Genomic DNA, 144179 nt, shown 5'->3' with positions numbered 1-144179 from the left:
TACCCATGATTGCGGTTTTGAGTAATGAACCAGGCTGGGAGTTTTTAAAAGCCTCAGGAATCTTTTGCAGGTGTTTAGAGTTAATTAGTTGATTCAGATGATTAGGTTAATAGCTCGTTTAGAGAACCTTTTCATGATATGCTAATTTTTTGAGAAGGACCTGTATATAAAAACACCAAATATTGGCCGGCGACAGCCTATGACGTCACTCCCGGTGCGACCACAGTATAAAAGAAAGTGTCATCCACTTCTTCGTCTGAAGATGCATCCGAAGCATGGCCTAAAGTCTAGAGGACGCAGTGTCTCGTTCCCTCTCAGGGAACCATGGTTACATGCGTAACCTGAGACGTTCCCTTTCAAGGGAACTTCGAACTGCGTCCTCTAGAGGTCGCTATGGGGAACGATATACCCATGCCGCCATGCTGAGGGGAGTGCATGCCATTCCACAAAGGCGAGCACTAAGCATCAACTCTACCAAAAGGATAAGGGAGTTGTCCCTGGGATGAATTGACGGCTGTCAGTGACATTATCCCCTTCGGCCAAAGGCCTGAGTTGCATACCCCGGAACTCACATGATAGAGGCCGGACCTCCTGGACCCAGGGTAGAGCTCAAGGCTTGGAATCAGAAAAGGGATTCTTTTAAGGGGATACGACCAAGCGCTTAGGATAGTAACTAAGCCTGGCCTGTCACCCAGGGGCTACTGCTTGCTCCTACAAGAGCTCGCTGAAGGAACTGTATCAACAGATCCTTGGTAGTAGCCCCTGTTCAAGTAGTATCACTGGGGATACATAGGTAGAGTGGGGCCCAAGGTGAAAATGGGCCTAACCGACTCAAAGAATGGGTACGAAGCCGCAGCGCGTAACCCATACCATACAGGATTTTAGAAAAGACCGCAAAACACTCGGTGTGCGATTTTACCACGTCGTGGCTTTCAGAAAGTGCACAAAGACTAGTGTGCGCACTTACCATAACATGGATTTGTAAACATCGTTCTTTTCAAATGCTCTGGAGAGAGCAGCATGCTCAAAAGGTGACCCTCTATAGTGAGGGGAGCAATGCTAGCTCTACCAAGGCAGAGCTCTGGAGAGCGGAGAACTCAACTCTCAGCATGAGAGGAAACTCAGACGCTCAAAAAAGGGAGCGGCATGCTCATAGGTGACCCTCTATAACGAGGGCAGCAATGCTAGCTCTGCCAAGACAGAGCTCTGGAGAGCAGAGAACTTAACTCTCAGCATGAGAGGAAACTCAGACGCTCAAAAGGGAGCGGCATGCTCATAGGTGACCTTCTATAACGAGGGGAGCAATGCCAGCTCTACCAAGGCAGAGCTCTGGAGAGCGGAGAACTCAACTCTCAGCATGAGAGGATACTCAGCACATACATAAGTAGAGTGGGGCCCAAGGTGAGAACCGGGGCCTGACCGACTCAAAGAATGGGTACGAAGCCTCAGCGCGTAACCCATACCATACAGGATTTTAGAAAAGACCGCAAAACACTTGGTGTGAGATTTTACCACAGCGTAGCTTTCAGAAGTGCACAGAGATTAGCGTGCGCACTTACCATAACATGGATTTGCAAACTCTGTTTCTCCAAATCCTCTGGAGGGAGCAGCATGCTCATACGTGACCCTCTATAGCGAGGGGAGCAATGCCAGCTCGAACAACCGGGAGAGCTCGTGAGGGAGCAGCATGCTCATAGGTGACCCTCTAAATGAGGGGAGCAATGCTAGTTCTACCAAGACAGAGCTCTGGAGAGCAGAGAATTTAACTCTCAGCATGAGAGGGAACTTAGACGCTCAGAAGGGAGCGGCATGCTCATAGGTGACCCTCTATAAAGAGGGGAGCAGTGCCAGCTCGACCAACAAGGAGAGCTTGTGAGGGAGCAGCATGCTCAAAGGTGACCCTCTATAGTGAGGGGAGCAATGCTAGCTCTACCAAGACAGAGCTCTGGAGAGCGGAGAACTCAACTCTCAGCATGAGAGGATACTCAGCACATACATAAGTAGAGTGGGGCCCAAGGTGAGAACCGGGGCCTGACCGACTCAAAGAATGGGTACGAAGCCTCAGCGCGTAACCCATACCATACAGGATTTTAGAAAAGACCGCAAAACACTTGGTGTGCGATCTTACCACAGCGTGGCTTTCAGAAAGTGCACAGAGACTAGCGTGCGCACTTACCATAACATGGATTTGCTAATTTTATTCTCCAAATGCTCTGGAGGGAGCAGCATGCTCATAGGTGACCCTCAATATTGAGGGGAGCGATGCTAGCTCTACCAAGGCAGGGCTCTGAAGAGCGGAGAACTCAACTCTCAACATGAGAGGGGACTCAGACGCTCATAAGGGAGCGGCATGCTCATATGTGACCCTCTACAGAGAGGAGAGAAATCCCAGCTCGACCCACAAGGAGAGCAGCATGTTCATAGGTGACCCTCTATAATGAGGGGGAGCAATGCTAGTTCCACCAAGGCAGAGCTCTGGAGAGCGGAGAACTCAACTCTCAGCATGAGAGGATACTCAGCACATACATAAGTAGAGTGGGGCCTAAGGTGAAAACCGAGGCCTGACCAACTCAAAGAATGGTACGAAGCCTCAGCGCGTAACCCATACCGTACAGGATTTTAGAAAAGACCGCAAAACACTTGGTGTGCGATCTTACCACAGCGTGGCTTTCAGAAAGTGCACAGAGACTAGCGTGTGCACTTACCATAACATGGATTTTAATAACGTTTCTCTCTATCAGATGCTCTCTGGGGGGAGCAGCATGCTCATAGGTGACCCTCTCTCGAGAGAGAAGCAATGCCAGCTCGACCAACAAGGAGAGCTCGTGAGGGAGCAGCATGTTCATAAGAGACCCTCCATAGTGAGGGGAGCAATGCTAGCTCTACCAAGAAAGAGCTCTGGAGAGCGGAGAACTTAACTCTCAGCATGAGAGGGAACTCAGACGCTCATAAGGGACCGGCATGCTCAAAAGTGACCCTCTAAAAGAGGGGAGCAATGCTATCTCGACCAGCAAAGAGAGCTCCTGAGGGAGCAGCATGCTCACAGGCGACCCTCTAAAATGAGGGGAGCAATGCTAGCTCTACCAAGACAGAGAGGATACTCAGCACATATATATAAGTAGAGTGGGGCCCAAGGTGAAAAACGGGCCTAACCGACTCAAAAAATGGGCACGAAGCCTCAGCGCGTAACCCATACCATACAGGATTTTAGAAAAGACCGCAAAACACTCGGTGTGCGCTCTTACCACAGCGTGGTTTTTAGAAAAGTGCACAGAGACTAGCGTGCGCACTTACCAAATATGGATTTTAGAAACCATATTGTCAGATGCTCTCTGAAGGGAGCAGCATGTTCATAGATGACCCTCTAAAATGAGGGGAGCAATGCTAACTCTACCAAGAAAAAGCTCTGGAGAGCGGAGAACTTAACTCTCAACATGAGAGGGAACTCAGACGCTCAGAAGGGAGCGACACGCTCATAAGTGACCCTCTAAATAAGGGCAGCGATGCCAGCTCAGCCAACAAAGAGAGCTCAAAAAAGCTCTCAACATGCTCATAAATAACCCTCTAAAGTGAGGAGAGCAATGCTAGCTCGACCAACTATGAGAGCAACCTGACAAGGAGGCCTAAAGAAAGGCCTGACGTGCTGAGGTTTCTGAATAACAGAGCTCTGGGAGCGGAGACTCGACTCTCATATGAGAGGAAACTCGGACGCTCAGCAGGGAGCGGCATGCTCATAGGCAACCCTCTATAGTGAGGGGAGCAATGCCAGCTCAACTAACAGGGTAGACCTCGGAGGGGTACAGCAGCAACGAGGAGCAGGTTGTTAAGTAACAAAGCTCTGGGAGCGGAACTCTACTTACAGCAAAAGAGGGAACTCACACACTCATACGAGAGCAGTATACTCAAGGTGACCCTAACAGTGAGGGGAGCAAAAACTAGCTCTACCATGATAAAGCTCTAGAGAGCGGAGAATCTACTCTCAGCATGAGAGCTCAGACACTCAGGAGGGAGCTGCATGCTCATAAATAACCCTCCACATTCTAGGCGAGGGGAGCAAAGCCAGCTCGACCTACAAACAGAGGGATACCTAACAACCCGAACAAGCTGCTGGAAATAGTATCAGGGTAATAGGTAGCTGAACAGAAGGCAACAAGGGCTCAGGGAAACTGCTACTTAAAACCCTAATAAGGGTGGGCAGTTCTAAGCTAAGCCTCTATGCACCTATTATGGCCTCGTTTGAAGAACAAAAGGGCCAGACTTAGAAAATGCTGCTCCTCAGAGACAAAGCATTGTAATAAAGTCGCTCAGCACCACACCTGATACCAGCCTGCTTTAGTATTGGAAGAAAGGTAGTTCGAATGGTATAAAACACACATACCAGCGAATCTGATAAAAATTGGATCGTACTCACCCATCCATGGATCCCGCGCAGAAGAACAGTCCAGTGTAGGGGCTGAAATAAGGGCGCAGGAGGTGCTCACCTAACCTCGGTCAGGTGGTAGAAAACTGAGGTTGAAGGGGAATTAGAGAGGGGAAAATGAGGGCTTTACATGTACAGGCCCCCTGAGGGAAGGAGAGATGTTCAACTCTTACCCTGGCCTGGGCGAGAGCGTTGTAACGTCCCGTCCGGACCACCTCCCTCAGGTCTTGCTACCTCTCTTTGACCCGCGCCACCCTTAAAGCCCTACCCGCAGGCGGGGAAGGGCGCGAGTCGCGACACTAGCCTTCTGTGCCCATCTCTGATCCTCAGATCGGGATGGGCCAGGACCCCTGCGCTGTTTGGGCTCAAACCTGGACCTTCTCGTTTAAATGAAGGTTTTAAAAGCCGCTGAACACGCCTTTGCCTCCCTAAACTTTTGAACCACCGACTCGACGGAGGTACCAAAAAAGTACAGAAGGCTAAACCGGAGCATTGAGAAGAAAGCCCTTCTCTCTCTTCCCAATATCTGCCAGGTTCACCCACAGATGTCTCTCCGTTACCACCCTGGCCGCCATAAAACTGCCCATAGCAGAGGCAGCCTGCTTAGTGGCTCAAAGAGCTAAATCGGCGGTGCGGCACGGCTCAGCAACCTCGACAGGTCCTTTTAAAAAAATTAGCATATTGTGATAAAGTTCATTATTTTCTGTAATGTACTGATAAACATTAGACTTTCATATATTTTAGATTCATTACAACACAACTGAAGTAGTTCAAGCCTTTTATTGTTTTAATATTGATGATTTTGGCATACAGCTCATGAAAACCCAAAATTCCTATCTCAAAAAATTAGCATATCATGAAAAGGTTCTCTAAACGAGCTATTAACCTAATCATCTGAATCAACTAATTAACTCTAAACACCTGCAAAAGATTCCTGAGGCTTTTAAAAACACCCAGCCTGGTTCATTACTCAAAACCGCAATCATGGGTAAGACTGCCGACCTGACTGCTGTCCAGAAGGCCATCATTGACACCCTCAAGCAAGAGGGTAAGACACAGAAAGAAATTTCTGAACGAATAGGCTGTTCCCAGAGTGCTGTATCAAGGCACCTCAGTGGGAAGTCTGTGGGAAGGAAAAAGTGTGGCAGAAAACGCAGCACAACGAGAAGAGGTGACCGGACCCTGAGGAAGATTGTGGAGAAGGACCGATTCCAGACCTTGGGGGACCTGCGGAAGCAGTGGACTGAGTCTGGAGTAGAAACATCCAGAGCCACCGTGTACAGGCATGTGCAGGAAATGGGCTACAGGTGCCGCATTCCCCAGGTCAAGCCACTTTTGAACAGAGAAGCAGCACTGGACTGTTGCTCAGTGGTCCAAAGTACTTTTTTCGGATGAAAGCAAATTTTGCATGTCATTCGGAAATCAAAGTGCCGGAGTCTGGAGGAAGACTGGGGAGAGGAAAATGCCAAAATGCCTGAAGTCCAGTGTCAAGTACCCACAGTCAGTGATGGTCTGGGGTGCCATGTCAGCTGCTGGTGTTGGTCCACTGTGTTTTATCAAGGGCAGGGTCAATGCAGCTAGCTATCAGGAGATTTTGGAGCACTTCATGCTTCCATCTGCTGAAAAGCTTTATGGAGATGATTTCATTTTTCAGCACGACCTGGCACCTGCTCACAGTGCCAAAACCACTGGTAAATGGTTTACTGACCATGGTATTACTGTGCTCAATTGGCCTGCCAACTCTCCTGACCTGAACCCCATAGAGAATCTGTGGGATATTGTGAAGAGAAAGTTGAGAGACGCAAGACCCAACACTCTGGATGAGCTTAAGGCCGCTATCGAAGCATCCTGGGCCTCCATAACACCTCAGCAGTGCCACAGGCTGATTGCCTCCATGCCACGCCGCATTGAAGCAGTCATTTCTGCAAAAGGATTCCCGACCAAGTATTGAGTGCATAACTGAACATAATTATTTGAAGGTTGACTTTTTTTGTATTAAAAACACTTTTCTTTTATTGGTCGGATGAAATATGCTAATTTTTTGAGATAGGAATTTTGGGTTTTCATGAGCTGTATGCCAAAATCATCAATATTAAAACAATAAAAGGCTTGAACTACTTCAGTTGTAATGAATCTAAAATATATGAAAGTCTAATGTTTATCAGTACATTACAGAAAATAATGAACTTTATCACAATATGCTAATTTTTTGAAAAGGACCTGTATTTCTTTTTTTTTTTACAAACCTTTTATACCTTTTTTACAAACCTTTTATCCAGGTCTTTCAACAGATCAGCCTGGTATGCCTGAAACACTGCCATAGTGTGTAATGAGGCGACAGCCTGACCTGCTGCTGCGTATGCATTGCCATTCCAGCGTTTTTTTTTTTTCCTCAGATGACGTCAGCGAAATCGCGTCATTGTCATCCAACAGCTCGCCCTCGCTCGCGACTGATGAGCGCGAGAAGGAAAACTCCTTCTATAACTCATTGGCGAGAACCACCTGCAAACCCCATGAGCACATTTTCCTCCGTGCTTCAGCAGCGGAGGGTCCTGAACCGCGGGAAGCAGACGGCTGCCCCTCTTTCCTCGAAAAGAGAGACAGACGAGAGCAGAGCTTTTAGAAAAACGCTCACAGTACGCGCAGCGCGCAAACAAAAGACGCAAAGATCATGTGAGTCATCAAGCATCAGATAACGTGGATACGGATGCACACATCTCTTAACGCCTTGCTAGTGCTCGCATTACAAAAGTAAACCATATTTATCTCGTAAGATGCACGCTTCAAACAAAACAGTCATTGAAGACGAAGAAGAGGATGACGCTTTCTCCCGGCGCCCTTTTATACAGTGGTCGCACCGGGAGTGATGTCATAGGCTGTCGCCGGCCAATATTTGGTGTTTTTATATATATGCTTCAGACACGGGTCACGTAGATGGAGTTCCCCATAGCGACCTCTAGAGGACGCAGTTCGAAGTTCCCTTGAAAGGGAACTAATTGTTATTGTTTAGCATTAACTATTAAATCTATTTGTGAACATTAAACATTCTTCTAAACATTCTTAGATGCCAACTACCCAACTAAACGCGTTCAAGTTTATGTCACAATAACACGTTAACTAATGCAAAAAAGAAGCATTGCTTACTCATCAGATCTTCTCTTCTGGATGAACTCTTGCTCTTATTTTGAGGGAAATCCAGCATGTCTTCTTCCAGAAACTAACAGTATTGCAGCGATGAACTCTTCACTCCTGACACTTTGTTTATGTTGGGCGTCTCCATGCGCATGTGGATCACGTGGTTATTTACATGTGAACACGAGGGGGTGGGATCGTATTAAAAATAATGAGTTAGACTGGACACACTGAACATCGTGTCGGTTTCATACGGATTACTTTCTCACAGAACGTTTGTTTTCGATATGACTTACTCCATTTGAAAGTAGACGCTTCAGGCTTTCTATAGAGATAACTCTCATGTTTCTGTGTTGAGTATTTGCTGAGTTACAATTCATTTTAGTGACAAGTTACTGAAAACAGATCGCGGAGATGGAGAAGACAGAGAGCGCACCCTGTTGGTTTTCTTTTTTTCCCCAAAACCACAAAGTTTTGTTGTAATCGTGAGTGTACACAAAAAAAAATAGACACTTAACAGTTTCGATTGATGTATAACACTTATTTGTGTATAACACATGAGTTACAATTCATTTTAGTGATGTATTCATTTAGTGATGTATAACACTTATTTGTGTATAACACATGAGTTACAATTCATTTTAGTGACAAGTTACTGAAAACAGATCGCGGAGATGGAGAAGACAGAGAGCGCACCCTGTTGGTTTTCTTTTTTTCCCCAAAACCACAAAGTTACTGAAAACAGATCGCGGAGATGGAGAAGACAGAGAAGACATTTGTGTGACCATAATCAACAGAATATTTTTAGTGTCTTTTGCACTGATCTTAAAAAAACCGAGCTGGTATCACCGGCGATACAGGCAGCCCCAGAGGGTTAAAGATGGAAGTAAACAAACCAGCGAGCTGATCAGCGCAGGACCTCAGAACACGGCCAGTTATCCTATCAGGTCCGGCTGCTTTCCTGACATTCACTTTCTTTAGCACCCTCCGAACCTCATCCTCCGACACGGTGATTACATGATTATCGCTGCTCTGCCTGCTGCTTCCTGACGCGCTGGTTGGCAGAGTCGCGCTGCTGCCATTGCAATCGAAGGGGCCTTAGAAGATGTTTAACTCGTCTGCCAGCAACGGATCTGCTCTCACCTCTGTGGAGGATTTGTTTCCAAAGACACAGATGGTCCTCAGTCCCTGCCACATGCGGCGAGAGCCCTTGAACTGGAAATGAGACTCAATTCTCTCCCTGTATCTGAGTTTTGCGGCTTTTACTGCGCGTCGGAGAGCATAGCATGATGCTTTGTACTCGCTCATATTCCCGGTCAAAAAAGCCTCATTGTAAGCGGCAGTGCGTTTGTTAACCACAGCACGGATTGTTCTGTCCACCCACGGTTTCTGATTAGAGAAGGTCCTTATAGTTATTGTATCTGTAGCTTGCTCAGTTAGCATGTTTACAAAGCTTAATGCTACATCTGTGAACTCCCTGACGTCAGATGAACTCGCCCAGAACATGTCTCAGTCGACGTCGTCAAGAGCCACCTGTAGCATATCTTCTGAGTGGGAGGACCAGCGCGTCACTACTCTCTGCACCGGGGGTTCCTGAACGAGCCTTTGTTTATATTCCGGTGTGAGGAAAATGGCGGCATGGTCCGATTTGCCAAAAGCCAGCAGTGAGCGGGCTTTGTAGGTATTCTTAAACTGAGAATAACAATGATCCAGTGTATTCGATCCTCTAGTTGGACAGGATATGTGTTGATAAAAGTTTGGCATGACCTGCCTGAGGCTGGCTTTGTTAAAGTCTCCCGCGATGATAAAGGCAGCGTCAGGATGTTTGTTAATGTAGCCGCTGATCACATCATGAAGCTTAGACAAAGCCAAGCCGGTGTCTGCCTGTGGTGGAATGTAAACAGCAGTAACAATGATTGATGAAAACTCCCGGGGCAGATAGAATCGGCAGCAAATAATGGAAAGATGTTCCAGATGAGGCAAGCAGGAACGCAACAGAATGGAGATATTCCTGGGATTACACCATTTCTTGTTAATCAAGAAACACACTCCCCCACCCCTGGATTTACCGGCCTCTGCTGTTCTGTCCATCCGTAAAACAGAAAAGTTATCACTCGACATTACAGCAGTGTCCGGGACCGAGGACGTAAGCCATGTTTCAGACAAACAAAAGATGTTACAGTCCCTTATGTCCCATTGGAAACTTATCCTGGCTCCAAGAGCGTTCATCTTATTCTCCAAGAATTGGACATTTGTGAGCAGAATGCTCGGAAGAGGAGGATTATGAGCCCTTTTCCTGAGTCTGTCTCAAATCCTAGCGCGTTTCCCGTTGTGTTTCTTGATCCGTCACCTTGGGGGTTATTCGAGTGGCCATTGTTCATCTCCGCGTTCCGAAGAATCTCCAGTGGCCACGATGGATTCGTGGATAAGGTGTCCTGGAACAGGTTAGTGTAGAAGTTTCCAATGTCCAAAAGTGTTTCTTTGTCATAAGTGATCAGTGCTGACGTTAAATGTGTAAAAAGAGAAAGCAAAAGTAAGTAAAAAAAGTAAATAAAAGCACAATCTAAGCAAAGCGACCTGAACGGCTTCTGAACACAGCGGCGCCATCTTTGTTTTCTAAATTCATGAATTCATGAATTCTTTGAGTCTTCTAAATTCATATGATGGCTTTGTGTGAGACATAGCCCAAACTGAAACCATAATTCAATGCAAATCTCTCATCACACTACATATTCAAACTTGGCCATTTGCTTTTGGACACGGGACAAGAAAGAACACTGACAACATCAAACGTGGCCAAAGGATATTGACTCTTAGCAATTTGAGCTTTACAGTTGGATCCATTAGGTATATTCAAGGCAATCGCATGAGTCTAGAAGACATGTTTTTTTATCAGAATATAGTGCATGGATTATATAAAAATTAAAGGTGAAGTATGCCGTTTCTGTGCTACTAGTGTTAGCAGAAATACAGAACAACTTCATTTTGAACAACTTTTGCTGCATGCAAAAGGATTTATGAAATGTATAATCATGATTTGTAAGGTATGTATTATTTACAATAGTAGTCAATGAACAATAATTTGCATAATGCTATCATGTTAGTGTGCAACCAGGGCTTTCTACTGTGTTTTTTACTGAACTTCGCTTTCAGTGATCACACTTATATAACTAATGTAATTCATACAGCACCACAATTAAAAATCTCTTCACTCTGATATCAGATCTGATCTGACACGTACAGCACTGGCCTATCTAAATGAAGGCAAAAACAGCACAAATATGAATATATATTTACATGTGCAGTTTGGTAAAAGGAGCCCTGATAAGTGTGTGAGAGGCTGGTAAAGGTGGGCTCAGAAGCTCTGCATATTGCTTCCGAATACTCTTACATATTTTGCATCATTCAAAGATGATAATATCCAAAAATAATCTCAGCTTGATGGAATCCTCCAAACTGAGGTCAAAGCAGAGTAATTGGTTGTGCAAGATAAAAGTCACTACATTGACGCATCCCTTATGAAATGGCCCTGTGCAAGAGCATCAAAGACTGTTGATTCAGAAACATGTCATACCTGTGTAAATCATGTATCAAAGGTGTGATTTAATGCACCTAGGGAGCATCCCGACACAAAAACTGCTCCAAAAGGGGATAACGATGCCTTAGGACAAACCTTTATTTGTTCAAAGCAGCATTGCGTGTATTCTTTGCAAAGAAGGCAAACCCAGAATGCATCATGACCAGAGGATGAACAGGTATTATTATTAATGTAATTAATTCAATACCACAAATCACTGGGAAAAAAAATTCAATCAAATGAAAATTTTGCACACATAACTACATACATTTTTTGTCTTATGTGGTGAGGGTCATTACAGATTTTAACACACAAGCCCAAGTTCATCTACTTGTAGAAAATTTGACTACGCCACCTGGGGGAGTTTCGCCCAGGAAATAGAAATAAACCCCAAAATTTGTTATTAGGTCACACAGGTTCGTTTCTCCTAAGCAGAGTAGGCAAGAGACGTAGGTACCATATAAAAATGAAATTTATTAACAGAATGAATTCACGAATATGAAAAGATCACTTAAAATAGCCTTAACGATATTATGCCACCCCTGGCAGCTCTTTCCAATGACACGTTTAAAGAGGCAGTGACTGGTAACTGATTAAAAGAATAAACGCACAAAAAGAAAAGCACTTTACAAAAAGTCTAAATTTACACAACTCAAAAATAAACAAAAAGAAATGTATTCAACCTACAGGGCTAAGATTACCCACAGGAGTGATCACCAGTGCTAGTTATCCAAAAGCACACTTCCACACACCACTGCACACTCAGATCACACACCCAAACACATCAAAAGTGTCCCAAGGCAAACGTTGGAGCAGCACCACCACCACCACCACAAAAGATCCTTCACCTGTGGGACACCAGCTCCTGAAAGAAAATCAAAAACAAATAAATAAATCTTAAACAAAAGTAAATAGATTCACAATCAAATGAAATCACAGTTCCATCATAAAAACAAACAATACTGGATAAAAATCACCAGCATACATCCCAAATCAACAATATAAAAATATTCAAATGAAAGGAGAAGACAAAAACAAACAAACAAACAAAAAGAACTCAATTCAAACAACGAGGAAGACAGAACTCGCACGCAGAAACCGCGTAGTCTGTACACCAGCTCCGATCATCAAGTAAACAGTCCTCCACCCCGAAGAAGATAAACTAGAAATCAGACAGCAGCAGCAATCCCCTTTATTAGTTGCAAGGTAATAGCATTCTTGCAAAAATGAGGGCGCTGCAACAATAATCGCCCAGAATGAAAGGGAGAATCCTGAGACAAATACGAACGATAAAACACAAAACAGTGTTACTACTAGTTACACATCACCCACTAAAATTTCCCACTCGTAACCACATACAAGACACTTACCAAACGAGAATAATGTACTCTATAATCCGTTCACAGGCCAGGATACACAGCCTTCATATAACCCACTGCTATACTGGAGTACATGGAACTGCACATTACTCAAACCACTCGCCAATTATCAAACCAAATGAAGTTAGACCATCTATTTGCTACGACACAGCTTTAACTCACATACCTGAAAGCAGGGCAGTCATCAAATCCACTACTGGAGCAACCGACGGAAACACACATAGATGAAAAGACAGGCTAGGCTGCAACAAAACGAATCGTTAGTGCCACACGAGCAATAATTAAAAGGTTAGCAAAACTGCTATGTGCTAACAGCACATACCTAAAGCCACCGTCGAAACGAACAGAAAGGAGATCACTATCACCAGCTGCAACTAACCAGCTCTAAAATAGGAAGCACTCGTTACTGATTGGTGATTACAAGTGTCAATGACCACCACTTACCTCATTCATACGGTCACACTTAGACTATCATGGCAATAACTTTATCAACATGCCAACATCAAACTCTAGATTGTTGAGTCGAGTATACAGTAATCTTTACACAAACACACGTCACACTGCCTTATGAGGCTCTGGAACAATATTATGGTCTTCATCCGATACAGAACGGAAGGAAACACGAGGCCCGACAGTGATCTGGATCCTGACGGCACACAGATCTGAATCCAAACCATGATAAAGCATCTGAGCTGCTTTGAGGGTGGAATGTCTTTCATCTGAAACTCCCACTAAACTATTAGCTTGTGAAAAATGTGTTGACTTGGGGGGCTCGTCTTTCCTCAGTCTCTTAGCGTGTGATTTATCGCTGTTTAATTATGACTGTGTCGGAGCTCCAGGCAGAGGCTAATGTTTTTCTGTGTAAATGGTGAAATCCTTCCTGGATTGTGCTCAATAAATCAAAACTCAGTGTGTTGCTTTGAAATAAAGGCAGAACACAGCAAGAACTGTGTGAATTAAAAATACATCAACAACTAACAAGCACCAATAAGGGTCCAGAAACACTTCAATACACGAATAATATCCACAGTGGGACTCTTTCTTTCATTCTTGTAGGAGTTGAGACAACTCTTCACCACTTCATTGGACATATTTAAGGAGTACCATCATTAAGGAGTCCCAGGTGAAAAAAAAGTGCACTTCCATAATGTAATTAAAGTGCTCTATTTTCGCTAATTTTGTACTTAATATACTAAAAATTATTATTTAGTACTTCTTAAGATCATGTAAGTGTACTCAACTGTGCTATTTTGGGACACCATGAATATGAACTAAAATGCAGAGGTGGAAAGAGTACGAAAATATTCTACTCAAGTAAAAGTACCATTACATTAATGAAATTTTACTTAAGTACAAGTAAAAGTACCAGTCTAAAAATCTACTCAAGTAAAAGTAAAACGTAGCTCATTTAAAATGTACGTAGTTACTTTTTAACAGTGGGAGGGAGGCAAAACTGGGATAGGCCATGGGTGTCAAACTCAGTTCCTGGAGGGCCACTGCCCCGCACAGTTTAGATATAACACTAATTAAACACAACTGATTCAGCTAATCTAATCATTTAGGCTTATTTGAAAACTACATGGTATGTGTGTTGGAGCAGGGTTGGACCTAAACTCGGCAGGGCTGCGGCCCTCCAGGAACTGAGTTTGACACCCATTGGATAGGCCTATAAATCTCACACTAGTTGTTTTTAATTAAAGGAATCCATTATTTAGAATAATAAGACATTTGGGCTGTTTCCAGGCAAATTAAATCAGTATCAACAAAATTCCTCTTTGTAATGCAAAAGAAACACAGAAGCTTCATCTGAAGTGGGATTTAGATGTATTTACACACTGTTTAATGCAGGACATGAATGCATTTAACCTGCAGTGACAAATAATGTTTTGATATATAAGACATAAAATGTTGAAATGAAATGTGAAATTAAAACCACCAGTAGGTGGCAGAAAGTCACTGTTAATAAGTGAGTCATTGCGATTGAACTGATTCATTTTAACAGTTGATTCATTCAGGAACGAATCACCATCAATGCTCAGAGACACTGTGGCTGTGTTTGGAATTATTTTTGTTGACGAAATAGAGCAAAAACCGGCATTATGGTGTCTAAAACGCAAGTCTCTTAATTAACTTATTGTTTTTTGAACTGTTGTAAAAAAATATATATATATGTAATCATGCTGATCTTTGGAGAAAAAACAGCACTCTTCGTGTGATATTGATTTACTATATAAAATTACATAAATATATACATTTTCTTTCCCTAAATCTTCAATTTTGTGATCATTCTAAATGCATTTTAACAGACTGAATCACACAGTGAAAGAACGCACTCAAGCACACGCACACTAGTCTAATCTAGACTTCACTGCAATCTGTAGGAGTGTTTTTGGCTAAACACTGTCCTGTCAAATCGCACATCGTTAAAACAACAATTACGATATTATCGCAGACTATATATATCACACACCCTGCACCACTGTCTTTTTGGCTAATTTGTGCAGAACCTCTCGCTAAACTGTGAAAGCTTCATTTTAATCACCAACGCAATGATGCAAGTATTTACCTCTACATGCTTGTGAAGGGGTGATGTCGAGATTTTATAAGCCGCTAGTTTGGTCTCCCTAGGACACTGCATAATAGAGCATAAATAGGGGTTCACTTCATTTCCTTCGAGTTCAACTTCAGCCGAATACGACGGGGTTTTGTTTTCAGCTGGGTCTGCACCATAACGCCTGTCTGTCTGTCTGCGTCTTTCTTGTGATTTTAGCACCAGTTTGTTCTCCTGCCCATTATTTACTGCAGTAGTTTCCAGGGAGCGATTTTTATTATTTTTTTTACTCAGTAATTAATGTGTTTTAAAATGTAGCGAAGTACAATACTTCAAACTAAATATACTTAAGTAAAGGTAAAATTACAGATTTTAAAAATGACTTTAAAAAGTAGAAGTATACAAAAAAGCTACTCAATTACAGTAATTCATTACTTTCCACCTCTGCTAAAATGCACTTTTAACATCCTATCTCTGTATTTTAAAAAAATGATTTAGTCACCACTTGTGGCACACTTGAGAGTACTAGTGTATGAGAGATGGTTCAAGTGTACTACAAGCATTAAATAAATGCTGTTTTTAAATACAGAGATAGTTCTTTAAAAGTGCATTTTAGTTCATATTCGTGGTGTCCCAAAATAGGACAGTTGAGTACATTTAGAAAAGTACTAAAGAATAATATTTAGTATGTTAAGTACAAAATTAGTGCATGGAAATACAGCACTTTAAGTACATTATGGAAGTGCACATTTTTACACCTGGGGTTACAAATCCATTGAGGGAACATTGTTCAGAAATGTCTCTAACACATTTAAATATCCAATTTTCTTGGCATGATTTTAACATTATTTAAAGGATACAAAATTGCTTCTTCCATTTCACCATTTTTACCCACAACATAACATTATTTATTATTTCACTTAATTTCTAGTGATTATTGTCAATTTGATTTCGCAGATACTATTTAAACTAAACTGAGCTAGACAATGACATCTCTGAATTCAATAATGAAATGCCTTTAACTGAAAATTGAGTGTTTAATCTTATTATTATACATTACTGACACTCTATCCTCCAATTTGATACTGTTAAGTGCTTTGACACAATCTGTATTGTTAAAAGTGCTATATAAATAAAGCTGACTTGACTTGACTTGACTATTTGAATGTTTATTTTTTTATATTTTAAGAATGTTAAAATGTGTAACTTTTCTGTCATGTTTAGAACTTTATTTTAAAGGTTACAAAAACATTTCTTACAGCCTTCCACTAATATTTTTTCACCCAAAATATGTTTTTGAATGTTTATTTTTGATATTCTAAGAACAGAAAAATGTCCAGTTTTGTTGTTGTGATTATTACATTATTTAAGGATTACAAAACACAATTTCTCAGAACGTTCATCGAGTACAAATAACATCCCAAGGACTGAGAATGTTGATCTCCAAACGTTTTCTCAACTTTATGAGAATGTATATCAAATATTACTAAGGTAATAAGAACATGACATAAACATTACTTTAAGAACGTTTTGTCCTAACATTCATAAACCGTACTGAAAGTTGTTTTAGCCTGCTACACTGTACATCACACAGACACGATTCAGACCCCTATTAAACAGAATGAAAGGGTTTTGACTGTCCTCACCTGATGACCCTTTCCTCGTTCTCGTCTCCAGGGTCCTGCCCTCATATATCCCATACCAGAGGCTTTAATGTGCCCATTCGTTTTGCCTTGAGGTAATCGATGGCGCTCAGGGCCGCAGCTACTGTGATTTATGAGCCTATTTTTGCTGTTATGCTCCATGTACAAATTGTCTTTGGTGATGTAAATTTGCCATCTTCCTGCGTTCTTGCTGACTCCAGGGCCAATTCACAAAACGGATGTCATTTATTTATGTTTTTTCTTTCCTCTGGGCTCCAGACACCTGCAAATCACATAATGCCAGAGACTAAAAGACAGTTCACTTTATCTTCATTGGTTTGTGTTTCCCTCATGCATGCTGTCATTAACAGCCACACATCACTCTTTTCACTGCCTGGGCTGAATGATACAGCTATTAGTCTTGACATAAATAAACATGCAACACAAAAGCTTTTCTTGTTAATCTACAGAAAATATGACAGCTGTAAACAATCTAATCTAGGTACAGAGAGAAACGTTTATCACAGTTAAAGCAACACTGAAAACAGCAGCTTCTCTGTGGGAGCTCATGCTGTTTTTAATAGTTTCACTTGTGCTTAATTAACTTGCATTATTCCATTAGATCAGAGTATACTGTACATCTTGAAGATCAAGTGAGCATGAACTAATAAATAAATTAAGCTTAACTAAAACACAAAGTAATCCAAAAGGTTTTTGTTATTGCTCTTGTGTACTCTACCAACAGTAGATGGTAATTAGCATTTGTGTCATTAGAGAAATGAAACTTACAAACAGAATAGAGCTTTAAACAGATGCCAGAAGCATCATGTTCACAGTGTTCTGCATGAGTCTGTCTGCCTCTCTTCACTAATTAACCTTTCAACCTTTATATTATCTTAAATATAGACTGAGAGAGTCACAAAACCGTAAAGCTAGCTAAACCAAACAGGATTTCTGCACAGGATGTCAACACACTTCACTCCTCCTGAACCCTCTACTTTTTCCACTCTAGATTCTTCTGTTTGCCATTACTGTGAGTATCAGCGCTCTTAAACGATAAACTGATGGTATTTTTCCTCATTTGTATGTGGTTTTGGATAATAATGTTGGCTAAATGTATAAATAGACATCGATGCAAGATCAAGAGTGTGAAAGAGAAAGCCTGTTTTGGGCATTTCCCACCTGAGTAAAGTCCAGTATGTCTTCCTCAGTCTGCAGCTTAGAAGTGTAAAGATCCAAGGTTTGCCCTGTTATATAAAAAAAGCCCTAGTGGAGCGGATGTCTTATCTACTTAGTGTGCACCAGTGGGACAAAGCAAGCGCTTGTCTAAAGCGTACTGAAACATAGGGAGTTCTGAAGACAGCGATCCTTAGCGCTCCTGGTTCTTCAGTGAACCTTTTATGACCTGCAATGAAACAGTGCCTGTCTGAAGCCGAAGGGAAGCTGCTGCTCTCTGAGCTAAACCTTTAACCTTCACTGCACACAGAAATAACTCTCTCTCTCTCAGCTCAAACAGACTGACATCAACCGAGGACAGACCTTAAACCCCTGAGTCCTGCAGTGCCAGGCTTCTGACTTAACGCTCTCGTCTGTATCGTTGCTTATTCTGATCAGGAAAACCTCGCTTAGACAGAAAGAGCCACTTAAAGTGTCCAATCACTTTTTTGTTTTTGTTGTTTTACATGCTTTACAATTCAATACTGACATAAAAATAGTATGGAAAAAACAAGAAATACTTAAAACAAGGAAAAAACAAGAAATACTTATTTCACAGGCATAAATCAGAAAACAACAAACAAACCAATTGCAACTCAAAACTAGCCCAATCGCATTTTGAGGGGGATCCCTGGTAAAAATTGCATTCCAGGGACTAAAATACATGTGTTTTGGTAGGGTTCCCCTGGTAAATATTTTATCTAAATATCACGTTATTGGGGTCGCTTTAACCAGCGGTTGTTAAAGTAGCCATGGACTTGGCAACACTGGACAGAGCGTAAATTTACTGTACTATGTACTGCATGCTTCAAAGCATTCAGCTGAAATTGGGCTGAAAATTTTGACCTGTTTTTAGATTCTAACAATAATATTTACAGCAAGAAACACGGTTATCTCAAGAGACAGACAGATGAAGTACGTCGACAGAGCAGCTGGAATGGAATAAACCTACATATGAAACACCCTATTCTCTCATCTTTCTTTATTTCAGGTGGAAGAGCAACTCTCCAGAGCAGTGAAAATGTAAAAGTAATGCTTCTCACAAACAAATGAATAATGAATAAAACGTGCTGATCTGTTTAAAAGAGAAGCCCGGGATTCGCTCCACAGCACATCATCTGAGAGTGAGCTGAATGAACGCTCAGGCTAGCTAGCCTTTTTTTAAAGCACATCTTGAAAATATATGAGTGCTATGAAAGACATGCAAATGAGCCGATGAATTATGAATACAGCAGCATTATGTGGGTGGAACGGGTGACTAGAGTAACTAAAACATCTCATTCTTTGACAGAATTACACCAGCAGCTTCTGTTACTATAAAAGCAAACATCACACCCGCCAGCATCTTCATTTCAGTTTGCGTAACTGATGACATACGATAAAAATATTACGATTCTGTAGAATGTAAAGATGAACATACAGTGTTGTACATCCTGTGAAGTATATATGGTTTTTGATCCACATATTCTGTTCATCCTATTCAATCATCTATAAGAGAAATAAAGAGATTTGAAACATTTTCTTTTTAGTCAAGATGACTGGATGCTTTGGTCTTCGAAATCTGTATGGTGCACAAATTCACAGAAAACACCTGACACTGGCATGAGTAAACACTTCTTCACACTCACTTAAATCATGCAGTCAACCATTATTGCAGAGCACGCTTCGATAAACAGAAAGTGTGATTATTGTATGGTGACTGAACTGGGTTTAATCCATCAGAACTGCTGAGGTTTTCAGTCTTGTAGACATGTGGATAACCAGACTGATTGCACTGATTTCACTAAATGCTGTACAATCTAATGCAATGAAACACACACAAAGTTCTGTGCTTGACAGTGAATAGATCATTCACTTTGCTTCAGAACTATAAAAGAACACACAGTATCACGACCCTTCCTCTCATACTCTCTGCCATCATTCCCTGACTCTTTATTCCTCTCAGCATCGGTTCCTTCATCGCCTGCTGTCCCTCTGGTCTGATTCAATGTCTTTCTCACAATCAACAGGGGAGATCATAAGCAGTATCTCTTCCTCTCTCTGTGAGACGTGATGTTGTCTACAGGGCAGGAACAGGTTCCTCTGACCCTAAAAATACAGAACGACATGACAGACCCTCGGTGCAGTAACAGATACAACACTGAGCAGGTGCAAACTCACTATAGAGACACAGCTAGACACATCATGACTATAGAAACAAGCAGACACAGAAAAACATGTCTGTCATTGGAAGAGAGATCAGAAAAAACTGAGAATGAGCTCCACTTTCTGAAAGAATGCAAAAAATATACAGATCATTGAGAAATGTTCTGGACTAAATATTAATCTTAAAAACTGGACTAAATCTTACATCCATCCAAGATTCGTGTCAAGACATTCATGAAAATCTCAGAATACTGTCTATTCAGAAACACAATTGCAAGATCAATTGCAGATTAATCTACTCTGCTGTGAAACACAGCATAGAACCCAAACAGAACCACAGAAGCACAATATAAATCAACTCACAGTAATTACAATAAAAGATAACTCAAATCCATTAGACTTAGCATCTGGATCTGATGGGAATGATAAAACAAAGCAGCACTAAATTCCAATCGACCGTAATTAAATGTGTGGATATCATGTCTCTGATTAATCAGGAATCAAGCACTGATAACAGCTATCTTCTTTAAAAACGGAGAGCCAGTAATTACAGAGAGATATTTCTGTGAAACTTATTCTGTAGTATAATAAACTCCCGGACTTCCTCACGACACACAGATTATTAGTCAGATTAGATTTTTACTGAATAACATGATGTTCAAATTACAAGCAAAATGTTTGCATGTTTTATGAACTTCATTGGATTCAATCTGTCACCAAGGATTATTTTACAAACATTTTGAAAGTAGATTAAGAAGTAAAACCTACAACCTCATTAAATCAATTTACACCGAAAGTAAATTTAAGCAACATCTTTCCCAAAAGCGTGAAGTGAGACAAACAGACGTTATTCAGCATCTACACCAATAAACCTGCATTCAGTCTGGAATGATCTGCAGCCATTGGCGTCACTTAAATCAAACGTCTGCTCCACAAATAATGCATGCAGGGGAGAGTCAGGCAAATATTCACAAATTATAAAAATACATAAATGAGCAGTCAAATTCTGGAAGCATTTAAAACTCAGTGACCCCCCCATAGCATTAAAGAACCAGCCCCCTCTCACATCATTCTCCTCCCGCTTACATTTTTATTAGTGCTTTGTTGTTATTTGTATGTATTTATATTTCATGTTTTTGAGAGAGGGAGCGAGAGAGAGAGAGAGAGAGAGAGAGCAAGATGGAAAGAGAGAAAGAGAGAGAGGGAGCAAGATGGAAAGAGAGAGAGAGAGAGAGCGAACCAGAGTTGAAGGAGCCACATTGTGTCAGTGTCTGAGGAGAGTAGGAGGGGGAGATGCAAGCACACACATCTCATTAACACACATATGGAAAGAGAGAGCGAGAGTGGATTCCAGCATATTTCCTGATATTCCTGATGCGGCGTGGCTCAGAGCTGAGCCCGGAGCAGTGATGCACAGCTGACAGCAGCTTCTCGCTCAGATCTGAGGTGGACACATCGAATCCGACTGCATCTGCATTCATAGGACAAAGCAACAAACGCACATGAACCACTGGAGCGATCACCAGCACCCCCGACGGGTAAGCCAACCTTGATCTAGAATAACATGCCTGCTCTTGCTGTGTTTAGTCTGAAGCACAAAAAAAGTGAGTTTAGCTTTAATATGATTTTTTTTTCTCCTTTGCTGAAATCAGCAGCCTTCTCTGCACATTCCAAACTTAAGTGGATTACATCCGAGGCATTAGGGATTTGGGGGTGTGATGTGAAGAGACATGCCTGACCGCAGGACACAGCACAACCAGGGGAGATCTGCATGTTTTTGCTGTCACTTTACACGTGGATTACTGTGCTAATTTGGTTTTACCAAGGACACACGTGAGGACGGACCACAGCTCGTCGTTACAATGAACTTCAGACAGAGAAGAAGGTAGGTGTCCAGTCAGTTTATAAAATTATATAGTGCATTCATCTGTAGATGTATAGTGGTGGTCAAAATTATTAGAACACTAGTATTTTCACCAGCTATAAATGGTTTTAAGATCTGATCATCATCCAGTCTGTCTGGAATGACATGAAGAAACAGAACAAACTGAGACCGACTAAATCCTCCAAGACATTTCAAGAAATCTACCTGCAAAGCTCCTGAGAAACGCTGCTCAAGTGCACCGAGGACAAAAGCTGCTTTAAACACAAAGGATGCTCACACCAATTGTTGATTTCATTTAGCTAATAGAAGTTAATTGATAAAGAAAATCTATTTATGACATTATTTTTGACAGCATTTTTACACAAGTGCCTAAAGCTTTTAACAGCACAGTAGCTTTGCAGGTAGCTTTCTTGAAGCGTCTTGGGGACACAGTCCTTAGTTTGTTCAGTCTCAGTTTGTTCTGTTTCTTCGTGTCATTCCAGACAGACTGGATGATGATCAGATCACATCTCTGTGTAGAGCACAAAAATCTCACTGGATTTTTACAATTAATGGCAAACACTGATATTTCCTACTGGCATACTACAGCAAAAGATAGAAATAACTGTCTTAAAACCTTTTTTTAGCTGCTGAAAATACTAGTTTTCTACATTCTAAAAAATGCTGTGTTAAATTAGTCCCAGTGCTGGGTTTGTCCATATTTTACCCAGCACTTGGTTGTATTAAACCCAGACTATTTTAGAGAGTAATAATTTTGGCCACCACTGTATGTGTCCGGCTGATGGCCACAAAACAAGACCTTTTTAATGCAGCTTTGAAGATCTGGAAACAGTGGCCAAAATACTGTCAGACTAGAAATTCTTGAAGATGGACCTTTTTCACATTTCCATGTTTCTCAGCAGCGGAAGTCATCATAGTTGGGATAACTTTGAGAACAGTGAATGGGAGAGTACCACAAAAATATTTTTTTGCATTCCCATTTGCTCAAATAGCAAAAGAAAAACTCCACGGTGCTGTTTTGACTTTCATAAAAGGAAAAAAATTGAGAGAAACTGATAATGGTAGTCAGAAGAAAGAACAAATTTGCCATCCCTCCCATAGATGCTGCATTAGAAACACCCTCGCATTAGCCTTAACTATTTTTTTTTTTTTTTTTTTGTAATTTGATGCAAAGGTAATATAATACAAAGTATAGTGTTATACTGTAAATGTACACACATTTTGGTGTCACTTTATTTTGATGGTTTCTTTAACACATTCAAATGACCATACGTATCATTGCACCTACATGTCTACAAACTCTCATTAGAGTGTTAGTAGAGTATTAGTAGACTGGTAGGGTTAGGGTTAGAATAAGTTGACATGTACTTGCAAAGTTACTTATATTCAGTACAATGTCTGTTGGGACAATATCAAAATAAAGAGTTAGCAGATATTAATCAGACAGTCTACTAATACTCTGATTAGAGTTAGAGAGACATGTAGGTGCAAAGTTACTTGTCAACAGAATGCTCAAAATGGACCATCAAAATAAAGTGCTACCCACATAAATAAAAATCTAAATATAAAAAACTTTCAAGGATTTATGATGCTGATGACTGTTAAATGCATCATCACAGTCTTGTCAAAAGGATCCATTGTATCTAAACATATTAGCTTCAATGGTTTACACATATTTGGACTTGCATCTTGGTGATCGACGTATTTTGTTTGTGTCCAGCTAGTGAATCCTGGAGCTCCATGGGAGCAGTGCTGAGGAGCAGAAGACTCTGAATCCTCTCGGTTCAGGGAAGAGGTCAGCAAGATGGTGCCACCACCTCCTACCAACAAGCCGCACGTTTGCTTGTCCACCATCGTGATCATGAGCAGCATGGTGCTGATGGACGCCTACCTGGTGGAGCAGAACCACGGCCCGCGGAAGATCGGCATCTGCATCATGGTGACAGTGGGAGACCTCTGCTTCCTCATCGTGCTGCGATACGTGGCGGTGTGGGTCGGGGCCGAAGTGAGGATGGCAAAACGAGGCTACGCCATGATACTTTGGTTCCTTTACATCTTCGTCTTGGAGATTAAGGTATATTTTGTTTACCAGAACTACAAGTCTGACCGTAAGAGCATGGACGTATTAGCTCGGAAAGCTCTGACGCTCCTGCTCTCCATCAGTATTCCTGTGCTGTTCGTGATCCTGGTCGCTATCGAGCACATGGAGTACGTGAAGGCTTTCAAGAAGAAGGAGGAGATCAGAAATCGTTTGTTCTGGGTGGTAGTGGATCTGCTGGACATTCTAGACATCCAGGCCAACCTGTGGGAGCCGCAGAAGAAAGGGCTTCCGCTCTGGGCCGAGGGACTGATGTTTTTCTACTGTTATATTCTTCTTTTAGTGCTGCCCTGCGTGTCTCTGAGTGAGATCAGCATGCAGGGCATCAACATCAGTCCTCACAAGATGATGCTCTACCCCATTCTGAGTTTGGTAACTATTAACATCGTCACTCTTTTCATCCGTGGAGGGAATATGCTCCTCTATAAGGACAACAGAGTGTCTGGGATACTCATGGCCAAGAACATCCTTGCCATCGTTCTGAAGACATGTAGCTTTGTGCAGTACAGGAGACAGTTGCAGAGCGCCCCGCCTGTGTTTGGAGTGGAATTACAGAAGAACTCTGTGGCGTCGGGTCGATCAGGTCAGACTCCTCCACAGGGGGTGCTGCAGGAGCAAACGCCGCTGCCCGAGGTCACCAGGTGTGAACGCACGTGACCCGGAATCTGAAGACTACCTGCACAAGGAAACACACATCTCTGATGAAACCATGTGGATGTAAGCTACATATTGCTAGCTTCATTATTTTCATCTGAGAGAAATACAAGTGGAGCGTAATGGAATGAAGGTAGTAGAGCCCGACCAATATGGGTTTTTAGGGGGCTGATACCTATACCAACGTTTATAATCTGCGTTATATGTTCTGTAAAAAACTTTTTATTTCGGCGCCATATTCACTGATACGATATATCTGCGACAGGCTCATATCTGCAAAACAATATATTGGTTGGGCTCATATACATTTACATTGCATACTATGCCAGCTTTCTAAGTATGTCACTGGACAAACTCCAAATTTTAAAATGGTCATGCTCATCTGGGGTTCAGGTTTGGCTGGTTACTTTGGTCCAGTTTGGTCCTGCTGGTAGATGTGGAATACACTATCTGATGGTATGCAGAGATTCTAAAACATTGCGTGCAGAAACTTAGTAGAACTTTCACTAGAGACTGATGATTTCTAGAGGCTCTTGACTTGGTATTTGTCTCATCTGCTGACGTCACAGCTCAGGATAGTGACTAGTGAAGAGTTGGGAATGCTTTGAGACACAGGCCTAGTGAAAATGATTCAGCAAACTACAGTTATTTTTAAAAAATGATCGTGTCAAACTGGTGCACTGCTTTAAAAACCAAACAGGACACAGTAAACTCGTAACTCATAAAATAGTTACGTTTTCTCAAGAGATCAGGGCTGCATTTTCCCAAAAGCATCGTAAGCTTAAGTTGATCGTAGCTCTGTTGGTTTCAATGGGTCTACAATGTATTTAAGCTTACGATGCTTTTGGGAAACACAGCCCAGGTTGGTCTTTCCAGCATGGAGTATGATAGTAAACCATTTCAACCACAGTTTGATCAGAAATGGTGTTGTAAAAGCGTAACAGACACTGTTATTTTGAGAAGATCAAAAAGCCTGCCTCATAAATGGAAAGTGTCATCATTACTCAAACACATTATGAGATTTACAGCAATCGTAACATTTGTATCAAAAGAAAAAAAAATATTGTGATTAATTTGTTTATTTATTTTCTAATCAAGCAATATGATAAAAGATAAATAAAATAAAATGAAAAAAGACAAAAAACCACTAAAGCAACAAACGTCCTTTTAGTTGAAAAAGGGGGAAAGATTTTTTTTTTAATGTGATGCTTTGATAGAGAGTTGTATACACCGTTATGTGTTTGTTACAGCACGTTTTACTCCGGTCAGACACACAAATGTACTGATTAGACTGAAGATAGAGTATGTTTCATGTCCTAATTACAATTCTGATGAGGGTTTTTAATTAAACAGCGTTACAAAGGGAAAATGACCAGTGATTCTCCTCTCTTCATTTTATTCTCCAATTAGCCGCTATCTAATTGCAAATGTAGTTCCTTTTTGCCAACACCATTTATCTGAAAATGCCCTTTTAACACCTTGCCCAATCTGCTTAGTTTTCAATGAATGAAGTGTTCAGTGAAAGAAGACAAAACTATTATAGTATGTTACTGTTGCAGATGATGTTTAATTTTATCATGTTTGATGTTAGTTATGAATTAACAGAATGAATGTACTGCTGTGTGAATAACTTCCAACAGATGAAGAAAACACACTGCCCTAACAAGCCTGTTACTGCTCACGCATTTGCGTACCAGACATGTAATGGAAGAAGCTGCCAGAGATTCACTTTAACAGAATCCTGGGAAACTGAAGCATCTCAGAACACTGTGTTAAAGATGCATAGTCCTGGAAGGGAGAAAAACGTTACTGCAGAGTCACTTTAAAGTCTACATGAAACAGCATTCATGCCTCTTTTACCTTTACCATCTGAGGTATTTAGTGATTTAATCCATGAGGAACTGAAATGAGGAATGTTTCACATCATTTAGTAAATGTATATTTCATGTTAACCTTAAGCATTTGATTGACAAAGGTTTGGTGTTGACTTGTTTTGTCTTAATCTAGTCTTCTAGTATTTCTCTAGTATTGGTGTATGTGCGTGTTTCTTCATCATTCCCACGAAAGCAGGATGTTCAATGGTCGTAATATTCTCAGGTTATATTTGTAACCACTAAAATAAATTATGACTGAGACTTCTTATTGATGTTCTATGAAAGCGCATGGATTGAACAAATAACAGGGCATGCAGCCCATCACCTTTCTATAGGAATATTTAATGCATCCATTTGTTGTGCTGTTTATACATCAATGTGTAATTTTGCATGCATTTTGTGTTTGAAATCTACCATTGACTTTCATTGGTAGATCATGTGTGTGCAGAGCATGCTGGGATATTTTTTATTCCCACTGAGACAAACCAACAGAGTTTTAAATGATCGCCTTCTTAAATTCTGCCTTGGAGGAGGCTGCCACATTTTCTGATTTAACAATGTGACTCTGCTTTGTTGCATTTTGTACAGTGAAATTATTTCAGTCCCAATTCACACGGTGCATGAGGTGAGATCAGATAAGAAGTTCCTCTGAAAGCTGTTCAGATTAAAATTCATTTGCAGTGAGATTGGTTTATTTAATCTATTTGTTCTTTTTAGAGCTTGACACCCGCAGTCCAGATTGGTTAGTGAATAAAGACACATTCTTTATCTTTAAGTAGGACTGCATAGGTAAAAATTTAAATTTCTCAAATCAAATCTTAGATGGCAAGTGCGAAAAATTTAAAGCTGACGAGTGGATTTTGCATATCAAATGCAAATAAAATATAACTAAATACGTGAAATATGCAAGACTGAATAAAAAAATTAATCTCTTAACTATTGTTGCACACATCTCTCCCCCTGCACAGTGTGGCTCTTCTCTACCTTTTTGTTTTTTGTTAACAGCATGCTCAAAAGATGCTTCATTAATGAAGTTAAATGAATTCAAAACAATCTATTTAAAATACACAGAGGAGGAATGTCAGCAGAATGTGCATTTCTAACTCTCTCCTGTCTGTCTGATCAAGCTCGACGATATTAAATCGATCTTTAACTCGATGATCTCCATCTGCCCTTCCATCCTCTCGTCCTCTGACCTTGAGTATATATATCTTGAGTTCAGCCGCTGGGGCATCTCTTCTCTGTTCTTCTGCTCTCTCCTGCATGTGTCTCTGTAATTAAAGAACGAGCTCCAGCTGTCACGTCTAACAAACCTCTCGCTCCATCGGATTCAGAGGAACGCTGCTAGTTTGGTGTGTTAGTGGTGCACTTAAAACTTAAATGAATTCTCTGAAATCTTTATGAAAACTTAAATGTGATACATAAAATAACATTTAGAGTCATTCAAATAAATAAACAGATAATATTATTCTCATAATTATTTTAACCCTTATGTATTTAAATAAAATTGCCTCTAAAATCGTTAAAATGTCTGTTAAAAAAAAACAAAACACAAAAATCTGAGATTACACCAAGGCCATACTATGAATTTGATTAGCAGTGAAACTTCATCAGGTGCATCATAGAAACAGGGTTGAGAAGCACTGCATTGGATGCTTACAGTTCCTCATCCACCAAAATACTTCAAGCAAAACATATTTGATTCCTGCATAACTGACCTGCAATTTCTGTTGGTAGATCTTGAATGGCATCACTCATCTATTATAATCTCTCTGCTAAAACCCTTCATGATTTCTCCTAAAGACCGTACAGCGAACATGACGTCTTGAGCTTCTGCAGCTGCCCAAACTAAAGTTGCTAACTGTCTATAAAAAACTTTATCACAACAGTAAACTCGAGCAGAGCTGCAGTCACTGTATTTACTGTACCGCTTTGATTAAAGTTACTCAGCTTTTGTTTGTTACGCCTCTGGGGAAGGAGGCGAAAAGCTCCTGAAAACTCAAAAGTCATTAAAGTTCATTGTGAACACTGCATGGATGAAGGCTTAGGGATGTTCCCTGAGGGAGGTATTCCAGTATCCGTATCACACTGGCTTAGTTTTATGCAAATAATTTGAGTCAAAAAATTGATAAAATCTGGAGGATTTCTCATAGATGTATGCTGAGTTCCATTGAGAGTTTACACATAAAAACTCCCCTCTCTTGACTTATCAGAAATCATTTTTTGGTCTGCATCTGTTAATTCAGCATTCATTTCTTCAGGTTATTCTTCAGTAGTAACTGTCTAGGCAGTTGAATACAGAAATAAACTAATGCTGATGAATGATAATGAATACATACAGTAGCCGCATTGGAAAAATGTGCTTCTACCCAACCTTTGCAAAACTCCAAAAAACTATACATATGTGGGCCTGGAGCACAAAAGCAGTCATAAGTAGCACAGGTATATTTGTAGCAATAGCCAACAATACATTGTATGGGTCAAAATTATCAATTTTTCTTTTATGCCAAAAATCATTAGGATATTAAGTAAAGATCATGTTCCATGAAGATATTTTGTAAATTTCCTACCGTTCATATATCAAAACTTCATTTTTGATTAGTAATATGCATTGCTAAGGACTTCATTTGGACAACTTTAAAGGAGATTTTCTCAATATTTAGATTTATTTGCACCCTCAGATTCCAGATTTACAAATAGTTGTATCTCAGCCAAATATTGTCCTGTCCTAACAAACCATACATCAATGGAAAGATATTTATTCAGAATAAATTGACCCTTATGACTGGTTTTGTGGTCCAGGGTCACATATAATCGAAACACCATATTAAACATTACATGCAGTAAAACACCAGCAACAATAATGGATTTTTTTTCAGTGAGTCTGTGTTACAGCTACATTTGTTTAAAGATCTAATTATCAGAAATTGGTTTGATAACTTGGCTTACTCTCACATCTAAACATTGCCTAAAAATCTAAAATTGGACTTTAAAAAGCACACAAAAAATATACTAGCGGTTAAAAAAAATCGACAGTATTTTATGGTGCATGGAGCGTGGCATAAAAATCTTCTTTGGGAAATTAATTGTTTGTTTAGCATGCCCAACTAATGCTGTTAATCTGAACTTCTCTTCAAAACTCTGCCTACAGCTGAGTGAAAGAGATGTGTTTTGGAGGGTCTGGCTGTGTTTCGGTGGCTCTCTCGTGTGATGAAAGATGATCACGAGGGCGAGACATGTTCGCTCGTCTCGGCCTGCTGTGGCTCCGTAATTGTTTAAAGCAATCGATTGCCTTCTGCTCAGTCAGTTTCTCTTATCTGCTTCTGGTCTCTAAAAGCCACATTATCACTGAAGGGCTTTTGTGTCATAAACTGTATGTGCCTTTGTTCCACTTTCTGCACAGGAATGGGTACTGATATCTGCACACACTTTAAGTTCTTCCATTTATTATGTATTGTGGTGTGAAGCTATCTTTCACAATCAAATAGAGACAAAACATCATTCCTATAAGACTTTATGGCCACATTTTAATAGTTAAGAGAAAGCCCTGAGTGGGCAGGAGTAAAATGGATTACTTCTTTATAAGAGAAGCATAGCAAATATCTTCTACCAGTGATTAAACTCTGATAGACATATCCCCAGGTGTCGGAAATAACAGCTAGTTAAAGTCACACACGTTAAGAGTCACACACTGCTAGTTCAACTGAGAAAAAAACATAAATACTAACAAATTAAACATTAAAGATTAATGTATTAGCATTTTGTTGCAGTAATATAACATATACAACTAAGATAAATAGGTCAAACTAAAGCAGTTATGTAGTCAGCTGGTCTGATCGCTTACGAAACCGCGTGAACTACTTTACCCGTCATTGTACAGATGTTCAGAACTCCGTTAACCATCAAATCTGTCTCAGATATTTCTCCTAAACACACACAAGAGAAAGAAAAAAAAAAAGACACAAATGAGATGTAAATAGCGTTGCATTTGTGACATGCAAGCACCTCAGATCCTTTTATCATAGATGAATTAAAAGAGAAATGTTTGAGTTCATATTGAGATCTCGGACTCTGAGATCTTCAACGCTAGAGGAGACAAAGCTGTGAAAGCTTTATTCTGAAGAGAACGTCTCAGGTTACATACAGGTCCTTCTCAAAAAATTAGCATATTGTGATAAAGTTCATTATTTTCTGTAATGTACTGATAAACATTAGACTTTCATATATTTTAGATTCATTACAACACAACTGAAGTAGTTCAAGCCTTTTATTGTTTTAATATTGATGATTTTGGCATACAGCTCATGAAAACCCAAAATTCCTATCTCAAAAAATTAGCATATCATGAAAAGGTTCTCTAAACGAGCTATTAACCTAATCATCTGAATCAACTAATTAACTCTAAACACCTGCAAAAGATTCCTGAGGCTTTTAAAAACTCCCAGCCTGGTTCATTACTCAAAACCGCAATCATGGGTAAGACTGCCGACCTGACTGCTGTCCAGAAGGCCATCATTGACACCCTCAAGCAAGAGGGTAAGACACAGAAAGACATTTCTGAACGAATAGGCTGTTCCCAGAGTGCTGTATCAAGGCACCTCAGTGGGAAGTCTGTGGGAAGGAAAAAGTGTGGCAGAAAACGCAGCACAACGAGAAGAGGTGACCGGACCCTGAGGAAGATTGTGGAGAAGGACCGATTCCAGACCTTGGGGGACCTGCGGAAGCAGTGGACTGAGTCTGGAGTAGAAACATCCAGAGCCACCGTGTACAGGCGTGTGCAGGAAATGGGCTACAGGTGCCGCATTCCCCAGGTCAAGCCACTTTTGAACCAGAAACAGCGGCAGAAGCGCCTGACCTGGGCTACAGAGAAGCAGCACTGGACTGTTGCTCAGTGGTCCAAAGTACTTTTTTCGGATGAAAGCAAATTTTGCATGTCATTCGGAAATCAAGGTGCCAGAGTCTGGAGGAAGACTGGGGAGAGGGAAATGCCAAAATGCCTGAAGTCCAGTGTCAAGTACCCACAGTCAGTGATGCTGGTGTTGGTCCACTGTGTTTTATCAAGGGCAGGGTCAATGCAGCTAGCTATCAGGAGATTTTGGAGCACTTCATGCTTCCATCTGCTGAAAAGCTTTATGGAGATGAAGATTTCATTTTTCAGCACGACCTGGCACCTGCTCACAGTGCCAAAACCACTGGTAAATGGTTTACTGACCATGGTATTACTGTGCTCAATTGGCCTGCCAACTCTCCTGACCTGAACCCCATAGAGAATCTGTGGGATATTGTGAAGAGAAAGTTGAGAGACGCAAGACCCAACACTCTGGATGAGCTTAAGGCCGCTATCGAAGCATCCTGGGCCTCCATAACACCTCAGCAGTGGCACAGGCTGATTGCCTCCATGCCACGCCGCATTGAAGCAGTCATTTCTGCAAAAGGATTCCCGACCAAGTATTGAGTGCATAACTGAACATAATTATTTGAAGGTTGACTTTTTTTTGTATTAAAAACACTTTTCTTTTATTGGTCGGATGAAATATGCTAATTTTTTGAGATAGGAATTTTGGGTTTTCATGAGCTGTATGCCAAAATCATCAATATTAAAACAATAAAAGGCTTGAACTACTTCAGTTGTGTTGTAATGAATCTAAAATATATGAAAGTCTAATGTTTATCAGTACATTACAGAAAATAATTAACTTTATCACAATATGCTAATTTTTTGAGAAGGACCTGTATGTAACCATGGTTCCCTGAGAATAGGGAACGAGACACTGCGTCCTCTAGAGGTCGCTATGGGTGAACTCTATGGGTACGCATACCTCCGCTATGGGTGACCCGTGTCTGAGGCATACATACAAAAACACCACATGTTGGCCGGCGACAGCCTATGATGTCACTACCGGCGTGACCGCAGTATAAAGTGGTGCTGGGAAAATACGTCATTCACTTCTTCATCTGAAGCTTGCATCTGAAACATGGCACCGAACCTAGAGGACGCAGGGAACTATTCTCAGGGAACCATGGTTACATATGTAACCTGAGACGTTCCCCTTCGAACTGCGTCCTCTTGGGGTCGCTATGGGGAACAGAATACCCACGCCACCATGCTGAGGGGAGTGCAAGCCAAGCACAAAAGGCGAGCACTAAGTACCAACTCTACCCGGCTAAGGGAGTTGCCCCTGGTACGGTACGACGGCTGTCAGTGACATTATCCCCTTCAGCCAAAGGCCTGAGCTGCATACCCCAGAACTTATCTGTTAGGGGCCGGGCCTCCTGGACCCAGGGTAGAGCTCAAAGGCTTGGAATCAGAAGAAGAGATTCCTTTAAGGGGATACGACCAAGCGCATCAAGAACTGATGTTAAAAGACCCGGAGGTCCTAGGCATTGTAGTGCTGGAGACCTGATGACCAAGGAGGCTCCCACAGAAACCTACGACTGGGCCACACGATCCAGGGGTATGAGGCCGGAAACAGGGCTCTCATCCTAGCCTGGATCTAGTATCGATGAGTGAAGTCATCACTGCACTGCGTCGAAGGAAAGAGGTGAAAACACACAAAACGACAGGTCCAGAAACTGCAAAGAATGGCTAACAATACCAGTGAACTGTAAAACTGGATCGTACTCACCCATCCATGGTTCCTGCACATGAGATCAGTCCCGGAGGCGAAGTCCAAAGAGTCGGGTACGGACCATCAGTAAGGTAGTTTCTATGAAACATAGAACTTAACCAAAACATCATAAGTCGAGCACAGAGACTGCAATATTTTTAAACGCAGGTTCCTAGGCTCCCACCTAACCTCGGTCAGGTGGAATTAACGGTGGTTGCAGGGGAATTAGAGCAGAGAAGATGAGGGCAGATGACAGGCCCCCTGAGGGAAGGGAGTAGATTTTCAAGTGTTACTCTGGTCCGGACGAGAGTATTGAGAATGCCTCGTCTGGATCACCTCCCTCAGGTCTTGCCTACCTCTCTTTGACCCGCGCCTCCCTCTAGCCCTACCCGCAAGCGGGGGAAGGGCACGAGTCGCGACACTAGCCTTCTGTGCCCATCTCTGATCCCCAGATGGAGATGGGCCAGGACCCCTGCATTGTCCGGACTGTAACGGACAGAGCGTTACTTGGTTTTATTTTATTTTTGTACTTTAGTACTTCTATTTTTGTTGCTTTCATAGTGTGATGTATTTGGGTCACATGTAGTACCACTAAGAGCAGCTGGAGGGCCTAGAGGTAAACGGGCATATAAGCTCGCTCGATCACCATAGAGTAAGTCAGTTCATTTGGTAGAGGGAAACCATTTGGTGGAACTCATGCTACCAGCTTGCTCTTTAAGTCCTTGGTTGAGAACTCTGAGTTTTTGCTCTTCTGTGAGTATTGTTTGATTTATTTACCTGACAACATGTCTGTATTATGAAGTTACTAATGTCAGCCTTTTGCTTTCTTTTTAGCAGGGACTTTGTTTTGCCTATGCCTACACCTGTTTTTTTCTTCAAATGATTCATATGCCATTGATCATATGCATCTTAAATCACCTCTGGATGGAGTACAACGTGTGTACAACGACGATCCAGGCTGGTAGTGAAACTACCGCGTGTGGGTTCTTCCAACGCAGCACACACTACAGCAACACGCCGAACACCAACGACGCTGGGGATTTAATAACCTTGCATCGCACTCAAATATCTTAAAACATTCTCATCTCTCTTCAATCCTCGTACTTTAGCTGATCATGGAATGATTAGTTTATCTCACCTCATTGACTCAGTTAAAGGACAAAGAACATTTAAATTGACGTATGCTTTATTCATTGGGTTTTTGCACCTGTGTGTGTATATACACTTGTGGGAAGAATAAAATAGACATCAAAGATCTTTTGTGTTGTGAAGAGTATTTTAATCAGTACATTTCAGAAATCTGTTGAACCCCTCAGAGTAACAGCTCTAAAGAGACGAGGTGTTACAGGGCTTAGACCTGGACCTTCTTGGAATAAAGGTTTTGAAGGCCACTGAGTGCGCCCTTGCCTCCCTAAATTCTCGACCACCATCTCGACGGAGGTAAGCTCTTCTTCTTCTTCTCAACATCTGCCAGATTCACCCACAGATGTATCTCCGTTACCACCATAGACCTGCAGTGAGGGCCTGCTTAGTGGCACGGAGAGCCAAATCCGTGGTGCTGCGCAGCTCAGCTACTTCGTCAGGCGACAAGCCCTGACCCTTATCCAGGTCTTTCAGCAGATCAGCCTGGTATGCCTGAAGCACCGCCATCGTGTGCAACGAAGCGACAGCCTGACCCGCTGCTGCGTATGCCCTGCCATTTAAGCGAGATGTTTCCTGAAGGGGCTTAGATGGCAAGGAGGGAGCCTTGTGGGAGGATGTCTCACCCTCAGAGAGATAGCTGGCTCTTCCACAGGGGGCATCCTCTCATAGCCGTTTTCACGCATCCCCTCAATGTTAGCATAACTGGTATGATAAAACCTATGAATGAAAACGGCTTCTTCCATTCCCTTTCAACCTCCGCATGAAGATCAGGAAGAAATGGGAGGCTCACTCGAGCTGGGGGGTTATGGCCAGAAAGATAACGTTCATCGAGATGACCCCGCGGCGCCACCATCTTGGCCCACTTCCATGGCAAGTCAAGCCTTGCCGTGGCGCAATCCATAACCTTCAACAATTCGCCATACGCAGGGCAGGAGGATTGAGAGGGCTCAGTCTCAACTTCTTCACCCTCAGACATCTCCTGCTCTTCCTGGGAATAATGCAGCAGAGCACTAGCCGATGGATCAGATGATGTCAGTGAGATCGCGTCATCATCATCCCGTGGATCGCAATCGCTCACGGCCGACGAGCGCGAGAAGGAAAGCCCCCTCTCTAACCATCAGCCAGATCCGCCTACGAACCTCAGGAGTTCATTCTCCTCCGTGCCTCGGCATCAAATAACGAGGACACGGATGCACACATTTCTTAAATGCCTTGCTAGTGCTCGCCATAGTAGTAGCAGAAAATCGTTCTTACCAGTGTAATGCACGCTTCAAACAAAACAGTCACTGAAGACGAAGAAGAGAATGACGTATTTTCCCGGCGCCCCTTTATACTGTGGTCGCACTGGTAGTGACGTCATAGGCTGTCGCCGGCCAACATGGTGTTTTTGTATGTATGCTTCAGACACAGGTCATGCTGACAGCGTTCCCTATAGCAACCCCTAGAGGACGCAGTTTGAACTTCCCTCGAAAGGGAAACATCTTAGAAGCTGCTCTTTAATGTAAACTCATTAAACTATTTTTCTTTTCTATAGGACTAACTTTGAATGTTTGTAATTGAATTTCATTGATTAATTGTATAACCAACCATTGGTGGCTGCTGTTTGACCATGTAGATATGAAGGCATTAAATCACACTGTCTGGTCATTTTTTATATGTTCCTCTAGACATGCTCACATTTACATTTACATTTAGTCATTTGGCAGACGCTTTTATCCAAAGCGACTTACAATTGGGGAATACAAAAAGCGATTAATCTTGAAGAGGCAATCAGACAGAGGAAGTGCTCGTAACACCAAGTCTCAGTCATTGTTCAAATAAGTACAAGCTAGTAAGGGAGGGAGAGAAAGATACAGGGAAAGAGTGATTTTTTTTTTTTTTTTTTTTTTTTTGAGTTTAGTCAAGTACTGCCGAAAGAGATGAGTTTTCAGTTGTTGCTTGAAGATTGACAGGGATCCAGCATTCCGGATAGGGGTGGGAAGATTATTCCACCAGCCAGGAATGGTGAACGAGAATTTTCTGGAGAGTGATTTTGAGCCTCTCTGTGATGGTACCACAAGGCGTCGCTCACTAGCAGATCTCAGACTTCTGGAGGGGATGTAGGTTCGTAATAGTGAGTGGAAGTAGGAGGGTGCTGAGCCTGTGGTACGTCTGTATGCAAGCATCAGTGTCTTGAACTTGATACGAGCTGCCACTGGTAGCTAGTGCAAGGAGATGAAGAGAGGTGTAACATGCACTCTTTTGGGCTCGTTGAAGATCGAGCCCAAAACCACATCTGACCGGTGCTTTTCATCCCCATCAGGTTTGAAGAGAGAATCAATTTGAGCCTTTCACAGGTCTGCCCTGTATCACAAGTGCTGTTGCCATAGAAACACATACATTATAATTCTCACCATCAGTTTACATGAAACTGATATTATGAGGCATGGCATGAATCCACTTTCCTAGTGCATCTGATGAAGTTGCGTCCAGACATTTACGTTTCTCTCACAAAGCGCTCTTCTTGTCATGGTCAGTTACAACAAAGCAGAAATGTAGCTGGTTCTAGTTGCAGCACTTTTATTAAAATAATCCAAAAATGACATGCACACTAAACAAAACAATGACAAAAATAGAAAACGAACAACAGAAACTGAGTGCTATATACAGTATACAGAGGAAGAATAATTAAGGTAACTGAGACCAGGTGTGTACTAAACCAAGGCAACTAACAAGTGGTCAGAAAATAAGGACAAAGGAAACTAGGCCTGTGTCTCAATGTGCATACCATCCTAAATTCTATGCGATATTAGTAATTTTCAATATGATTTAGGGCAGATAGGGTGGATAGTATGTACATTGGGATGCAGGGTAGGATGACCAATCACAGGAACTAGAACTAAAGCAAAACCTAACATAAATGTGACCCTTCATTTACACAGTTTTGCCCTCTCTATCTTTTTATTGGATTAGGCAGGGCTCCAGACAAAAAAAATCGAGTAAGGAGCCAATGGCTCCTATAAAAGAAAAACTTAGGCGCCAAATTATTTTTTTAGGTGCCACAGAATAAAAGTGGTTTATTTTATTATTATCATTTTATTTTTCCCCCCTATTTTAACACTTCAATCATTTTGTCATGTGTTTATGTCTTATCTTTTCTAGGCTTTATCAGCATTTTAATCCATCTTGTAGATGATCAGGTCAACCGGGGGACTAAGGTTCACTTAAAGTGTGAATTAAATGTCTTTTACAACTTGAAATATACAGTCACAAAGAATTGTTCGTTACACAGAATCTGTACCAATATCATGGACCATAAGCATCACTTGGCAACTGAGTGCAGTGCATCCTATAAATGTTGTCACGTCTTTCACACATTCAGTCTGTTTTTCTTCATTAGTAAAATGCAATTTTATAGGAGGAGTTGAATCATGTACAACAGAATAAGTAAAAATATTAATATGCAACAGCGCATAAATATAGCAAAACGCTCCTCTTTATAGTTATTTTTCTAGATGACTGATGAGTTTATGGACACTGAGTGGTTATTCTGAGGTAAATGTATTACAATGCAATGTTTACAAGCTTTATACATTTCCTCAGTTTGAAACACTGAATGAGCTTTTACATAAAACAGTTGTAGCCTACTATAGGCTTTCTTATTGCCTACCTTTTGATCATGTTCATTTCATCATTTCATACTATAGTAGTAAATCGAAATATATAATGGGTTCACTTGCTGTTTTAACTGAGGTGCTAAAGAGATCGCGCCTGAGCATTAAGTGCGATACTCTCCGCTCGCGCGATCCGGACGCATACACGGACCGTGTGGACGCGGGGTACTGGTGTTTATATTACCGAAAGTGTGCGCTTGTGGTCCGCATTAAAGAGCACCCAAACCGCATCATTTGAATTTCGTAGCATTTTAAAGCTGATACTTTGTTTATTAAAAAGTAAGACAGCACAAAGCTTTTTGCGGTTACTGGATGGCAAGTGCGCTTCAAATAACAGGAAGTCCATGCATTAACAGAACACAGCATATAGACTAAGATCTCGATAAGAAGATCGACCGGACAAGTGTAAATGCATCTGGTTGTTGAAACCACATATGGTAATTTTACTCCTCCCATAATATTAAAATAATAGACGTGTGAGAGCGTTTTATAGGCTATATGGCATGTTATAGTCAGATATGACAGCGCAATGCAACAAGCATCACCGCGGATGAGTAGCGGAGTATTTCTTCAGCAAGCGACGCGCAAACTGAATGAACCTGAAAGTAAGTCGCAGACGCTCAACACACAATCTTCTTCATTAAAAGTAGCGAGACTAGCCTATCTTTCCAGTGCTGATGCCGCGCGCTCTCTTGATATTGAAATTAGCTGATAATTAATAAAATTATCCATTGCTTTCATTGACGTGAACTCCGTTATATTTGCATATGAAGCGGGAATTGAAGAACGGATTTATATCCGTTTTGCGAAGACACATTGATGTGGCCAAGTGTAAATGGGGAAACGTTTTATCAAATCATATAGATATCCGATCAGAGAAAATGCATGAAGTGACCAGGTGTAGCCTAAACAGGCCCTTTCAGGTCTCTCTCACTGCGTTCAGCAGACTGTGTGCGGCAGAGACGAGGACTGTTTGAAACTCTTTTCAGTAAAACTTTGATGCGCATCGTCTTATGTAAGTTTAATACTTGAACATAACAAAAGATGTGAGCGCAAAACAATCGGGAAAAAAGTCCTTTCATGCAAATTATATATAGTCGCCAGTGGCGACCTCAGCAAAAACTTCACTCGCAAATTAATATTTTTGGTCGCAAATGCGACCATTTTAGTCGCAGTTTGGAGCCCTGTTAGGTCAAATGTACAATTATCAAGTCAAGTTTATTGTACAGCACTTTTCCCAATGCAGCTTCAAAGAAAACCGTTCTTAAACCCAGGAAAAAAATATAGGTCATAAAAACGTTGTGGGAATAATTTTTTATATGTTTCTAAAACAGTTTTCTTGTTAAAAATGTCCAGTTTTCTTGTCATGATGATAACATTATTAAAAAAAAAAAAAAAAAAACAGTTTCTTATTTCATTCTACTAACCTCATTTGCACCCAAAATATTATGTTATTTGAACATTTATTTTTAATATTCTAAGAATGTTAAAATTATCAGTGTTCCTGCTGTGATCATAACATTATGTTACAAAAATGTTTCTTACAATGTTCATCAATTACAAGTAACATCATAAGGATGCTCAGAGAATGTTGTTCTGAGAACATTTTTTCTCAACATTATATAAAATATGAATAAACTTATAAGAACATCCCATGAACACAACATTAAGGACATTTCGTCCTAACATTTATATAACTTTTTAAAAACATTAGTGAATGTTGTGAGAGCGTTCCTGGAAAAGCCTCCAGAGAGCCGGACAAAAGTGACTGTCAGAAGGGAAAAGTGAAAGAAAGAAAAAACTTAACAGAAGTGAAGCAACTCAAAAAAAGGCTTGATTCTGTTCTAAATTTGTCAAAGTAGAAGCATGCATCATGCATAATTATCATTCACATCAACACTGAGAAGACAGGCAAAGAGGAACTGAATTTTGTAAAGGAAGAAAAACAATCTTAGCAAAGGAGACACAACAGCAGCATTATGAGGATCAGAACTGATCCAGTGCTAGAGAGAAGACAAACTGAATCAGATCACATGGATCTCTCTGTAAACGGGTCACTAACAAGTGTGATGTGTCTCAGGATCAATATTCCTCACAATCCTTAACACATCAATGCAGCGACCCACTGAACTCCAAGCTCCCTGAAAGACTCAAACACTGCAGCTTTGACTGGATTGAGCCTGACCTTTTGAAGAGCAGATACAGATTACCAGAAAACTGACATGACCCACCATCGAGTAATCAAACATCAAAATGTTGTAAGATAAAAAACAAATAAAACTTAAGTCATGGGTATTCTCATTTTAGTTTCAATACTGTATTTGGACATTTTTTACTGAATACACCTCCCACTACCTAGCAATCTCGTGAAATCACCGTTCCATGATATAAGGATGTGTGTGTGTTACAGCATTCGTATGACAGGGCTTCAAATGAGATGGCAACGATTTTACAGAAATAACGAAGAATAGATGTGGACAATAAACACTGACTTAGTGAATAAAAGTCCATCCTGTGTATATCACAATAATTCAGGCTTTTGTTTTTGGATTTGAAAAAGACAAAAAACCCCAGCAGAAATCCTCATATAATATGTAATGATTTAAATAGTTAAACTGGAAATTGTATTGTTTTTAATGGAAACTGTGGGTCTCTACTGGTCATTTAATGACCAGTAGACAGTAACATATTGGATCACTGTTACACAACAATAAAGGACGCATATCACTTGGTTCCACGAGCAGCTTTAGGACTCTCTGATCACTGTTTGGTTCATCTTATTCCATCCTACAGGCAGAAACTTAAGTCTGCAAAACCTGTATTAAGATCTGTTAAAAGATGGACTAATGAAACAGAGCGGGATTTACAAGCCTGTTTCGACCTCACTGATTGGACTGTTTTTGAAGCTGCTGCCACCGATCTGGATGAGCTCACAGAGACTGTAACATCATATATCAGTTTCTGTGAGGATATGTGCATTCCTAACAGGACTCATCTAATCTACAACAATGACAAACCATGGTTCACTGCAAAACTCAGACAGCTCCATCAGGCCAAAGAAGATGCTTACAGAAAAGGGGATAAAGTCTTGTACAAACAGGCCAAATACACACTGGAAAAGGAGATCAGAGTGGCAAAGAGGAATTATTCTGACAAGCTCAGGAAAAAAATATCTTCCAGTGATCCTGCTTCAGTGTGGATAGGAATGAAGGATATCACCAGTTACAAGACACCATCCCCCAGTACTGTGGAGAATCAACACCTGGCAGACGACTTGAACAAGTTCTTTTGTCATTTTGAAAGATCACCCCACACCCGCCCTGAACACCTCTCCACACAACCATTCACACCTCCAGCAACCCCTCTCTCCCCCACACCTACGATTCAAATCAGCGAAGAAGATGTGTGCCAGGTCTTCAGGAAAAACAAAAGAAGGAAAGCACCAGGCCCAGACGGTGTGTCACCAGCCTGTCTAAAAACCTGTGCTGATCAGCTGGCCCCCATCTTCACACAGATCTTCAACAGATCACTGGAGCTGTGTGAAGTCCCCTCATGCTTCAAATGCTCCACCATCATCCCCGTCCCAAAGAAACCCAAAATTACTGGACTTAATGACTACAGACCTGTGGCCCTAACGTCTGTAGCCATGAAATCATTTGAAAGACTGGTTTTGGCTTATCTGAAGGACATCACTGGACCCTTACTGGACCCACTGCAGTTTGCCTACAGAGCAAACAGGTCTGTGGATGATGCAGTCAACATGGGACTGCACTTCACCCTGCAGCCTCTGGACAGACCAGGGACTTATGTGAGGATCTTGTTTGTGGACTTCAGCTCCGCTTTTAACACCATCACCACGGAAACCCTTCAGAATAAACTAACCCAGCTCTCCGTCCCCACCTCCGTCTGCCAGTGGATCACCGGCTTCCTGACAGACAGACAGCAGTTAGTAAAACTTGGTAAATTCACATCCAGCACTCAAACCATCAGCACTGGAGCTCCTCAGGGCTGCGTACTCTCCCCACTGCTCTTCTCCCTCTACACCAACGACTGCACATCTAAAGACCCCTCTGTCAAGCTCCTGAAGTTTGCAGATGACACCACACTGATCGGCCTCATCCAGGATGGTGACGTGTCTGCTTACAGACAGGAGGTTAAGGAGCTGGCTGTCTGGTGCAGTCTTAACAACCTGGAGCTTAACACGCTCAAAACTGTGGAGATGATAGTGGACTTCAGGAGAAACCCCCCTGCTCTCCCCCCACTCACCATCATGAACAGCACTGTGACTGCAGTGGAGTCATTCAGATTCCTGGGCATCACCATCTCCCAGGACCTGAAGTGGGAGATTCACATAGACTCCATTGTCAGGAAGGCCCAGCAGAGGTTGTACTTTCTTCGCCAGCTGAGGAAGTTCAACCTGCCACAGGAGCTGCTGAAACAGTTCTACTCTGCCATCATTGAATCCATCCTCTGCACTTCAATAACTGTCTGGTTCAGCTCAGCTACCAAGTCTGACCTCAGAAGACTACAGAGAGTAGTCCGGACTGCTGAGCGAATAATTGGTACAACCCTCCCCACTCTCCAAGAACTGTACTTACCCAGAGTGAGCAAAAGGGCTGGTAAAATCACTATGGACCCCTCACACCCAGCACACTCCCTCTTTGAAGTGTTACCGTCTGGTCGACGCTACAGAGCTCTGTGCACCAGAACGACCAGACACAGGAACAGTTTCTTCCCTTAGGCAATCCATCTCATGAACACTCAACAATAAATGTGGAACACACAATTATAATACACTATCCACTAATTTTATCTTTATTTTCTCATTTCTTATTTGCACATACTTGACCTGTACATACATAGTTGTTTATATTATATATTGTGTTTTTGCTGCTTTGTACATTGCCTTTTGGTTAATTGTTGTTATTCTTTTATTATCTGTGTACTGTCCTGTTGCTGTCTTTCTGTTGCACTGTGGAGCTTCTGTCACTACAACAAATTCCTTGTATGTGTAAACATACTTGGCCAATAAAGCTCATTCTGATTCTGATTCTGATTTGTTAGCATATTAAAACCACTAATTCCTAATGGAGTATGAGTGAAAACATATCACTAGTAGAGCGGAAAAATCACTAGTAGTAATCATAAACAGTCTGTTTTCATAAAGGAGCTCAAAGGAACCTCCCTCACTAAACTCATATTCTAGCAGAGTTTTATCATTGGTAGACACTGTGTATTGTGAGCACTTATTGTGTTTATTTGCTCTTCATGATGAATCGCTTGCTGTATTCCTCATTTGTAAGTCGCTATGGATATAAGCATCTGCTAAATGAGTAAATGTAGAATGCAAACTATTTCAATACACACGTTTTATTCAAATACAAATTTATGCAATATGGCAAAACGTTAAACTGCAAAGAAAAAAAAACCTGCAGAAACAATTTACAAGTAGCCCAATTCCTCGGGAAAACCGCCAACCTGGCAACACTGCTACTAGAAACAATTAGGTAATGGTTTTGCTCTCCCAAGATGGCGCCAGTGTACCCGGCTTGCCGTCTCTCTGTCTCTCGTCTGTCTCAGTTTGGTGTACCTGTGGTACCTGTTCGTCTGTCATCTGTGCTGTTCGTTTATTGCATTATTGTGCACTGGTTCTATGCAGTTTCAGTGCTCACCTACGATCGCCAAGCTTTACTGAATATCAAAAGTGGTATGGGACTTTATTGTGGATGGTGCCCGTTTCTGCACTCTCATTCTCAATCCTCGTTCAACCAACCCGCGCTGGAATGCGTTCGCAGGTTACCGTGCTGTGTTCCTAGGAAACGACGCAGGAAGAGAGGAAATCGTGGTGGTGTTCCTGTGAGAATCAGAAGGGCAATTGCTTCCTCTTCCATACAGCCTTCGATTGAATTTCCTCTGGATAGTAAGTGCTTGGAGGGTCTGCAATTATCGCGACGTTCATGGGATTACAGATATGTTTTTCATCTCCCGGTTTTTCCGGATTGTCACTCATCTATTTTTTCTGCTCCTCCGCGTTTACGGATTCGTCAAAGAGGAGTGAACTGTTCAAATCTTCACCAACTGGACTTTGATCAACATCTGGATTTGGACTTGTCATCACAGCCTCCTTTGAATATGGCCTTAGTGAACGCTAGGTCTGTATGCAACAAAACTTTCATTCTACATGACTTTTGCACCCGTTTGGATCTGGACATTTTGTTTTTGACTGAGACTTGGGCCGGTGCTGGTGAGTTGTCAGTTTTTGAAGAACTTTGTCCATCGAACTGTCGTTTTATAAGTACCCCAAGATCTGCTGGTAGGGGTGGTGGGGTTGCAATGGTTTTTAAGCAATCACTTAAAATTCAATCAGTTTCTGCTCGGACTTTTTCATCTTTTGAAGCACAGTGTGTGGCATTGCAGTCTACTTCATCCGCGCTGTTTTGTGCTCTCATCTATAGGCCTCCTAATTTTGATAGAAGTTTTATAAGTGAGTTTTCAGAATTTTTAACTTCTGTTGCTCCGTTGTATGATCGTATGTTGCTACTGGGTGATTTTAACATACATCTTTGCTGCCCGGGGCGTCCTTTGGTTGCTGAGTTTAGTAATATATTGGACTCGTTTGGTTTTTCTCAGCATATAAATCAAGCAACTCATATCCTTGGTCACACACTTGACCTTATTATGTCATATGGTTCCTCTGTAGTTGATGTTTTTATTGATGATGCTTCCTTCTCCGATCATAAACCCATTGTTTTTAAGGTTCCTGTTGTGAGCTCTGCTACTGTGAATAAGCCTGTTGGTTCTTATTCTCGTTTTATAAACTCACTGACTGTTTCTCAGTTCAGTGAACATTATCTAGCCAATGCTGTTGAAGAATCTATCTTGCATTCTGCAATGACATCCTATGGGCCTAACGATTTGATTTCTCTCTTTTACACAGATTGTACTAATATTTTAGATTCGATTGCTCCTTTTAAATTGAAACAACCTAAGATAAAATCGTATTACTGGTTGGATGACAACGCTCGCTCTCTTAGACAGGCGTGCCGTAAAGCAGAGAGGAGATGGAAGCATGATCGGCTGACTGTGTCTCTTGAGATTTTTAAAGAGTGTCTGGTTAAGTTTCAGAGCGCTGCTAAATCAGCCAGATCAAAATATTTTTCGGAGCTGATTTCGGCACACTGTCATAGACCTAAGATTTTATTCTCCACGATAAATTCAGTTATTAATCCAAATTCCCAGTATTCTAGGGAACTGTCAGCAGGGCTCTGTGAGAAATTTCTGACATTTTTTGTTGATAAAGTGAGTAACATTCGCTTATCTTTTATTTCACAGCTCTCAGACCTGTCTTTAAATTTGCCTGCTAGTCCATTTTTATTTTGTAATTTTCAACATGTCTCTTTAACTGAACTCTCTGATCTCGTTAACAAAATGAAGACTACTAACTCTTCACTAGATGTTGTTCCTCCTGAGATCATAAAAGCAGCCTTTCCAGTAATTGGACCCAGTATCCAAGCGTTGGTTAACTCATCTTTGGATACTGGTGTGGTTCCTAATTGTTTTAAGCATGCGGTTGTTCAGCCGTTGCTTAAGAGGCAAGGTTTGGATGAAGGTTGTTTTAATAATTTTCGGCCTGTTTCGAAATTATCCTTTTTGTCAAAACTTTTAGAAAAAGTTGTCCAATCACAGTTGATCACATTCTTAAATACTGCTAATTTATTTGAACCTTTTCAATCTGGTTTCACTGCTTATCACAGTACAGAGTCTGCTTTGCTTAAAGTGTTCAATGATATTTTGGTTGCAGTTGATGCTGGTAAAAATGCAGTACTGATTCTACTCGATCTTACAGCTGCCTTTGATACCGTGGATCATAATGTTCTTATTGGGCGGTTAGAACATCTGATCGGTATCAGGGGTACAGCTTTACAATGGTTCAACTCTTATCTTAAAGACAGGTCTTTTTCTGTAGAGCTAGGCAAATTCTCCTCATCATCTGCCCCAATTATTACTGGAGTACCCCAGGGCTCTATTTTGGGACCACTTCTTTTTAACCTATATATGCGCCCTCTGGGGGATATTATCAGAAAGCACAATGTTTCTTTTCATCTGTATGCTGATGATACACAGTTGTACCTCCCACTAAAAGTTGGTGAGTCCATTCAACCACTGCTGGAATGTATCTCAGATATTAAATTATGGTTGTCAAATAACTTTCTCCAACTAAATGAGAATAAAACAGAAATTATTGTTTTTGGTCCCCAAAAAACGAGAATGAGTATCATTGAGGAGCTGGGCAACCATTTCCCCTCCATTTCCTCACAAGTTAGAAACCTGGGTGTTATTATAGACTCAGAATTATGTTTATCCAAACAAATTAATTCGGTCGTTAGGAGCAGTTTTTATCAATTACGGGTCATTTCCAAACTTAAATCATTTTTGTCTTTTCAAGATTTGGAGAAGGTTATTCATGCTTTTATTACCTCACGTCTAGATTACTGTAATTCTCTGTACTCAGGTCTTCCTCAGTCATTGCTTTCATGCCTCCAGTTGGTACAAAATGCAGCTGCAAGGCTGCTGACTGGGGCAAAGAAATATGACCACATCACTCCAATTTTGGCTTCACTACACTGGCTTCCTGTCCATTTTAGAGTTCAGTTTAAGATTCTGCTGTTTGTTTTTAAAGCTCTTAACAATCAAGCTCCGTCTTATCTTAAAGTTCTTCTTATCCCTTTGTCAACTACCAGACGTTTAAGATCCACTGACAGGGCTCTTTTATCTGTCCCTCGCTCCCGTTTGAAAACCAAGGGTGACAGAGCCTTTTCAGTTAATGCCCCTCGTCTATGGAACCAGTTACCTCTAGAATGCCGCCTTGCACCTTCCATTACCAGTTTTAAATCAAGATTGAAAACATATCTTTTTTCCTTAGCATTTTAATTTCAATTTTATTGATGTTTTATTGGTTGTCTTGTTTGCTCCTTTTTTGTTTTCTTTTTTCATTTTAATTTCTGTTACATTGTTAAGCACTTTGGATAGCTTTGCTATGTTTAAATGTGCTATATAAATAAAATTTACTTACTTACTTACTTACTTACTTACTTAATGGTTAACAGTTGATAGTTTGTTTTTTGGTTGTTGTTTGATGGTTGTTTGTAGTTGAAAACGTCTCAGGTTACGTATGTAACCATGGTTCCCTGAGAGGGAACGAGACCATGCGTCCTCTAGAGGTCGCTATGGAGAACTCCATCTACGTGACCCGTGTCTGAAGCATATATACAAAAACACCAAATATTGGCCGGCGACAGCCTATGACGTCACTCCCGGTGCGACCACAGTATAAAAGGGCGCCGGGAGATTAGACAAACTTGGGGGGGCGCATGTCCTAAAAGGTTGAAAACCCCTGGTCTAGAGGACGCAGTGTCTCGTTCCATGGTTACATACGTAACCTGATACGTTCCCTATCAAGGGAACTTCGAACTGCGTCCTCTAGAGGTCGCTATGGGGAACGATATACCCACGCCGCCATGCTGAGGGAAGTGCATGCCATTCCAAAGGCGAGCACTAAGCATCAACTCTTATCAAAAGATAAAGGAGTTGTCCCTGGGATGAATTGACGGCTGTCAGTGACATTATCCCCTTCGGCCAAAGGCCTGAGTTTCATACCCCGGAACTTACCTGATAGAGGCCGGACCTCCTGGACCTAGGGTAAAACTCAAGGCTTGGAATCAGAAGAAGGATTCCTTTAAGGGGATACGACCAGGCGCTTAGGAGAGTAACTAAGCCTGGCCTGTCACCCAGGGGCTACTGCTTGCTCAAGAGCTCGCTGAAGGAACTGTATCAACAGATCCTTAATAGTAGCCCCCGTTCAAATAGTATCACCGGGGATACATAGGTAGAGTGGGGCCCAAGGAGACCGGGGCCTAACCGACTCAAAGAATGGGACGAAGCCTCAGCGCGTAACCCATACCATACAGGATTTTTAGAAAAAGACCGCAAAACACTTGGTGTGCGATCTTACCACAGCGTGGCTTTCAGAAAGTGCCCAGAGACTAGCGTGCGCACTTACCATAACATGGATTTATAAACATCGTTCTTTTCAAATGCTCTGGAGGGAGCAGCATGCTCATAGATAACCCTCTATAGCGAGGGGAGCAGTGCCGGCTCGACCAACAAAGAGAGCTCGTGAGGGAGCAGCATGCTCAAAAGTAACCCTCTATAGCGAGGGGAGCAATGCCAGCTCTACCAAGACAGAGCTCTGGAGAGCGGAGAACTTAACTCTCAACATGAGAGGGCACTCATACGCCCAGAAGGGAGTGGCATGCTCAAGGTGACCCTCTATAGCGAGGGGAGCAATACTAGCTCGACCAACCAGGAGAGCTCGTGAGGGAGCAGCATGCTCATAGGTGACCCTCTAAATGAGGGGAGCAATGCTAGCTCTACCAAGACAAAGCTCTTGAGAGCAGAGAGCTTAACCCTCAGCATGAGAAGGGCTCAGACGCTCAGAAGGGAGCGGCATCCTCATATGTAACCCTCTATAAAGAGGAGAGCAATGCTAGCTCTACCAAAAACAGAGCTCTAGAGAGCGGAGAACTTAACTCTCAGTTCATGAGAGGATACTAGCACATACGTGAGTAGAGTGGGGCCCAAAGTGAAAACCGGGGCCTAACCGACTCAAAGAATGGGACGAAGCCTCAGCGCGTAACCCATACCATACAAGATTTTTAGAAAAAGACCGCAAAACACTTGGTGTGCGATCTTACCACAGCGTGGCTTTCAGAAAGTGCCCAGAGACTAGCGTGCGCACTTACCATAATCATGGATTTGAAAATTCTATTCTCCAAATGCTCTAGCTTTAAATAACGTTACTCTCTATCAGATGCTCTCTGGAGGGAGCAGCATGCTCATAGTCAAAAGTGACCCTCTAAGAGAGGGAAGCAATGCTATCTCGACCAGCAAAGAGAGCTCCAGAGGGAGCAGCATGCTCATAGGCGACCCTCTAAAATGAGGGGAGCAATGCTAGCTCTACCAAGACAGAGAGGATACTCAGCACATATATAAGTAGAGTGGGGCCCAAGGAGAAAACGGGCCTAACCAACTCAAAGAATGGGCACGAAGCCGCAGCGCGTAACCCATACCATACAGGATTTTAGAAAAGACCGCAAAACACTTGGTGTGCGATCTTACCACAGCGTGGTTTTTAGAAAAGTGCACAGAGACTAGCGTGCACACTTACCAAATATGGATTTTAGAAACCGTATTGTCAGATGCTCTCTGGAGGGAGCAGCATGTTCATAGATGACCCTCTAAAATGAGGGGAACAATGCTAACTCTACCAAGAAAGAGCTCTGGAGAGCGGAGAACTCAACTCTCAACATGAGAGGGAACTCAAACACTCAGAAGGGAGAGACACGCTCATAAGTGACCCTCTAAATAAGGGGAGCGATGCCAGCTCCCCCAACAAAGAGAGCTCAGAAAGGGAGCAACATGCTCATAAATAACCCTCTAAAGTGAGGAGAGCAATGCTAGCTCGACCAACTATGAGAGCAACCTGACAAGGAGGCCTAGAGAAAGGCCTGACGTGCTGAGGATTCTGAATAATGGAGCTCTGAGAGCGGAGACTCGACTCTCATATGAGAGGAAACTCGGACGCTCAGCAGGGAGCGGCATGCTCATAGGCAACCCTCTAAGTGAGGGGAGCAGTGCCAGCTCGACCAACAGGGTAGAGCTCGCAGGGGTACAGCAGCAACGAGGATCAGGTTGTTAAGTAACAAAGCTCTGGGAGCGGAAACTCTACTTACAGAAAAAGAGTTTCAGACACTCAGGAGGGAGCGGCATGCTCATAAATAACCCTCCACAATCTAGGCGAGGGGAGCAAAGCTAGCTCGACCTATAAACAGAGGGATACCTAACAACTCGAACAAGCTGCTGGAAATAGTATCAGGGTAATAGGTAGCTGAACAGAAGGCAACAAGGGGTCAGGGAAACTGCTACTTAAAACCCTAATAAGGGTGAGCAGTTCTAACCTAAACCTCTATGCACCAATCATGGCCTCGTTTGAAGAACAAAAGGGCCAGATTAGAAAATGCTGCTCCTCAGAGCCATTATAAAAGCATTGTAATAAAGTTGCTCAGCACCACACCTGATACCAGCCTACAGTACTGGAAGAAAGGTAGTTCGAATGGTATAAAACACATATACCAGCGAATCAGATAAAATTGGATCGTACTCACCCATCCATGGATCCCGCGCAGAAGAACAGTCCAGTGTAGGGGCTGAATAAGAGCGCAGGAGGTGCTCACCTAACCTCGGTCAGGTGGTAGAAAAACTGAGGTTGCAGGGGAATTAGAGAGGGGAAGATGAGGGCTTTAGATGTACAGGCCCCCTGAGGGAAGGAGAGATATTCAACTCTACCGTGGCCTGGGCGAGAGCATCGCAACGCCTCGTCCGGACCACCTCCCTCAGGTCTTGCTACCTCTCTTTGACCCGCGCCACCCTGAAGCCCTACCCGCAGGCGGGGAAGGGCGCGAGTCGCGACACTAGCCTTCTGTGCCCATTTCTGATCCTCAGATAAGGATGGGCCAGGACCCCTGCGCTGTTTGAGCTCAGACCTGGACCTTCTCGTTTAAATGAAGGTTTAAAAAGCCGCTGAACACGCCTTCGCCTCCCTAAACCTTTCAACCACCGACTCGACGGAGGTACCAAAAAGTACGGAAGGCGAAACCGGAGCACTGAGAAGAAAAGCCCTCTCTCTCTTCTCAATATCTGCCAGGTTCACCCACAGATGTCTCTCCGTTACCACCATGGCCGCCATAGAACTGCCCATAGCAGAGGCGGCCTGCTTAGTGGCTCAAAGAGCTAAATCGGCGGTGCGGCACAGCTCAGCAACCTCGTCAAGTAAACATTTTTATCCAGGTCTTTCAACAGATCAGCCTGATATGCCTGAAACACTGCCATAGTGTGTAATGAGGCAACAGCCTGACCTGTTGCTGCATATGTATCACATTCCAGCGTTTTTCTTTTTCTCAGATGACGTCAGCGAAATCGCGTCATTGTCATCCAACAGCTCGCCCTCGCTCGCGGCAGACGAGCGCGAGAAGGAAAATCCCTTCTATAACTCGTTGGCGAGAACCACCTGCAAACCCCATGAGCTCATTTTCCTCCGTGCTTCAGCAGCGGAGGGTCCTGAACCGCGGGAAGCAGACGGCTGCCCCTCTTTCCTCGAAAAGAGAGACAGACGAGAGCGGAGCTTTTAGAAAAAAGCTCGCAGTACATGCAGCGCACAAACCAAAGACGCAAAGATCATGTGAGTCATCAAGCATCAGATAACGTGGACACATCTCTCAAACGCCTTGCTAGTGCTCGCCATTACAAAAGTAAAGCATACTTACCTCATAAGATGCACGCTTCAAACAAAACAGTCATTGAAGACGAAGAAGAGAATGACGCTTTCTCCCGGCGCCCTTTTATACTGTGGTCGCACCGGGAGTGACGTCATAGGCTGTCGCCGGCCAATATTTGGTGTTTTTGTATATATGCTTCAGACACGGTCACGTAGATGGAGTTCCCCATAGCGACCTCTAGAGGACGCAGTTCGAAGTTCCCTTGATAGGGAATATTAGAACGTTTGTGATGCTTTCTATTGTTTATTTCAGCAGGGTTGGATTGCAAAAGACTCTGAAAGCAGCCAAACTCTCATCAAATCAGACGCCTCCCTCATTACCTTTGCATTTTCTCCACAGAAACAAGAGTCTGTCAGCAGAGCCAAGCAATTGAATAATGCAGGTTTTCTTTACGCTATTGATTGAAGCTCCAGGTAAATTACCTTACCGCCCTTAATGTTTGGGAACAACTTGCATGCCTGTAAATTCTCCTGTACACTATAAATATAAAAGAGAGACACGTGTTTAACAGAGGACGAACAAAAGCCAGAGTGATTTGTTCTTGGGGGGAAAAAAGCAACATGTTTAAGAAATCATTCTTGGCGCATAAAGGCACTCTTTGAAGCTGCAAAAGTGCTTTAGACAGTAGAGTGAGGCCTGGAGGAAGACATGGATATTTTAGGAGAGACTAAGTCTTCTCTTTGTGCCTTATTATTACAGAGGATTTTGTGCAAATGGAATGAGATGCACTTCAAGAGCCACTAAAATCCATGACGCCTTCCAGAGAGGCTTGAGGAAGCAGCAAAGCACTTAAATATATTATATTAAACAGGAAATTAAAAGAAGAAACCACAGGGGGTTTGGGGGATACTGAGGCTCCTGTTCTCCTCTTCACACTTATTGAAGTAAATGAGGGCTGTTGGGAATAGTCTAAGTGAAAACGCAGAACTGCACACTGCAGTATCTTCTTTAAGGACAACGCAATGTCAGAGCATTTATACAGCAAACCAGAGCTTTCACAAGCTGTTCGAATCATCATATCTGCTCTTATGAACAAGGCTATGAGTGGGAGGTTACATACTAAATTATTGTTTATCAGATATTCATCTCAAGACAATGACATGATTCAGTTAATTCTAAAATGAAAGTCACGTGAGCTGAAGAGCTTAAAATGTTAAAATCGAATGTTAGAGAGCCTCAAAACAGCTAAACTAATACAGACGTTAAGGTTACAATGTGGATCAATTTGCTCTTGAAATGCAATGCTCTATGATAATACTAAAAAACTGAAAACTGTGAGAGCCAGAAAGACTCAGCTCTGCTATCACATTCCCTCTCTAGCTGATTCAATAAGCCTCATATAGTATGGTCACATTTTCACCCTCATATCGCATTTTGGCAGCTGTTTGGCACAGAATGCGGTCCGCAGCCCCGGTGCGCTGAGGTTACACTTCAACGGCCCATTACAAATGCTGTTTTTCTTGCTGCTAAACATCACTATGCCGCTGCTTTCCGTGAGTGAGCGGTTCATTACCTGAATCTCGGTCAGCTTCAACCACGAATACATGAGTCTCTATCTCTTCTGAAATCTTTTACCATGACATGTCTGCAGAAATAGAGCGTCATCCTCCTAAAAGGATTACTGAAAAAAAAAAGATAATTCTGTAATTTATTCTCCTCTTTATCTCATTCCAAACCTGTATGAGACTCTTTCTTATGTGGAAAACTAAGAATTTGATTTAAAGAAATCTCAGTGTTTTTGTCTCGTAAACAGAAGGAAATGGGCTCAGTGTTGTTTGGTTCCCAACAATCTTCTTGTGTGTTTCACATGTGGCAATGCGGAAAATCCGTGCCACAGGAATCATTTTACTTTCACTTTGTGTGACTGGGGTGGAGTGTTTCAATTAACAGCGGAAGGAAGTAGGATATAAGGAAGCGTGTCATACCTGAGGAAAAATTGCGTCATCAGTAAGGTTGCAGTAGTAAGAGCGAGTGGACGGCATACAAAGTGGAAAGACTGACGCTTGTCGAACTGTTGCTTCCTGTGAGCGATGTCTGGTGCGTCGTGAAGTTCACGTGACTTCTAGCGTTGCACAGCACGATCATCTGCTTTTAGTAAAACTGTTCGGAAGACAAGTGAGGGCTGTTTATCCACCTGTCCTGGTTTCTACAAAACCTGCAACACTCTCCAGTTGCCTTTATGACTGCAAACTTGGTCAGTACCTTCAAGCCACCCATCCACACACTCATTCATATTCATTCATTCACTACTACACACGCACACACTCGCACATTTACTTCCGCACATTTGATGTGCTTATTGTTTTTTACATAGTGTTTAATGGTTATTTTACTTTAAGATTATTGTTTGATGTTTTTTTTCAAAGCTATGGAATGAACAAATTGTTTTTCTTTCTCTCTCTTTTTATGATTGTGGACGCGAATCTGCCTATGTTGGGGAACTTGAATTAGCGTGACGCAATTTCTGCACGGATTTCAGAGTGAACCGAAGTGCTGAACTGTTTGTTTATTTGTTTGTTTTTTATTTTTTTTCTCTCATGGATGTCACAGAATAAATCTTCCCCTTGTGAACAGAGTTTTTTCTTGGACTTTGTTTTGTTGGTGTTGTAAATTAGTATTGTAACAGGTGGGCTGTGTTTTTTTGCTATCCTGAGTTAATTTAAATTTTGTCAGGGTTAATCCTGGCTGGCGCCCGAACATTTCTTTTTAGAGCTTATCTAAGCTAGGGCGGCCACCACCGTTACAGAGTGGCGCCCGAACAGGGACATGAAAATTGTGTGTGTGAAAAGGGACTTGAAAATTGTGTATGTGAAAAGGGACATGAAAATTGTGTATGTGAAAAGGGACTTGAACCTGAACACTTAAACCTCTATCACCTGAATATTTATCACTTGAACATTGTTTGTGTTGGGGAATTATTTAGACCTTATGGTTAATTGTTAATTGTTATTATTGGTGAACCTTGAAAGATAACTTGTTGTATTTTTTTTTCTTTGTGCTTTTGTTTGACTGATGTGTATCAGTTGGAAATCTAATTACTGAGAGCTTGATGTGCATCTGTGAGAAAACAAAAAATGTGAAAAAAAACTGAAAATTGAGACTGTGGAAATTGTACTCTGTGTTTATATCCCCGGGTGCCCCCCAAAAACAGACACAGTCATTCTAATTCACTCATCTCATTTACTGATTATTCACACAACATTGACAAGCAACACCATACAAACATGGCTACTATCCCTCTTTCCCCTTCAACATCTGTGGAAATTGAACCTCCCCCAGATATAGCAACTCCAGTCTGGCCACCTGTGCAACCAAGAACCATTCCTCCACCTCAGTTTTCCACTCTTCACTTCACACCAACTCAGTTCAGCAGTCCCCATCCCAGGTCTCAGGTGCACTTTGCCTCCCTGCCTCTAGGTGGCACTGCTTCATTTCAGCCAGAACCTATGCAACTTTGCACATCCCCTGAAACGACACCATCTCCCTCTGTGTCACCGCATCGCCTACCTGGTCACCTCCCAACTCCTGGAAGGGACATTCACCATTTGACTGCGCAAGTTCAAGGTAACTGGGACAACCTGTTTAACTTCATAAAACATCAGGAGAAAGCAGTGAATGAACTCACCCAGGAGCAAAAAACAGCCACTTCTCTTCATGAAAAACAACTTGGAGACCTGACTAAAAAAATGGAAGCTAACCAGCAACACATCCTCACCACGTTAACTGCAACAAAAGCAGATTCAGCCGATTCAGATCACCTAGTTAAAGCCATGACAGTGATGATATCACAAGAGCTGAAAAAAATGGAGTGTACCTGGATTTCTGAAGTCCGTTTCATGGTGGATCAACTTCAGGTCGAACTTCAGGGAGACCTCAGAGCTACACAAAAGAACCTTCAAAAGGAACATGAGCAGCTCTCCACTGAATGTAATCAGTGCATCATTCAAGTTGACAGGCTAACAACACAAGTAAATGAGCTTCAAACAAACATAGAGGAAGTCAAACGGCAAGGGAAAGAAATGGCTGATAACCAAAGTAAAAGGGTACAACCACAATCCAGTGCCATACTTACCGCACCCCCATCACCACTACAAAATGTCCCAGAGTGTCCTCCTATTCCTGCTGGAAAAAGTGACCATTTAAAATTGACCTTTCCCACCTTTGGAAGACCGTCAGATGACTCTGATCCTCTGCTGTACCTAACAAGGTGTCAGGACTTCTTGGCATTGCACCCACTTGCAGAGACCGACCTCCTGGCAACCTTCCGCAGCGTACTACACGGCACAGCACGCGACTGGTGGGAAGTCGCCCGATCTTCCGTAACGACATGGAACGAATTCGAGACTGTTTTCCTCTCCGCCTTCCTTTCCGAAGACTACGAAGATGAGCTAGCTGAAAGAGTCCGTACAAGGTATCAAGGAGAGAGAGAATCCATCAGAGATTTTGCCTTTACATATCGGGCTCTCTGCAAAAGATGGAGGCCTTCCCTTACTGAAAATGAAATAGTCAAAATGATTCTCAAAAATTTAAAACCTTACCTCGCCAGTCAGCTACGTAGTCGGGTGAGCACCGTTGAGGAACTAGTAAAGCTGGGACATCAACTAGAGAAGGATCATGAACAGCAACTGCAATATGAAAAATGTATAAGCAGAAAATCATCGCAGGAAGTAACTCAAAAAAACATCAAACCCACTGACCAATCCCAAGTGCAATGTTGGAGATGTAAGGGACATCACTCACCTGGATTTTGTCCACTATATGCCAACCCATCCACCAAACAACCTGAAAAACAGCAGTATCCTTTCACCAGTCGTCGATCATTTAATTCCCGCAAGTCTGGAGGTCAAGCAACTAATAATTCTGTGACAGCTACAACAAATAAAAGATTGTCCACTTCCAAAACATCACCCCCTACACCAACGCCTGTTTCTCCTGTTGTCATCCCACAACAGCTGATTGTTCCCGTCTGCATTGGTGGGTGGTCTGGGAAGGCCATCGTGGACACAGGGGCCAGCTACACCATGATCCATGAAAGTTTGTGGGAAAATCTCTTCCCACAAGAGAACCTCCAGCCTTGGTCTCTCGGTCAGCTGTTTTTGGCTAATGGAGAAGCAGAGGTGCCTGTAGGATGGTTGCAGTTACCAATCCACATTCACAACCAAACTTTCACTTTACCTGTTGCTGTCCTTTCCCCTAAAGCACTCGCCTATGCTGTAGTTCTGGGACTGGATTTCATCTTCTTCAGTGGCTTACAAATTAATGTAATCGACAGTAAATATTCATTTAAGTCCTCCCCACAAGAAGATCATCCATTTCAACCTGGAAATGCAAGTGTACCTGATATCAGCTCGCAACGTCAAAAGACGGGACCACATGCAAAGACGTTTAACCAAAGCCTTTCACTGTTAAGTTCAATCCCTCCACCACAACCTGTATGCCGATCATCACCACTTGTCAGTACAGATGCACAATGTTTAATTGACAGTGCTGTGAGTGAAGCACACTTACCTCCTGCTGAAAAACACAGACTGAGGAGAATCCTGGAGTCCAACACTCAGGTGTGTACCCTTCAACCAGGTCGTACTGATGTCCTACAACACATTATTTACACACAACATCAAGTGCCCATCAAGCAACGGCCATACCGTATGTCCCCGGCCAAACAAGCAGTGGTACAAGAACAACTTGTGGAGATGTTGAATGCAGGAATTGTCGAACCCTCACATTCTGGCTGGGCCTCCCCTGTCGTCCTTGTTCCCAAAAAAGATGGCAGCGTTAGATTTTGTGTAGATTATCGTAAACTTAATACCATCACAGAGAATGATGCTTACCCACTTCCTAACATCACTGAGATCCTTGAATCTCTGTCGGGAGCAGCCATTTTTTCAACCATCGACCTCAACAGTGGCTACTGGCAGGTGGCTATGGACCCCCAGAGTAAACCAAAGACTGCATTCATCACTCCATCAGGGCTCTTCCACTTTAATGTCATGCCCTTTGGATTAAAAAATGCACCTGCAACATTCCAGCGGTTGATGGAAACCGTATTGGGAGAATTACGGAGAAACATTTGCTTTGTCTACATTGATGATATTATCATATACTCACCATCTGTAGCTCAGCACTTCAAGGACCTCCAAACTGTTCTCTGTCGACTGCAGGAAGCTGGATTGACCATAAACCTTAAGAAGAGCAAGTTCTGTCTTAAAGAAATTACATTCCTGGGACATGTGGTTAGCATCAACGGCATCACAGCAGACTCATCCAAAGTTGAGGCCATCAGATCTTACCCTGTGCCACAGAATATCAGAGAGGTCCAGCGTTTTCTTGGACTAGCTGGATGGTATCACCGCTTTGTCCCAAATTTCTCTAAGATCGCTGAACCCATCAATGCACTGAAAAAGAAGGGACACATTTTTCACTGGACACCCCAATGCCAGGAAGCTTTTGAGCAATTGAAGGCACATCTCACATCACCTCCTATCCTTGGCCATCCAAATCTCCAACTTCCGTTCATTGTGTATACCGATGCCAGTGATATCGGACTCGGTGCTGTATTAACACAACGGAAAGCTCAGGGACTGGAGAAAGTCATTGCATACGCAAGCCGCACCCTTAACAAAGCAGAATCAAACTACTCTGCTACAGAGAAAGAGTGCCTAGCAGTTATATGGGCACTTGAGAAATGGCAACATTACCTGGAGCACAAGATGTTCACCGTAGTCACCGACCATTCTGCACTACAGTGGGTCTTAAGTTCCCCAAAAACCACTAGCCGTCTCATTAGATGGGCCCTACGACTGCAAAGGTTTGATTTCGTCATTGAATACCGAAAAGGAAAACTCAATGTAGCACCTGATGCTTTGTCTAGGATTTCCAGCGTACCCTGTTGCAGCTTGTACTCCAGCCAAAAGGAGGATGTTGAGCTTCCAGTCTCTGTTGTGTCAATTTGGGAGGAACAACATAAAGATCCTGAGATCATAAAAATCTTTAAAGCATTGGCAGAGAACAACAACAACAACAGTGATTTTAACGATAAATATGAAGTTGTGGAGGACAAACTGTACCATAAGACCCACCTGTCCAATGGCCAAGTTCACTACAGAGTGTCCCTGCCTGGCAGTCTCATCCCAGCTGTCCTTCATCACTACCATTCCCATCCTTTAAGTGGCCATGGAGGAATCTACAAAACCTACAAGAGACTACAAAATGTTGTTTTCTGGCCAGGAATGTGGACGGATGTCAAACATTATGTTAAGCACTGTGTAAAGTGTCAAACACTCAAAAGTGAAAACCAGAAACCGGCTGGTAAGCTACAACCCATTATTATCTCACAACCCAACAAAATGGTGGGTGTCGACATAATGGGCCCGTTGCCAAGCAGCACACAACGTCATGGGTACCTTCTTGTTTTTGTAGATTACTTCACTCGCTGGGTTGAGCTGTTCCCCATGCGCCATGCAAATGCACAAACCATAGCGAAGATTCTCAGAACTGAAATCCTTACCCGGTGGGGTGTTCCAGACTTCATCTTGTCTGACCGTGGAACCCAATTTGTATCCTCCATATTCAAAGAGCTGTGTGAAAAATGGAATCTCAATCAAAAATTAACAACAGCATATCACCCCCAAACGAATATGACCGAGAGAGTTAACCGGACCCTAAAATGCATGATTGCCTCGTACGTGGATGACAACCACAAGAAGTGGGATCAGCATTTACCTGAGCTTCGGTTTGCCATTAATTCCGCGGTGCAGGAAAGCATTGGGATGTCCCCCGCAGAACTCCAAATAGGGAGAAAGCTGAAAAGTCCAATGGATAAATTACTCCAAGTTAAGAGCCTTTCACCATCCACACCATCATATGATGTTGTCCACCATCTAAGGCAACTAAAATTGAAGGCAGAGGAGTGCTGTAAGAAAGCCCAAAAAAGACAGCTCAGAAGTTACAATAAAACCCGTCGTGAAGCCTCCTTTGAAGAAAAAAGCCGTGTGTGGTTAAGAAATTTCCCTCAGTCCAGTGCTCAACATAATTTCAGTGCAAAACTGGCCCCTAAATGGAAAGGTCCTTACCGGGTTTTAAAGCGGTTAGGCCCGTTGAATTATCAGATAGCGTTGGAAGACACGGGAGAGGATGTCCGCACTGCACACGTGTGCAACCTCAAACCATGCTATCCAACCGGGGAGGAATTGGAGACCCAGGAAAAACAAAAACTCCTTAACTTATTTCAAGAAACCTCTGATGATGATGATGAATTCCTAGGTTTCTAATTCATGTTCTCTTTCAACAACCATGGGTTGTTTTCTTCCAGGGGGGGAGAGTGTGGCAATGCGGAAAATCCGTGCCACAGGAATCATTTTACTTTCACTTTGTGTGACTGGGGTGGAGTGTTTCAATTAACAGCGGAAGGAAGTAGGATATAAGGAAGCGTGTCATACCTGAGGAAAAATTGCGTCATCAGTAAGGTTGCAGTAGTAAGAGCGAGTGGACGGCATACAAAGTGGAAAGACTGACGCTTGTCGAACTGTTGCTTCCTGTGAGCGATGTCTGGTGCGTCGTGAAGTTCACGTGACTTCTAGCGTTGCACAGCACGATCATCTGCTTTTAGTAAAACTGTTCGGAAGACAAGTGAGGGCTGTTTATCCACCTGTCCTGGTTTCTACAAAACCTGCAACACTCTCCAGTTGCCTTTATGACTGCAAACTTGGTCAGTACCTTCAAGCCACCCATCCACACACTCATTCATATTCATTCATTCACTACTACACACGCACACACTCGCACATTTACTTCCGCACATTTGATGTGCTTATTGTTTTTTACATAGTGTTTAATGGTTATTTTACTTTAAGATTATTGTTTGATGTTTTTTTTCAAAGCTATGGAATGAACAAATTGTTTTTCTTTCTCTCTCTTTTTATGATTGTGGACGCGAATCTGCCTATGTTGGGGAACTTGAATTAGCGTGACGCAATTTCTGCACGGATTTCAGAGTGAACCGAAGTGCTGAACTGTTTGTTTATTTGTTTGTTTTTTATTTTTTTTCTCTCATGGATGTCACAGAATAAATCTTCCCCTTGTGAACAGAGTTTTTTCTTGGACTTTGTTTTGTTGGTGTTGTAAATTAGTATTGTAACAGGTGGGCTGTGTTTTTTTGCTATCCTGAGTTCATTTAAATTTTGTCAGGGTTAATCCTGGCTGGCGCCCGAACATTTCTTTTTAGAGCTTATCTAAGCTAGGGCGGCCACCACCGTTACACACAGAAGGAAAAGTCACACAGGTTTGGAGCAATGAAAAGGGGGTAAGTGAGGATAAAAAGATTTTTTGGCTGAACTATCCCTTTAAAGAGAAACTGCTGATGTACACACAATTTCTCTGTTTCTTATCTTGCATCATTTGTATTATAATGTTTTAAAATTCTAAGATTTAAACCAGGAAACAAACAGATTTTCATTGAAGTCTTTGGGGCCACTTTATTTCTTAGAAATGCCAACAAACAGTTTGACTGTTTGGCTTTTATACCATCTTAACAGAAAAATGCTTACTGTACATGAGTACAGTGAAACTGTGACTGCTTACATCAAAAAGTGCACTGATGATGTGACAGTCACCAAGACCATTACCACACGTGCAAACCAGAAGCCATGGATGACAGCAGAGGTTCGTGGGCTGAGCATTCAGATCAGGAGATAAAGCAGCCCTCAAAACAGCAAGAGCAAGTCTGTCCTGTGGCATCAAAAATGCAAAACGGTCATATGCTCAAAAAATCAACAATCACTTCACAGACAGCAGAGACACACAGAGCCTGTGGCAAGCCATTCAGACCATCACTGACCACAAGCCCCCGCCACAGGCCTGTGATGAGGACACATCCCTCCCCGATGTTCTCAACCACTTTTATTCACGGTTTGAAATGCAGAATGACACACCTGCACAAAAACTGCCCACACCTTCCAACGACCGGGCACTCTGTTTGTCTCCAGCCGACGTAAGGAAGACCCTATCTAGGATTAACCCACGCAAGGCTGCGGGTCCTGACAACATACCTGGCCGTGTTCTGAGAGACTGTGCTGCACAGCTGACAGATGTCCTAACAGATATCTTCAACACCTCGCTGAGCCAGGCAGTCGTCCCCACGTGTTTCAAATCCACAACAATCATACCGGTACCAAAGAAATCACCTGTGTCCTGTCTAAATGACTACCGTCCCATAGCACTGACTCCAATCACGATGAAGTGCTTTGAGAGGTTAGTCATGCACAACATCAAAACACTCAACCCGCTCCAGTTTGCATAGCGTCCAAACCGCTCTACGGACGATTCAATTTCCTCCACAATCCACCTGGCTCTTACCCACCTAGAAAATAAAGACTCTTATGTTAGAATGCTGTTCATTGACTTCAGCTCGGCATTCAACACAATAATCCCACAACAGCTCATAAATAAACTAAATCTGCTGGGCCTTAACAATTCCCTTTGTAATTGGATCCTGGACTTTCTAACCGGAAGACCTCAGTCAGTCCGTATCGGCCACAACACCTCGAGCACTACCACACTGAGCACAGGTGCCCCACAAGGCTGTGTGCTCAGCCCGCTGCTCTTCACACAGCTGACCCACGACTACACTGCCAAGTTCAGCTCCAACCACATCATCAAGTTTGCTGATGACACAACAGTGGTAGGTCTCATCAGCAACAATGATGAAACGCACTACAGAGAGGAAGTGGCACAGCTGGCTGAATGGTGTGGCACAAACAATCTGTCCCTCAATGTGGAGAAGACAAAGGAGGTTGTGATGGACTTCAGAAGAAACTCTGTTGACCACCCCCCCCACTGACCATCGACAGCTCGACTGTAGAGAGAGTCAGCAGCACTAAATTCCTGGAGGTGCACATCACAGAGGATCTCACCTGGACCACCAACACCATGTCGCTCTCCAAAAAAGGCACAACAGCGCCTACACTTTCTCCGCCGGCTGAAAAGAGCAAGTCTCCCTCCACCCACCTGTAGTAACACTCTCCTCTATGTGCACTAGACACTTTACACACACTGTTGCATGTACACAATCCCACAAAAGACTCAGCAATATATGTATGTTTACATGCTCAGGCACTACAAATCATCCTGCTCTGTTCCCCAACCAGCTGCTTGACTCAAAATGTCTCTCTTTGCACATGTACAGTATTTGTGAAGCATTCGTATAGTTTGTATTTTTTGTCTTCTATTTTTTAGTTTGTATAGGGTAAATATTTATGTGAAGCATTCGTATAGTTTGTATTTTTTATCTTCTATTTTTTTGTTTGTATAGGGTAAATACTTATATATAGTATACTTATAGTTAAATCTGTCAGTAGGTTAGTTGTGTATATGTTTATAGTGTTTTTTTACTTCATTGTTGTATGTCTGTATTTACTGTATGTAGCACCGTGGTCCTGCGAGTGGCATTTCATTCCACTGTATGTCCCCACATGTAGCATAATGACAATAAAGCTCAACTTGACTTGACTTGATCTTTGTCCACCACAGACTGAACAAAATATTACTTGGTAATTGGTTGAGCTAAATTTTAGATTATTTTAATTTTAGCTAGATTTTATCTAATTGTGTTCTTAACAGCTGACAGCTATTCAACTCAATTCATTACATACCTTTCTATCAAACTTATCTGACATTATCAAGATCAGTTTGTTCTGACACAGTTTAACTCTGAGCTCTTCTCATATTTTATTAACATTTTCTCAACTATAGTGAATAAACTGTGATATAATGTGAGAAATGCTGAAGGTGTCTGAATAAATTACTCCATGACCAAGGTGCATAATAGTAAAATGCAGTTTCCCCAGATATGTTCAAATCCGGGTTACCGCTCGGAGGAACACATCTCCTAACTACCAGAGCAAAAACAGAAGAATATTAGAAGATTTAATGTGAGCTGACATTATTTATCAAATACAGCAAAATAAAAGAGATTAATTCATATCTCAAAACCAGGCTACAAAACTTTCAGCTTGATTATCAGTACATGGAATGGATGATAACTCAAGAACAGAGAGGTAAATCACACGTTCAATCAAACTACCTGATGTCAATAAAAGTATCTGGGCTCTCAAAATTAAATGTCACAAATCAATCTTCTCTGTACTCATGCTCCTCTTGTTCAATGTGTTTTAGCTGAAATCAGGATCGAAATCAATTAATTCTGAATCATGTTTCATTACGGCTGCACCGCAGCGCTGTCAGGATGCTCCGCGGCCCCAGACGTGTCGGGCCCCGGGGTGTTAAACGCTCCTGAGAGCCATCAGATTGTGTGGTGATGGACTGGTTCTGAAAGAGCTCTCCCCAGCGGACGATGAATCAGCCCAGTGGCTGATTTAGCCCTGTGTGTAAATCACAGAACAAAAGTGTGCCAGCGACCAGCATCATTCTGATCCAGCCACAAATCACAGCACTCGGCCGCAGGGAGACGTCAGTCATAAAGCGCTGTTCCTGCCCATGCGCTCCAGAATAATCAGGTCCGCTGGTTTATCTGGGAGGCCGTTTATCATCGCTGTTACCCAGCACACATCTGCCTTTGACAAAGGGGTGGATTCTGCTGCTTTATTCGACATTTGTCAGAGCGTTACCTGTTAAAGCTCAGTGTCGGTCAGGATCCTTAAACACAGCGATCCACCCACAAATTACATTTTAAATCCCATCTTAACTCTCCTCTGTTGTGTTTGGTTTTGAGTCTGCAAACCTGTCCGCTTGTGTGTTGGGTGAATGTTTGTTCTTGTGCTTTACCTGTCTATGTTGAACAGTTCGGTCAACATTTGTTTTATAACGGCCTTTGAATAAACTGGATTTGATATAAACCTTTTCCCCCGGTTTCACAGACCAGTCTTAAACCTAATCCTAGACTAAAATGTAAGTCCGAGCTGTTTCAACTGAAAGAAACGCACTGACTGATCTTAAAATATATCAAAGCCTTTTGTTTTGTCTCAAGATGCACACCAGTAATGTTTTTTTCTAAGTACGTTCATAAAAATGACTTAAATGTCCTAATTGAACTATGGCCTAATCCTAGTTTAGTCTAAGCCCTGTCTGTGAAACCGGGCCATAAAGTTATTTGAAAGCCATCCTTTAAAGCAGAGGGTTTCAATCTGGGGGAATTCTGAGAAAATAAAAAAGTTTTAACAATTTACTTTAGGACAATGACAATATAAAAGCCAGTTATTTAAGTTTGGGTACAATTATTATGTACAATTATTACTTTATTATTTCAAACAAATTATTAATAGTTTTCACATTTTAATACATGAAAATATACAGCTGTCTTTATATTTCAGGAAGGTGGTCCCTCGCAAGGGGATAGTGATATCTAGGGTCCTTAGCTACCTTACACGATGCTCCAGCAAAACCAACAGCATCGTGAAGGACTCCACCCATCCCTCCCACAGTCTCTTCCAGCTCCTACCATCAGGAAGACGGTACCGGAGCATCAGAGTCCACTCCGCCAGACTGCTCAACAGCTTTTTCCCCCAGGCTGTGAGAGCCCTGAACTCAAACCACCCTGCCCCCCTCTGAAACCCCATGCAAACCCCTACCTCCTGAAACATGGACCACCCCCCACCCCAAACCTTACCACACCAAAGAAAAACTGTATGGAACTTTAATTTTTTTGTGCAATTCGAAGTGTGCTACACACAGGTGAGTGGGTCTGTACAAACCACCTGTAGTAACACACTCTCCTCTATGTGCATTATGGACATTTTACACTATGGACACTTTACACTTTACACTATGTGCACTATGTGCACTATGGACACTTACACACACTGCTGCGTGTGCACAATCTCACAAAAGACTCAGCAATATATGTATGTTTACATGCTCATGCACTACAAATCATCCTGCACTGTTCCCCAACCAGCCACTGACCCAAATGTCTCTCTTTGCACATGTACAGTATTTATGAAGCATTCGTATAGTTTGTATTTTTTATCTTCTATTTTTTTAGTTTGTATAGGGTAATATTTATGTGGAGCATTCGTATAGTTTGTATTTTTTATCCTTTTTTCTTTTAGTTTGTATAGGGTAAATACTTATATATAGTATACTTATAGTTAAATCTGTCAGTAGGTTAGTAGTGTATAGGTTTATAATGTTTTTTTTTTTACTTCACTGTTGTATGTCTGTATTTATGTAGCACCGTGGTCCTGCGAGACACAACATTTCGTTCCACTGTATGTCCCCACATGTAGCGGAATGACAATAAAGCTCAACTTGAACTTGAACTTGAACTTGCAGACTCCTAACATTCATGCAGTCATCATAAGCTACTGTCAGGAACTCAAAAACCATCAAGAGAAGATTTTGTAAGAATACAGCTTCCCATGTCTCCCTTTTGACTGACACAGTGCCCACTAATGCTTACATAAGATAACATTTGATATATAATACATACATTTGCTCTCAGCTAAAAGACATTGCTGTATTCTGAGGGGAAATGGCAGCCTGTCTCATTCTCATCTGCATTCTTTTGAAAAGTTTAACATCCGCTGGCTTTAATGCATTCAGCAGCTCATTCACTGCTGTTCAGCAAAGACATGGATTGAACAGTTCTGCCTCTGAGATGCTGCAGAGATGTTCCGATTGACAGTGTCTGTGTCTCAGAGCGTTAATTCAGTCAGTGTCAGAGATCTCCACAGACCAGCCTGATGCGTGAGATGACTGAAATCAATAGTGCTGTTACTCCAGCACACCTGGACTCAGAGTCCTGCTTATGAGGCTTTTCAGACCAAGGTAAAAATAAAGTGTACTTGAATGCACTAAAAAATACTTAAATACAAGCAAGTATATTTGTAGTACATTCTTTTTTTGTGCTAAATAAAACTGTAAGTTATACATTATAAATACACTAATTAAGGTAACAGTTTATTTTAGGGTTTCTTTGTCATGAGTCCGGGCTCGGCAGTTCTTCCCGTTTCCACCAGAGGTCACATCTCCCTTCCTCCCGGACTCATCTCCCGTAATCAGATACACCTGCCACATCACATACAACTGCCACATCACACACAACTGCCACATCACACACACCTGTACACTTCACACTCCCAGCTGTTCTCCATTTGCCACAGACTATATAATCTCCCCTCTCCCACCACTCTGCCTAGGTTCGTTAATTGTTATTTCTGAATGTGCTGTATTTCTAGTGTTGGCTCTGGTCTGGGATACATGTACTTTGTTGCCGTTTGTATCCCAGTCTTTCCTGTTTTGCTTTTTTGTGCCGTGTTGGCCTTTTTGTTTATTATTAAAAGCAACTTACCTGCACCTGGACCCTGACTCCGTCTTTTCCACGGTGCTCCTCTTAGCGTTCCGTGACAGAACGAGCCCAGCAAACATGGGTCCAGCAGGGAGGTTGCTCAATATCCGCCAGGGAGACCGGAGCATGGAGGAGTATGCCAGGGATTTCATTGGAGTGGCTCGGCGGGTGGATATGGAGAAGACCTGCCTCATGGTCTTTTTTCACGGAAGCCTGGCCGAGCCCTTCGAGTCCCTGGTGCCATACTGGTACCCCGAGGAGTCGCTGGAGGACTACATCGACCTGGCTCTGCAGGTGAGCGGCTCAGCCCTCAGAATGGAGATAGCTGCGGAGCCAGTTCACAGTTCTCCCGAGGCAGCGATCCGGGGGGGCGGCGGAGGCATCGGCGGCCTCGCCCAGTGCCTCGCGCCCGCTTCCGGAGCATCCTGGGCCGATGCGCAGCGTGCGGGAACCCCCGCTGATGTCGGTGCGAGCGGCGGTGACCGCTCACATTCCTCCCGAGACAGCGGTGCCGGCTCACGAAGCTCCTGAGAGAGCAGTGTTCGCTCCCGAGAAAGCGGTACCCACTCACGAAGCTCCCGAGAGAGCGCTGTTCGCTCACGAAGCTCCCGAGGCGATGGTGCCCACCCACGTTCCTCCTCTCGAGAGCAGTGTTCGCTCACGAAGCCCCCGAGACAGCGGTGTTCGCTCACGAAGCTCCCGAGACAGCGGTGCCCGCTCACGAAGCTCCCGAGACAGCGGTGCCCGCTCACGTTCCCTCCGGGGCAGCGGAGCTCGCTTCAGGCTTTCCCGAAGCGGCGGTGCCCGCTCACGAGCCTCCCAAAGCGGCTCCGCTCACAGTTCCCTCGAGGCGGCGGTGTCCGCTGATGTGCCCCCCGAAGCGGTGGAGCCCACCATTGCCCGCTCCAGGGTGGCAGCTCCACACACACCGCTGTGGTGGCTGCTGGTTCTACCCTGGGTCTCCATCCCACCGGCGCTGCCTCAGGCCCCAGGTCCCCCTCCGCTACACAGGCCTGGCCCACCATCCCTCCCCCGGTTCCACCTCCCTCCGGACTTTTGGGGGATTTGGTGGAATGTCTGGAAGCCGTTCCACCATGAGGGGTCATGTCATGAGTCCGGGCTCGGCAGTTCTTCCCGTTTCCACCAGAGGTCACAATCTCCCTTCCTCCCGGACTCATCTCCCACAATCAGATAGACCTGCCACATCACATAAACCTGCCACATCACACACACCTGTACACTTCACACTCCCAGCTGTTCTCCATTTGCCACAGACTATATAGTGTTCCCTCTCCCACCACTCTGCCTGGGTTCGTTAATTGTTATTTCTGAATGTGCTGTATTTCTAGTGTTGGCTCTGGTCTGGGATATATGCACTTTGTTGCCGTTTATATCCCAGTCCTTTTCTGTTTTGCTTTTTTGTGCCGTGTTGGCCTTTTTGTTTATTATTAAAAGCACCTTACCTGCACCTGGACCCTGACTCCGTCTTTTCCACGGCGCTCCTCTTAGCGTTCCGTGACATTCTTAACTAGCTGCTTATTAGTGTAACGTATCTGTTTCTGTTTAGTTTCCTTTCTGCCCATATTTGGTTCTTCCTGTTTTAGTTCATGACTCAGTTCTGTTAATTAGTTATATGCATCACCTGTGTTTGATTAATTATCTAGTTTGCTCCTTTGTTTCCTGTTTCTTTATAAGTCCTCAGTTCTGCCTTTATGTTTGTCGGATATTAAGTTGTAAATGGTTTGATGTGTGTTGATGCTATTAAATATACCTTTTTGTTATCCTTTTGTGTGGGCGCCGATTACTACAACCACCGACCGTGACAGAATATCCGACCCCAAACGAAGACGAGATTAACGCTCGGAATGTTGGAGCTGGTTCCCGTAGTTTGCGGGGGTTCACGCCGCCGTTCGCGGCTCGCCCCTGCTCGTGCTGCGTGGGATGTCGGGCTGCCTATCGCGGCTTACCGAGGCCATCCGTTTTGGGGAGAACGGGTTGCCATTCGCCGCTCGCCCCTACCCACCGCCCGAGAGAAAGTCACTCCGCCTGAGACGGCGATGAATGTTCCGCCCGCGGCGAGGAGGATTCCGCCGCAAGGGGCGATGAACGTTGCGCCGTCCGCGGCGAAGAGGATCCCGCCGTACACGGCGATGAATGTTCCGCCCGCGGCGAGGAGGAAGCCGCCGAAAAGGGGGATGAACGTTGCGCCAGCTGCGGTGAAGAGGGTTCCGCCGCCTACGCCTCAGGTAAAGGACAGGGGGCTATTGGATGAGGCTCTTCCCCCGGAATTCTCGGCTCCCATGCTCACGCCAGAAACTACTCCTCACCAGTACCATCCAGTGCCTGCTCCTCGCCAGTGCCATCCTGTGCCTGCTCCTCGTTTGTGTCCGCCTATCCCCGCACCTCGCAAGAGGGTCCCGTCCAGCCCACCTGAGTTCCCGCTGGTCCCGTCCAGCCGTCATGAGTTCCCGCTGGTCCCGTCCAGCCGTCATGAGTTCCCGCTGGTCCCGTCCAGCCCACCTGAGTTCCCGCTGGTCCCGTCCAGCCCACCTGAGTTCCCGCTGGTCCCGTCCAGCCCACCTGAGTTCCCGCTGGTCCCGTCCAGCCCACCTGAGTTCCCGCTGGTCCCGTCCAGCCCACCTGAGTTCCCGCTGGTTCTATCCAGCTTCGCGCCTCCCGTGCGCCCTCAAGTGTCTGCGCTGCAAGAGCGCCCTCAAGTGTCTGCGCTGCAAGAGCGCCCTCAAGTGTCTGCGCTGCAAGAGCGCCCTCAAGAATCCGCGCTGCAAGAGCGCCCTCCTGCGTCTCCGCTGGTCCCATCCAGCTCTCCTTCGTCTCCGCTGGTTCTATCCAGCTTCGCGCCTCCCGTGCGCCCTCAAGTGTCCGCGCTGCAAGAGCGCCCTCAAGTGTCCGCGCTGCAAGAGCGCCCTCAAGTGTCCGCGCTGCAAGAGCGCCCTCAAGTGTCCGCGCTGCAAGAGCGCCCTCAAGTGTCCGCGCTGCAAGAGCGCCCTCAAGTGTCCGCGCTGCAAGAGCGCCCTCCTGCACCTACGCTGGCCCCGTCCAGCTCTCCTTCGTCTCCGCTGGTTCCTTCCAGCTCCGCTCCTCCAGAGCGCCCTCAAGTGCCCGCTCCTCCAGAGCGCCCTCAAGTGCCCGCTCCTCCAGAGCGCCCTCAAGTGCCCGCTCCTCCAGAGCGCCCTCAAGTGCCCGCTCCTCCAGAGCGCCCCCAGGAGTCCGCCCCTCCAGAGCGCCCCCAAGAGTCCGCTCCTCCAGAGCGCCCCCAAGAGTCCGTTCCTCCAGAGCGCCCTCAAGAACCCTCTCCTCCAATGTGGCCCCCAGAGGGGAGCTTTCCCAAAGAAATTTTGGGGGGGGGCCATATAGTCTCAGTCTGTGTGGCCAGGCCAAGGGCCAAGGCCACGGAGGACCCTGATCCGCCATGGCCGTCCGAGGATCCCGATCCACCGAGGCCTCCCGAGGATCCAGACCCGCCAGGGCCACCCGAGGATCCAGATCCACCATGGTCGCCCGAGGACCCCGACCCGCCAAGGCCGCCCGAGGATCCAGATCCGCCATGGCCGCCCGAGGATCCAGATCCACCATGGTCGCCCGAGGACCCCGATCCGCCAAGGCCGCCCGAGGATCCAGATCCGCCATGGCCGCCCGAGGATCCAGATCCACCATGGCCGCCCAAGGACCCCGATCCGCCAAGGCCGCCCAAGGACCCAGTCCCGCCATGGCCTCCCGAATCTCCAGTCCTGCCATGGCCCCCCAAGGCTCCAGATCCGCCATGGCCTCCCGAATCTCCAGTCCTGCCATGGCCTCCCAAGGCTCCAGATCCGCCATGGCCTCCCGAATCTCCAGTCCTGCCATGGTCTCCCAAGGCTCCTGATCCGTCCTGGAGGCTCCCCTGTCCTATCCGCCCGCCCCCCCTCCCCGATGTTACTGTTACGGTGCGGGACGCACCTTCCGGGAGGGGGAGATACTGTAACGTATCTGTTTCTGTTTAGTTTCCTTTCTGCCCATATTTGGTTCTTCCTGTTTTAGTTCATGACCCAGTTCTGTTAATTAGTTATATGCATCACCTGTGTTTGATTAATTATCTAGTTTGCTCCTTTGTTTCCTGTTTCTTTATAAGTCCTCAGTTCTGCCTTTATGTTTGTCGGATATTAAGTTGTAAATGGTTTGATGTGTGTTGATGCTATTAAATATACCTTTTTGTTATCCTTTTGTGTGGGCGCCGATTACTACAACCACCGACCGTGACAATTAGATGGATATTACTAGAATATTAGACATTTATTAGTAGTAATCAAGCACATATTAATGCCTTATTCTACATGACCTTATTCTATATCCCTAATCCTACCCAATACCTAATCTTAACAACTACCTTACTAACTATTAATAAGCAGCAAATTAGGAATTTATTGAGGGAAAAGTCGTAGTTAATAGTCAATAAGTGTTCCCTATTCTAAAGTGTTACCAAATGGATTTTTAGTGCATTGAAATAAAGTATACTACCGCAAAAAATATACAGAGAACTTTTATTAGTGTATTTCTTAAAAGTGTGCTTTGAATAATTAAAAAATTATTTTCTATTTATGATGAGTATATTTAAACGTGTTTTAAAGATGGTTTATAGTGTACTACAAGTGGTAACTAAATACAATTTTTCTTTTTACAGAGATAGTATGTTAAAAGTACATTTTAGTTCATATTCATGGTGTCCCAAAACAACAGTTGAGTACACTTAGATGATTTTAAGATTATTTTAAGAAGTATTAAAGAATCATTTTTAGTATATTATGTACAAAATTAGTGCATGTAAATAGAGCACTTTAAGTACATTATGGAAGTGCACTAAAATAAAGTGTATTTTACTGCATCTGGGGAGGTCAGAGTGTGTTTAATCTCAACAATCAAAGGTTTTTCTGCAAGTCAGCAGAACAGCTGAGTGTTTCTGTGTGAAGCAGAAGACCAGAGAGAAGCCTCGCGAGGGTCTAGAGCCGTCCTGAGAGCTCATGCCGTTTACCTCGATGCAGTTTATGACAGCAAAGGTAACTCAGAGCCCTGGACGAGAGCCAGCATCATTTATCAGGAGGTGACAGCGGTGACGGCCACAACAAGCCTATATGAGAGGCCTTGCCTGGTAATCAACTACAGGCTCGTTTCTCGCACAGTCACTTCACAAAAGAAGCTCTTGATGACAGAAACAGCAGAGCTCGAGCTGTGATGAGAGTAATTAAGCAGTGTAAAAACTCTGAAATATTCCCATTTCCCTTGATTAAGCAGCAAATGAGCACATATCCTTGGAGCTGTTGTGGCTTATTCAGGGACAATTGCTTTCATCATACGCTTATTTGCTCTTCATAAAAGAATAATGCCAATACTACCCACAGCTTGATAACTAGATCAATTAACCAGTGCTAGAGGAAAATTAGCTGTATGAGAGTGTTTGTGAAGTCATGTCAGGGGCTCCACACAACATGCAGCGCACTGCGTTTACTGGTGTCTGAATTAGCATAAATACATATTGAGCAGATGCTAAAGACTGGCAGGACTAGCCTTCTCGAGGGTCTCGTGGCTGATTAACTTCATTAAACAGAGATGCGTCCCTCAGGTCTCTCTCACAGAACGGACCCGTCGCTTCAGCCCACTCCATAATTCGTTTAGAGCTTCAATTCCCACACAAGCCCCTTCCTTTTCAAGTATATGAAAATAAATTAGGATGGATTTAGGTCTTTCATACTTTCCTGTGGAAATGAAGTTTGCGTTTTCATATTCAGCAACAAAAAAATAGCTGAAGGTCCTACATACAGATACATGCAGAATGAGTCTCAGTCACTGACCGTGTTTACAAACCTACATGCAAACAATATCATTCAGAAATCATGATTTATCATTAAGTGTGTGTGTGTGTGTGTGTGTGTGTGTGTTTACGTTGCTGTTGTTTATTACAACTTATTAGGAATAGGCTTATTAGGAAAATGTGTTTGTACATTATTTGAGTATGGCTTATGAGAACCCATGAACATGTGGTTGTGTGTAGTCTATATAAAAGGCATTTGTTTTACAGTTTTTTCAGCTGCTTACACACAATATCTTTACTTTTCACAGTTTCTGGAAGCTGTCACTCAAACAGCAGAAGCACACACCAAATCTGCAAAACCATACACTAATTCTCAGCCTTTAACTTTTTTTCAATTTCATAAAACAATTTTTGCAAAAAACAACACACAAATCTAACAGGAATGAATTCTATGGCAAAGGTGTTTGCAAATGTTTGCTTTTGAGATGTGTTTTGAATGCAGTGCTTCATTTTGCAAGAGATGTGAGGCGTTTTTTAATTTTTTGTGTGCGATTCTTGGATTTGTGTGTAAAGTTTTGAAAAAAAGAGGCAAAGTTTTGAAAATGTGTAAGCAGTTAAAAAAAAAAAAAAAAAAAAAACTGTAACCGGTTTTGAGAATGACATACTGTACAAGAGTGCATCTTTACGGAGCGCAAGGAAATGTTTGGAGAAACTGAGGAATGGAAAGCCTTCATATGAAGATGATCTGACTGTGTATTATGCCAAGTGCTTACTGCAGCCACAGTTCCTCATTTAGAGTAATCCAGATTTGCCAACAGCAGAACAAGTGTATGTGTGTGTGTGTGTGTGTGAAACAGGCAGAACCTTCTCTGTGCACATAAGATCACTGGCGTGTAATGACTGGTGTGTATTTTCATCTTGGGATCTGTGAGTGTAATCATCTGAAGTCTCTCCTATCACGAGCAACACTGCTGTGGTCCTCAGTGAGCGGCTCTGACGGGTTCATGTGCTGATAATAGCGGCTCTTCTCCAGATGGAGCATCCTAACCAAAGCTTCCCACAGGCCTGACAGAGACAAACACCTCAGGACGCTCAAGTACTATCTTCACAAGGACACAATTAAATTCTCTTTCTCCGGCTAAGACAGGAAGAGCAGTGTGTTCAGAAGAAGCTGCAGCTCTGTTAGACTTTAGCACACACACCTCGAGCTGCAGGGAGGGTCTGTGCTTTCTGATGCTATTATAGAATAAGCACAATCATTCTGCACTGTGGCTATTAAAGGGTTAAAATCTGATTAAACACCAGTGAAATATGATACTCATTTCCACTGAAACATGACACATAAATAAGCAAGAAATCAATTATACCACCAGCTAAATATAAATGATATGTGACACACAAAAGCAGTCATGAGTAACACAGGTATATCTGTAGCAATAGCCAACAATACATTGTATGGGTCAAAATTATACATTTCTCTTTTATGCCAAAAATCATTAGGATATTAAATAAAGATCATGTTCCATGAAGATATTTTGTACATTTCCTACCAGAAATAGATCAAAACTTCATTTTTGATGAATAATTATGCATTGCCAAGAACTTCATTTGGACAACTTTAAAGGAGATTTTCTCAATATTTAGATTTTTTTGCTCCCTCAGATTCCAGATTTTCAAATAGTTGTATCTCAGCCAAATATTGTCCTATCATAACAAACCATACATCAATGCAAAGCTTATTTATTCCAAAATATTTACCCTTATAATTGGTTTCGTGGTCCAGGGTCACATATATCATTGAATTAGAACTTATATCTATAAAATATGATACAAAATATCTATTAAAACTGATACAAAAACCTGAAAAAAATAAAATAAAATAATTTTGATATTGTTTGTGTTGAAACCCTGTCATGAACCGGAGATGCAGACAGGAAAGAGCATCGTTGTCATGAATCTGGTCTATGAACTTCCGTTAACTCACCACCAGAGGTCACTCGCTCACCACATGGACTCTTGCATCACACTAACTGTTGCACGCCACCTCAGACTACAATTCCCATCATCCATTGCACTGACGACACACACAGCTGATTGCACTGATCACACAGCTGATTGCACTGATCACACACCCTACATAAACCATGGACTTCCTCTCTGCCGAGTATTGTATAGCGTATATCACTCTCCTAGCGATAGCTACTCTACGGAGCTCACTTAGTTGTCATAGTCTTGCCTTGCCTTGCCTTGCGTGTTTTCTAGTGTTTTGATTCTTGCCCGTGTTTCCTGGATTAACCCTTTGCCTTGCCATTCGGACTCTGTTTGCACCTCTCTTGGACTACTATTGCTCGTGTACCTGGATTATCTCTCTGTCTTGCCCTGTTGGATATTGTTCGCCGATCATCGACCCACGCTCGCCCTAGGATTACCCTTTGTCTTGCCTGTGATGTTCCTGTTTGCCATTGCATGAGCCTTGCTTGTTTTGTGACCTTGCCTTTGAATAAAGCCTTGCAAATGGATCCGCATGTCTCACGTCTTGTTCAATTCAAGTTGAGCTTTATTGTCATTCTGCTACATGTGGGGACATGCAGTGGAACGAAATGTCGTATCTCGCAGGACCACGGTGCTACATAAATACAGACATACAACAATGAAGTAAAAAACACTATAAACCTATACACTACTAACCTACTGACAGATTTAACTAGAAGTATAATATATATATAGAAGTATTTACCCTATACAAACTAAAAGAATAAGGGTAAAAAATACAAACTATACGAATGCTGTATAGTTTGTTTGCTGTTGTTGGCCCCGTTACAATCGTTTTGTGCTTTGTCATTTGTTTCTATTATATTTCTCTCTTATAATGTAAGCTAGAGTAAATATCAACATCACTGTATTTAGTAGTAGTAGTAATGTAGCCTAGATATCACGAGCCCTGTAATTGAGCACTATAAACCATAACTTACGCACAGCTGCTGTGTTTGTTCTCTAGTGACTCATGAATCAAACCTGCGTGATTCACTCAAACTGAAGATCTGTTTCTCAGTCAGTCTACAATCGATGTGTGACTGATGAAAACCCGTCCAGCACCTGTCCTGCCGCTTTTACTACTTCATTAGTAATTATGACAAGAACCAGGTGGCCAAACTGGCTCAGAAACAGACACTACGAGAACTCCTGCCAAAAAATGTCTGTTTGGTTCAAACAAAAGCGCATCCGCTCCTGTGCCAGTCTCTGAAGGAAGCAATCTTTTCTCTCACTGAAACAGATGTGTAAAGTGTACCTGAAAACTATAAGTAAAAGCAGTGATGCCTTACAGTGAAAATGACTCCATTACAAGTTACACATCACCAAAAAAGGTTTTAACAGTACTTCAGTATTTTACTGATACTGAATGAGGCTCAAAGATGCACTGGTCCTAAAAACCCTAAATATATGGCGGTGAAAAATAAGAAACAGCTGAGGAGAGCAATCATGTTTGTTTTATGAAATAGAAATCAAGGTCGACACACTCTGTGTTGGGAGTAACACATTACAAGTAATGCAAGTTACGTAATCAGATTACTTTTTTAAGTAACTAGTAAAGTAACACATTTCTTTTTAATTTAGAAGGAAATGTCTGAGGTACTTTTTTCAAATCAGTAACTCCAGTTACTGTGTTTCTGATGTATTGACTGACAGTTCTGGTGTTGCCATGTCAAATCAGGAGTAAGTGCAAAGCGTTGTGGGGGATATCATGTATTTACTCATCTCACCTGCACTTAAACACATTCAGTGTTCCTCAAAATCAACAAAAACAGTCAAATGCAAACTCAGAATATTATACAAACCTGCAATAATTAAATACGTTAAATAAGACAAATATCATTTATTTATTTCCATTTTATTAACCAAAGTCTTTGTTACTGACCTTTGATGAGTCGATTCAACCATACTAAGCAAAAATGACACGTTTCATTTTGTTATTGCTGAATAGTGTTGAACTTTCTTCTCCTGCGTCATATTCTTCATGCAAAATAACTTTTTTCTCAAAAGTAATGTAATGCATTACTTTCCGTGAAAAAGTAACTAAGTAATGTACTTTTTTCAGGGAGTAACGCAATATTGTAATGAATTACTTTTAAAAGTAACTTTCCCCAACACTATTAACAACCTCTTAAACATCTACAAACTCTGTTAAACTCAAGTGCTCAAAAAGGCCATCATAGTATAAATATAAATGTTTATTATTATTATTATTATTATTATTAAAAATTGCTGTATATAATGCCACAGTTTTAAAACTAAAGCAAATTTAATAAAATGTTTACTTTGCATTAAACTACTTTTTTTCTATAAATTATAGCATAAAAATAAACTTTAAATTCAAATTCATCTGTAAAACACTTTTTCACAAAACAACGTTTAAATTGTAATAGGCAACACTTTAGTTTGGGGACCAATTCTCATTATTAACTAGCTGAATATTGTCATACATATTACTAGTATATTGGCCTGTTAATTAGTATACTTAATTAGTAAAAGTACATATTAATGCCTTATTCTGCAGGACCATATTTTAGATCCCTTAACACTATACCTAAACTTAACAACTACCTTACTATAAATAAGCAGTAAATTAGGAGTTTGTTGAGGCAAAAGTCATAGTTAATAGTTAGTTAACAGTGAGAATTGGTGCCCAAACTACAATGTGACCTTATAATCATATAGACACATTTCTAAAACAACCCACTGAATGCTGATAATGACTGGGACCACCAATATACAAATACACAAAAACTCTACATATCTGATCAAAAACAAACTTTTACATGTTTAGCATTTCTGGACAGAATATGAGTGGAAATTAAGTTAAATGATCCTCAAACATACAGGAGCTGCCAAAGGTTCAGACTCACTCTGTGTCTGCTTCGGGGAAACTGAGATAGTTTGCAGAGCAAGAATCTGTGAAAATGTGTGACTGATAAATTATGGCACTGTAATGCAGAAAAACTGGAGCATGCAAGCACTTTTCCAGCAGGAGGAGATGATGCTTGGTGAGAGCCCATGCAATTTTACACTCTCTGCGAAATTATTTGGCATGGCAGTTTAGTCCCATCAAAATGCTGCCAGCTCTACGAAAACTGAGGAGAAGTGACTTCCAAATGTGTCGGTGACATGTCAAATATAGTGAGTGATGCAGAGGGCCTGAACCTGAAATATTAACGTGTCCTCTAAGGAAAAGCGGTTTCTTGAATATTAAAGGCTTGCCGTGTTCCTCCAGCTGCCTTGAGAAAAACGTGAAATGTGCACTATTTATTAAGAGACTGACCCTTCTGTGTTATCTGCGAATGCATTTTATGTCACACAGAACATAAACAGATAGAAATATTCTTTTTTAAATGCACACTACTGCATGTGTTCTGCTCAAGCCAAATCTGCTGTTTGATACTGAAACGGAGCGATGATGTTCGGTTCGTTAATGGTTCTTGAATGCCAAAGTACCACTGTAAAGTACTAAATGAATACTAAAATACTCTAAAATATAACAAGTGTATCTCAACTTTGCTCTGTTTCTCCCATCATGCCACAGGTGTCACGAGCAGAAGGATTTTCTTCATTAATTGGATAGTGACAGAGTAGCAGATTCCTTATAATGAATCCAATAAGAGTCTTTTGCCAGGTCATTAGGATTAACCAGAGTCCACTTCATTAATTATTAAGAGGTCCGCTATGATGTGCCTTCTAATGAAAAGCAATTATTTATTAATGTACACATGGGAGAAGGGGTTATGAGAGTCCTGGATATGTATAAATTAGTTTTCATTACAAGGTCAGCTATTATTTTGTTCCTCATCACAGAAAACAGCAGAATATTTCCAGTTCCAGAAGAAAAATGGTTTGACATGTTCCTCATCATCTCATTACTGCAGTGAGATCTGTCTATTTACACGCAATCATGCATCTCTGCATCACAACGCTCCATTCAAACTCTTTCTGTGTAAACAAGGGGATATGAATCATGCGAGATTGATGGAAGTCGATTACTGTGGGTATTTCTGAATATCTCACACCAACACCCTTGAGACCGCTAACAAATTCAGCCTTCAGCTTTCTGGGATGGAATGTGCACGCTTGCATCCTAAGTAGGGTGAGCTTTAGCGTGCAGCCCATCTCGTCTTCTCCATTCACACCGAGGGTCATTCCTGCTGCGCACACGTTCATGCCACATTATATCTTAGATCACTTACAGAAACACACACACACACACACACCTACAGTACGTACAGTCTTAAAATGAAAATACAATCTGTTCATATTCATCTCCGGCTCATGGACAGTTTGTCATTTTTGTCATCAGCACAGTTTGTAATATTTAGAAAATGTTTTCTCCTGGCACACTAACAAATATATATCTAACTTTAAACTTTTTGCTGAAAAAGTGATGTTGAAAAATCACACTCCTTTTGCACAGAACTGTACATTTTTATTGGTGTGTCATTGGTGAATCTGTTGGACTTCAGAATGATCAGAATCTGAATCTCTTGCAGCTCAGAAACTAGTGTTTGCTGTAACAGATCTCACAAAACAGAAAAAAACATGCAAACATCCTCTACATCTAAATGAATATCCCACTGAGGACATGGATGGCAATTGAACCTTCACCAGGAGCTTGATTGACAGGCGATTGACTGCGATTGATTGACCAATCATAACGCTGAATCCACAAACAAAACCAGACCAAAGATTAGCGTCAGTAGACTTGAACTTGAAAAATGGTGTGCACTGATGTCTTTCCACAGTTGAAACAAGATATCTTCTGATGTTAATTTATGTTAATTTCATGTTATAGCTAGCAAAGAGATGATTGGTTCATGTGTGCCACTTAAACTGAGGCGCTACAGCCATCTGTCACCACACATTAAAGAGCCACAATACAGTGTGGCAAAAATGACAATATTTTAAAGCTAAGACCTTCTTTCATACCAGAAGTAACCAGCTCTGTCTTGTCTGTTGGCACGTTTTCAGTCTTCTCTTTGCTCCGTGACGAGAGCAGCATGGCTTGTTGGACATAGCAACAGTAACTACGGGGGGCGGGGCATTGCGAAAGGTCAATTTCTCTTCAGAACATAGCAGAATGTTGTGTGCTTTATTCCAAGCCCCCTGAGGTCACATGATGCTTTGTCATTAAGTAATTATTAACAGATAATCGTTCCCTCCTCTGGAGCTCTGAAATGTTATCCGCAATCGTGCTCAGAATCAAAAATGATGCTGAACTCCATTGGTTCTCACATGAGTCATAATCAAATGCGATGTGAATGTTCTAATATGCAGGATGGAGATGAGATTTGATGGCTGCAGTGGAAGGCCAGACAAATTTTAAAGGTAAACTATTCCTTTAAAATAAAAATGTAATAGGAGGCTCATGGTAGAAACATCAGACCCTCACTAATAAACTGATGTGTGTAATGGTTAAGTGCTCGGATACTAATGAGCTTTAACAGGGCAGTTTCTCTACGAGTGGCCATTTACAATCCTCCACTCGCTGCAACTCTTCAACACACGCATTCTTCTCAAACATTAATGCACAGGCTGTCATTACAATTTGGCAATATAATAAAGCTACTTAATGCACTTCCAGAGTGCTCAGACCTGGATAAGTAATGTCCTGTGATGCCCTGCGGTCTGGCAGGCCACACTACTCCTTCAGTTTCCCTCATTAAAGGCAGACGACTCGTCTTGAACCCCCACTTAACCATGCCAGAGATTAATTCCATCAGAAACCTCTCCTTAATGATTCATCTCTATGCCGGACAGTGAAGTCAGTGCCGCTCTCTGCAGTGCATAAGAGTCTTCATGTACATACAGTAAGTGACACATACGTGATGTTTAGTGACTGTTGTGATACTTTAAGATGAATGACTCATGCAAGTAATGGGATGCAAAAATAGCATAATGATTTGGGTCCTGTTGTGTTATACAGCTGCTGATGCAAATGAATACTAGCTAACAGATGCACTTGTTAGTCACTAGAACCCAGCATCAGTTTCAGGAACTACATTTAGTCGAATTCCAAGAGGGGCAATACAAACTACATATTCCTTACTATATGTATGCAGATACACATACACGCATGAAGAAGTTAACAAAAAGAGAGTGGGTCTCATTTATCAATCTAAAACTTACAACAGAGCTCACGTGTGATTTATCAAACATTCGTATGCCGCCAATCCCATCCTACGAAAGATCGTACGTTGATAAATGTGGCGGCAGAAAACAATTGTCATTTGAATATCAGGCCCGGTTTAGAAGCCTTGCCCCTAGAGTTTACGACACGGAGAAACGTAACCCGGCCAAAAAGAGGAAGTAATCTCATGAAAGAGAAATTTATCTTACTCCAAAAACACCCGTTAACCTTATAATTGCAAACAATGGCATTACTTTATGTATATTATGTATATTAAATACCAGTAAATATAATGAAAAATTTATAAACATTATAAACACTATATAGCTTATTTAGATCTCCTTAATCCTCAATAAACCCTTTAAATTGAACGGTATTACAAAACAAGTATGAAAATTAGTAGCTATAAGTTTTTTTTATTAAACTATGAAGTAAAACACAAATTAGGCTATAGTGGCTTTCATTATAAACATAATACAAAGTCAAGCTAAAATGAATTTATAGCGAAACTAAACGGCATTGGGCTCACAAGCCTCTCTCATTCGACAGCCAAATGTTTCGTTTTTTGCCATGTAACATTTGGTTGCTAAACTATTATCTATGATGTAAACAAGGCTTTGTACTTCACTTGTGTTCCAATATCCACGTAAAATATCACCCTTCACAGGCGCAATGAATGTTTGTTTCAGCACTGCACGCTGATTTTACAGTGGACCTTGTAAATTGTGCAATGTTACATTTATGTTTGGTTGACTGCATTTTAGTTTGATTAATGGCTGAAATGTAAAGTTAGTAACACTGAAATGGTGTGTGTGTGCGTGTGAGGCACCTGCGTCGTCATCAATCAGTTAAACAAATAAAAAATAATAATAAAGTTATAGAAAACAAATAAAATGCATTAAGAGTGTCAGAAAAACGAAAGTGGCCTATACTTGTCGCACTGTTTTTTTCTTTTGTTAATCTGTTAATTAAGAGAAATATATTTCGTGTAGCCATATTTATTTTATTCATTTTATAATTTATGTTTTTCTCCATTCACAGAAGCGCTGCAGGTGTGTGATACGACGATGTGTGATTCCTCACGGTCTGTTGTTTATGCTGCTATTTACACATAAAGCTGAAAGGAAAAAAATAAAAAAAGCTTAGTTTGTCGATTTGGGAAAATAATCTAAATGAACAAAATGCTGTCATTATACAATTCTCCGAAATTCTCTATGCTGCACGCAAGTTCAGGCTAACTCAAAAACTTACATACACGAGCTCAGACCTGACGTGTGATTTGATCGTAGCCACCACTCACGCCCATATTGATAAATTCCAAGTTTTGCGTAGAAACGACCGTACGCCCAATTTTTGGTCGTACGTTCATTTCGTAAATGAGGCCCAGTGACTCTACATGCTACTAACAAAAACCATCTAACTGTTCTGAATGGGCAAAATTATAGACATGAATAAATGCTACTTTTAATCAATAAAAACTAGAAATGTTTACCTATCCATTTTCTATACATTTGACTTCATTGTGAACATGATGACCATCAGTACAAAACAAATACTGTCAAAAACAATGTCAGATTATAAAATCAGCTGATGCCAGACTCAAATTGGATTACAAAGTTTGTGCATCTTCATTTCATCAGTCTTAAGCTAAAGTTAAAAAAAATGTCAATCATAAAAGGCACACTGTGATCATGATCACGTCAGACTGAACAACAGTGTTTGGGTTCCAGAGATCCACCGAACTCTTCTCACGCAGGCGTTCAGAGGCTGGGATTACTACAGCAGATCGTAAAGTCCAATGGTCACAGCGCTGGGAGTCCACTGAAAGGAAAAGAATCAACCTTCCGTTTCCAGGGAAAATGGACTCGACAAAATCCTATTACCAGGAAATTGGCTCGTGATTGAACCTTAAAATAGATTTTCGTATTTTATATTAGAGACAGATGAAAGAGAAATGGTGTGGTTGGTAAGAATTCCAGCGTACTTGAATGAGAAGTAGCTTTCTCATGCGGTTTGAGTGGATAAACGGTCAATAGCAGATCATTAGTGATGTATTCATTAAACTTTCATTACGCAATCATTCATTCAGTACATGGCTAGTTGGCCAGTGAAGTACGGGAAGCGTCTGAGCATAACTTAAACAGATGGCATTGAGAGTAAAATTCTGAATTGTCCTGAATGATAAACACACGGAAAACAGGATCTCATGTACAACAGCAGACCTGTAGAAACGCAAGCATTTGTGAGCATTAGTACGTCTCTGAAGATCAATATACTGTAGACTACTGTATCTATCATCTATTTCTCCAAATCACATCATCTATAGCAGATGCTACAGCTTCTTCATGCGCTAACTCTCCATATCTTACCTCGACTCAATCTGATTTAGAGGCCTGGAGAACAGTTTCAGTTAACAGTAGCCATGTTTATAATGGACAATGGAATCATTCCGATTCATGAAAGTGAATATAGTGTTTAAATGAACACTAAATAAAGTGATCGGCTTGATGTGTGTGTTTATGTGTCACAAGCTTTAATCAGATCTTTTGACAGGACCACACTGCATGAATACAGTTTCCCGCTGTTTTCACATACTAGCCATCCTCATTCTCTTTGTTTTAAAAAGCAGACTTAATATTTATATATTTCAAGTCATAATCAGGAGACGATGAACACACAAAGCTTTGTGCAATGATCCTTATATTATTCACACAGTAAAATCGCCCATTTCCATGACCAAAACAAGACGTCTGCAGATGAACGTCTGAAGCAAGGACTTGTGGGACGGCACTGACCTGCAGCACTTCACAGACGATGAGAGGAAGACTGGAAAGAATTTAGATTAACACGACAGTGATTTATTATATGCAATAACAACAACAGCTCTTTCTGTGCGTCACGTCATGTCATGTGCTAAACTTTCAGTCTCAGTTTTGTTTACAAAATATGTTTATCCAGGGGAGACGCTAGGGACATGTCCCTACCAAAATTCAGTGATGAACCAAATTGTCCCAAGCAATAATTTAGATTAAACAATTAAATATATGTATATGTTTTTGTCATTTTTGGATGCATCTCAAATATGTCATATGGGGCTGCACGATTAATCGAATGCAATCGTCATGCATATCTAGTGAAGCACGGTTCTGTGATTAGTAGTAAAGCTCCATCCAAAGACCAGTGAAACTCCAAAAACGCCCTGCAGAAGAAAGTTAATGCACATCATTCCAGGGTTGTGGCTAGAAGGGATACCGCTGCGGCCGGAAACTAACAATGAAGCTGTAATTCACAGACAAGCTACACAAAACCGCGTTCATAATTGCAGACCAATTTAATCGCGCGATTATGAAAGCAGTCGGTAACGATTTAGATTACAGCCCGCAATGTACCACGTAATTAAACAGAATTTACAGCGTACTTATTTGTAACTATAGAGTACCTCCACAGTACCTACTCATAGGTATAAGGAAACAATATGCAACGTTTGGGGAATAAAGGGGGTAATAACCTGCGGAATTATAAAGCATTTATACTGTAAGTATTTCATAACTAAAGGGTACCTATTCTGAAATTACTTGTATGTAGAATCCGTGATTTTCCACGTCAGCATAACTTAAAGCTGAACGTACATGTAGGTAAACGGAAACAATTGGGGAATAAGGGGGTAATGACTTGGAAAATTAAAAGTATTTATACTGTTAGTATTTCATAAGTAATGCGAAACTATTCTAAGATTATGTGGTATGCATGACGTACTGTGTTTGGCAACAATATTATGATTTAGAACAAGTGACCTTATTGTAATAACATAAAATATATGATGCAGTATATTTTACACTACATACTGGGTACTTGATTAACTGGTTGTATTATTACAACATATATCTTGCATGACATTGATACAAATAATAGGCCTATACTATAGTATAATTTAGTAATTATAGCAAAGTTAAAAACCACCATAGTCGAGATGACTAAAGTATGGGGAAATTATGTAATGTGTTATTTGGTTTAAACATTGATATGAAAATTTACCTGACAGAACAGCATTGCATATGGTCATCTCAGCAGCGAATCCTGTCCGTTGAGGTGCAGTAATGGAAAACTAGATTACCTGTTTCCAGCTGCCCCGAGGATATAGCATATAAATATACCATCATAATACACATTTACCGAATTGATGATTTTTGATAGCTGTAGTGCTGTTGGTGCACTTGAGCTTCCGCATGTGGTTTGAGGCAAATAGAATAAAATGTACTACAACATTTTTCTCAACTACTATGCAAACATACACCCTTGTTACGTGTAGTTACTGTGTAAGTGTAACATACGCGGGCTGTAATCTAAAGTGATGCCTTGTGCCTTGTGTTCACTCCCCCCACCTACAATCCCTGCCGGCCCGAGACTCGAACCCACAACCTTTGGATTACGAGTCCGGCTCTCTAACCATTAGGCCACGACTTGTTACCCTCTTGTTACGTGTAGTTACTGTGTAAGTGTAACATCCGCAGACTGTAATCTAAAGTGATGCCTTGTTACCCTCTTGTTACTGTGTAAGTGTAACATTAAACAATTTTAGTTATGCTACAATAGATGTGTTTCAAAGTTATTAACAATGAACTGTATTACATAGTTAAATGCAAGGTCCAAAGACCTTAAGGACCTTAAGTTAAATAAATTAACAGATCTTTTCCAAGAACGGAATGCAGAAAAAACAAACTTGCAACCACTTATACAAAATACGACAGACAGACACACACACACACACACACACACACACACACACACACTCACACACACACGCACACACACACACACACACACACACACACACACACACACACACACACACACCTGTTGGTTTTTGTGGTTTATGGGGACTCTCCATAGGCGTAATGTTTTTTATACTGAACAAACTGTGTGTGCTATTGCCCTACACCAACCCTACACCTAAACTTAGCCCTCACAGGAGACTTTGTGCATTTTTAGATTTTCAAAAAAACACCATTTAGTATGTTTTTTAAGCCTTTTGAATTACGGGGACATAGGCAGTGTCCTCATAAACCACCTTCATATTGTAATACCTCTGTCATACCCATGTCATTATACACATTTGTGTCCTCATAAACCACATAAACATGCACACACACACACACACGTTCTACATTTATTTTTAATAGGCATATTATCAATTTTTCCTTTCAGCTGTGGGCAGGAGTTGACAAATTTCTGGAGATCTTTTGCATATGCTTGTAAAGTTGTCCCTGCAGTATATGAGGGAGTAGAAAAGTCCTCCCCCTCTGATGCAGTTTTCACCTGCGATCACAATTAGAGAAAAATACATCGCAAAAAAAAATAAAAAATTGTTAATACATGTCAAGTTTGCATAACGTAAAGAAGTGTTGCACAAAGCTTATATTTAACCAAATATATAAAATAAGGACTTCTGTGAGGAATCTGTGTCACAGCAATGTTTCAAGGAAAATCTGTAAGAGTTGCCAACACTGTGATACGGTAAAATAATAAAATAAAAAGGACTACAAAAGTGCAAAAGAACTTAATAGTGTAACAAAATAGAGAATATGTGACAGTCAGTAGGTGACACTCTACTCTGATGGGCTACAACTCACCTTAACCCCTGGGTATACCCTGTACGTTACGAAATGTTTTTAAATATGTTTATACCGATTACGAGTCTGTCTATCCTTCTCCCTCTCCAATCACAGCGCACACCCTCACCTGGCTTCACCTAATCATTGATTGATCCTCATCACCATCCACTACAAAGGCACACACCTCACAGTCTGGACTTGTTTTGACGAAGAGGAATGCTTATGATATCGCAGCGAATTACCTGCTACTTACCTGCTTGTATACTCACCTCCAGTGTTCCCCAGTCTGTCTGCTCCAGTATTCTGCTCCAGAAGTCGGAGAATCTACCAGTGTGAGGTGTGTGTGTTCTACTACGAGTTCCTGTCAAGGCAAGGATTTATCATTACTCACTCATCGCACTCCAACAAGTGAAGCTCATACTCCCCGTATCCATTCAACTTTGCTCTGCTGAAAATAAACTTCTGTTGTTGATATAATCCTCTGTCTGAGTCCTGCTTCCCGTAACTATACAACTATATAACATAGTTGAAAAAAGAAACATGGTTACTATAGTTAAACCATGGGTACCACAAAACAGCCATGATTGTGCTACAAAACCTGTGGTTAAAACCTCTTCAGCCTTGTTGCATAATTTAGCATTTATGAATAAAAAAAAAAAGTGCCCTACCGACAAACATTAAAGAACATTTATAAAAAATAGTCTCTATGTACAGAAAACCTGATCCCACTTTATATTAACTGGCCTTAACTACTATGTACTTTTTTTGATGCAAGTACAATGTATTTATTGCGTTTATATTGTATTGCAAATCACTTTTTCTGGTATTGAGGTGGGATACGGGTAAGGTTAGGGACAGGTTTGGTGGTGTGGGTAGGTTTAAGGAGTAAGGGGTGGTTCAACAGTGTAATTATAAATGCAATTACATAAATTAATTACAGATGTAATTATATGCAGGTATTTTTAAAATATAAGTACAATGTAAAAAATATGTACACAATGTGCATAGTACTAAATTATTCATTTAAATGTTAAGGCCAGTCAATATAAAGAGGGACTGAAACCCCTTTAAATTTTAAACCATGGTGTTGTTTTAATGTATTTGTTCATAATTTTGACAAACACAAATAAAAAAATTCCTGACAAGTTACTCACCCGTATGTCATCCAAGATGTTGATGTCCGTCTTCAGTCGCAAAGTTTTTTTTTTTTTTTGAGGAAAACATTCCAGGATTTTTCTTCATACAGTGAACTTTTATGGAGGCCAGCCCAGTGGATTGAATATTAAAAACAGTTTCAATGAAGCTTCAAAGGGCTCTTCACGATCCCAGTCGAGGAAGAAGGGTCTTATCTAGCAAAACGATCGTTATTTTCTAAAAAAATTACAATATGCTTTTTAATCTCAAACGCTCCTCTTGTCTAGCTCTGAGTTTTTCCCCGGTTCATGACAGTTAGGGTATGTTGAGAAATTCCTATCTCATTTTCTCCAACTTCAAAATCGTCCTACATCGCACGGTTTTTATATAGGGCATTTGACCTTCTTTGTATTTCACTTTGTAAACACTGGGTCAGTACTTCTGCAGCGATGTAGGTTGATTTTAAATTTGGAGGAGAAAATGAGATGGGAGTTTTTAGACCTACCCTAACTGTCATAATTTGCTCACAGAAAACAATATATTGATTTAAATTTCCTAAGACACTTTTTGAGTAAAAAGGGTCTATGCGAGAAGGCGTCAACCTTTACATTCACACCTGAGAAGACAGGCCTGCATAATGAGCCATTAAGTCAAGTATGTGACTGAGAGGAAGAGTTACAAGAAAGAATATGACGACAAAATTATATATATATATATTTATTTATTTATTTTTTTGGTGTTTATTAAGTATATATTTAGCTATCACACAAAATAAGAGATTCACTTGTGAGTGCAGTTAAACATTTTATTAGGATCAAAGCTGTCTTTCAAAGCTGACTTTTTAGCATCATTACTCCAGTCACATGATCCTTCAGAAATCATTCTATTCTGATTTGCTGCTAAAATAAATATTATTCTTATTATTATTACGTTGTTGAAAAGAGCTAAGATTTATTTTATTTTTTTTGATGAATAGAAAGTTCAGAAGAACAGCATCGTTTGTAACATGATACATGTCTTTATCATCACTTGTGTGCTAAATAAAAGTTTTAATTTCTATATATGCTGTCTCCAAGCTTTTGCACCTGGCATTTTCATAGTTTATATTGTTTATGTGCTCTGAAGGGGAAAAAACAACAACACATTTAGAAATTCTGGGTTATTTCTCTCAGCAGATCTTCCAGAAACAGAAAGTATCCGGGATGAACTTGTTTGTTTCCGCTGAAAGCATTAGATATGAGTTGACATCGCATTGGTTTTTCATACGGATTACTTTAACATAGAATATTTGTTTTTGTATTCATGTTGTTTTATTCACGTGTCTGTGAAGAGGTGACAGAGACAGAGCACCCTGTTTATTTTCTCTATTTTTTTAAAAGCGAATTGTTTTGTTGTTATTATGACTATACACAACTAAAAGTAGACCCTTTGCCGTTTCAAATGATACCTTGCTCGTATCTATATGATTAAAACTCGTGGAGTAGTTTTATTTTGTTTCGCTTCATAAAGAAAAACGAGATAGCCCGCACCGGTGGGTTAAGGAACACCAAGTAATCACAGCTTGCTCCTGTTATGATGAAAACTGGCCAGCAATTTCGCCAAGCAAATACCAAGAAATAGGTTGCACCAGTTTGTCTTTCGACTACACTTGCAAAAATCTGCTATGGGACTGAGCTCGAATAGCGTCAATTACTTCTTATAGGACACAATCGCTGTCAATCAAAAGGAGATACAGTCTTTCGACAGACCCTCCAATCATCACGCAGAAGCCCGGAGTCCAGCCCCGCCCACTCCTCCATTCACCCCAGAGATGCTGAGCGGCGGGACATAATCGCAGCATTTATCCAATGAGCGTCTAGTTTCGAAGCACTGAAAAAAACTGTTCAAAGCAGCTCCATAGAAGTCAATGGATGCTAGGCTTCAACGGGGAAATACACTGATGCTACGGGAATATATGAGAAGGAAATAGAGTCAGCTGCTATATGTAGCTGATTCTGAACGAACTCGTCTTCGAGATGAACGTGTTCTAACGTATTTTTAATCAATGAAATGTTAACACGATAGTACATATTTGACCATTAATTGTTTGACATTATAGGGGAATCAGAGCTTCCCTTGCAGTCTTAAAGAAATCCCCACTGCTTGACATGTATTAACAGTTTTATTTTTTGCGAATTGTGATCGCAGGTGAAAACTGCATCAGAGGGGGAGGACTTTTCTGCTCCTTCATATATTGCAGGGACAACTTTGCAAGCATATGCAAAAGATCTCCAGACATTTTTTGTACTCCTGCCCACAGCTGAATGGCAAAATTGACAATATGCCTATTAAAAATAAATGTAGAACATGATTTTGTTTGTGTTTTACAGTTCTTTGTATTTTGTATAAGTGGTTGCAAATTAGTTGTTTTTTTCTGCATTCTGTTCTTGGAAAAGATCTGTTAAAATTGTTAAATAATAAAAAAAATTATTTATTACAGCCCGCAGATGTTACACTTACACAGTAACTACACGTAACAAGGGTGTATGTTTGCACAATAGTTAAGAAAAAGGTTGTAGTACATTTTATTCTACTTGCCTCAAACCACATACGGAAACCCAAAGTGCACCAACAGCACTAGAGCTATAAAAAAACATCACTTATACAGTAATTATACGTGTTGTGTATTATGCTGTTATTTATTCTGGGAGGAGCTGGAAACAGGTAATCTACTTTTCCACTGTATTGCACCTCGACAGTTCAATGCTGGTGACCTGACTTGCTGCTGAGATGAACATAAGCAATACTCTTTCATCACGTAAATTTTCATATGGGAATTTCTAAACCAAATCATATCAGAAGGTCATCACATAATTACCCCATACTTACAGCTGAGTTCAGTAATCTCCATGACCCCACATAAATAACACTAGTGAATAATAGAGCTTATATTCTTTAGTAAACTGGTAAAATTTCTAAAGACTATGGATGGTGTTTTTTTATTTTATTTCACTATATTTACTAAATTATACTAGGCTATAGTATACAGTTTACTATTTGTATCAATGTTATGTAAGATATGTATTTTGTAATAATACAATAAGTAGTGTAAAAATGTTCCATATATTTTGTATTATTACAATAAGGCCAATTGTTCTAAATCATGTTGCCTAACACAGTAGGATATAAATACCACGTAATCCTAGAATAGTTACACCTTGTTTATGAAATACTAGGTGTAAATACTTTAATTTTCCAAGTCATTACCCCCTTATTCCCCAAATGTACATTCAGCTTTAAGTTATGCTGACGCGGAAAATCGCGGACTCTACATACAAGTAATTTCAGAATAGGTACCCTTTAGTTATTAAATACAGTATAAATGATTTATAATTCCGCAGGTTATTACCCCCCTTATTCCCCAAACGTTGCATATTGTTCCCTTATACCTATGAGTAGGTACTGTGTAAGTACTCTATAGTTACAAATAGGTAAACTGTAAATTCTGTTTAATTATGCGGTACATTGCGGGCTGTAATCTAAAGCGTTACCAAGCAGTCTGCATAGCATATCAGTGAACTACAGCTCTGTGTAGTAAATACTGCTCCATCTGAAGCCGCTTCTATACACCATTGTAAAGCGCTTTGGGTGTACAGCAATACACAATAAAGCGCTATATAAATGCATCATTCATTCATTCATTCACCGTTGAGCCTTTACCCGGTGAGTTTAAGCCATTTATAACGTGCATTTGGAAAAGCAACATCCATCAAACATCTTGCCAAACATGAGAAGCATTTATGAACCTCTTGTTCCACAAAATACCACATTTAATAACGTTTTTATTCCAAACTCACTTAGCATTGTATTATAAATACTTCATTCTTCATTATAATGAAAATTATAATAATAAGAACTCCGATAAACCATATATTTTCACAGTCCTGTTTTTGTTAGTCACGTTAAATCAATGAAAGCAGTTCAATATTCTGTTTCCTGGAACGATGTGCATTAGCTTTCTTCGTATTTGGAGTTTCTCTGGCCTTCGGATGGAGATTTACTACTGATCACAGAACCGTGCTTCACTGACAAAATACGCATGATGATCACAGCTTCTGCCTAATCCAGACTGCAACTTGATTTCAATTAATCGTGCAGCCCTAATGTCACACCATTGATATTACCTAAGTTGTTAAAGTAAATACATTAGAAAACTGTGCGCTTTCAAGGAAGCACATTTAATACATGGGTGGAAGCAATGTCAAAAGCAAACCTTGGGTTTATTCCACCCCTGAATTTTTATTCCAACTGAGGTATTTACATTTACAGCATTTACATCTGGACTGGAGTTTTAAACGGACTGTAATCGGAATACAATGCTCCATGTAAACACATCTACTGAGATGAGCTGAAGAGATCAACATGAGCCGTTCTCTTTCTGCCTTTACAGTCAGCCTGGCTGAAGCCGCCTCATTACAGTGTGGAAATGAAGTGAAAGTAATGTTAATGAATGTTGCCATCAGTGCTGCACACCAGGCATTAGTATCACATACCGCACGGCTAGCTGATTGATTAATTATAGTAATAATAATAATAATTCATTACATTTATATAGCGCTTTTCTAAGCACTCAAAGCGCTCTGCATTGTGCGGGGTGGTGTCTGTTCTGTTTGCCGCACCTGTCAAACGCTGCTGTGCATGTGAATGGAGAAGGTGTTTTGTGCTTTAAGTTGTAATGAAAATGTGGTTCAGATTCTCTACCGATGATTTCAAACATTTATCATTCACAGAGGCCCACACACTGCTCATTCCTCATGTACTTGTTTATGCAATATTTTGGCTGTTTTGATTAAGCTGTCTGTAAACAAAAGCAGCGTTGCACTCTCGGCTCTGTTTAACATGTTTAAATCCAATTTGTCTGGATCTGCTCATTAGCCACATGCACACGACTGCCACAAGCTGAATCATTTTAGGGGTGAATTGGGTTGTAGAATGTGTTTGTCACTCCAGTAAATAACCAAACTCTGTGTACAGAACAAGATTAAATAGTCGATGACAAACGCATTCAGTATATGGTCATTAAAACATTCTGATTTTTTTTTTTTTTTTACATTTCTTTCTCATTTCAAATGGAGAATAACCTCATTTCTTTCCCCTTGTACGCTACTTCTGCATTCTCTTTACATTAAAGTTGTAAAAATTAATGTGGCAAAACCACTGCATGCAGAATCACTGCCATGAACACACACTAAAAAGAGCCACTTACATATAAAACTATGTAAAACAAAACAGAGAAGCGGAGGACTTCAGGTCGCTCGGCCGCTGTAATGGATTGCTTCATTCAGACAAACAGCAGAAGATCACCAAGAATCCAAAGCACAGGCTTCTGCTGCAGAAACACACTGAGAACACAGCGAGATTAAGAAGCATTCGTCTGCGTGAAGATCCGGCCAGCACTGGCTCTCAAGGGAGGTTATATGAGGTAGAAACAGCAGAGAATGAAAACAGCTGCTTTTATTCAGATGAGTTACTGCTCTGTTAAAATAATCATTAAAGAATCAGAATCAGAATGAGCTTTATTGGCCAAGTACGTTTACACATACAAGGAATTTGTTGTAGTGACAGAAGCTCCAGCGTTTGGAATGAAGCGAGAGGATGTGAGGACACACCAGAAAAGGAAAATCCTGGGAAAATAAATGTGCATTAAAATCAGTTTAAAGTCCTTGTTAAGGTCTCTTTCAAACCTGGCTATGAAGACCTGCTCCACCGCTAACACATTATAGACACACAAACGCTTCATTAACGCTGCCTTTACTTCCAGCATCGGAGGCAAACAGTTGACAGCAACAGTAAACAACTTAACTATGTTCTGAAGATCCCAAAAGATCCCTGAAGTTCCCAAAATTGAGTTTATTTTTAAAGCTCTTCTGCCAGTACACATGCTTTCTAAGCAGCTTTACAGTTAATGTGTGTATCAATGCTTAAGTATCTTTAGATGCAAAATTCTTAGTAGCAAATAAATTGAAACGTCATCATCTACACCTTTTATAATGACCCAGATTACAGACTTCTCATTAGCTAGCTGTACATTCACGTATATCTGCATTATTTTGAGAAACCTTACAGCTGAAGCTATAAAGCTTTTCTTACTCTTTCACTGTGTATGATGGGATGTATTTAAGTAGAAACTAAATTGTATTACTTAATTTTCTTATATAATTTATATATGAATTATATAATAGGCTACAATTAATGCAACAAACTTCGATATAATTATAGTTGTGTTAGGATGAAATGTAGCATAACTTCTTAATGCGATTATAAGGCCGTACAGAGTGCTTTTTGCATACATGTGGTTTTATCTGTTCCTATATATTTTTGTAAATTTAGAATAAATTGTATTACATAATTTTTGGTGCATCATTTGTTCTTAAAATTGTTTGCATGCACATTCCATGTACAAATCTGTGCATATGGTGAATGAGACCCATTGTTTTGAAATGTTTCTAAAATGCTTAAATGTCCAGTTTTTTGTCATGATTATAGTGTTATTTAAACATTTTGTGCAACATTCTACAAACTTTTTTTTTTTTTACCAAAAATGTACCTAACATTAGTTGAACATTTATTTTTTAATACTCTAAGAACAATAAAACGTCCAGGTTTCTTGTCATGATTATAATGTTATTTAAAGGTTACAAAAACAAAAGTTCATCAAGTACAAATAACATCATAAAAAAAAAAGTAAAGTCGTGACGTATTGTCAAGTATGGTGACCCATACTCGAAATTGGTGCTCTGCGTTTAACCCATCCAAGTGCACACACACAGCAGTGAGTAGTGAACAAATACTACACACACACACACACACACACACACACACAGCAGTGAACACACACACACACACACACACACAGTGAACACACACACACACCGTGAACACACACCCGGAGCAGTGGGCAGCATTTATGCTGCGGCGCCCGGGGAGCAGTTGGGGGTTCGGTGTCTTGCTCAAGGGCACCTCAGTCGTGGTATTGAGGGTGGAGAGAGCGCTGGACATTCACTCCCCCCACCTACAATCCCTGCCGGCCCGAGACTCAAACCCACAACCTTTGGATTACGAGTCCAACTCTAACCATTAGGCCACGACTTACCGGTCAAATCATTAGGACTTTCCGAGAATATTCATCTCAGAATGTTTTCTATCAACATTACGAGAACTTATATCAAACAATAATAAAGTTAAGAGCGTTCAATAAACATTACTCTAAGAACGTTTTGTCGTAACATTTATATAACTTTTAAAAAACATTAGTGAGAATGTTCTCTCTTAGAAGACTGTCTGCTTAATATCTGCTAACACTTCAATTTGATAGAATTTCTACTGACAAGAAGTACCTTTACAAGTACATGTTCAATTATTCTACTAACCTTATCCTAACAGTCTAGTAATACTCTAATGAGAGTTAGTTTATATGTAGTTGCAAAATTAATTACAGTTAGTGGGATGTCTAAAGTGGACTAACGATACAAAGTGCAACCAAAACATTAACTATAATTGAATATTCATGTCACAATTTGGCTGTACAATAAAAGTGCACGACGAAGAAGTAGTGTCCCAGCAGTCATTTTTAATAAATCCACAGGGGGAAATCACCAACAAAGATACAAACAATGAAAACAACAATACCAGACACTCAGAACTCAGGAAACTCAGGGCTTTAATGCATGGACTGAAAATGGTAACAGACGAGAACTAATCAATTAATTAGGTACGCAGGGAAACTAGGTCAAATGGTAGAAACACAGAATACACAATGGAACAGAACAGACACGTGATAGTAATTTATCTGTCAAATGTATTTAGTAAAAATAAACAGCAACTTTCACACAGCCGTCGATCTCTTTCTGTGCTCATGTGGTGTAGACAGCAGCAGGAGCTACGCTAACCACACAAACCGGGTTTGGAAAGATAGAAAAGATCTATCAGCAGAGAGAAAGGATCAGCAGTGATACGTCATGGGCTGAGAAGAATCGTTCATGATATTACTCATCCTCCAGCGAGTGTTGCACTGAACAGCTGCTCTCCTTCATCTGTTTTGAAGCACCTCTGGTCACAACATTCAGCTCATATAAAAAACGCTGTGTCACATCCAGGGTGCGAACTGCGGGGGAGCTAGGGGGAGCTCGGCTCCCTTTAATAAGACATGGGCTCCCCTGAAAACGTGATTTGTGAAATTTTGGGGGGTCTCAAAAAATATTGACTGTGTTATTTTGACGTGCAATTTCAGTTTTGTGTAATGTGATCATCTTGGATTATTATGTGTAAAATTGCAAAAATATTCATTCATGCATGACGGCTATTTAAACCTAATTCACTTCAATAAAGATAACTATACATGCTATTCTTGTCATGCGCATCAAGGTGTGGGGGCGCTGCGGTGCAAATGAATTCCACTCATGTTTAATACGTTAACTCAAAGATTCGTAGGAAAAATATAAACGTTGGATTCAACATTGGCCGTATATCTGTGCGCGCAGTCCTTGAAATCCATTCTGCAGTTAGCATCATATAGCATCATACAGCCACCATGGCAAAAACAACACAAGGCAGTTTAATGGCATGACCGAATCACCTGCTGCAAGCCCTGTTAGCACACCTCCCTCCGGAATGACAACGCAAGAAGTAAGTCATTGTAGAGCCCTGGATTTCTGCCCGGGCCCGACGGGCCCCGACTTTTTTACGCCTCTAGGGCCGGGCTTCGGGCTAATTTCCACGTCATAGTTCAGACGCGGGCCGGGCCTCGGGCCTGTTTTGGGTTTCTCATTATTTTTATATTGTAGACATCCATCGATTAGTGATGAAAAACCTTGGCAGGCTGGTGGAAACAACACGAGACCGCGCCGCGACTGAGAGCAGCTCGATGGTGTTTAGTGTCCCGCAGCAGCAGGTGCGCAAATGATTTCAGCGCAGCTGAATACTTGTGCGTTCAAATGCATGCAATAGGCTAAAGCTTGCTGCAAAACCCCAGCAAACATAACCATGAATGTGTCTGCGGGAAATAGTAAGAGGATATTTGAATTATTTACTAATAAATGAATGTTTTCTGAGTTTGTGTCGCAAGGATGAAGTTGCTGATCCTGACTCGCCGTCTCCTCATTAGATGCGCCTTTAGAGAGAAATGCATCTTTATTGATTATGATTAAGACTATAATAAAAGAGTTTTTGTTTTCAATTTTTTATTTCGTTAAGTAATAATTTAAAGCTTTCTATAGATATATTTATGTCTGTGAGGCATGTATTCTCTGCTGAAGCTCCTGTTCAAGACGAGACAGCAGAAAGCACATCATGTTTGTTTTCATTGTTTTATAAAAGAACTACCTTTTGTTGGTATTGTGAGAGCACACAAATACAAGTAGACCCTTTACAGGTCTGAATGATGTATTACTCTTACTTTTATCAAAAAATAAAAAATGAGGGCGTAGGCTATTTTAAGTTGTTTCCACTGAAAAAATGCAAGTGTTTGCTGGTGCCTCCATGTCCTGCAGAGCAGCTTTAGCTTCCACTCTCAGCACAAACTTAGATATAGGCTACACACATTATTATTATTATTATTATTATTATAGCGCAGGTTTAACGTTTAAACATTGTTATATGCTTGAACTGTTTTAGTATATCTATAGATTTTATTTTAGGCAAGTCGTGATGATATGAGAAGGCTAAATTGATCAAACATAGGCTATGATCAGCTCATGCAGCTGGCCGCTTGGTCGTTACTTTAAAAAAAAAAAAAAACGTATAGGCTATTTAACGAACAAAAATGCTCCAAACGTTTTTCTAAATTAACTTCATAAAAAACTAAACGAAACAACGCACAATCCCATAGACCCCCCCCCCCCCCCCCCCCCCCCCCAAAAAAAAGGTGAGCTCCCCCAAAGTCCACGGTATAGTTCGAACACTGGTCACATCAATCTCTCCCACAGCTTTTATTAATATCAGCCGTCTTTAATAAACTCCTATATCATGTAGAATCTCTCACTTTGGTTCTCTGATTTCCACAGTAATGTCCTCCTCCCTCAGCCACCAGAGCTTAGTGCATCCAGATATAAGAGAGTGATAAATCAGCCGGAGCCTCCATCAGTCCTGAGCGTGGCATGTGAATCTCTCCTGTGAAAGATGCTGGGAATTACCGTAGCGCTCACTGCTAGTTAACAACACTCACCACCTTCCTGTAGAGCAATCGGTTAAGCCTTGTCTGGAATGACACACTTGGAGCCATTGTGATGATCAGGTGGTTGTTGGTTTTTTTTCTCCCTTTTTTCTTGGCTCAAAAATCTGAAGTTTAGTTTCCCAGTTAACAGGGAACGTTCTCACCAACTTCACAAATGTTTTTAAGAGTTATATAAATGTTCGGACAACCTTCCAACCATGGAGCCTTCTTATAACTTTATTAATACTTGATATACATTCTCATAACGTTGAGAGATAATATTCTTAGAACAACATTCTCAAAACATGTTCATGATATTATTTGTAATATTCTAAGAAACATTTTAAAACCTTTAAAAAAAATGCTATAATCATGAAGACTTGACATTTTAACGCTCTTGGAATATTACAAATAAACGCTCACATAACATTACATTTTAGGTAAAAGTAAAGCTAGTAGAATGTTGTAAGAAATGTTTTTGTAACCTTTAAATAATGTTATAATCACAACAAGACAAATGGCCATGTTTTAGAAACAGTTCATAATAATGTTTTTAGTAGGGATGCACCGATACCACTTTTCCAGTACTCGCTCGATACCAATACTTTTATTTTTGGTACTTGCCGATACAGAGTACCGCTACTGATATTTTCATCGCATTTGTACATTTTTTAAATATTTGGTACAGAAACCAAAAGAGTATGTATAATGTTAATTGGTTAACTTAATTTATCAAATAAATACAGTCAAACCAAAATTTATTCAAACACCTTAAAAATGTCTCACATTATCACGGTTTATTCGCTATAGTTTAGAAAATGGTAATAAAATATGACAAGAACTCAGAGTAAAACTGTGTCTGAACAAATTCAGCTTGATAATGTCAAATAACTTTGATAGAAAGGTACATAATGGATTACAATCAACCAAAAATTATTCAGACAGCTGTTAGTATGACAATATTTACACAACTATCAATACTCTGTCGGGCCACCCTTAGCCTTAATGACAGCCTGTAGTCTCCTGGGCGTGCTGTAAACCAGCTTCATGCAAACCTGAACTTCAGTTTTTTTCCCAGACTCGGTCTGAATAATTTTTTCTCCCAAATTTGTATAAATTTTACAGGTTATAATATGTCACAGATTACTTTATTTTGATTTGACTGTATAATATCTTTAGTTATTTTCAGACTTAATTATGCCCATTAAAATGTATTTTACAAGTTTTTGTTACTTTCACATTTTTTTTGCTCTATGGTACATCATCTTTAATTTAATAGCATTAGAGCTGCTCAGTACTGTAATTACGCGTTTTGCTGTAATAATGCAGGGAACCACTGGTTATAAATCTCCTAACTGTGATATTTTCAGAAATAAAAGTTGCTTTTTTTCATCTGAAACATGCTGCAATTTATATTCCAAAGCCACTCATATAATACATAAATCAATCATGAAGCAAGCAAAACACGCGTAACACGCACACGCATTTGTACTGGTGCAGAATGAGAGGGACAAGTACAGAACATAGCGCATGGGCTGTTAGTTTCGCTTTCGCCAGAATGTCGTGTATGCTTAAGGTTGAAAATAAATGATGGTTTATAGTGAATACCCCTATAAATGGTCTTATATTTACGATTTAGTTTTAAGCCAAATGATGCGTGTGCCAAGTGAGCTAACATCAATAAAGATCACACAACAGAAGTGCGCGCACACTCTCTTTCTCTCTCCCTCCCTACCGCTAAGTAACTCGTGTATTGTTTTACTTACTTGTTTTTGACATATCCGACCGAACTACAAACTATCCAGTGATGTCTGTGAGAAAGGGATATTCACTAGACGAGCATCTGCGCCGCCGCGCTCAATCCACTCAGCGTGCTTTGCTTAGCCCATCAGCTCGCACACATCAGCTATACAGGCGTCAATACTGAATGTTTAACATTAAGTTCATTGCATGCATATACTTCGTAGACATCCTTATCTCTAATAACTTCATTCTGCTGTCTGTTGTTCTGTTGTCTGTATTTCTTTGTCTGAATATGGCACTTATCACATGCAGTGGTATCGCATTTGGTATCGGGTCATTTTAACGAGTATGAGTACAGAAGCTCAGTATCAGGCCCGATACCAGTACCGGTATCAGTGCATCCCTAGTTTTTAGGACCTAAATTTGTTCCCTGGGTTTGCATTCGACACATACACAAAGTAATCAAGGCCATTTTTCACAAGTTTACAGTGTAAACATCCACAGAACAAGAAGTGTGCTCATCAGTACATTTCCTTTATACTGATGCTTTTGTGTTGACCGTAAGCTCTCGGTCTTTGAGGGAGACAATCTTTAGTTAAAGCAGCCAAACACCAACATGTCCTGATGCTATAAAACGTTTGGGTGAAAGGACTTCTGGATAAAATCTCACGCTCCGGCACTCTAGGTCACACACCCGAGTTAAGGAGACTGTGAACACGATGACACGTTTACAGAGTAGTATTATTGCTTCAAGGTCTTTGTCAAGGCTTCAACTGGAAAAGCTTGTTCTGGATTATAAACCTGAAAGAAAAATAGCTAACAAAAGCCCCGCGTGAGCCAGGCGATTCTGAACACACACGGGTGTCTCTGAGCCAGATCTCGCTGGCGATTGGTCGCTGATCAGATCGTGTTTTGCTGCTCATCGAATTAGAGACAGCGGATGGATGAGAGCCAGACATGAGAGATGTTTTGGAGCTCACACTGAAAATCATTCACTCTCACAGTGTGGGCTGGGAATACTGCGCTACGCACTAAAACAGAGTAAAAAATCCTGCGTGTTCACAAATCAAGGTTCAATTACGAATCTTTTATTCCTGCTGTATGTTTAGACATGAAACGAGATGTGCTCAAATGACATTGTGAATCAATCTTGCATGCTCTTACCTAACAACATAACTATTGCTAACAGAGCAGAGGTCAAACTAGTAAATCCCTCAAATCTAGTTCACACAGAAACACACTGGTTTTTCTGGACGAACACTTCACAACTATACAAATGCTCTTCTAATCAGTTTCTGCCCTGAGCCGCAGCCGATGGATGCTCAAAGATGTGCTATAATGTTCTGAACCATCATTAATAGAGTTGGGTTTTGTTTGAATTTTATCAATTCCAAATCTGATTCCGATTCTTATCGAGTCCCAGTTTCGATTCCAGTGTGAGTCAAACATTTAGATATCAAACATATTTATTCTGTCTCTCTTTTTGCAAAACATTTAATTGCTGCTGAGCCAGCTGCATAAAAACTGCACTCGATTAAGAGCTGTTTGTGTGTAGAATAGAGCCGCACAATTCTGGATAAATTTAGATAAAATGTATTTATTTATTTATTTATTTATTTATTTATTTATTTATTTATTTAATGTAGTTTGTAGTTCTCTCACAATTCTGAAGAAAAATATTAGACCACTAAACAAAATCCCATGGAATTTATGAATGGAATGATTCAATGACGCACTCAAGATTTACTTGTTTCATTACTGGATGAATCCAGTGGAATTGAAATTTTAATTGTACAACAAGTATCTGATTCCTGACCTTAAGAATCCGATTCTGGAATTGGAATTGATTTTTGATTCCCAATTCGAATCATTAATCTCCCCAGAGACACAACCAAATAAAATATCTGCTTTACACACTGCAACCAAACAAGCTGTTGTCTGCCTGTCTGTGTGCTTTTATTCAGGTTCATGCAACTTTGTCAGATTTAAATGAAAAGCGATTCAGAGAATTCAGAGAACGATGCAGCTTTAAGCAGCAAGTCTGTGAAATGGAGTTCATTAGCCATGACTGAGATCTTCAGCACATCAACAAACGTACAGCACTGGAAGGAAAGACAAAGTTGCAGGACTCCTAATTTCCCTGATCACATTTAACAGAGTAATTTTTTTCAATCTTCTTATTCTCTTGAACAAATCACATTGAAAGTATCATCTAAAGTATAATTAATTCCTATAAAGTACATCTAAAAATTTTTTTTTAATTTTTTGCATCTCTGTTGATGTCCCTGAGACACACCAGCAACACTGAGACAATCAGTAAACAAGACAACTATGAGGACAATAAAGTGCATCGCCCGTCTTGATCTCAGTGTTCAGAGCTGAAAATACATTCAAAAACATCAAAAAATCAAAGCTAGAATTAGAACTAGCCTTCGCATTTAGAAAAATAGCGATATAAAACGTATGTCAGCACTAGTGGGAAAAGTGGGTTGGGGTGGAAAACGAAGATACTCAAGAGAAAGAAGAACGAGAAAAACTGAATTTTTAAATGTACTGGGAACTGTGGCTCTGTCGGTCTGCTCTCCATCACTGCAAATGAAACAATCACAATTTACTGCCACTGAGACACGTATCCAAATGACATTTCAACAGATTTTACTAATTTAACCAGAATACTGACATTTGCTAATACAACTCTCTGAAATTAAATATAAAACAAGCCTGCACAAGAATGAGCCTTTAAAAGAGTTTTGTGTATTTTAGCCCAGAAGCTGAGTGATGTTTTCATGCACGGCTTTCCTTCAGCATCATTTGCCCCATTTAGTCACCTTGATGGGAACTTTCCAACAAAGCAAAAAAAGATCACTCTTAATTCTGCGCCTGACTTTTAGAGAACAATCTGCAGACAATTAACACACCAGACATATCATTCAGGTCTTTCATGAAGAGAATCACTGATTTAACACCTTTACCCCATCAAACACCAAACAAATACATGAAAAGCATTTTGTAGTGCAGGTTTAGAAAACAGCCCCCAAATGTGATGCATTAAACAACTGTTGTCCAACATCACTTTCTGATCTAACGTAACATCTAAATTCAGTGTAACTGGACATGTAGCTTCATAACTGCTGATACCTTTCCAGCTATAAAACTCAAGGAATATATTGCTGGAAGAAACCAAGCCCCGTATCACGGAGTCATGCTGGGCTTTTCCCATGAGCCTAACTTTCATTTCCGTGCGGTGACAGGCATAATCATGGTAAATACAGTTAGTGTAAATATGATGGATATGCCTCCACTGCTCCTGTGCTCATTTCCCTGACCAATAAATAAAACTGTACTGTCTGACTGATGGTTTGATTGATTAAAGCTGCTGGTGAACGTGAACATCAACACTGCGGTAAAACGGTGCAAAAGCTCAGTCAAGTGTTTGGGAAACCTGTTTGCAAACAGTCATGTTTGCAATTCCATTAGGTGCAGAAATTATGCATTACAGCTGTAAGTCGATTGTACAAACATTTCATTGATTGCTTCTTTATTTTTTAAAAGTAAACCAACAGTTGGAAGAGCAACCAAAGCCGTATTGCACAGCGTGCACAGAAAAAGAAAGGTCTGGAGAATCGTCCATTAGTTTTGACCCATTCTCAGCCGTGTGTCCATTACACTACATGGATTCTGTCTAATGGAGAGGTTACTTTGAATTCCAGTGTAAAGACAAACAGAAATTTGAGTTATTTTCTGAAAGTTAGATGCTTACGTGTTAAAGCAGACAAGATTTAGACTATAGGATGATGCTCAAAATGAGATACAGATACACATCTACACACTGAAACAAACCTTCTAGCAGCTGCCATTAAACCCAGACAATGAGCACATAACAGGCACAAAGCTGAGGTTCCTGACATGTGCTCAAGATCTGTGTTTACTCTTCAGGAGCCCTGATTCACTTCATTAGCTGTAGGGCAAGTAAAGATGGTGTGTAATGCGAGTAAATGCGAGTCTGGCCTCCAGCTTCACAGTCAGGCAGGCGACTCAAAGATCTGCTGGCCGAGCTCCAGACTCTACAAGCTCAGAAGTGTTTGTGTGTGTTGTACAGCAGAGCGACACGACCTGTGGCGGAGCTCCATTAATGGCTGCTGTGTTATCAGAGACCTGCAGAGTATAAAATCTCACACGGTCACCAGAGTCACTGCTGTTAAAGAAACTCTTATTTAACACCGTCTTGATGCTTCACTATCTTTATGTTGCCAACAGATTTTATGCAAGTGTCCTTATTTACAGCGGGCTGACGGATGATTATAGAGCTTTTGCTCTGGACACTAAATCACAGTATGCAGGACGTGGCATGACTTCACGTAAATGTTGTGAACCTGTCAAACAGGTCAGCAAAGAGAACAAGGGTGAGGAGATAAGTGTAAACCAAGGAACATAGAGGAACACCAGAGGAACATTCTACAGCTGAGCTGTAGAGGGAAGGAAAAGACTCAATCTAGCTGTAAATGATTTTAATAATTGAAAAATTAAAACAAATGTGAATGTGAAGAAAAAACAATTTTTAATGCTTAGTCAAAAACAATTTTTAATGCTTATATATATATATATATATATATATATATATATATATATATACATATACATATACATATACACACACACACACACACACACACATACACATTTTTAGCTCCAGTTTTGGCTACATATGTGACAAAAAGTGTAAAAGTCCCATATCAAAATAATGACAATAACTATGAGGTCAGTCAAAACAAATCACAAAAAAATTAGCGTAAGTAAGCTTAAGTACATCATAGACCCTTTGAAACCAGTGGAGCTACAATCAACTTAAACTTACGATGGTTTTGGGAAACACATCCCTGGATATTAAAATGAACAATAATTGAAACTAATTTCCAAACACATTTGGCAATCACAGATAATCAAAACACATTAGACTTCCCTACATACTGAAAAGGAACTTAAAGACCCAATTAAACCAAATTAAGACCAAATTAAACAAAGACCAAATTAAAGCACCTGGGCCTAAAGGGATATTACATGAAATGATAAAACAAATTGGCACTAATCTCATTTCTGCAAAATTATATTCTGTTGTTTTTTCATGACACTTTCAAAGTGAAATGTCCTGTGGGTGACGCTAAAATATTGATGCTCTTTTGTGTTGAAAACCAACAAACCACCTCACACTAAACAACACACTGAACCTAATTATAGTGTTAACAAAGTCTAACGTGACATGAAAACACATTTGCCGAAGCACCCGTGCCATTGTATATTTTGCAAGTCTTTGAGTTATTTTATTGTGTTTCACAGGACTCGTACCTGCAATGCTGTACCATGGTGCGCTTCAGAACAAGTTTACTATGGTAGAAAAATCAAAGCTATGGAGCAGGTTATGTGATGCAAACCTCATACGACTGAGACCCAGCATGCAAAATTCAGTAAAAACATCAACATTAAATGATGCACTATTGGTCTTCAGTCCTGATGTTTCACTGACCACAATCACACTGATGCTCTGGACAAGAACACTACTGACAGACTAACTAATCAAAATTACAGCACAACTGAAACACTATCATCACTCACTGACACACAACAGCAAAGTAAATAAGTGCTATCTGACCCTGAAAAGACACAACACCTTGACAGACTATCAGTACAGTTAGAGATGAAACAATGAGAGAGCCCCGAGCAGCTGGAGACTCGCTTTAGAGACACAACATCACAAAACAGCTCGACACACACAAGAAAACATGACAGAGCTGAACGTTCTGACAGAACGCAGAAAACACAAATAATGACAAGGACAATTTATTTATATAGCACGTGTAATGTGGGGTTTTGAGATTCTTTTTCATGTTCTTGTTTTCATGCGTTTTATTTTGTAGTTTCATGCTGTTAGTGTCATGCTTCCCTTGCCCTCATGTTTTCATGCAATTGGTTCTCTTGTTCATTGTGTCATGTTCTCATTGGTTGTCTTAGTCATGTGTCCTGTTTCCCATTGGTTTGTTCACAGGGATGGGCAGTATTTCAAATACATGTATTTAAAATACGTATTTGAAATACAAAATACTATTTTGTATTTTAATACCTTTGGAAAAAAATCAAAAAAAAAATGTATTTAAATACTAATTAATTAATACTTTTAATCTTACTATTTTTGTATTTTCAAAATACATAAAATACTTTGTCAATCAACCTCTTTATTAGACTGCTGGTTTCCTGTATCAGCTAGCTCAAACATGCCACTTTCAAGCTTTTCCTGGGAAAATCTTATTAAAGTCAAAATCGTAGATATTTAAAATATTTAATTTTGAATAAAATGTAGCATCCCATTTGTTGACAGCTATATCATCATTCACAGTGCTATCTTTACAGTTGACGTGTTGATGATTCTGCATTTTCAGTTAAGTACATGTTGTTTTGCTGTGTATAGACCATACAAAATGCTTGAAATGGTTATTGCACTACTATGTGCATGACTTTAACATTAAAACAAAGTGATCTTGCTTTTGTTGGAAAAAAAGTATACCTGTCTCAGCAGGTAAAAAAAAAAAAAAAACCTAGCAAGGGGAGCATAGCATTAGAACAAGTCAGTCTTGTTAGGTTTTTTTGTCAGATTTTGCTTTTATCAACTAGCTAGTCAAATGTGTTCATTAAACTTTAATCATTACTGTTTGCTATGGCGATATGGCAATATAAATGTCGGTGATGATATAAATTCTAAAATCGATTTAACTTTTTCTATATCGTTTATATCGTTGTGGTGTGTAAATATATCTGTGGAGCTTTTAGTGGGCAGGAGCTATTGACACGTCAGAGCGATAAACAAACATGGATAAATGAGTAATAAGCAGCTTTCTCTCTGTGTGTGTATCCCAAGACAAAGATAACTATAATGCTAATAATAAAGAAAACATTTTTTTTTTATTGTTCTAAGGGCATACTTACACTCGGCACAGCTGCCTTGTACTAAAGCCCAAGCCTGATTGTTCTTTCGCTAACAGATATCACAGGATTATTACAGAGGCACGCAAACTACAATACCTGTTCATCAATAAGATGAGAACCAGACCCATTATAAATCTAAATGTACTCAAATTAAATTAATTGAAAAGTGTGATATTCAAGTAGTTATAAAGATTTTTGCTGTCATAATGATAACAATAGTGCATACAAAAATAGTACATTAAAGGTGGCTTCCAGCGATTTCTGGAAGCCAATGTTGATATTTGAAGTCATAAAAACAAACATGCCCCTACCCTGATTGTTAGAGAAGCAGACTCAGACAGATGGTTAGAATACAACAGGTGAGTTTTATTGCAATCGGTGGAGTCAGCGGGAAGCTGATGGAAGTGGGTAACAAGTTCAATGAACAGGGATAGTAATGCGATGAGGGTGATAATGAAATATCCTTTGCTTTCACAGGAACTCGTGGATAGGGGAGACGGAGCACACACCTCACAATCCCGGACAGGGGAGACACACTCATGGAGATCCTTGGAGACAGACGATGGAGTAGAGCTGGGAAGAACACGCTGGAGATGAGACAGGAGGTAAGTAGGAGATCAAGGTAAGTACACAGGTAAGTAGCTGTAGTAGCATCAGTCCACTTCAAAAGGAAACGAGATCGGACAATGAGCTGGTGTGAGGTGTGTGCTTTTATTTGCAGGCTGATGAGGGAGCTGATGAAGTGAAGGTGTGTGCAATTAATACTCAGGTGCGTTGTTATTCGGAAGGTGAATGAGCCTGGCTGATCTGTGACACTTATAGGGTCTCGCCCCTATTTTGATAACTCTGCCCACACACGCATAGCCTACGCAACCATGCAATGATTAGTTCTGTGAAACAAAGCAAAACCAGTGTTACACCGTGTCTACACTGGACACGAGCGGAATGACAAAATAATATATATAAGTCATTATAATCAGTGAAGCTGTCTACACTGGATGCTGTGCGGCGCGACAAATCCCCAACAGCTGCCGCTTTCTGTTTATGACGTGCTGACACAAATTTCAAATAATTTTCAACAGTCGCTTTATCGCGTCCAGTGTAGGCAGACTTCAGCTATTGCGGCATGGCGCGTCCGGTGTAGACACAGTGTTACTCACCCATCGAGAAGAAACAAAGCAACCTTGGCACCTGATCGCAGGCCTTCCGCTCCTTGAGTTCTCTCCAGCGCTGGAAAGCTGATCCGATATTTACACGGGTCCTACTTCTTGCCTTTTCATTCCGCAGACGGATGGGGAGCACTGGATCAGAGTTCTCGTTGCGCTCCCTGTCCCAGCAGACCGAATTCTAGCATTGAATCCCGGTCACGTGACAGCCATCAGCAGATCCCTTTCAAGCCATTGGACCGGCACTTAGAGTTCTAAAACTTAACGTTGAGGGTCTGTCTGCAGCCAAACGAACACTAATCAGCACCATAGCGCTGATGTCATCTGTTTGCAGGAGACACATGTAGCAGACCAGTCAGTGGGGTGCTACACCATTGGAAGATTTGACCTTATCTCGTCAACACCAGATGCCAGATTCGGCCGTGCAACATATGTCCGCTGTGATGTCGCTGATGCCTCCCCAGTCTCCTCATCACACTTCTGTGACATCGTTCAGGTTGGAGGATTCAGAGTTGCCAATGTTTATAAACCTCCCAGTCAGCACTGGGACCAGTGTGTGCTTCCAGCTCTTGTGCATCCCGCAGCACACGTGGGCGAATTCACTAGCCATCACCCTGTGTGGGGCTACTCATAACCTGACGAGGATGGAGAGGCTTTGGTGGAATGGGCATCCAACAGCGATCTCACTCTGACCCATGATGCTAAGCAACGTGGTACATTCTATTTGGCAAGATGGCAAAAGGACTACTCACCGGACTTGTGTTGGGTAACATCGATCGGTGACCACCCCCAGCCAGCTAGCCAGACATTGTTGGGAGACTTCCCTCGTAGTCAGCACAAACCATTGCTCATCCACATAGGACTCCAACTGCGATTATATAAGTGTTGTAACCATTCCTTCTCGCTGCATCCCAATCGAGGAGGCTTACCAACGCTTCCAAGGAGCAATTTTCAATGCTGCTACTACTGCCATTCCACGTGGCTGTAGGCCAGTCTACACACCATGCTTGGAAGTCGAATGCCAAGCTCTCCTTGAGGAGTACGAAAGGTCTGGAAAACTCGACCACCTAATGAGAATCCCTGGATGCTGCTAGACGAAGCCGATGGGAAGAATCAGTGGAAAAACTCAACTTCACCCACTCCAGTCGGAAGAGTTGGAGCCTAATTCGTCGATTGGGTGACCCCCAACGACCACCAGGACAGTCCAGACCAGTTGTCAATCCAAACTCTGTTGCCAGCCACCTTCTCCAGGTGGCAAAAGCTCCACTGTCGAAATCGCACCGACAAACAGTGCGCAACGAGTAGCGGCAGTATTGTCGCTTAAAGACAGTCAGACTGGATGGTGACTGGATGCGGTGATCCGTACAGTGAAGGATGGCTCTGCCGCAGGATATGATAACATCCTGCCAGAATTTCTTAAACATCTTGGACCCAAGGCTAAAGCATGGTTCGCTTTGTTCTACACTCGGATAATTCGAGAAAAAAAGATGCCACGAGCCTGGCGTCAGGCAAAAGTCATCGCCATCCCGAAACCTGGCAAGGACTTAAATCTTGCAGCCAGCTACCGCCCAATATCTTTGCTATCCGTGTGTTTCAAGCTACTCGAATGCTTGATCCTTTAACGAATCAGCCCAGTCTTGGAGAAAATCATCATAGTTGAGCAGGCAGGGTTCAGACAAGGACGTAGCACTGGTGACCAAGTTCTTGCCCTGACAACATACATTGAAAACGGATTCCAGCAAAATCAGAAAACTGGGACCATCTTCCTTGACCTAACCTCGGCTTATGACACGGTCTGGCATGCTGGTCTCCTGTTGAAACTATCTAAACTTTTACTGTGTTGGGGAGTAGAGGCCATACAACTCTTCCTCCATGACAGACGTTTTCGAGTACACATGGCAGACAAAAGTAGCTCTTGGAGAAAACAAGCAAACGGACTCCCGCAGGGGTCTCTCCTGTCTCCAAGTCTCTTCAACATCTATATTAATGATCTTCCAGCAACACAGTCCCGCAAATTCATCTACGCCGATGACATCTGCATTGGGACCCAACATCGGACATTTGACGAGGTCGAGAATGTACTGAACATGGACATGGATTTAATGGTGGACTTCCTCAGTAGGTGGCGACTCCAACAGTGCAACTAAGACTGTATCTAGTATTTTCCACCTCCACAATGCACAAGCTCAATATCTTCCTCAAGGGCCAGAGGATTGAACATGACCCAAATCCAACGTACCTCGGTGTTACCCTGGACCGATCATTAACATATCATGATCATCTGAAGAAGACAGCAGCCAAAGTCAGCTCTCAAAATAATCTACTCAGCAAACTGGCCGGCACAAGTTGGGGTGCAAGGGCCCAGACACTCAAGACCACTGCACTTGCTCTGTGTTACTCAGCAGCAGAGTACTGCACACCAGTCTGGTATAGATCGTCCCACACCAAGCTAGTAGATGTCCAGTTAAATACGTTTATGCTTATAATTACTGGAATCCTACGTTCTACTCCTCTACCATGGCTGCCAGTTCTCAGTAACATACCACCACCACATCTCCGATGACAGGAGGCCACTACCAAGCTGTTGACTAAAGTCTATGCGAATGACAAGTTGCCACTCAACTTGGACATCACACTACATCCAGCAGCCCACCTGTCATCGAGAAAACCTGTCTGGCTGGACTCGCTGCCAGAGGATATGACAGCCAATTCGGCATGGAGTGATGAGCGGGCAGCAACTGATGTTGTGAACCACTCCCTCGTAGCCGAGCCATCAGTCTATCCTCCTGGCTTCGACCTTCCTCGACGACACTGATCAATGCTGAACCGATTCCGGGCGGGACAAGGTCGATGTGCAGTCAATCTTGTCCGGTGGGGCCAAGCCACCAATCCGAACTGCAGCTGTGGGGAACCAGAAACCATGCAGCACATTGTCAACGAGTGTCCGCTGACTCATTTCAACGGCGGACTCAAGGCTCTCCACCTAGCTGAACAAGATGCTGTTCTGTGACTGGGCCATTCCAACAACTTTATTTTCTTCTTCTGGAACCAATTCCGAGTCTCCTTTGCAGTATGTTTTGGTTCATTGTCCTGCTGGAATGTCCATCCATGTCTCATCCTCATCATCCTGGCGGATGGTAACAGATTCACCTCAAGAATTTTCCGGTACATGGCTCCATTCATCTTCCCTTCAATAACATGGATTCTGCCAGCACCATGAGGAGAAAAACAGCCCCATACCATCATGCTTCCACCTCCAAACTTCACTGTTGGTATGGTATCTTTAGGGTCATAAGCAGAGCCATTTCTTCTCCAAACATGGCATGTGGTATTATTGCCAAAAAGTAAAATTTTTGTCTCATCTGACCAGACTACATTCTCCCAGTAATTTACATGGTTGCCCAAATGTTTTGTAGCAAACATCAAACGAGCTTCAACATGCCTTTTCTTCAAAACTGGAGCCTTCCGAGGTGAGTGTGCATGGATGCCGTGGCGGTGGAGTGCATTGCCTATAGTTTTCTCAGTGACAACTGTACCTGCTGCTTCCAAGTCTCTCTGTAGCTCTTTCCGAGTGGTCCTTGGCTCTTGGATTACTCTTCTGATTAACATTCTGACGTCCTGATCAGAAATCTTTCGAGGAGCTCCTTTGCATGGCAGGTTGATGGTGGAGTTTTTTTTCTTTCCACTTGGACCCAGTGGTGCTTACAGGAACATTTAGGAGTTGTGAAATCCGTCTGTAACCACTACCATTTTTATGCAGCACAACAATTTTGTTGCGAAGGTCTTGGGACAGCTCTTTGCCTCTACCCATCATGAGATATTTGTATACTTGCATTTAGAGGTGGGTAAGGCTTTTTCTAACTGATTAACCTGCAATAACCTGGCTGATTCTAATTTGCACAAATAGGAGGTTGAACTAATTAGTGAAATCAGCTGTTGTCTTGCCTTGGTGTACTGCTTTTTCTTTGTGTGTTCAATACTTTTTTCTTCTCCTATTTCACTTCATTAAATATAACTTTTGTATGGATTGCAATTTTATGATTTCTTTATCTGTGTAGATTTATTGAGTTAATACCAACATCTGGTCAAAATTTTATGTGAATTGCTGAGCTGGAAATGTGTTTAATAAAAAGTTTGTTCACTGTTGAATACTTATTTCCCCCACTGATCATTTCTATTTTACTCCCATTGAAATTCAGAAAGTTTAAAAGAAAGCCATGCCTTTTTTAATCAGTCAAACAGGCCAAGAGGTTATCCAAACCATCTGAATTTCGCTTGAGGAGCAGATAAATTTGTGTGTCATCAGCATAACAATGGAATGACAGCCCATGTTTTCTAATAATAGAACCAAGTGGCAGCACGTAGAGAGAAAACAGAATTGGGGCCAAAATGGAGCCCTGAGGAACCCCACACTATAATACAGTGTTACTAGAGGCATACTCTCCAATTTTAACTGAGAATCTTCTGTTTTTAAACCACTCCAGTGCACTCCCTGTAATGCCTACACAATGTTCCAAATGAGGGTTCCAAATAATGGAGACAAACACACACAGCACACATTTAACACTAAACAAACATGAAACTGCCATTCTCATGAGCTAAACATGAAGACTTTCTGTTATGATGGACCCTCACATTTAACATTGGAAAGAGCGAGCGAGAGAGACCTCTGTTTAACAGCTGATAGGGCTTAAATCACCTCAGGTCTCTTTGCTCATTTCCTCGACAGATAAAAAGCCCTGGAGATTTCCAGCGTATCTCACTTTCAAGGGCACTGTGGGACTGAAGGAACCTCAACAGATACAAGTGAACACAGGGCTCAGATCTGGCACGGACCAAACCAAAACCTCATAAAACATTTAACGGCATAGATTTGCCGCACAAACACTAAACATTAAAATGTTTAATGAACACTTAATATATAGATTTGGAATTTGCTCTTTTAATGGCCTTGTATATCAAATGCTTGCTTGTTGTGTGGCTGTTACTTTAATAACACTGGGATATTCTTATTAACCCTATTAGAAATGAAAACGCCACCATGGACAGACTGAACCAAATAGAGTTTGATCTGCTTTGATCTTCACAACAAAAAACCTGAAATGAAACATGATTTCTACTTATAAAAGAATAAATCAATAATATGTAGAAGTTCGTTAGATTCATTAAATCGCTTATTCTCTCAGAAGATAATTTTTTAAATGTTAAGGATTAAAGAAATAAACTGAATGTGCGCTAGAGGAAATTATCTTGCACTGACATTCACTCCTTAATACTGATAAACAGTGTTCGAACTATACCGTGGACTTTTGGGGAGCCCACCCTTCTTTTTTTTTTTACGGGGGGGGGGGGGGGGGGGCTATGGGATCGTGCGCTTGCGCGTGGACTCAGAATGACTTAGAGCCCTGCACGGGCCTCAAATTTAGGCCCTAGCCCGACCCACGTTCGACAGTTTATCAGAATTACCGAGCCTCCCACAGACTCAGAAAACATTCATTTATTAGTAAATAATTCAAATATCCTCTTACTATTTCCCGCAGACACATTCATGGTTATGTTTGCTGGGGTTTTGCAGCAAGCTTTAGCCTATTGCATGCATTTGAACGCACAAGTATTCAGCTGCGCTGAAATCATTTGCGCACCTGCTGCTGCGGGACACTAAACACCATCGAGCTGCTCTCAGTCGCGGCGCGGTCTCGTGTTGTTTCCACCAGCCTGCCAATTTTTTTTAATCACTAATCGATGGATGTCTACAATATAAAAATAATGAGAAACCCAAAACAGGCCCGAGGCCCGGCCCGCGTCTGAACTATGACGTGGAAATTAGCCCGAAGCCCGGCCCTAGAGGCGTAAAAAAGTCGGGGCCCGTCGGGCCCGGGCAGAAATCCAGGGCTCTACAATGACTTACTTCTTGCGTTGTCATTCCGGAGGGAGGTGTGCTAACAGGGCTTGCAGCAGGTGATTCGGTCATGCCATTAAACTGCCTTGTGTTGTTTTTGCCATGGTGGCTGTATGATGCTATATGATGCTAACTGCAGAATGGATTTCAAGGACTGCGCGCACAGATATACGGCCAATTTTGAATCCAACGTTTATATTTTTCCTACGAATCTTTGAGTTAACGTATTAAACATGAGTGGAATTCATTTGCACCGCAGCGCCCCCACACCTTGATGCTCATGACAAGAATAGCATGTATAGTTATCTTTATTGAACTGTATTAGGTTTAAATCGCCGTCATGCATGAATGAATATTTTTGCAATTTTACACATAATAATGCAAGATGATCACATTACACAAAACTGAAATTGCACGTCAAAATAACAGTCAATATTTTTTGAGACCCCCAAAATTTCACAAATCATGTTTCAGGGGAGCCCATGTCTTATTAAAGGGAGCCGAGCTCCCCCGTATTTCTCACCCTGCTGATAACTCATCTAATTACTGCAGAGATGCTGGAAAACAAATCATGACCAGGCTGAAGATGATATTCAGCATGTTCATGCGATTGATCACATGAGCAAATCCCAAAGGAAAAAAAAAAGTCAAATAATTATGAATTTGTCTTTCTGCCAAGGAGTTTCCTCTGAAGGTGGTCAGGAACTGATTATGCAGACTTTCCCGCAGGTAATTTTCCACATCAGTTGGTTTTGAGCTTTGCTGCTTTAGCGTTTAAAGACGTTCACCCTCACACACGATTTATGAGCATGGGGCGGCGTTTGTTTCCCTCGACAGTTTGACGAATGTAGACGGAGCATGAGGGTAGATAAGCTGAGAGCCCACACACTTACATACACACACACACAAACACACTCACACACTCAAACACACAACACATACACTCACTCACACACACACACACACACACACACACATTGGTTTCCATGTTTTATGGGTTAATTCCACAGGTGTAATGTTTTTTACCGTACAAACTGTATTTCTTACCCTAACCCTAATCTAACCCTACCCCTCACACAAAACTACAGGCATTTTTAGATAAATAAATCCATTTAGTATGTTTTTAAGCCATTTGGTTTACGGGGACACAGGAAGTATAAACTCCATAAACCATGTTTACATCGTAATACTCATTATACTGTCATTATACACCTTTGTGTCCTTATAAACCATATAAAGCTGTACACACACACACTCTCACATCTGTGCTTATAAGAAGGGTTGTTTTCAGTAAAGGTGAATATATTTAAAATTCACACAAGTCTTTCTATTCCAAGGAACAGATTAATAATATTGAGTACTTGTCTTGCCCTCAGGGGCGTTTATACATTATATACACTGAAGGATCAAAACACAAACATGGGTCTTGGGTCAGCTGTGACTATGCTGACAGTGCTAAATTATCACATGCACTAACCACAAAAGTGAGCATAGGATATAAAATAGGATATAAAAATGAAATAAATATTGTAAATATAATATGATATAAGTAATTTTCATTCTGTGTCGGCTCTCCTAAAGTCTGGATCCTGAATGGAAACGAGTTGAGAACTGATCTAGAAAGAGAACGTCTCTCTCTGCTCTAAATAACTCATGGTCTTGACTGTAATGTAAACTGAAGGCTATTGACGAGCTAGATTTCTGTCTCGATGTAAGAGACGTCAATGTGGATTACCAACCTGGGTAACACTTTAGAATACTGTTCCATCATTAATGAATAACTACACAAGAAACCATGAGTAACATAATATAAGTGAGTGAAGTGAAGTGACATACTGCCAAGTATGGTGACCCATACTCGGAATTCGTGCTCTGCATTTAACCCATCCATAGTGCACACACACAGCAGCGAACACACACACACACCGTGAACACACACACACACACACACACACACACAGCAGTGAACACACACCCGGAGCAGTGGGCAGCATTTATGCTGCAGCGCCCGGGGAGCAGTTGGGGGTTCGGTGTCTTGCTCAAGGGCACCTCAGTCGTGGTATTGAGGGTGGAGAGAGCGCTGGACATTCACTCCCCCCACCTACAATCCCTGCCGGCCCGAGACTCGAACCCACAACCTTTGGATTACGAGTCCGACTCTCTAACCATTAGGCCACGACTTCCCCTATTAGCACTCTCATAACTATAGTATCAAACAAAAAACTCTGATTAATGAATTAGTAAGTAATAGTGCTTAATCGAATGTGGTAGTTTACTATTAACTAATCAGTAACTATTATTTTTTCACACCTCCTCAAGAACTACTAAGAACTACTGTATACAGGTCCATAATTAATATGAATAATGCATAATGTATAATTAATTCTAAAGTGAAGGTCATGGTAACCCACTAGTAATTACCAAATCCTTCAGAAGGAATTGCTAATTATTTGGATCAGCATTATAAAGTGAACAACATGCTAATTCTCTAGTAATGACTGAAATCATTGTAAACATCAACAAAATATGACTGAAGCCGCAATGCTGTGAAAGCCATAAAATAATCTAATATCAGTTTTATCCAAGATGTACTTTTGGGATCAGAAATAAAACAGTAAATGCAGTCTATGTATCTGAGCCAAACGGTGCTCAGGTAATGTGGAGGAGAACAGAGAGCGTTCACACCAGACGATCATCTACAGCTTCTATTAATGATTAGGGAGCAGTATTACTGCTCACAAAACAAGTACATAAAACTAGACAATCATGCCAGTCACCAACATATTTACATAAAGGCATCTAAACATACAGTACAAAAACAAGCACTAAACTATTTTTCACTGCTTCTTTCCCTCGAGGTCTACTTGTACCAAATATGACAGATTTGCCTGAGGCAAGGAACAGCTTTCTGAAAGTCAGAGGATGTGTTTCCTCTCACAGATGGAGGAGTTTGGTTATTAGACAGAGGCTGCACGCTTAAAAACAGCTGATGATCAGCGCTGATTAAATTATAATGAGCTGTACTGAAAAGCATCAGGAAAGTTTTGAATGAAATGCCACTTATAGAGTCACAATAAAGAGTAAAGGAGCACTATGGCCTACTAATAAACTAAAGTGTGTATGTGTCCCATGTCCCCATCAAAACGCTTATAAAATCATGCAGAATGAGTTTTTTTGAGAAAGTAAAAATGCAGAAAGTTTCCTGTAAGGGTTAGGTGTAGGGTTGGTGTTGCCTATGGAATGGCCCCACAATTCACAAAAACAAACACGTGTGTGTGTGTGTGTGTGTGTGTGCGCGCGCGCTCTCACACTGCCATCAGCGATCTGTCGTCACACACTGATCTCCACTGTAGGTTTGTTTGTGCTTGTGGACATGTTTATCCTCGCCACATGTTTGTCTTCTTATATCATAACCACAAGACAATGAATTCTAAGCCGCCTCTGGTGGTGTTTTCCAGAACAATCAGAGAGTGAGAGTTGTGAAGCAGAGGTGGATCCCAACATGATTTGTGTTACCCCTCAGAGCTGGGACATTCACACACATATGATCACATTTAACAGCGCAGAGAAGCTACTAATTGTTTAAATGTCAAACGGCCAATAAAGCGGCTGACAGCCTGTCACTTCCTGTTTGTTTCATGATGTAGAGCGCAATTAAACAGCGGCGTTACCGCGCTGACATTTACCCATGCGCTACTGTTGTTCTTCACGTAATTTCCCATCTGACTGCCATAAAGAGAGTGACACTCTATAAATTCTGCTCTCTACAATTAAAACTGACATTAAAAAAATCCCTGAATGCTGACATTTAATCAGATCCATCATTCTTTACATACTAGAGAGGGGAGATGTTATTTTCTTTGTGGGCCCGTGATAAGGTTACTCAATCCAATTACAATGGATGAATTACTGGCCGCATGGACTCTCACTGCCAGATATACTCAAACACAAGACATTTCTAGTTTATCTCATCTCTTCTGAGACCACTGCTGTAAAGCATGAGTATTATTTTTATTTATTTATTTTTTAACACCATGTCAGCAGCAAGGCTGTCTTCATAGCAAAAACAGAATAATTAACGTCATATTTAACAAGAAGACATTTAAGATTAATGCTAGACAACAAATCTAAAATGCATAAAACATGCCTAAATACAAAGACATTTCATCTGTATATACTGAGGATGGAGTAAATATTGTAGCCTGTTATGAATTTGTTAGGAGTGATTTTAATCTTATGGAGCATCACAGACACCTCCGTTATTTCAGTATAAAATACTGAATCCTGCTGAAACAATACGTGACCAAAAAAAAGTGCAAAAGACAACTTTTGTATTTATTTATTCATATGGTTAATCTCATTTTCATCAACACTTATTATTTTAAACATTTTCTGCATTGTCTTTACACTTTACAACACTTTACGCTTTTCTCCTGCTATGTGTTTCTCTAGTTTTTAATGTTTAATAATGTCAGATGAGCCGTCGCTTTCCGCTGGAATAACAGCTCGAGTTGTTCTTGAACCACGGCGGGTGTAAAGTGTGATATTTCCACCCTTTATCACGCACAGTTTAATTACGCTGGGGGAAAATGCTTTTCACGTGACACACTGGAAAGGTTGTGTTGTCATATTTTAAACAACAATAAAGGCCTGTGTGAAATTTGACCTTTTATACATATGCTTGGGACACCAGAGGTCAAGTCATGCAATTTCTGCTTCACATACACCAAACTATATCTAGGACACACATTTGTCCTGAAAACAAATATAAATAAATGTGCAGCTTTTACTGCTTCTCTGTGTGGCACTGCTGACATTCTAGCATCAGATACACACTGAAGGTAATTTACAGCCATAAATACTCACTGCTCTAAATCTCTAAAACAGCTTCTTCATATAAGGAGACTGATATAAATAGACAGACGTTTCTCACATTTTATGAGAAGATGTCAAGAAGCCTCGAATCCACACTAGAATATCCTGTGACCTTCTCACCGTTACGGAAGCGTATTGCATTCACATGAGGAAAAAAAATCTACTCTGTTTTTCTGAATTAACGAGTTAATTATCTTAGAATTACGAGAAAATTTTTCATTAAAAAAAGTTTTTGCTCTGTTTTTCTGAATTAATGACTTAATCATCTCGTAATTCTGAGATAATTAACTCGTTAATTCAGAAAAACAGAGTAGATTTTGTTTCCTCAAGTGAATGCAATACGCTTCCGTACACCGTTACTCTCGGCTGAATCTAGAAAACAGATGAGTGGCATTTCAGCGTTTTTGTCAACATTAATGCCATTCAAGAAATCTGAGACAGCATGGCTGAGCAATATCCAGAAGAAAGATGAACTAAAAGCCCCATGCAGCCTGTTAAAGCTCATCGGCTGGTTGTTTACATGCGTTTGTGCGTTACCTTTTACAAACAAATAAATGCATTTTCAGCTGGGGTTTTAAGCTACTAGCCATTTTCCAGCCACTTTAATTTAGCTAGTGAAATGACTTGATTTTAGACTGGAATGCACTACACAACTTTGTAAGAAGTGACAGAGAAAACACTCAAACACTAAACGACTTAGGATCTCAACTAGCAGACTGAAGAAATTCATGCAGAAACATGCGTCTTGCTGCAGGAGACTCGTGACAAATCAATACAATATGTGTTCTTAAAATGTCTCAAAGCATGTTTAAAATCCTCTGACTGGATGAAATCAAAGTCTGAAGTTAAAAAAAGATTATATATAAATAAAGAGTCTGTGCCCATCATACACTATGCAATTTGTCAACTCAGATCTGCAGATTGGCTCTGACTTTTGGCAGTAAGCGTCAACTTCTCCAGACTGTAATTTGCAGCAAAAATCTGGGCAACAACAAACAAGAATGCAAAAAAGCAACACAGATTGCTAAAGTCAACAGATTTTCCTAACAGATCTTTCTTAAGTCATTTATATCTCCTGTAATTTGCCTCTAAATCTCAGGTGAAAATTGACCTTTCCATGAGCATGACTTTTAATATTTTGGCTTTCTTTGCCATTTATGTTTCTCTTTCTTCAGAAAAAAAAATATTACAAAATCAAAAGTTTGAGCCATGCAGGGAAGTTTCTGAAATTTGGTTGATTTGACACAGAACAACCCCATTGATAATTAGATGAGTAGTAAATAATAGATGATTCGATGATAACTGGAGACTATTTGATGATTTAAACGAGACAAAGTAGCATAGAACAGTTCAAAATGTTTGTTGCACGATGCATTCAGTTTCACAGACTTAAAAATAAACAGTAAACCAAGTATACAGTGTACAGTCAGTGCTCACTAAGTAGTGGGATGGAACTCTGAACACAACCTGAACACAGCTACAGCCTATAAATAGAGAAAAGGAAAGAGTTTTCTGGTCTGTTGCCATGCAGCCACCATGGCAAAAGACAAAACTGATTCCCTTCAGCGTTTATTTCATGGTTTGATCATTTATGCCTGCCATGCAAACGATAATGTAATAATCGTGGAAGATAATAAAAGCAAAAAGTTGATTAAATAGATTTTAACAGAAACCTAATATGCATGAGTGACAGAAGAAATCTTGCAGAAGTCGTGTCCACTGCCTAATATCATGCTGTGGTCAGAAACCACACGCCGCAAATCAACTGAAAACCGCTCAAGCTGTTCATATGCTCACTGCACAGTATGTAAAATACAGCTGATAATGGGTTCCAGTGGTGTGAAGTAACGAATTACAAATACTCACATTACAGTAATTAAGTAGTTTTCATCAGTAATTGTACTTTTTTGAGTAGTTTAAAAATTGTGGACTTTTACTTTTACTTGAGTACATTTTAAGTGATGTATCGGTACTTTTACTCCGCTATTTTCATCCGTTTGTGGTCGTTACATGCTTATTTTAATTTTATTTTTATCCATTAATATGATTGGATAGGGAGATAGTGTCTCGTGACTTTCGTCAAATCAAATTGTGCATAGAAAACTTTAACCGCCAGCTGCTGTCTATCATGGCTGCTGGAAGTGCATTCCTCAAGCATCAATGCAGTCACATCTTCCTCTAATATGTTAAGGTAAATTTGGGATTTCTGCTTACTAAATGATTTGTATATATGCTTGCCTATCTACACGACCTGAAATGTGGTGTGAGGTTGCGGGTATTGCGTACAGTGTTAACTCCCGCAAGTGCCACGTTCAGTAAATTCACTTAAGAGCCGCGCGATCTGCGCTGCTTCGTCTCTCTCACGCGCGTTCAGCTGCAGTCACTTGGATACGTTTTTGCTTGTTGAACTTGTTGACTTTTGATGAGTTTGAGCGTGTGATGCGCGCTTTGAAAAAGTGTGTTGGAAACACTGTAAAACAGTTTGCAATATTGTAGGCCTACTCAAATTGAGGACCAATATGCACCTTATTGATGACCCGTGGCGTTAATACTGCATCTGTGTCAGCGCGTGATGTAATAAAACTGCAGCTCATTAATAAACTTTTTTAATTTCTTTTTTTTTTTATCCATTTTATTCAATCCACCTTCATTTAGCATGTGCACTCGCGTATAAACAAATGTCAAGTTGAACACTTTTTGTTGCATTCAGTTGTGTATGCTGCTGATTCACCGAGACCGCTGCGGCTCAGCAAGAGACCTGCGTTTGTGTTCTCTTTTGAAAAAGTTTCCCCAGAAATACTTTATTGAATGCATTTTTCCTTACAAATTGTTTTATCGACATAATTCGAGTAATGTATATGTACATGTAATGTACATGACGCCAAGCTTCTAGAACAATGTGCATTTGTTAAAATTGCAACATAAATTATCAAGTTTAGTTTTTCTTGTTTCTTTATTGCAAAACGCTAAAACTGGCACCGTTTTGGAGAGAAATGGGCTCTCATTTTAACCCATATCATGCTGTGTGATGCTGAACTATGAGTTTCTAATGGTGTTTGTATTTGCACTGTTCTAAACATTAATATTTTATGTGCAACAACAGCATGCTCTCAGTGGCCTTACACATGATTTTAAATCTATTTTTCAAACTTTATGATTTAAATGGGGATGATTGTACTGAGAATAACTTCTATCTTTTCTTCAACTGAATACTGTTTCCGTGCTGTTTTGATGTGTTTTAAAGAGTTGGCAGTCAAAATCAATCAAAACTGCTGGATTATAGATATTCTTCATTCTTTATGACAAACAAGATAATGTGAATTCCAAAATGTACAACGTTTTTTAAAGGTGACCCTGGACCACAAAACCATAAGTGTCAATTTTTCAAAACTGAGATCTATACATCATCTAGACAAAGCTGAATAAATGATCTTTCCATTGATGTATGGTTTGTTATGATGGACAATATTTGTCTGAGATACAACTATTTGAAAATCTGGAATCTGAGGGAGCAAAAAAATCTAAATATTGAGAAAATCTCCTTTAAAGTTGTTCAAATGAAGTTCTTAGCAATGCATATTACTAATCAAAAATTAAGTTTTGATATATTTACGGTAGGAAATTTACTAAATATCTTCATGGAACATGATCTTTACTTAATGGCCTAATGATTTTTGGCATAAAAGAAGAATACATTTTTTTTACCCATACAATGTATTTTTGGCTATTGCTACAAATATACCTCAGCGACTTAAGACTGGTTTTGTGCTCCAGGGTCACACATGTATAAATTGCAGTGTACAGCGTTTATTATGACGGGGTAGAATCCACAGCTCAGTACTCACTACTCAATACTCATGAGTACTTTTAAATAGGCTACTCTTTTACTCTTACTCAAGTAGTTTTTTGCACAAGTACTTTTACTCTACTCAAAACTACATTTTTTGGAAGGTAATGGTACTTTTACTTGAGTATATATTTTCAGTACTCTTTCCACCACTGATGGGTTCATAATCAAGACTGATCACTGCTCCAGATCTCACGAAGCTCTGGAGACGCCCGTCATGACCTGGGCTCATGTGAATGAATACAGATGACTGTTCTAGCGCTTCCACAGATCTGCATAACTGTATTTCCTATCACTGGAATTATTGACCTTGTGTGGAATCAGTTCCCTGAAGGATTCTCTAATGACATTAAGGGTTCATTACTGATGCTAATCGTCACGCCACCAGAGGCTCAAACAGCACACGCGTTTTATGATGGTCCTCACAGTGAAATCAGTCTTTGTCTAGATGTGAGGAGACATATAGAGGAGCTCACACAGGTGACACCTGCAGAATACTGATCGGACCGCTTTTATAGTCTTGCAAATAAACAGAGGTTTACCACGCAACACTCTCTCTGTGCATCACACAGACGCATCTCCTCTCCGCTCCGCTGCTGCTGGATTCAACAGAATCACAACATCACACACGTGATTCAGGTTCGCTTTAGCCAAGGGATTTTAATGATTTTTTGCAACTCAGGTTTGAGAGCACTTGACAGATGATGCAAGCGTTCTGAAACAGATCAGGAGTAGACACTAATGAGGACTAACCAGATACAGAAACCCTGTCCTGATGCTGCTCTGCTCTATTTGTTCTAAAAAGTTTTTACATTTATTTTGCAATTAGGCTGCTGTGTCTAACAGCACTCATCAATGTCAAATTGACCGAGATGGCAAATCAAAGAAGGCAGGGCTTACTGACCAGAGAAGCAGGAACTCCAGCAGCATGATTCAGATTTAACAGTGAAGGAATGTGAGGGAACAAGCTAAATATTTAATATATGCACATATTTTACAACTGTTACAACAATTATGCTGTTTTGAATTGAAAATATAGAAAATATCTTTAAAACGATTCATGTAATTCAGAACTGAATGTTATGAGACAAGAAACGTTCAGCTACTTACATATTTAGAATGATTAAATTATTAAAAGTGAATGTACGCGTTTTAAAATAACGCACACACACTCGCTCACACTAACTCTCTCACACACACTCTCGCACACAGACACAAACACACTCTCTCTCTCTCTCACACACACACACACGTTTGTTTTTGTGAAAAGTGGGGACATCCCATTGGCGTAATGGTTTTTATACTGTACAAACTGTATGTGCTATTGCCCTACACCTACCCTACACATAAACTTAGCCCTCACAGGAGATTTCTACTTTCCAAAAAAAACTCACTCTGTATGATTTATAAGCGTTTTGACAAGTGGGGACATGGGTCAACGTCCTGAAAGTCACCTTCACCTTGTAATACCTGTGTCATACCTGTGTCATTATACAAATTGATGTCCTCATTTGTCACAAAAACGCGCATACACACACACACTCTCTCACACACACACACACACACACACAATAGAGCTAGAGCCGCTGGTGTGTCAGACCGTGGGTTTTAGAGCAAACTCTTTCTGCTGACTGCACCAAACGCACAGGAGCCCAGAGACCTTTTTCTCACTCAATCATTTCTTACAAGTCAGCGAAAATTTCAGTACAATTCATTTACAAATCCTAAGAGGTTTAATTTATGGATTAGCGGAGGAGAGAGGTTTGCACTGTAAAGGTAAAGGACATAACGTTTTTCTTTTGTTTTGAAGCAACTTGAAAGTGAACCTTGATGATCTGCCAAAACAAGTAGACGACTACAAGTATAAAGCACAAGAGAGTAAACTGTTAATGATGATACAGCCTAAGAGACACAAAGCCTTACAGTCCATCTACAATTATAAATACTTCACTATGAAAGCATACATTTAAATGGGCCTAAAATATTCTTAGAAGTGTGACAGTGAGAGACGGAACGATGAGTGAAATCATTTCACAAACAATCATCACACCTCACAGAAAGTTCAGCGCAGATGGAGGAGAATCGCAATCTGTTGAGTGCATTTGTAATTGATTTACATGTAGACGGTGGCTCTGACAAGAACTTCATCTTGCTTCCATAGCCCCTTTCACACCGCTTTAGTTCCAGAACTAAAAGTACAGTACTAAAGTACTGGGACGATTTTGCGCGAATTATTTCCCAGTACCATTTAAAGGGTTGCATTCGCACCGACAGTGGGTACTAGGAAGTGACGTAAGCCGGTCGACAGCAACGTCATTTGTACACGGCGTTCAACAACGTAAACAAAGAACAATGACGTTAACATCAGGAGGATGGAGGAGCTGCGATCCGAGCTGTGTTTTTGTTGTGTCTGGTGGGTTTCACAATAATGGACATGGAATGTTTACACAGTATGTGTTTACACAGCGTTATAAATCATGGCGGGTGAGGGCGTTTTCGTACACGTTTAGCCAATCAGCGTACACTTACATCACAATAGTCCCTATGGAACTGTTTTAGACCCTACTCTGAAGTAGGAGCTAATTTAGTTCCTCCAAACGCAGTTCCGGGAACTAAAACAGTTCCTAGTTCCCACGGTGCGAACACGCCAAAAAGTGGGTATTTCCACAATTAGTTCAGGTACTATGAAAAGGTTCCTGCGGTGCGAAAGGGCCTCATCTTTATTTTGAAATGTTTACTCAGAAATTGCAAGTAAATTTCACAAATATAAAGAAATGGCAAGTTACACACTGAATTAACTACATTTTGAAATAGTGCTTTCTTGTAAAACATACTCGAGTAATCTTTGTTTTATTTACAACTTCAAATTTTTTTTTTTTTTTCATTGCAGATCACAATGCACAGGAACTGGTCCAGGAACAGAGATTAGTTGTGCTTTATGAGAGAACATCAGCGGTATGAACACTATATGCAGTATCCTGTGGTGTAGATGGAAATGCTTCATTGTTGAATATGCATGTACAGCCACTGGTGCTTTGGCAGTCTTTCCTTAACAAAAACAAAGCCCCTAACAAAAGCACAGCCGAAGGGAAAAGTGCCTGCAACAGGAACCAAACAGCAGGATCAATACTGAGCAGACAATAGATCTGATTGTGACACCAAGTGTTAAATTTTAAGTGGTTTCAAAACAATTATTAAGGTGAAAAGGGCACATATCAGTTGTGGATAAAAAAGGGAAGTGGTGTGTGACCAAATATGGTGACCCATACTCAGAATTTGTGCTCTGCACTTAAACCATTCAAGTGTACATACACCCGGAGCAGTGGGCAGCCATTGCTGCGGCACCCAGGGAGCAGTTGGGGGTTCGGTGCCTTGCTCAAGGGTCTCACCTCAGTCGTGGTATTGAGGGTGGAGAGAGTGTTGGTTATTCACTCCCGCACCTACAATTCCTGCCGGACCTGAGACTCGAATCCATGACCCAGGTGGGGGAGGGGAGTCGCGATGTAAGCTCCAGCAATGTTTGTGTAAACATGATCCAAGGTTTTGTCTCCTCTAGTGTGGCAGGAGACATGCTGATGGAATTTGGGGAGCACTGTCTTTAAGTTGGAGTGATTAAAATCACCTACAACAATAAATGCAGCCTCCGGGTGTACAGCCTATTGTTTACTAATGGCCGCATGCAGTTCGTTCATAGCAAGCTTGGCATTAGCATCCGGGGGAATATAGGCTGCAGTTATGATGGTGGAAGTGAACTCCCGCGGCAGATAGAAAGGTCTACACTTAACCATGAAACTCTAGGTTAGGTGAGCAGTGTCTTCCAACAATGTCAGAGTTCGTACACCAAGCTTTGTTTACATAAATGCACAATCCTCCGCCTCTGGTCTTGCCGGAGTCATCTGCCGTTCTATCTGCTCGGAGCGTGTAGCGTCCGGTTAGATCAATAACATTATTGGGTATGTTGCTATGTAGCCATGTTTTAGTGAAAACCATGACATTGCAGACCAAAAGTTTCTTACTATGGGTGATGCAAAGTCGTATCTCATCCATTTTGTTCACCAATGACCGCATATTAGCGAGGAAAATGCTGGGTAAAGAGAGCCGGTGCGGTGTTAGCTTTAGCTTAGCTCTTAGCCCTCCGTGCTTCCCCCGCCTTTGTTTACGATCTCGGCGCCGCCTGTGAGCATTTCCGCCCGGCCGAGCAGAGTGCGTAACCTCGGGTGTTCTGGAGATCTCAGGGATGAGTCGATGATTGGTTATAAAACTGTTGGAAAAGTGCAGACCGATATCCAAAAGCTCCTGTTGGGTGTATGATGTTAAGGCAAAGCTTTTCAGTGCGAACAGGCCCGAGATGAGCAGGAAAAAAAATACTGCAAAATTGCAAAAACTGGAGAGACGCTGAGCCTCCCGATGTGTACGCGCCGCCATATTGGTCATAAATGCAGTGAGCCAAACGGTGGTTGTTTATCAACCACTTTACCCAACTGGATAAGATCATGCAAGTCCGCCCCTAATCTACAGCCTCATTAAAAACTGATACAGATTGGAAAATGCCTTTAATTGATTGAGAAATGCCCCCTAGTTCCCTGCAGCCAGTTTAACTCTATATGTGACCCTGGACCACAAAATCATAATAAGGTTTAAATTTTTGGTTTAAAAGGTCATAATAAGGGTAATTTTTTTTTTTAAATTGAAATGTATACATCATCTGAAAGCTGAATAAATAAGCTTTCCATTGATGTATGGTTTGTTAGTGTTGTGTTCAGCATGTTACAGAGAGTTCTTGAAGTGCGTGCACGTGCATGAGTGTGTGCGCGAGACAGAGAGTGAATAAAAAAAGAAGCATCCGTTTAAGCTCCTGTGTAGAACTGAGTTCTTTAGCGTTCAGTAAGTTTAAACATAACATTGGCGACGAGGATGGCTGAGTTTAGCTTACCGCCTCCTTCACCTTTTCTTCCCGTGCCTGGTGAACCACCTATTCCGTGGGCGAGTTGGTTCGATGGTTTCACAGTATATCTCGAGGCCATGGATTACACTGACATTTCTGACCAAAGAAAGATCGCCCTGCTTCGTCACTGTCTCGGTGCGGAGGGACAAAGAATATATCGTGCCCTTGGACATGCAGAAACTTACGAGGAAGCGGTCGTTCTCCTCTCTAACCACTTCACAGGCCAGCAACGAGTACTGCTCCACCGATACAAGTTACGCAAACGGCTGCAGTGTCCGGGTGAGTCCGTGCAAATCTATGTAACTAATCTGCGAGACATGGCACGCTCATGCAATTATGGGACTCTTCAAGATCAGATCGTTCGTGATCAGTTTATTGAAGGGATATTGTGTGACAAGACTCGGGAGAAACTGTTGCTGGAACCAGACGAATTAACACTCGATAAAGCCATGACAATCGCACTGCAAGCGGAGGCAGCCACTGAATGCTCCACGCTTCTCTCTGATGCGCGCCCCCTGGTGGATGCGCACACGCAGCAAATGCGACCTGTCTGTCTCACACACCACGGTTCATTTCCTTCAGATAAAATAGACACTGAAGAAGCATGTTTTCCAGTGCAGCTTACACAGCTGCAAGGAAGTTGCAGAAGTTTAGTTTTATGCAGCAACTGTGGCTCTAGCTCACACAACTCCAGGGCCCAAAATTGTCCTGCACAGGGATAGACATGCAGGAACTGCCTTAAAAAAAAAATCACTTTGCTAAAGTATGCCGATCAGCACCTGCTACGCAAGCATCACAGAAGCGACAACCATCTGCCTCTAATGACTGCACTGAAATCAGACATGTATCAGCGGGCCAAACAGCTTTTAGGACATGTACTGTGCTTCTCGGCGAGGTGAGCCTTCCGCTGTTGATGGATACGGGTGCAGCGGCATCTCTGCTCAATGCCAGTACATACCACAAGTTCTTTTCCCATCTGCCACTGCAACAGCCCTGCACATCCCTCTGTGGTTACGACAGCTCTAAGATCACTATGCTGGGTGTTCTTCATGTTCCAGTCCGCTATGGCTCCAAACACTTGCCATCATTTCCCTTCTATATTACTGAGCGGGGTGCCAGCCTCCTGGGACTGGATCTTTTCACATGTTTAGGATTCACGCTGCGAGATGACAAAGGCTCAGACATCCACCACGTCACCACTACCTGGCAACAGAGATGGCCGTCGCTGTTTGACGGACTCGGCTGCCTCAAAGCTTTCACCCACAGACCTCTGGTGGATCCAGAGGTGTCGCCGGTCATTCAGCCCCTGCACAGGATTCCTCTCCCTTTGCAGTATGAAGTGACAGTGGAGCTCCAAATGATGCTGGCTATGGGAGTGATCGAACCAGTCAATGCTGCCCCCTGGATCTCCAACCTGGTCATTGCTAGGAAAAAGTCGGGGGGAATACGAGTCTGTGTGGATTTGCGCTCTGTCAATAAGGCCGTTATTCCCGACAAATACCCTTTACCCACAGCTGAGGAGCTGACCACTCACTTCTATGGGTCGACGGTCTTTACTAAGCTGGACCTGCGCCAAGGTTACTTGCAGGTGTCACGCCATCCTTCCAGCAGAAACCTCACAGTGTTTGTCACACACACTGGGGTATATCAATATACACGCATGCCATTTGGCTTGAGCTCCGCCCCCAGCTGCTTTCAAAAGGTGATGACCACCATCTTGGCTGGTATTCCTGGAGTTGCCGTTTTCTTGGATGACATAGTAGTTCATGCAGCAGATATCCAGACACATAATGACTGTCTCAATAGGGTGCCTAGTGCTCTCTTGGAGCATAATCTTACACTGAATGCAGAGAAATGCACGTTCGCCACCTCAGCCATTGATTTTGTGGGGTTTCGTCTCACACCCAGAGGCATCGCCCCTCTCCAGTCAAATATAGAGGCAATTCACCAAATTCCAGAACCCTCCTCCTCTTCCCAGGTAGCCTCGTTTTTGGGCATGACAGCCTACTACCTTCGTTTTCTGCCTCAGTACTCCCGAACCACAGCACCCCTCTGTCAATTGCTAAAATAAGATAAGCCATGGAACTGGACTGCAGAATGCTCCAAGGCTGTCCAAATGCTAAAATCCCAGCTTACCACACCACCCATTCTAGTTCACTTTGACCTGGATAGTACGACTATTGTCACCTGTGATGCCTCCACACAAGCATTGGGTGCAGTTCTCTCACAGGAGCAGGACGGTGTTGAAAGGCCTGTAGCATTTGCTTCCAGGGCCCTGACCCCCACAGAACAGCGCTACTCTGTCGGTGAACGCGAACCCCTTGCCTGTGTCTGGGCCACTGAGAGATGGCACCTCTATCTTTACGGACCTCCGCACAGACCATCAGGTGTTGACCACACTGCTGTCAGCTTCTGGCTCAGGTCATAAACCCCTGCGCCTGCACAGATGGGGTGAGCGCCGGAGACAGTACGATTACCAGCTGAAATTCACGCCAGGGAGGGACAATGTGGTTGCTGATCTCTTATCTCGGTCCATTACCGCACCGGCAGCCTCACCAAGCAGCCATGACGAGGAGCCGGAGTTCATCCAGATGCTACATGCATCTTTACAATCTGCTGTCTCCTTGGAAGAGCTGCAGAAGGAATCTGAGCATGACTCCATGTTAACAACACTCCGCACCTACATACGCTCGGGGTGGCCAGCGCGAGTGCCTGAGGAGCTAGTGCCATTTGCGAGGGTAAGGAATGAACTGTCATGTTGGAGTGACGTATGTGTTTCCAGGGGTCTCTGTACAGTAGTGCCAAGCAGCTTGCGTGCACGTGTCCTATCAATGGCACACGAGGGCCATTTGGGCATTATAAAATTTAAGCAAAGATGCCGGGACCTGGTCTGGTGGCTGGGCATAGACCGGGATATTGAGGGGCTGGTCAAGGACTGTGAACCATGTCTCCTCAGTGGAAAGACTGGACAACCAGTCCCAACCCCTTTGCAGCCAGTACCATGGCCTTCAAGTCCATGGGAGCACCTACAGTTAGACATCTGTGGGGAAATTCATGGCCATGGAGTTCCTCCTCATCAGCGCTTTCTGGTTGTCAACTACGGTGGCCGGGCATAGACCGGGATATTGAGGGGCTGGTCAAGGACTGTGAACCATGTCTTCTTAGTGGAAAAACTGGACAACCAGTCCCAACCCCTTTGCAGCCAGTCCCATGGCCTTCAAGTCCATGGGAGCACCTACAGTTAGACATCTGTAGGGAAATTCATGGCCATGGAGTTCCTCCTCATCAGCGCTTTCTGGTTGTCATCTACGATCTCAATTCTAAATGGCCCGAGGTAGTACCGGCAGGAACAGTTACATCACAGACTACACGCGGATACTGGACAGTCTGTTTGCTCGTTGGGGCATGCCCCGTGCCATAACTACTGACAACGGGCCCCAGTTCATTTCTGCAGAATTCTCCACCTTCCTCAGCAATAAGGGAATTAAGCATATTCGTGCCGCACTCTACCATCCCCAGGCAAACGATGGGGTTGAAAGGTTTAACCAGAGCCTTAAGAATGGGATTCGGGCGCATCTGGTCCAGGGGTACTCATTTCAAATGGCACTTAATCAAACCTTGTTGCATTACAGGGCTAGCCAACACAGCACCACTCAGGCTTCACCTGCTCTGCTCATGCTCGGCCGGGAGATGGAATTGCCCCTAGACAGGCTCAGAGGACAGGGCTTGTCCCCAGCAGTAGTAACTGGCCCCCAAGCAGCAGTCAAAGTGGCTGTAAGTACAAGCCAGGGGTGAATGAAGGATAACTTCGATGAGAGACACAAGGTCAGGCATACTAACATCAAGGTACTGGACTGGGTGTGAATTCGCAGACCTTACCGTAGCAGTAAAATAGCAACGTTTTGGTCTGAACCTCACCGAGTGGTCCGTCAGCTGGGATCCGCCACATTTCTGTTAAGTGATGGCGCACGCTGGCATGCTAGTAGATTGCAGAAAGTGCCCATCCCTCTTACACCAACAAGAGGTCAGTGGGCAACAGAGCCCAACCCAGGCGCATCACAAGGAGTCAGTTCCCCAGTCCCACGACCATGGCCGCACCAGGCACCTCAAGGTTTCCAGCTCAGGGAGCCCCCACAACAGCCAGGACCTGAACCGGCACCACTCCTGCCAGCAGATGGTCCGCACCCTCCTCAGCCATTGCTTGATGTTACCCAAAATGGCTAGGAAATGCCCCAGCAGGCGACTTTGGGAGGTAGACCTGTTCGGGCAAGGGCTCGTCCTGCCTACCTGGAAGATTATGTCACACACTTTCATGCCTAGGGGTTATATGTTTTTCTCTTTTATAGTTTGAGTGCCACATTGAAACTTGTTTCATTAAGTTCAGCAAGTTCTTGGGGGGGGGGGGGGGGGTGTTGTGTTCAGCATGTTACTGAGAGTTCTTGAAGTGCGTGCACGTGCATGAGTGTGTGCGCGAGACAGAGTGAAAAAAAAAAGAAGCATCTGTTTAAGCTCCCGTGTAGAACTGAGTTCTTTAGCGTTCAGTAAGTTTAAACATAACAGTTAGCACAGGACAATATTTGAAACTATTTGAAAATCTGGAAACTGGGGGAAAATCGCCTTTAAAGTTGTCCAAATGAAGTTCTTAGCAATGCATATTACTAATCAAAAATGAATTTTTTATATATTTACAGTAGGAAATTCACTAAATATCTTCATGGAACATGATCTTTACTTAATATCCTAATGATTTTTGGCATAAAAGAAAAATGGATCATTTTGACCCATACAATGTATTCTTGGTTATTGCTACAAATATACCTGTGCTACTGATGACTGCTTTTGTGCAGAAGGGACACAAATAATGTTAAGCGTGAATGGATCAGATGGAGGGTTACGACACACTGTTGTTTACTGATGGATTCTGCTTTAGACAGATTCTGAGGACTGTCATTCATCTCGTTTGCTAATAGTTCTGATAGCCTATCTCATGTCAAAGATGAAACTGGAGTTAAGACATGTTTGAATTTTCCGTTAATCTTTATATTTACCCTTCATAGAATTATAATGCTACAGTATGTCAGTGAATGTCATAATTGCATTCATAATAACGAACGGCCCATGAACTCAGTGAAAGCAGAGCCTCGGAGGAAGATGCCGAGTTCAGGGATCGCTGCTTGTCTGCGACTGTTAACTGAACACACACAAACACACACACACACACACACACACACACACACACACACACACACACTATGGGTTTATCAGTGGAAGAAAGCAGCCCCTCCAGCTAAATTTTTCAAACATAATCAGTGTTAATCACTCATGAGACTGATCTGAAGACAAACACACAGAATTTATCTTGTGATAGAGATATCCACCATCTTCAAAAAAAATAAAACATTTACATGCAACTAGATTTCCTAGTTAGTTGATCTAACCTGAAGATCAGGATAATTCTGTCCTGCTTTCTCACGCTGCATTCTACAGATTGGATTCAGGATTCAGGAGTTTTTATTTGTCACATACACAATTATACAGGGTATAACCAGCAGTGAAATGTAGGTCAGGGCCGTATCCCTAAAGAATTTTTGTGCAAAAAGTGGCTCCTAGCGGCCAAATTCTAAGAAAATTCTCAGAGTCATGACGTTTTCTTAGAATTTCCCCTAAAAGTGACACGAAAATCCCAGTTAATATAAAAGCTATTCCTCAAGATTCCTAGCGCTTAAAAGGGCTCCTAAGGCGAGATCTGCTAAGAGCAGGGAAGAGGACTTTTAGTGGCTTAGGAGTTCCCCTAAGCAGCTGCACAAACTGGCCAACAGAGGAGGCAGGAGAGATGTCCTGCAAACACTGGATGACAGGGAATTATTGAGACGCTACAGATTGGATCGTGCAGGAATCATGTTTGTGGTGGATCTCCTTAGAGATGCAATTACTTCACCAACTCGACGCCACAACGTTATTACACCGGAGAAGAAAGTAATCACAACCCTGAGGTATTTGGCAACAGGGAAAATGCAACAATGCAGCAGTGATGACTTGGGTCTGTCCCAATCCTCCGTCAGCAGAGTCATCACCCAAACACTGACAGCTTTGTCACAACCTAATATTGTGACACAATTTGTTTCATTCCCGCTGGATGGCCGCACTTTACACACACATAAAAGGGCATTTATGGACATTGCAGGATTCCCTGGCGTTGTGGGTGTAATAGGATATTAATATGAGCAAATAAGACACAAATCATTATTTGAACAGGGTGTAATGAGCTTAAGTTTTCACATATTTTAGATTCTAATGTTAGGCTATAACCCCTACAGCTTACTATTCATTTTCCAGATATTTTCTTGAATGTGAAATATTATTTACAATTACAGTCTGCATAAGATTAGAGTGTATAATTATGTTTATTGATTTGAGGGTACATCCTTTGCTCATTATCACAAAAAGTTCATTTTCATCAAACTTGTAGGATCAACCAATCATGGCTTTTGAAATGATGACTCATACCTAGCAACGGGGTCAACCACACCTCCTCACTAAGATAGGATTTTCCATCCATTCCTTGCTCAGAGTTCACTGAAAATGTTCTGGAATCACTTCTAAGCTAAAACTCCTGGCAAGGAATTTTTAGGTTAAAGGTGCCATAGAATGAAAAACTGTCTTTACGCTGGCATATTTAAATAATAACAGTTCTGTACATGGAAATGACATACAGTGAGCCTTGTAGCGGCATATACTCAAAAACAATCCAAAAGCCGCAGCAGGCTAAGACACAAGGAGATTATACTAAAGACGCGTCACACTGTAGCATTACATCTGATGTTATTTTTATTACTCCGTTTCACCAGCAGAAAGAACAAACACCAATCACTTACTTTGGTAGATGCATTCAGTCGAGGGAAGATACATCAAAGAACGCATAGTAACAGATAGTGATGGTAGTCACGTCATTGACAGTAGTGACGGTCAAAAGAAAGTTTTTCCCCATGCTCACCCTGCAGCCATGCTCCAAACAACCCGCCATGCCCCACAGGTGAACACACACGCTAATATACACACCACACCCACTTATGGTGCCATAGTTACAAATGACGTCACACCGCGCGTGCATATACACAACAGTATAGAAGGAAAGAAGAAATATCACAACAGACTAATCAAACCCGATATATGGCTCCTACAAGCCTCAAACACCATAGTTTCCTCCTTCATATGTAAATCTCGTGATTAAAAAAGACCACTGAAAAACAGGCGAATCAGAACATAACACCGACTGTGACGCAACAGTCGGGATCACTACGCCCCCAACATTTGCATAAACCCGCCCTTGTTCTAAGCCGGCCGAACCCAAGTAGGGCTCGCTGCATCCTGCGGTGGACATCCAACCCCGCCCACATCCAAGTGTGACGTCACAAGCCACGCCCATACCAATACAGTCACGCCCACGTCAAAACGTTACGTCAGAAACCACGCCCTATAATATACGTCACCTCTTGTTATTCCCCGAGAAACCCGGAAGTAACGTTTTGTCCAAGCAATTTACAGCCGTTTCTGGGATCTAAATAAATAATGTTGCCTTTCGTTTTACTAATACACGTTTTCTTATTTATTTAAAGGATGTCTAGGCTAAAATGGCAACTTAAATGTAATATATTTAATATGTCTAATGTACAGAGCTGATTTCTCATCACAAGAGCCTGTAAAACACTTACATTTGATTAAATGATTAAGGTTGATTAAATTAGGCTAATTGTACTAAAAAACCTCTACACCTTACCTTATTCAACCTTATTGTAATGAGATAAATTCTCATTTATTACTATCGATTTTAAACTACCTAAGACACCTTTTAGATTTATCAAATTTAAGAGGGATAATTCGATTTTGTTATTGTAAAAGTCACAACACATTGTTATAATTTATCATCGTCATTTAATTTTCTAAAGACGTTATTGTAAAAGTCACAACATTGTTATAATTTATAATTGTCATTTAATTTTATAAAGACGTTATTGTAAAAGTCACAACACATTGTTATAATTTATAATTGTCATTTAATTTTATAAAGACGTTATTGTAAAAGTCACAACACATTGTTATAATTTATAATTGTCATTTAATTTTATAAAGTTGTGTTGTTCTACTTATCATCAAGTGTTAACATTTGAATGAAAGGATTGACAGTTCTCCATACAGTATGCAGTAGGAGACACATACATTTGCTGAACAGAGATTGCTTGCTTTGATAGATTATAACAAGTAACATGGCATTGACAGGCCTTGTTCATCAACAAAACTTCATATGAAGTGTGTCCAGGTCCTCCACATATTTAAAGATGAATAAACCGACATCCCTTTATTCATTAGGTATTTTTATATTTATTATTTTACAAAAATAACTAAATAAATTTTTTTACAAAAAATATGTTCTATAAGAGATATGTTTCAACTATCATAAATGAACAGCTGAATGATCAGATAAACAGTTCTTGAAATGCAGTACACATACATACATAAACTACACAGAGAGATTCCTTGCCTTGTTAGATTATTCACAGAAACATGGCATGGACTTTCAAGCCTTGTTCAGCAACACAATTTGATATGAATGTGTCCAGCTCCTCCAGATACTCAAACAATCAGAATACTGTATTGTACAGGTGTGCTATATACAAATTATGCAAGGGAATGTGGATAGATGTATGATATATTAAATCAAAAACATATGTATAATAAATATAAGTATGGATAATTTGGTATTGCACATGTTTTATTGCACAGTGGGGAGAACATTTAACTGTTTGTGAGGTAGATATTGCCTGAGGGAAGAAACTGTTCCTGTGTCTGGTCGATCTGGTGCACAGAGCTCTGTAGCGTCGACCAGACCGTAACGGTTCAAAGAGGGAGTGTGCTGGGTGTGAGGGGTCCAGAGTGATTTTACCAGCCCTTTTGCTCACTCTGGATGAGTACAGCTCTTGGAGAGTGTGAATGTGAATGTCCCACTGCAGGTCCTGAGAGATGAATAAAAAGACATCTCTTGCTTCATCCGATTCGACCCCAGGTAGTCTTTGATGGCATTTTGTTGATTTTTACCATCCATCTGGAGTAAAGCAGGCCCTTTCACCTCCCACAGAATAACTCACGGTGACTCTGTATCCAGCACAACACTGGGCCAATGACTCTTAAAAACTTCCACTTTATGTCCTCTTGGCACTCCTGTTAAAAATACAGAATACATGTGTGTTGGTCCACTAAATATTTGTCATACTAAATAGTATTTACCTCATCATTTTGCATACAAGAATATTTATGATTTTAAACCACAAAAATCAATCACTACAGTATCTAGAGAAATGCTCCCACCGTTCCTCCAGACCTTTCTTTACTGGTGAAACTGCAGCAGGAACACCTCATCCCGGCAGATCTGCTCTGCATCAGGCTAGGAACAAAAATGTGTAGAATGCTGTAAAACATGACAAAGATTGACAATCATTATGTGATCTTTCCATTCATATAGAATAATACAAAGATAATATGTCACAAACACAGAGTTATCCTGAAATTCATAGTGAAATTATGTGGTTGCTCAACCAAGTTACTGTGATCTGTGTATATCATTAAAAATATCATCTGTATGTGAGTGTTTTTGTGTGTGTGTGGGGGTGGGGGGGGGGGTAAGTACATATCTGTGAGTGGGTGAGATGAGTGTTATAAAAAAATTGCACATTAACTCAACATTCATTATATGTTGTAAGAATCAGTGCACTAATAAATATATAGTGCACTGTTTTTTTGTGACATAAAATGAACTAACTGAATGTGCAATTTTTTTAATAACCCTTTTTTTTATAATAGCTAGATAACACTCTTACCTACTCATATACACACTCTATCCCTCTCACATATGTATTCATCTCTCCCCACACACATGATATTTTAATGACACTGATCACAGTGCCCTTCCACACTATCTTGGTTGAGGAACCACATCATTGCACTTCTTGCTGGATAACACACACGCGCACACACAAACAAACAAACACGCATACATATATATATATATATATATATATATATATATATATATATATATATATATATATATTAGTGATATCTAAGTAATAACGTGCCTGTGTACAGTTCAAAACACATAAGCATGCTGAACTGTTGTTTACATATGCACACAAACATTCAAGTTGTCAACGTTTTAAGTCTTCCTAAAGACAAAATATGTTTTTTTTTTTACTTACCAACACAGCAAACTTCTTTTGCTTCGGTTTGCAAACAATTAGGCTTATCTTCTTGTCCATGCTTTTTCCTGGTGCAAAATAATAGGTATGCGACATATTTGGACACAGGCGTGGCTTGTGACGTCACGCTTGGATGTGGGCGGGGTTGGATGTCCACCGCAGGCTGCAGCGAGACGCTCTTCGCCGAACCATCAGAAGCTCTGAAGGTATTGTAAATAAACAAGCGCGGACAACAGCGAAAATAACAAAATAAATGTTATGTTCCAGGCCGTGCAGGGGGTGTGAAGTGCAGGGATGGGTTGTTGTCTGTATTCAGAAAGGCACAGAAAGCAAATAACGCGAGCCACTAAAGGGACATGGTTAGCTCCTTGCTAGCGGTAGCCTGTTACAGTACATAAGATTTCACTCTCAGTAAGGAGAGATGAGGATGATGGCGAATGACTTACAGATCCTGAGCACCACTGACAAGCATCTGATCTTGTGAAATGTGTGGTAAGTACTGTTGCTCCATAATGTAAACATAGTTTGTGTGATCGCGTCTCTTGAAAGTGAAACTATAACGCGATCGATGGATCGTTCAAAAGCAGTTTCAATGCCTCGCATATTAATAACGGCTCCCTGATGCCTGCGTTTTATATACAGTATAATTACCCGACGATATAACTGCTAGAGAAAGTATTTAAATATATATTTTCCTCCCTGTGCTTCCTTCTTGCTGATGAGCCGTACTGTGAAACAGCCAATCAGAGCAGAGCTCATTATTATTCATGACCCTGCCAAATAAGCCAATAACAGACCGTTTCATTCTAGGGAGAAATCCTAGGGTTGTAAATGGACATGTAAAATCGTTTCTGGAGATTTTTTGCCCTTACCTAAGCCACATACCTTCTGTGTAGATATCAGAGAACAATTTAAAATACTGTATCAATGCATTCTATGGCACCTTTAAGTTAGGAGCTCTCTGAGAGGATTCTCAGAATCTTTAGGGATACAGGCCCAGGTCTGCTCCAAGGACAGTGCAATTATATAGAATACAAATATTAAGAAGGAGAAGTACAAAACATAAAATAAAATAAAAGAATAAAATAAAATAAGATAAAAAATATAATATAAATGTGCAGGTCAGTATGTTGTTGACTTAAATAGTAATAAGAGGAATGTGCAAAAATAATGTGCAAAAAGTTGTACAGGGTATTTGAATAGCAGCAATATGAGGTAGAGAAAAATTCTGAATAGCTTATAGATATGGTGATATTTACATGGAGTCAAGTGATGTTATGACACAGAGTTAGAGTTTAGGAGCCTGATGGCCTGGGGGAAGAAGCTCCTCCTAAGACTCTCAGTTTTTGCCATCAGGCTACGGAAGCGCTTACCAGATGGAAGCAAAGTGAATAGACGGTTACCAGGGTGATTTGGGTCCTTGAAGGTTTTAACAGCTCTATTTTTGCAGCGTTTGAGGTAGATGTCCTGCAGAGAGGGGAGAGCAGACCCTGAGATGCGCTCAGCTAAGCGCACAACTCTCTGTAGTGCTTTGCAGTCCTGATTGGAGCTGTTTCCATACCACACTGAGATGCACTGAGTTAATACACTTTCTATGGTCCCTGAATAGAAAGTTTTCAGGATTGCTGGTGAGACCCTGAATTTCCTCAGCTGTCGCAGATGGTACAGTCTTTGCCTGGCTTTCTTAACCTGTGTTTGGATGTGTGTAGTCCAAGTCAGGTTCTCGGAGATGTTTACAGGCCGTGAGAGATGGCATCGTCAGTGGATCTATTTGGGCGATAGGCAAACTGAAGAGGGTCCAAAGTATCAGGTATGGACGAGCAAATGTGGCTCTATACAAGTCTCTCAAAAACCTTCATGACTATAGATGTGAGGGCAACTGGGCAATAGTCATTCAGGCAAGAGGGTTTATTGTTCTTAGGCACAGGGATAATGATGGATTTTTTGAATGAGGTGGGGACTCATTAAAGATAGAAGTGAACAAACCAGCGAGCTGATCGGCGCAGGACCTCAGAACACGGCCGGTTATCCCATCAGGTCCGGCTGCTTTCCTGACGTTCACTTTCTTTAGCGCCCTCCGAACCTCATCCTCCGACACGGTGATTACAGGATCATCGCTGCTCTGCCTGCTGCTTCCTGACGCGCTGGGCGGCAGAGTCGTGCTGCTGCCGTTGCAATCGAAGCGGCCGTAGAAGATGTTTAATTCGTCGGCCAGCAACGGATCTGCTCTCACCTCAGCAGAGGATGTGTTTCTGAAGGCACAGATGGTCCTCAGTCCCTGCCACATCCGTCGAGAGTCATTGAGCTGGAAATGAGACTCAATTCTCTCTCTGTATCTGTGTTTGGCGGCTCTTACTGTGCATCGGAGAGCATAGCACGATGCTTTGTACTCGCTCATATTCCCGGTCAGAAGAGCCTCATTGTAAGCCACAGTGCATTTGTTAACCGCAGCATGGATTTTTCTGTCCACCCACAGTTTCTGATTAGAGAAGGTCCTTACAGTTATTGTTTCTGTAGCTTGCTCGGTTAGCGTGTTTATAAAGCTTAATGCTACATCCGTGAACTCGTTGACGTCAGAAGAACTCGCCCAGAACATGTTTCAGTCGACGTCGTCAAGAGCCGCCTGTAGCATAGCTTCTGAGTGGGAGGACCAGCGTGTCACTACTCTCTGCACCGGGGGATCCTGAACGAGCCTTTGTTTATATTCCGGTGTGAGGAAAATGGCGGCATGGTCCGATTTGCCAAAAGCCAGTAGTGAGCGGGGTTTGTAGGCATTCTTGAACTGAGTGTAGCAATGATCCAGTGTGTTTGGTCCTCTAGTTGGACAGGAGACATGTTGATAAAAGTTCGGCATGACCTGCCTGAGGTTGGCTTTGTTAAAGTCTCCCGCGATGATGAAGGCAACGTCAGGATGTTTGTTAATGTAGCCGCTGAGCACATCGTGAAGTTTAGACAAAGCCAAGCCAGTGTTCGCCTGTGGTGGAATGTACACAGCAGTAACAATGATCGATGAAAACTCCCGGGGCAGATAAAATGGGCGGCAAATAATGGAAAGATGTTCCAGATGAGGCGAGCAGGAACGCGACAGAATGGAGATATTCCTGGGATCACACCATTTCTTGTTAATCATGAAACACACTCCTCCACCCCTGGATTTACCGGCCTCTGCTGTTCTGTCCATCCGTAAAACAGAGAAGTTATCACTTGGCATTACAGCAGTGTCCGGGACCGAGCGCGTGAGCCATGTTTCTGACAAACAAAGGATATTACAGTCCCTTATGTCCCGTTGGAAACTAATCCTGGCTCTAAGATCGTCCATCTTATTATCCAAGGATTGGACATTTGCGAGCAGAATGCTCGGAAGAGGAGGACTGTGAGCCCTTTTCCTGAGTCTATCTCGAATCCCAGCGCATTTCCCGCTGTGTTTCTTGATCCGTTGCCTCGGGGGGTTATTGTTCATCTCTGCGTTCCGAAGAATCTCCAGAGGCCACGCTGGATTCGTGGCTAAAGTGTCCTGGAACAGGTTGGTGTAGCGGTTTCCAATGTCCAAAAGTATTTCTATGTTATAGGTAATCAGTGCCAACGTGAAATGTGTAAAAAGAGAAAGTAAATTAAAGCAAAATCTAAGCGGAACGGCCTGGATGGAGTCCGAACACAGCGGTGCCATTTTGGAGATGACATGAGTTAAGATGCTAAAGAGAATTTTCAGAAACTAGGTGCAATTGAGTTTTATTAGTTCACTGCCTCTGAGTCTCAGCAACCTGCTAACTCACCGCTAGCCTGTGCTTCCTCAATATCCTCCAATCGCTGCAGTGCTTCTTGTTGCATTTCTTCTCTAACCTTACTTGTATACCAGTGACAGAAATAAGTGCAGCTACAACAGCAAAACACTACAGAGCACTAGAATGTGACCTTATGATAATGCAGTAGGTAACTGAAAACGTTAAACTAGTTTGCACACTGTTTACAAGGGGGAAAACACTCAAGATCACACTTGAAAAAGCAGGTGCATGAAATAAGCCATGTTTACTCTGCAAATGTGGCACATCTGGTGAATTTACAGACTCTAGAGGTGCATAAATGCAAATTCAGATATTGACTGCCTTTGATACTACATTCTGAGGCGACTCAGAGGTGGCTTAATTCAGCCTGGCTTTTACATACATGTACAAAGAAAAGAAAACATCAGCTCAAGTAAAGAGAGGAGGGGTATCCAATAGAGAAAGAAAACCAAGACCAGATTATGACTATGTGCCCCCTTAAGGTGTAAATGTATTACCTTTTTTAAAAAAAAAAAAAAAACTTGATTACTATAGTATAGTAAACCATGGTAACCACAAATTAACCATGATTTTGCTACACTAAACGCAGTTTTAACCAGGAGAGAAAAGCATGGGTACTACACTTTTACTATAGTAAAACCACAGTTAATTTTCTTAAGGGATTTGAATTTGTGTAAACTATTTCTTTTTTCTTTGTTTCGTATTTAACAATGTACTGCCTTAATGGTTTGTTGTTTTCTTCTGTTTAATAAAAAATCTGAATAAAATGATTCACCATCCACTCTCCGAAGTCCCGGGCTGCGTTCCACTCCACTTTTAGAACTTCCCTAAGCACTTCCCCTCGGGGGAATCCCCGCTGCAATTTTGAAGTGTTCCACGCAGTTTATGGACAGAGCGTGGACCCCTCGATTTTGACCATTATTTCAATCGCTATATTGTTCCAAATTACATTGTTGTACATGTTCTCTTCTCCTATGCATGCTTTGGCAATGTAAAATGTGCTTTTGTCATACCAATAAAGCTATTTTTTTTATCTTTACACACAAACAAGGAACATAATCACCTTCAGAATAAATCAAAACTTTACAACCTTGGTTGAGCATAACCAAAGATATGAAAAAAAAAACTTAAATACATAACAATATAAGGAGAACATAAGATGCTTCCAAAATAAATACAACAAAGAGGGCTTTTAAATTAAATTATACAAATCAAATAAAGATACCAACTTAAGGGCTTTCTTATTCTTGACAAATTTTAACGATATAAGAGTTTAACCTCATTACACCATTGGCTAAAGTTGGGTTTAGATTTAAACCATCTGCATTTGTGAATAAAAAACCTCCCACCACAAATCAGAAAATTAATAACAAATTCAAAATCTTTGTTATCCAGAAAAATTCCAAACCTGACTATCTTCACATCGAAAGGAGGGAAAACACCACCTTTGGAACATAACCAGTTATGTACCCCTCTCTAAAAAATTGTATCGTATCACACAAAAAAAAACATATGATCTAGCGTTTCAATACTTGTTTCACAGAAAACACAGTTGTTTACATCAAAAATAAATTTTAATCTTAAAAATTCGTTAGTAGGGTAAAACTCATTTAAAATCTTGAAACTCACCTCTTTAGCTTTTGGAGGGAGGGGGAAAGACAAATGTATTTTTCAATTTTTTTTAACCTCAACGGTATCAAAATCTTTTAGCACATATTCCCTTCTAATTGGATTTGGATAATAGACCTGTGAAATCAAATTTCTAATAACTCTATTAGAACATTTTTTCTCACAAAAATCATAACCTTCTAAGAAAAGCTTTCTCAGCTCTGGGGAAACTTGGGAGTTCACAATATCTTCTCTAACCATTAATCTCAAAGCAACTGGAATGGCTCTAATCATTCTATTGTAAATTGTAACGTTACAGTGCAGTTGGAATTTTTCACAAAACTCTCTCTGTAGTAACAAATTTCCATTATCGTCCAAAAAATGGGCAATAGCCCAAATTCCTTTGGATTTCCATTCCTCATAAAAAACTGATTTTCTACCAAACTTTATGTATCTATTATTCCAAACTGGAGAGTTATGAGGGGTAAAGTTATGTTTGAACAATAATTTCCAATAAAGCAGCACTTGCTGATGGAATTCAGATAGTTTCACTGGTAATGAGGTACATTCAAAATCACACCGTAAAAGGAAATTAATTCCACCCATTTTTTAAAAAATTGCATTGGGGATAATAAACCAAAAAGATTTGTTATTACAGATGAAAGATTTGAACCATTTTCATTTCAGTGCACCATTCATGATATCAAAATCAATCGCATTAACCCCTCCATCTTCATACTTTTTAATCATGTCGTCCTTTCTTATGTACTGACATTTATTCCTCCAAATAAATTTTAAATTCATCGTATTTATTGCTTTAATCATTCGTGTTGATATGGGTAAGGAGAAGGCTGGATAGATGAGTCTGGACAAACTATCCATTTTGGACAAAAGAACTCTTCCAAAGATTGTGAGATCCCTCTGCAGCCATCTATTCAATATTGATTTGCATTTATCAATGTTACTCCATACATTTTTGTTCTCCATTAATTCTCTCTCTCTAGAAATAACAATCCCTAAATATTTGACTTCCTTCTTAATTTGGATATTAGATAAAGATTGCAAAGGAAACTCATGCAGAGTTAGTATTTCACATTTCTTTCAATTCAGATGCAACCCTGAAGCTTTAGAAAACAAATTAACAGAATGTAAAGCTAAAGGAATTTGTTGTTCATTTCTTAAAAACAACGTTGTGTCATCTACAAACTGAGTTATTATAATTTGCCTAACACTGTTAGCCCTTCAATATCAATATTTTTAAACAATATAGCTAATAACTCTGCCACCATTATAAACAATAAGGGAGAGCTACCACAACCTTGACGAATTCCCCTTTTAATTGGGAATCGTGTACAGGTTCCATGACTTAAAATTACAGAGCTATTGATATCATTATATATCATTTCAATTAAATTTATGAATCTTATTCCAAGTATTTTAAAGTTTCCAAAATAAATGGATGCTCTACTGCATCAAATGCTTTATAGAAGTCTAAAAATATAAGAA

General features: G+C 41.3%; 1 protein-coding gene across 1 annotated transcript; it reads left to right on the top strand.

The window, feature by feature from the left end:
- Window positions 1-23751: 23751 nt before the first annotated feature.
- Window positions 23752-24702, top strand: LOC306884170 (transmembrane protein 121-like; the record flags this gene model as incomplete). Its single annotated transcript, XM_079439888.1, has 1 exon — window positions 23752-24702. The coding sequence occupies one exon, from the start codon at window positions 23752-23754 to the stop codon at window positions 24700-24702; it is 951 nt and encodes a 316-aa protein (XP_079296014.1).
- Window positions 24703-144179: the final 119477 nt, after the last annotated feature.

The sequence above is a fragment of the Barbus barbus genome, assembly GCF_936440315.1.
Source record: "Barbus barbus genome assembly, chromosome: 18".
Taxonomy (NCBI): domain Eukaryota; kingdom Metazoa; phylum Chordata; class Actinopteri; order Cypriniformes; family Cyprinidae; genus Barbus; species Barbus barbus.
Note: the sequence above shows the minus strand (reverse complement) of the source record. Positions and strands in the feature narration are given on the sequence as shown.